This window comes from Lynx rufus, unplaced genomic scaffold, assembly GCF_022079265.1.
Source record: "Lynx rufus isolate CCGP_SWC_20201006 ecotype Redwood Valley unplaced genomic scaffold, mLynRuf1.p SCAF_21, whole genome shotgun sequence".
NCBI classification, from domain to species: domain Eukaryota; kingdom Metazoa; phylum Chordata; class Mammalia; order Carnivora; family Felidae; genus Lynx; species Lynx rufus.
In genome coordinates this window covers 22,852,779-22,974,674 of record NW_025814836.1, presented here as the reverse complement: position 1 = coordinate 22,974,674, position 121,896 = coordinate 22,852,779, and the positions used below count along the sequence as shown (strand labels likewise).

Here is a 121,896-nt window from a genome sequence, read left to right as displayed (position 1 = left end):
AGAACCAATCAGTATGGTCTTGTGCGTGTAAACAGACAAACATGGACCTGTTTGCCAGGGTGGGGGCTGAGCTCGCTCATTCAGTCCAGGCAGCACGAGGACTCATATGGATCGTGATAAGCCATCAACTACAACCGCTGAGCACAGGGTGTGCTCGGAGCCTTTTTACTTACGTTATTGCACCCACGTCTCCTGGGAGCCCTGTGGCTGTTACAATTGCCATTTCGGACGGGGGGGGGGGGGGAAACAGACTCTGGCTATGCCGGATGACTTCGAGGATTAGCCGCTTGACCTTCTGGGGAGAAGCAGAAGAGAGAGTTCGGCTCTTGACTCCGGACAGTCTACGCAACCCGTGGAGGGGACAGGAGTATCTGAGAGCGCACCTGAAAAGAGCCGACGTGCCCGTGGTCTCAGTTCAGGAACACGGAACCCGCGCTTGGTTAAGGCGAAGGAGTTTCCGCCCAGCAAACGCCAAGGGCGCGGGAGTTTGCTCACTTTGGGGGGGTTTAAGATGATTCGTCAGCAACTGACACCCTGGCTTAAATAGGGCGTCCTGGAGAGAGGGGCTCGGCCTCGCTACCTGCTGCCCTGAGCCCCCAGCTCCGGCCCCCGCTCGCGGGCCGGTGCGCGTCTCCCCCGCCTCTGCCCGGCAGTTCGGTGGGGCTGCGCGCGGCGCCAATGGCAGCGCGGGCTGCGCGCTGGGGCGGGGTCGGGCCTGCGCGGGGGCCTCCCGAGGGGTCCGGCTCGGCCCCGGCCCCTCCTCCTCCCCGGCGAGGCCCAATCGGGTGGCGGCCCCCGGCAGCCCCGCCCCGCCCCTGCCCGCGCCCGGGCGCCTGGAGGGCCTTGGCAGCCCGCCGCCAGGCAGCCGGGAGCAGCACCGGCGCTCGGATCTCGCCCGCCGCGGTCGGTTCGCTCGCCTGCTCGGCGGGATGGCTGGCTACCTGCGGGTCGTACGCTCGCTCTGCAGGGCCTCCGGCTCCGGGCCGGCCTGGGCGCCGGCAGCCCCGACAGGCCCCAACTTGCAGGAGCAGCCGCGGCGCCACTGTGAGTGCCACGAGGAGGGTCCGGGCGGGGCGCGCGCCCGGCACCGCGACGTGGCGGCCTCCCGGGCGGGGGCCGGGGAGCGCGACTCGGGGCGATCGCGGGCCGGGGACGGCGGGGTTGGCACACAAAGAGCCGGGGGGGGGCGGGGACTTGAAGGACGGTGGCAGCTGGTGGCCCGGGAGCTGCTGGTCCTGCGGCCCTGCGCGGGCGGGGATTCCGGGCTGCTCCGCGCCCCCCCAGCTATTCCCGTGGCGGGTGCTGGGGGTGTCCCGGGCCCGGAGGGTGTCCTGCGCGCCCTGCTCCCCGGGAGGGGCCAGGCCAGCGAGTAGGGGGCTGGAGCGCCAGGCCCGGTCTCCCCGTGCGAGGGAGGGTCTCGGCGCGGTCCCTGCTCAGACAAAGGCGGGGAGACGGCCTCCACTTCCCTTTCCTTTTCAGCCGGGCGCGCTGTAATCCCTCCTCGCTGTCAGGCCCGCGTCAGCTATTTTTGGAGCCTTTTACGCGACAGCTGGAGGAGCGTGCTTCTGATTTTCCCTTGTGTTTGGACACCCCCCACCCCTCCCGTCGCACTTAAGTCTCCATCCTGGAGCCTCTCCTTGGCCTGACCTGGCGTTTTCTCGCCAGCCGGTTCCTACGCTGCTCCGCCGGCCCCACTCACCCGACTGCCAGACTGAGTGATTGGGCAGCTGCTCCAAAATGTCACTTTCCCCACTAGTTACTCACTGCTTCTGTGGTGCCCTTAGCACCCTGCTTAGGAAAGAAGACAGTAGTCGGGTCATAATAAGCAGGATTAACCTGAACCCCCATTACCCTCGCAGGCTGCCCTCTGTGGCATGTGGCCTGCACCGTGGCTCTCCATTGCCAGCGACAAAAGGCAGGGAGAATGTAGGTCCCTTGGCCCTGTGTCTTGCCTGTTGCCACGGAAACCCCTTTCCTGACCTGGCCTGGAACCCCTTGGAGTGAGCCAGGACAGTGAGGAAGAGGGAGTGGGGCCCAGGCAGCCTGGCCTTACTGTTCCGGTAGGTAATCTTTAACTAGTGTGGGAGCAGCTGACCAGAATTGGGGAGGGGAAGGTGGGGGCTGGAGCTTGGGCTCCAGCCCCCACCTCTCCTGCCAAGGAGAAAGGGACATTTCTGCTTTTGTACTTCTGGGATTTGTCTTGTAAGTGGTTAGCCCTGCAACTCCAGGGTTCCAAGTGCGCCCAGGCCCCAAACCACCTCTAGCAAAACAGCGTGAGAGTAAAGATATTTTCTCCCTTCTTGCCCCCTGCATTGATGGTAAAAAAAAAAAAAAAGAAAGTTCTTTTAGCTGTAGGTCCTTCCAGAAGTTCCCAAGCTGGTTGGGTTATTAATGGGGAGAAGGCTTAGTGTTTGAGTTGGACATGAGACTTACAGCTGTGGCCTCTTCGAGCTTGTCACCCGGCAACACCACCGGAGACAGAATATTTGGCATTCCCCTTGATGACAAGGAACGGACACGTTTCTTTTGGCTAAAACACTCTGGTGTCTTTGCTGCTTGGTAACTCCCCGGCTCCTAGTTTTGCATTTCCTAGGCCTCCAGCGACGGCTGGTGGCGGTTCTGATGAGCCCGACGTCCTGGAGGGGAGGGTGGGCTGTGCCCAAGCCCTCACTGTGAGAACGACTTATCTGGCCTTCCCTAGCTTCACTCCTTGCCTGGCAACTTCTTACTTTTCTCACGCTGCCTCTTCACTTTACAGATCTTGGTGACTTGCCTGCACTCTCAGATTCAAGGGCAGATTATTATTTAATGATTGTTGAAAGTTCTGGAGGCCCGCCTGGGGAGTTATTATGTGTTCCTCCCCGAGGCTTGTTTCAACTGCATCAGGTAAGAACAGGGCTGCCCCATCAGAGGTGTTTTGGGTGGTCATGTTTAGGCCTGGAACGTTTGGAGAAGTCTCTGGAAAGCCTGGGACCCGCCCCCAGGTGCTCCAGTTGAGCTGGGAGCCTCTGGCACTGGTTCCGTTCGGGGCATGAGGTGCTGGAAACTGCCTTCTGGTTATTGGAAGCCGGGCTCTGTGACCTGCCCTGGAGTTGACACTTGTGTACACGTTTAAAATGCCAGTGGAGGGGCGCCTGTGTGGCTCACTCGGTTAAGCATCTGACTCTTGATCGTGGCTCAGGTCATGATCTCACGGTTCGTGGGATCGAGCCCCGTATCAGGCTCTGCACTGACAACTCGGAGCCTGGAGCCTGCTTCGGATTCTGTGTCTCCCTCTCTCTCAGCTCCCCGCCCCTCGCTCACTCTCAAAAATAAACATTAAAAAAAAAAACAGTATAAATTGTGAGCTTCTCAGGGCAAGTTGCCCATTGCCTGGCAGAGACCCCTGTCCCATACATACATCTGTGCTGGTCTGGTGCAATCTGATGGTAAGAACTCAGTGGCCTCTATGTGACAGTGCATCCCAGGGGCACATTTCATCCCAACAGGAGGTGGGGGCAGGGCAGCCCTTACTATAGGCCAAATAGACTGTAACTTGACATTCATCTGTGACTTCAACAACTGTCGTGCCTCTGCTGTGTGCCAGGCACGTGAAGGTGCTGGGGACAGAGCCAGGAGTAAGAGGCAAAGATTTCTGCCCGTGTGGAGCTTAAATGCTAATGTGGGGACTGTTAGTAAAAAGGTAGAAGTTGGCTAGCATGGCATTTGGAGAACAAAGAGGCCAGGAAGGTGTGCGTGGAGGTTTGGACTTGGGGGGGGGGGGCAGGAAGCACAGAAAAGACCTCCTTGAAGAGTCACCGAAGGAACAAAGGAAACAGGCCATTTGGTTATGGCCAACAGGTGCCAAGGCCGTGATGCAGGAGTGTCTGATGGAGGAGAGGAATGTGTGATGGAGGAGTGCGTGATGGAGGAGTGTCTGAAGGAGGAGCGCCTGACAGAGGAGTGCCTGATGGAGGAGCGTCTGATGGAGGAGTGTCTGATGGAGGAGTGTGTGACGGAGGAGTGTCTGATGGAGGAGTGCGTGATGGAGGAGTGTCTGATGGAGGAATGCGTGATGGAGGAGTATCTGATGGAGGAGTGCGTGATGGAGGAGTGTCTGATGGAGGAGTGCCTGATGGAAGAGTGTCTGATGGAGGAGAGGAGTGTCTGATGGAGGAGTGTGATGGAGGAATGCATGATGGAGGAGTGCCTGATGGAGGAGTGCGTGATGGAGGAGAGGAGTGTGATGGAGGAGTGTCTGATGGAGGAGAGGAGTGCGTGATGGAGGAGAGCCTGATGGAGGAGTGCCTGATGGAGGAGTATCTGATGGAGGAGTGCCTGATGGAGGAGTGTCTGATGGAGGAATGTGTGATGGAGGAACGTCTGATGGAGGAGAGGAGTGTCTGATGGAGGAGTGCGTGATGGAGGAGAGCCTGATGGAGGAGTGCCTGATGGAGGAGTGTCTGATGGAGGAGTGCGTGATGGAGGAGAGCCTGATGGAGGAGTGCCTGATGGAGGAGTGTCTAATGGAGGAGTGTCTGATGGAGGAGAGGAGTGTCTGATGGAGGAGTGTCTGATGAAGGAGTGCCTGATGGAGGAGTGCCTGATGGAGGAGTGTCTAATGGAGGAGTGTCTGATGGAGGAGAGGAGTGTCTGATGGAGGAGTGCCTGATGGAGGAATGCGTGATGGAGGAGTGCCTGATGGAGGAGTGTGATGTCAGAATGTGTGATGGGGGAGTGTCTGATGAAGGAGTGAGTGATGGAGGAGAGCCTGATGGAGGAGTACACCTTTGCTTGTGGGAAAAGCAGAGAGGGAAGAGTCCTGAGCCAGGCAGAGGTCAGGGGAAGGGGGTCAGTGACAGATGAGGTCAAGCGTTGTGGGGACCACACATTTTTGAGGACTTTGGCCTTTACTCTGACTGAAAAGGGAAGTTTTGCAAGGTTTTGAGAAGGGTATTGTGGCCTGATTTACATTTTTTTAAAGCTCTTTTAATCTTTAAATTATTTTTTTAATGTTTATTTTTGAGAGAGACAGAGACAGAGGGTGAGTAGGGAGGGGCAGAGAGAGAGGGAGACACAGAATGCGAAGCCGGCTCCAGGCTCTGAGCTGTCAGCACAGAGCCCCACATGGGGCTTGAACCCACAGACTGAGAGATCTGAGCCGAAGTCCATGCTCAACTAACTGAGCCACCCAGGAGCCTCCCCGCCGCCCCCCTCCCCCATTTACATTTTAACAGGCGCATTCTGGCTTCAGGGTCCTGGTGGGAGGGTGTAGTCATACTCTGGCAAGGTTATTGGCCCCGGGGGTGGTAAGAAGTGGTTGGATTCTGGATGCATTTTGAAGGAAGAGCCAATAGGATGTTTCAGTGGTTGGCACGCGCGTGTGAGGGAATGGGGAGGAGTGAAGGATGACCCCAAGGAAATCTCTTCCAGATTTGCTGCCCTGCCTTCTTGAGCTCCCAGGAACTGGGGGCTTCTCCCCACATGCTGCTGGGCCACGCCGGCTTGGCAGCTTCTTGGCCGACAGCCAGGGCAGGCGTGTGGTTACGCACTTATTCTTGGGGGTGGCCATCTTGGGAGGGACCTTTAGCCTTGAGTTTGGAGCAGCGGGCCAATCCTGAAACAGGCGCCGGGTTTTGAAATCCTTACTTGGTGTTGGGTGCTCGGAATCCCAGACCCGGGAGGAGAGTTGGCCTCCCGGACTCCCTGTGGACTGGTGTAACTCCATCCCACACTCTGGCCAAGAGGCCAGTGTGCAACATGTCATCCGAAAATGTCACGGTGGCTGTCCCTTGGAAGCTTTCAGGGAGACCCCCGTGCTGTTCCTTGGGTTTCAGATTGTTCGTCATCTCTTGTCACCCAGAGAGGGGTGGACGATGGGGGTGGCTCTGCCGTATTGGCTGAACCACACACAAGGTCTCCCACTCTGATGCCTTGGGGCCTGTGTCCTCTGGAGGGTACGCGATAGGCCTGGAATCTTTGTGTAAAATCTCCTGGGTTGCTTTTGTTTTGAGTGGTTCAGATTAAAATTTTTTAAGCGTTTATTTTATATTTGAGAGAGAGAGAGAGAGAGACAGAGTGCTAGCAGGGGAGGGGCAGAGGAGAGCCGGAGACAGAATCTGAAGCAGCCTCCAGGCTCTGAGCTGTCAGCCCAGAGCCCGACGCGGGGCTCGAACTCACGGACCGCGAGATCACGACCTGAGCCGAAGCGGGTCGCTTGGCTGACTCAGCCACCCAGGTGCACCCCTTGACTGATTTAGATTTTTAAAAACTTAAAAACCGGTATTTCTTATTCTTATTGTGGTAAAAGTACCGCATAACACAAATTTCCTGTCCTAGCCATTTTGAAGTGTGCCATTCGGTAGTGTTAAGTACTTTCTCACTGTTGGACAACCAACCCCCAGAGCTTCAGCGTCTTGCAAAACTGAAACTCTGTATGTACCCGTTAAACAACAGCTCCCCATTCCCTCCTCCCCCAGCCGCTGGCAACTACCACCATACTTTCTGTTTCTGTGAATTTGACTGCTTTTAGGTACCGCACGTAAGGAGAATCAGACGTAGTTTTCTTTTTGCGACTGGCTTGCTCTTCACGTACTGTCCTCAAGGTTTATCCCTGCCGGAGCTGTGGCTTGTGTCCGCACATTTTTTACGTGGGTATACACATCGAATGGAATTTAAGGCTGAATATTCCATTCTATGTGTATACCCACGTAAAAAATATCCCACTTAAAATGTATTGACTTTCTGGGTAAGGTACGGGAATTGTGCAAAGCTTGGGCGATATGGTTATGAATTCCCTGCCTATTTATCACTGCTTCTCATTTATTTTAAGAGTTCAGAAATGTTCATCGTCGCTGGATTGAAAGTGTGTGGGAAGTGTGGCCGTGTTGCTTATATAAGTATGCCACAGTAGAGGTCTGCTGGCCGTCCCAAGGGCAACTGGTTTTGTGGAATTTGAGACGAAAGAATGAGCAGCAAACGCTATTGAGGAAGGTCCAGATCCATCGCTCTTGCTCACAATGGCGGCACTTCCTTTTTCAATTTCTTTTTTTTTTTTTTAATTTTTATTTTTTATTTTTTATTTTTATTTTTAAAAAAAAATTTTTTTTTCAACGTTTATTTATTTTTGGGACAGAGAGAGACAGAGCATGAACGGGGGAGGGGCAGAGAGAGAGGGAGACACAGAATCGGAAACAGGCTCCAGGCTCTGAGCCATCAGCCCAGAGCCCGACGCGGGGCTCGAACTCCCGGACCGCGAGATCGTGACCTGGCTGAAGTCGGACGCTCAACCGACTGCGCCACCCAGGCGCCCCCCTTTTTCAATTTCTGAGCAAGCACATCCACATTTAAGTGGCGGGGAGCCCAGTCTGGGAGAAGCTCGAAATTGTGAACATCGTTTGACCTTTTGGAGGGACGTTTTTCTTAGCCGTCCTGGATCCGTTTCCAGAGTCCTGTTCTCTCGAAGGCTCATACCACATTCTGTTTTTCCCTTCGTTCCTTGAGGGACACTGGAGTTGTTTCCACCTCTTGCCTATTGTGAGTAATTCTGCTGTGGACGAGGGTGTACAGATGTTTCTTTGAGACCCTGTTTTACTTATTTTGGATAGATATCCAGAAGTGGGATGGCCGAACAATATGGCGGTTCCATCTTTGATTTTTTTGAGGAAGCACCACACCGTCTTCCGTAGCAGCTGCTGCACTGTCCATTCTCACCAGCTGTGCACAAGGGTTCCAGCTTCTCCACATGCTCACCAACACTTGTTGTTTTCGGCTTTGGGGTTTTGGGTTTGGTTTTGGTTTTGTTGGCAGCCGTCCTTGTGGGTGTGAGGTGGTATCTCATTGTGATTTTTGATTTGCATTTCCCTAAGGATGAGTGCTGTGGGACAACTTTTCATACGCTTATTGGTCTTTTATGTATCGTTTTTTTGGAGAGATGTCGATTCAAGTCCTTTGCCCATTTATTAATTGGTTTTTGTGGTTGTTGTATTGTTGAAATCGCCTGATTTTAAAACCTTGGTCACCAATGCATATGCTTTTTTTTTTTAATTTTTTATTTTTTTAATGTTTTTATTTATTTTTGAGACAGAGAGAAGACAGGGCATGAGCGGGGGGGGGGGGGGGTAGAGAGGGAGGGAGACACAGAATCGGAAGCAGGCTCCAGGCTCCGAGCTGTCAGCACAGAGCCCAACACAGGGCTCGAACCCACGAACCGTGAGATCTTGACCTGAGCCGAAGTCAGACGCTCCACCGACTGAGCCACCCACGCGCCCCTGAATATGCTTTTTTAAAATCGCTGCGCGAGCCAATCAGGAGTCTCTGCTGCTTTGGCTTCCGTGCCCCCTGCCCCCAGTTCTGGGAAGGGCCCTTTCAAGGAGGCTGTGCTCCTGACTTTGATAACTGGGCTGCTTGCTCTGTCTCCGTTGTCTGTAGGTTTTCCCTTTCATACTCACTCCTTTAGGCCAGGAACTATTATATTTTTTGGTGTTTCAGGAAGAGGTGCTTAGCACCTGGTTGTAAATAAGTGGGCCCTGTGGTCTCTGAGGGTTTGACACCTGCAGGCACCACAGGGAGGGCTGCCTGCTATGATCGTGACGTTGAACTCCCAGATGGAGCAGGTGTGGAGCCCACAGCCCACAGGCTGCTGGGTCTGAAGCCCAAAACTTGAGTGGAGCCCATCGAGGCAGAAACCTTTAAGACTGGCCACAAATGAATTCTCCTTAGGGATTATGATTACGGTAGCTTCAGTACATTAAAACAACCTTGATTAGCTCTCATGACATTAACTCATAGGAGATGCTCTTAAAAACTAAGCTAGCTTGGGGCACCCGGGTGGCTCAGTTGGTTAAGCGTCCTACTGTTGATTTCAACTCAGGTCATGGTCTCGCGGTTTCTTGAGTTTGAGCCCCGCATCGGGCTTGGCACCGAATCTCCTTGGCGTGGAACCTGCTTCGGATTCTGTGTCTCCCTCTCTGTCTGCCCCTCCCCTGCTCATGCTCTGTCTCTCTCAAAGATAAACATTGAAAAAAAAAATTAAAACAAAATGAAGCTAGCTCTTCAGTGGCCCAGTAGACTTTCTGCAAGTCCTAAAGCCCTTTCCACTCAAGCTTCCAGCCCGGAAAGGTGAAGGAATTCTGTGGCTTGGGTCCAAAGGCCCCTGTGGCGGAGGTGTGCCGGCTGAGCTCACCTTGTCCTCCAGGGAATGGAATGTTTGGAGTCTGTGTTTGCCTTCTGCTTCTCCATACGTGACCCCCGAGGGTGTCCAGAGGCCACACTGGGGCCAGAGACCTGGGATCAGGCCTGACATTGACACAAGCCACGCTTCCTGGGTCTCATTTGTCTTCCTAAATAACCTCCAAGATTCCTTTTAGATTAAGAAAAGAGAAAACAAAAAAACCTGTTTGCACATCTTTGGGAGACTATTTTTAGATTAAAAAAAAATCTGCGCACATGTTTGGATAGTGAATCATTTCGCTGCACATAATTCACCTTTTTCTTAGTGGGTTGGGGATGTCAGCACGAGTCATGGCTATGGTGCGTGTTGTAGGGCAGTGATATGTGGGGGATCTGTTGGGTTTTGGTCACTTCTGTTTTAAAATTTTTTAATGTTTATTTACTTTTGAGAGAGAGAGAGGGGGAAAGAACATGTGCGCGCGTGTGCGTGGGGGTGGGGGGGAGGTTAGAGAGAGAGGGAGACAGAATCGCAAGCCGGCTCCAGGCTCCGAGCTGTCAGCACAGAGCCCGATGCGGAGCTCGAACCCATGAACTGAGAAATCGCGACCTGAGCTGAAGTCAGACGCTTAACCGACTGAGCCACCCAGGCGCCCCAGTCGCTTCTGTTGTAAACGTGCTTAGGTGGTCATGCTTTTTCAGTGTCAGGGCCTGCTTTTCGTAGACGTCCGTCCCTTGCTGTCCACCTAGCAGATGTCGCTTCTTCTGACCGTTGGTGTTTTTAAGTGAACATCCTAATCCTTTCTTCTGATTCGCCGTCTCGTGTCTGGTGAGGCGGAAGATCCACGACGATGACATCTGTAAGGATTGTGCGTAACCTAAGAGTAAATGGGCCCTAAGCGAGGGCGGAGGGGGCTCTGCTGGGGACAGAGCCCAGTCAGTTCTCAGCTGTCTCACTCCGGCCCGGGTGTCAGCGGTGAGCGAGCCTTCTGATGGTCGAGGCCCGGCTGTAGGTTTTGCACCTGTCTTGTTGCCCTCCCTACTCTGCAGGGGCTGTTTCTTCCCAGGCCGTGGGTACCTCCGTGCTGCAGGCTAAGGTTCAACAAGTCTCGCTCAAGGTAGCCTGCACTGATTTAATTGGATGGGTCATTTTCTTGAGTTTGCTCGGGAGTTCACTTCCCAGACTGTTGGTTTTTCTCATGAGTCAGACTTTCCTTGAAGAGCCTCCCCCGCCCGGCTCCTGTCCTCCTCCACTGTCGCTTTGGACCTTTGATGCTTCTCCGGCAGGACTGGCCAGCCTGCCAGCTTGGATCAAGGTTCGGAGTCTCATTCTGGGTGCCCTAAGCCTCTGCTTGCCGCTGAGCAAGTGGGAATCCTGGTAGCTCTGTTGTCCTCAAGCTGTGTCATCTTTGGCAGGAAGCTGGCAAACTCTCCGAGCCTCAGTTGCACCACATTAAAAAAATTTTTTTTAACGTTTATTTATTTTTGAGAGACAGAGACCAGAGCACAAGCAGGGGAGGGGCAGAGAGGGAGAGGGAGGCACAGACTCCGAAGCAGGCTCCAGGCTCTGAACTGTCGGCGCAGAGCCCGACACGGGGCTCCAGCCCACGAGCCGTGAGATCGTGATCTGAGCCGAAGTCAGACGCTGAACCGACTGAGCCACCCAGGCGCACCCAAAGTGGAGGTAGCCATATTCCCTTTGGGAGTGGTTTGAGGATGAACCGGAATCACGCAAAGGGGGTAGGGGACCACGTCAGGCGCAGAGGAGGTGCGAGTGCAGTTTCCGTCCCCACTTAGATTTAGTCGGGCTCTTGTAACAAGGTTACGAGGAAACTCACAGAATCGCTGGGGTTGGGCCACAGCGCCTGCCCTCGGAACTGGGTGGCGACAGCCTGTAGGCATTCCCTCCCCTGCCTGCTCCCGGACAGGTGGCCCTGCTTGGCTCTGGACCTCTGGCTCTTGGGCTCCTCTGCCTTCAGATTCCGGCCACCATCTTTCAGTCCTAGCTGGCCATCCTCAGTGGGGGGTCCGGGTCCCCCCCTCCCCCCCCAGGCGGCCCGGCCCGGGAGCTGGTCCTGCCGAGGGGGAGTGAGTGTGGGTAACTGAGCCCTGGCTGACACTGCCCTCCTGGGTGAAGGGCAGGTCCCGCGGGGGAGGAGAGGAGCTCGCCCAGAACGCCCCCCCTCCCCCAGAGGTATGATGCGCCGTGTTGCCCGGTCCTAGATGCCGACAAGAGGATCAAGGTGGCGAAGCCGGTGGTGGAGATGGACGGCGATGAGATGACCCGGATCATTTGGCAGTTCATCAAGGAGAAGGTAGTTCCCTCCCAAAGTGGGCGTTCAGCCCCCGCGCAGGCCCCCTCGAGCCCCTGAGTCACAGTCATCTGGGCTGATGCCTTGCCCTGGTCATCTGTTTCTAGCTCATCCTGCCGCACGTGGATGTCCAGCTCAAGTATTTCGACCTGGGACTCCCAAACCGTGACCAGACCAACGACCAGGTCACCGTAGACTCCGCACTGGCCACCCAGAAGTACAGTGTGGCTGTGAAGTGCGCCACCATCACCCCCGATGAGGCCCGTGTGGAAGGTGTGAGGGTGCGGAGGCGGGTGGGCTGGGGGCGCGGGGGCCGCGACACGAACCCCGTCTCCCTGCGACTTCGCGGGAGGCGTTGGGGCCGTGGGGTTTCCTGCAGAGGAGGCTGGGAGGGCCGGTGAGGGGCTGGCACCCACGTGGGGTGTGGCAGGGCGGAATCCAGGCCCGTGGCGTTGCTGCTGTCCCGCGCGGCTCTGGCCAGCACCGGTAGGTGTCGTGGGCCACGGACACGTTGCTGAAGCCGTCAGAGGAAGGGCAGCCTCCTCGGGCGCCCCTCTCGCCTCCTGGGCTGTCCTGCAGGCAGGTTCACAGAGACACCACCTCGGGGCCACCTCTGGCCAGCGGAGTGCCGCGTGTCAGCTTGTATCTTTCAGAGCTGCAGTGGGCTCTAGGGAGCGTCGCTAGTGTCTTGCTGCTGTCTTGGCCTTGCGGGTCTGTCCCCTGCCCCCTGCGGCCGCAGAGGGGTCTCAGAGAGGTGCGCTCACCAGGCTTGGACCGGCTGCCGGTCCCTGCTTCTGGGGAGCACTTTTGAGGGTTTCCCGAAACAATGGCACCAGTACGGGGATAAAGGGGCCACGTTTGGAAAATTCGAGAAAGGGTCGTTCAGGGGTGTGCAGAGCTCTTTCTCTCTGCCTGCGTCCTACGGCACGAGGGAGCTGGAAGGAAGCATTCGAAACACATTTCCAAACACTCCAGACCTTCTTCCGTCTTTCGGGTTTGTACCTGACCCTGGGACATTGGGATCATTTAAGTGCTAAGCTCTTCTTTGTGGGGTTTCTTTTCATTTCTCCTGAACCCTGGGATTTCTGTACCCCTGTTTTATGGAGAAGGAAGTAGAGAGCCAACAGTCCCGGTAACGTGGGCTGGACTCCACGGTTTGTGGCAGTACTGAGGCCTGCCCTCTGGTCTTCTGGCCTCTGTCCAGCGAGACGCCATACTGCCAGACTTCGTCAGACCGAGCTACGTCCACGCATGACGCGGGAATAATACACTAGCTGAAGGAGCCCCGATGTGCCAGGCGCTGTTCTAGGCGCTTTCCATAGAGGTTTATTTAATCCCGACAGCAACCCAAGATGCGAGGTATTTTTATCAGTAATTTCATTTTATAGCTCAGGTTAACTCACTGGCATAAAACTCACAGTTACAGGTGGCGGAGCTGGACCTTGAACCCAAGAAATCTGATCCCAGAGGGGCGCCTGGGTGGCTCAGTCGGTTGAGTGTCCGACTTTGGCTCAGGTCATGATCTCACAGTTATGGGTTCGAGCCCCGCGTTGGGCTCTGTGCTAACAGCTCGGAGCCTGGAGCCTGCTTCGGATTCCGTGTCTCCCTCTCTCTCTGCCCCTCCCCTGCTCTCACTCTGTCTGTCTCTCTCTCAAAAAGAAATAAACATTAAAAAAAAAATAAAAAAAGAAAGAAGTATGGTCCCAGAGCCCACATACTTATATTTTAGACCTTCCCCAGGGTGATTTTTAGGGCTCCCATCTGGCTGCGTTCTTGCTAAGGGTTCAGATTTTGGTTGGAAGGTGGGGGCTGCAGTGGGGTCCCTTCACCTCTGTCCTCCTAGAATTCAAGCTGAAGAAGATGTGGAAGAGTCCCAATGGGACCATCCGAAACATCCTTGGGGGGACCGTCTTCCGGGAACCCATCATCTGCAAAAACATCCCACGCCTCGTCCCCGGCTGGACCAAGCCCATCACCATTGGCAGGCACGCCCATGGCGACCAGGTTGGCCACGGCAGGAGGCGGGACTCGGCTCTTCCTGGCCTGGGCCCCTCGCTCGGAACCCCTGGCCCGAGCCGTGCTCTTGTCTCTGCAGTACAAGGCCACAGACTTTGTGGTCGACCGGGCCGGCACGTTCAAGATCGTCTTCTCCCCGAAGGATGGCAGTGGCGCTAAGGAGTGGGAAGTGTTCAATTTCCCTGCCGGCGGCGTGGGGATGGGCATGTACAACACGGATGAGGTGAGGCCCTGGCGGGTGGCTCCTGCGTTCCCTCCTCCCTCCGGGGCCGCTGCGGGTTGGTGATGCTCACTACTCCCGCGTCAGTGGCTTGAGGAAGGTCCGAGGCCCGTGAGCCAATGCATCTTGGCTGTGTTTCGGGGGGACCAGTGCATCTTGGCTATGTTTCGGGGGGACCTGCTGTGGACCTGGTGTGGAGTGAGGCTGGAAGACAGACCCCCCGCTTAGCCAGATGCCCCCGCACTCACTCCCCGACACACCTCTGGGGGCGTGTTAGTTGTCTGGGCTCTTGGCTTAAGCGAGCTGGATAAGCAGTCTTTTCCCCTCCCCGTCTCTTGGCTTTCGTTCCTTCTGCGGTTGGCCTCATTCTCAGGCTGTGAGGAAGTGACCACCGGCAGCTCCAGGCTTACCCCTGCCGACTTGGTTACCCTGTCAGAAAAGAGCCTCTTTTGCTCCTGGTTCCAGTGAAAGTTCCAGGCCTGGGTCACATGACCCTCTCTGAGCCAGTCACGGAGGGCTCAGAGGGGATAGGCTGGGACACACCGTCAACTCTAGAGACAGGCAGGTGGGCTGGGGGAGTTAGCTGTACCCCGGCCATACGGCCTAAGACCTGGGGAGCCCAGGGAGGGCTGGTAGCCCGCAGGCCGGCCGGGCCCCACGCCAGGGACCTCTCTCCCCCCGCAGTCCATCTCGGGTTTTGCGCACAGCTGCTTCCAGTACGCCATCCAGAAGAAGTGGCCGCTGTACATGAGCACCAAGAACACCATCCTGAAAGCCTACGACGGGCGCTTCAAGGACATCTTCCAGGAAATCTTTGACAAGTAACAGCCTCTCCCTTTATTCCTTCCCAGGGATCCCACAGCCCTTCTCTCCTGTCCCCCCGGGTCCCTGTCCTACGGGGTGGCCGCCGTCCCAGTGCTTTTGGCTCGGCTCGAGGAGAGATCCTCAAGTTGTCAGCCTCCCGCCCTCTCCCCACAACAGGCCCTTTTGCTCCCAGGCACTATAAGACCGACTTCGACAAGAATAAGATCTGGTACGAGCACCGGCTCATTGATGACATGGTGGCTCAGGTCCTCAAGTCTTCAGGCGGCTTCGTGTGGGCCTGCAAGAACTATGATGGAGACGTGCAGTCGGACATCCTGGCCCAGGGTATGCTGGGAGCACCTGTTCCCCGAGGGGTGGATCGTCGGTCTTCTCCGGCTGGGGGCATTTTCAGACCCCCTTCGTAGAAAATGTGTCCAGCGTGGCAGCAGGACTGGGGCCGGCCGCCTCATTGCAGGGTTCCCCGTGGACAGCAGGGGGCAGGAGCTCGCCGGCATCTGAGGGAGGAAGGGTCACAAGTTAGGTTTGGACTGGTGTATTACTAAGGCTGCTGTTACAGAAAAAGGAGAACCTAGGAATTCAAGTTCTAAGGGGCCAGGTGCGTCAGCTGTGACGTTGTTCCTGTCCACGAAGCCAAGCGACTGTGCCCCCAGGTTTGGGCCAGGGTTGGCTCCAGTAGAAAAATGGTTTTGAGCACAACCGGGTACTTTTCGAATTACAGAGAATTCGCTTTGCACAGTCAACCTGTTGGCTGTAGGAGAATACTGGGGAAGATGGCAGAGCCCCAAGCCCTGGACGTCCTCTAAGAGATCATTCAGATTGCAACATACAGCATGGACGAGACCCTTAGAGAAGTAGCCGTAAGAAATAGCCCGATTGTGCCCGGCTGGCTCAGTCGGAAGAGCAGGCAACTCTTGATCTCAGGGATTGTGGTTTCCTGCCTCAAGTTGGGTGTAGAGATCACGTAAGAAATAAAATCTCAGGGCGCCTGGGTGGCTCAGTTGGTTAAGTGCCTGACTCTTGATTTCATCTCAGGTTATGATCTCACAGTCGTGGGATCGAGCCCTGCGTCTGGCTCCACGCTGGGCCTGGAGCCTGCTGGAGATTCTCTCTCTCTGCCCCTCTCCCTACTTGCGTGCACTCTCTCTCTCAAAGAATAGAATAGAATTCTAAAGTAAAATCTTAAAAAAAGAAAAGAAGAAATAGCCCAGTGGTGTTGGGCACAAGAGCAGCGCCCCACAAGAGTAGGGAGTAGACAACGTGTAGAGCAGAGAGCGGAAGAGAAAGAAGGGTACGTGAGATGGTTTGAGGTCTAGCTCCCGAGAAGGAAGGTGACGCCCGCCCCGGGGTTGCAAGGAGAATGCCTAAGAATTCCTGATGTTTCATAAAACCTTGGCCTTTATTTCATTAAGTGTGGTAGTGGTCCTCTTACTAGAACAATTCCTATCTCGGATGGAAGGATGAGAAGCCATAGCAGACGAGAGAGGCATGAAAGTTGCCCTTAAGTAAACAAGGAATGGGTGAGTGCGGAGGTCCAGGAAACATGGAGAAGGGACCCCTTCCCGTGTCTCAGCAGCAGAACTTCTCAGACAACGAATTTTCCTGGAGAAGTTTTTCGCTTTTTTTTTCTTGGGACTTAACACAGTTCTTATTTTGGTGCCATGGGGTGCTTTTGAAGCCCAGGAGACCTTGACAATAGAAAAGGTTGACATCTGGATTTGGGAGAATTTGGAAATAAGTCACAAAGCTTTACAGTAGCCTGCGAGAGAGGCACACAGAGGGATCGTTGTGATGTAGCTGGTGGCAGGCTTTCTGCTTTCTGCGTGAACGAACCGTGCGGTTGCGAGCCAGGCTGGGTGGGCAGAAGTCCTGGGGTCTTGGGCTCTGGGGGCCCCAGGCTCTGGGAACCCAGATGTATGTTAATAGGCTGATGATAGCCACCTTTGAACGCCCCCCTGCCCTGTGCTGGGCTCTAGAGACCCACGACAAGGGTGGGCAAGCCCGAAACAGTGGCTGTCCTCCTGGGTGCCGTTGGGGGTCACGAGCTGAGGGGGTCTCCTCCCAGCAGAAGGGCAGGGGGACTCAACCCCGGTGGTCTGAGGAGGGTGGGTGCCGGCACCGAATGGAGGGTCTTTCCACTCTTCAGGCTTTGGCTCCCTCGGCCTGATGACGTCTGTGCTGGTCTGCCCAGATGGGAAGACCATCGAGGCTGAGGCCGCTCATGGGACGGTCACCCGCCATTATAGGGAGCACCAGAAGGTGAGTGTAGGGACCGTGGTCGCATGCCCATCTGTCCCGGGGGCTCAGAACCCACTGGCTCTGAGGGCTGGGGGGATGGGACTGACCCGTCAGCCTACGGGTGGGCGGTCGCGTCCGGGTGGCCCCCTTGTCGGCCGGTTCGGCTCCCGATCCCCCTACGACCCCCGCCCCCAGGGCCGGCCTACCAGCACCAACCCCATCGCCAGCATCTTTGCCTGGACGCGTGGCCTGGAGCACCGGGGGAAGCTGGATGGGAACCAGGACCTCATCAGGTGAGCGGAGAGGGAGGGGCCTGAGCTGGCCCAGGGCAGCTTCTGGGCAGGCTCTGTATCGGGGCCTCACTCTGGCCCGTCCCCTGCAGGTTTGCACAGACCCTGGAGAAGGTGTGTGTCCAGACGGTGGAGAGCGGAGCCATGACCAAGGACCTGGCGGGCTGCATCCATGGCCTCAGCAAGTGCGTGGCTGGTGGCAGAGGGAGGGGCTGGCCTTCTGGGACCTTCTTCCCTGGGTGGGAAGAAGCCAGAGCTCCCTCTTAGAGGCACCTCCCCCCCTCCTCATCCTCAGGTCAGCTTAGCTGCCAAGGGCCTGGGGTGGGCCAGGTCCACAGCCCTGAGACCCTGTGAGTTTGCCCCCATCCCCGAGGCTAGGGGCTCAGAGCCTTGCCGTCCCCGTCTGTACAAATGTCTGAAGTTGTGTGGCCCTTTGGCGACGGGCCCTAGGCAACCTTTGACGCGCAGCCTGGGCGTGCCACGCCCCACGGGCACGGGAGGGCAGCTCCTCGGGTGCCCAAGTTCAGGCTCTGCCCGGACCCAGGCTGGAGCCGCGCCTCACGTGAACGGTGTTCTCTCGGCAGCGTGAAGCTGAACGAGCACTTCCTGAACACCTCGGACTTCCTGGACACCATCAAGAACAACCTGGACAAGGCCCTGGGCCAGTAGTGGGCGCGGGGCGCGGCCCGCAGCGGGCGGGCCGGGGTGGGGGGGCAGCGGGCCGCGGCTGAGCCTCCCGGCCCCTCTCAGGAGGCCTTTCTAGGGGACGTTTTTTATAAGCAAGATGTTTTTAAGAATATCTGTGTGTTTCCCCTCATGGTGATGTGAGGCAGGAACAGCGTGTTTTACCTCAGCCAGTCAGTGAGTTTTGCATACTGTAATTTATATTGCCCTTGGAACACATGGTGCCATATTTAGCTACTAAAAAGCTCTTCACAAAACCGTCCGCTGTGTTTGTGCCCGAGGGAGGAGGCAGCCCGGCCCGGGGCCCCAGAGAAAGAGGCCCTCAAAGGGCCGGTGGAGTCCACCCACGTCCCAGGCCTCCATTCACAGGGGCCACGGTGAGGCGAGGGGGCCGGGCGGCAGTGTGAGTGTCCTGAATTCTACGGGAGCCGCCCGGCCAGCCGCTGGGCCTGTGGTGTGCAGGCCTGAAATTACCAAACACGATCCGGTTCCTGTATGCTGATCTCCACTTGGGGATTGTTACCACTTCCTGGTAGATTCTGGTTACGTTGCCATTGATTCATTGATTTTTTTTGCTTTGTTTTAACCTCCTAAAAATCTTGAGACCTCTTTATTTACCCTTTGCTTGGTCCTCAGAATGGGTTCCACGCAGCGGTGGCTTCACGGCCCTCTGCACGGCTGCCTGCGGCTCGGGGCTGGGACTGTGAATGGAGGTCCCTTGTAGTCTAGGCCCATCGGGTCCCTAACTTGGGTTCCTCCTCGCCATTCTTTGGCAAAACCAGAAAAGTAAGATGGAAAGTTGCAGTAAAGCAAAACAGATCCAACTTGAAGGGCTATCTTTTCATGCAGGGAATATATTCTACTTTTGGGGTCTCAATGCCCGGCGGGGGCGGGGGGGGGGGGAAGAGTTGTGCCATTTTCACCTGATCTAACAGATACTTGGCGACCCAAAGTCCATTTCCCCAGTTTCCAGGGTTGGGGGCGGGGGAGACTCTCATGGCTCTTGAAACTGGGCAGCTGGGACCTCGGTAGCTCGGAGATGTGTTCTAACCGCCCCTCACCCTGGTGGCCTCCGTGTATTTGAAGGACCGCGCGTCTGCAGTAATCATACTGAACTCCCAGGGCTGTGGGAAGAAAAGCTGGTGTGCTGGCTCTGCTTAAGGGCCCAACTCCTGGGGCAAAGCTCAAGGTTTCCGGCCCCTTCTTGCCCGTCAGTAGGAAGGGCTGGCAGCCTCGGAGCCGCAGTCTGGCGTCGTGAGCTGGCTTCTGTCCTGGTACCCTGTCGGTGGGTCAAGAGGAGAAGCGGCTTTTCTCTGCAAGTGGTGGGAATTCTGGGGCCTTGGCCGCAGCCCTCCTCTCTTGGGCTTGGAGCGGCTCCCCGTAGGCGCCTGGCCCTGCAGGTGGCCATTCCAATGCCAAGGATGGTCTGAAGGATGGTCTGCGTTTCTTCCCCCTCCTCGGAGAGCAAGCGACGGATGCCCTGCTGTGTGGGGCAGGGCAGCTTTGTTGGGAGTTCCTTCTGGGGGAGGGGTGAGGACCAAGTCCCCAAGAACCACGGGAAGAAGCACTCACAGTCACCTCGCTAAAGAATATTCATTTATTTATAATTATTGCTAAGTAAACTTCTCTCTTAAACGGGAACATAAAAACACAGTAGGGCTTTGCACAAGTGGAATTTCTAAACAGTTGGTTCGTATACACGTCAAAATAAGTTAGAATGGAATTCGTCCAGGAGTTTCCAAGTCACCCAAGAGGCCGCACGCCTCTCTTGAGAGGTTGGGGAGGGGTGAGGACAGGAGCCTTGCCGAGACCACCCCCCAGCTCAAATTAAGTTGTGCTGTTTCCTTCTCTTAGCTTTGCCTGGGTCCAAGGCACAGGGCAGGGGGCGTTCAAGTATTGAACCTCGCAGAGGGCCGAGCTGATGGCAGGGCTGGGGGAGGAAAGGAGAGCCCCGCCCTGGGGGCCAGACCGTCTCCCTTGGGTTTCCAAGACCAAGGCCACTGCGCTGGCAGGAAAGAAGAGGAGGAGGAGGAGGAGAAGGAGGAGGTACAGGGTTCTTTTTGGTACCAGGGGAGAAAGACATTGTGGGAAGAGGTAGTTTGCAGGGGGTGATGCTTCTGCTCAGCAGGAGAAAATGTCTTCTACAGTGACGGGGTCACTGCCACCTGAGGGTCATCATGGCGGGCACCTGGGGGGCTGGGGGGGCCTCGGGGTTCTGGAGGGGAGAAGGCTCCTTTGAGCCCCCAGTCCTCTCGTTTGTCGCCCCTTAGCATGAGCTTAAGCAGAGAAGGAAGGGGCACCTGGCTGCCTGATCCCGAGGCCACCTTGTCCTCCCCTCAGTCCTGATCACAGCCACCCTGAAGCCTGGCTTGGTCCTTCACTAAGGGTACAGCTTTGGGGGTAGTCAGTTGCATTTCAAACTGGTCCCCCCCCCCCACCCCACCCTGGCTGTTCCCCCTCCTTTCCTGGTTTCCGGGCCGAAGTTGGTGGCTTCACCTCCTTCGTGCCTTTGGGGACAGCCCTGCCTGCCCCTCTCCACTGAGGCCTCCGGAGGCGAGTGGGCAGGAGTCCGGGTGCCCTAGCATTCCTGAATGTACTATTTCATGCCCTGGGCCTGTCTTCGGTTCCCAGGGCAGGAGCTGGCGCGGGGACAGAGGCGATGAGAGTAGGCAGGCAAGGGAGGGAGCTGTCGGCTGAGCAGAATCGAGCAGCCTTGGCCGCTGAGGTGGGTGGTGCAGAGCGAGTCACTGGCTGGAGAGGCCGGGCAGGGGCGGAGGGCCTGCCCAGCTCTGCGTCCTGCCTCTCGCCAGGGCCCGAGGCTCCCTGCCAGCCCCCCTCCGCGCCGGAGTCCTGCCTGGCGGGCCACCGGAGCTTGGGGAGGCGTGAAGCGCTCACGGCACACAAGGGAGCTTCCATTAGGAAAAAGAAAATGATCTCCAGCATAAAGAATAGGTGACAGAGTTGGAAAGGAAAAAAAAATAATAAATTACCTTCAAAATACCCCTTTTGCTCAAAAATTTTTTTTTCTCTATGGTCTTCATTTTCTTTTTAACTATGTTGTTCTTTCTGGGAACCTGTTGAGTCTTGGCTGTCCCCACCCTCAAAATGGATACTTGTTAATAATAAAATACTCCAGCCACCCCCCAGGTGGTCCTTGGCCTCCTCTGGGGACAGCCCCTCTCAGTCCCCGTGATCCCTTCGCTGTGCCCTGCCCCTCACTCGAGGGGGCCCCCATCTGTCTCAGTGTGTGCCCAGCGAAAGGCACATCCCAGCTTTGTTCACATCGGGGGACCCTGGTGCGGGGACCAGTTCAGCACAGAACCGGATGACATTTGTTGAAATCCACTTTAGGGACACCCACTTTTAAACGGCTGGAGGGGGGGCCTTCTGGGGGTTGGCTGGAGCGGGCATTCGCCGGGGGCTGGGCTACACCCTGCTTTCCTAAGGCCAGGACCGGGGCGGCATGCATGCCTGGCTGGAGGAGAGCGCGGGAGGCACCAGGAGGTAGAAGGCAGAGGGCCCTGCCTGGCTGTTTATGGACAAGGTGGGGAAGGGGGGCTCTGGGGCCTGGGCTTTTGGCGGCCCAGGGGCTGGTGAGGGATCGGGGGGGGGGGGGGGCAGTGCTGACCAGCACAGGAGCTCAAACATCCCTAGAGGCAGGAGTTGGTCCAGAGGAGAAACAAGGCAAGACTCACGTTCTCTCTTCCTCCGGTGCCGGGACCCCGGGAGGAGCCGCCAGGAAGCGCATCAAACCCCTGCCCACTGGCTGCCCCAGCTCGGCTGGGCCCCCGGAGAGACCCACGGACCCGTGCCCCTGTGACCTATCCCCCAACGGCCCCGATCAGCATTCCTCCCACCCTCCCACAGCAGCAGGCCAAGGAGACCCAGAGCTGGGCCTCCTGTGCTCTCCTTCCTCCCCCGGATGCCTGGGGCCTGGGCCTGGTTCACAGCTGAGGCCAGTAGTACAGTCTCCATTTGGTCTACGGGTCCCGAAGTGGTGCAAACGACTCCGTGGGAGGGGAGGGCTCGGGACAGCGGGGCAGTAGCTTTCTCAGCCGCGGGAGGTGCGCCCGCGGCACGTGGGTCTCCCCCCGCGTCCCAAGCCCTCCTCGCCCTGTGGGCGCCCGGCTTGTGCTATAGCACGTTGTAGTAGGCCATCTCCTTCATGGCCTGCTCGGTGAGGACGCTGGCCTCGGTGCTGCTGTGCACGCCAGCGTACGTATAGGCGTTCTCGAAGTCTTCCGTCTCCTGCTGGCTGTCAAGCTCCGAGGGGTCCGTGCCCGTCAGCTCCATCATGGGGTCTGCAAGAGAGGCGCGCGTGAGGCCCGGATGCCGCCTCGTGGGAAGAGCCAGGCCCTTCTACACGGAGGCAGAGGACCTTCCTACGGGATTTCCTAGTCCTTGCTTCCAGAGGATTCTCAGCTGCCTCCCTTCCTGCGCGGAGAGGCCCCCAGGCTCCCTGTGGCTTCTCACCTGGGTCACCAGACCTGAGCCCTAAAGTTGTGTGGGTGGGTGCAGGGCTGGCCTTGAACTTTTCTTTGTCATGCCTCTCTTGCCTCTCCTAGGGGTCCTCTGCAGGATCTCTTGGCCACATGCAAGCCTGCTGCTGTCATGTTTCTGCAACACCACTCGCTTAGCACGAACTGCACGCGTGGTACTTCTCACGAATACTCCCAGCAACCCCGTGTAGGAGGTCAAGAGGAAGTTCAGAGAGGTTAATCAACTTGCCAAAGGGCACCCAGCAAAAGCACTGTTGTTTTAATTTTGTTTCTTTATTTTTGAGTGAGTGAGAGAGACAGAGTGCGAGCGGGGGAGGGGCAGAGACAGAGGGAGACGCAGAATCCGAAGCAGGCTCCAGGCTCCAAGCTGTCGGCACAGAGCCCGACGCGGGGCTCGAACTCACAAACCGTGAGATCATGACCTGAGCCGGAGTCAGACGCTTCACCGACTGAGCCATCCAGGTGCCCCGAAAGCACTGTTGTTTTGATCCACTGTTCTGCTCTGCCTCAAATGGCAGGAGGGAGGGGCGCCTGGGTACCCCAGGTACAACAATCAAAAATGTCTCCAGACTCAGCCAAACGTCGGCAGACTCACCCCCAGTGGAGAACCAATGGTGTGAGGGTAACCTCACCCCTTACCGACGAGCGGTTCAGGAATGAATTCAGGCCAGTGAATCACGAGGAAAGGCCTGTGTGTGAAATCTCTGAAGTCACCCAATTCTCACTGGTTTCCTAGAGCAAAAGGGAAGAGGCTCTTACTCTCCCCACTGGTTGTGCACAAGGAAGCACACTGCCCTGATGACTGTTGGCAGCCATCTTGTGACCATGAGGAAAATCACAGCTAATGCCTCAAACAGACGGAGGGAGCCTCCCCGCCCCGTGTCATTATTATGGGGCCGAAGCAGCCAGCTCTGAAGAAGGCCAGCCTGAGTGTGCGTGTGTGTACGTGCACCCAGAGCATCCGACACACTGCGAGTCTTCCTGACTGTCAAGCCTGAGCTTCTCAGATCAAGGTTATACGCGAGAGGCAGGCTGGCTTGGGTCCCAGCCATTCCAGTGTCAATCACCTTACTCCCTGGTGCAGCCAGCAAGAGAGCCGTCCTGCACGTTCCTGGTGACTGACCTCACGGGACAGAGCCTGTGCCTTCACCACCCCCTGGGGTCAAGGTGTGCAGAGACCTGTTTCCAACGGGAAGAGTTCTGCTCCGCTCCCTCCCGGTAGGTTAGATGCATGGCAGGTCTGCGGGGCGCAGGGGCTCTCAAACTCTACCGCACAGAGAATTATCTCAAGTGCTTTAAAGTGCTGGCGCACCTGGGTGGCTCAGTCGATTGAGCGTCTGACTTCGGCTCAGGTCATGATCTCACAGTTGGTCAGTTCGAGCCCCGTGTCGGGCTCTGTGCGGACACCTCGGAGCCCGGAGCCTCCTTCAGATTCTGTGTCTCCCTCTGTCTCTCTGCCTCTCCCCTGCTTGTGCTCTCTCTCTCATAAATAAATAAACATTAAAAAAAAACCAGCCTATAAAGTGCCTTAAAGTGCCGATCCTAGGCCGTATGCCAGATCAATTACATCTGAATCTCTGGGGTTGCGACTCCGGCATCAGCATTTAAAAAATTCCCCGGGTGCTTCCAACGTGCAGCCAAGTTTGAGTGCTAGTCCTTTTAGAGTCTAGATCGAAGGTTCTCCAAGGGAGGTCCCTGATCAGCAGCCTCGGTATCCCCTGAGAACTTGCTGGAAATGCAAATTCTGCAGCATGACCCAGACGTACAGATGCAGACACGCTGGGGGTGGGGCCCAGCCAGGTGTTTTAACAAGCTTCCAAGCGTTTCCAGTGAATACTAATGTCTGAAACCACCACCCTAGCTCCTTGCTTCTGAAACCCCACTGTGCAAACAAACCGCCCTGAGATCTTTTTGGAAATGCAGATTCTGACTCAGCAGATCTGGGGTAGGGCTGAGTCTGCGGTTCTAGCGGGATCCCAGGTGATTCCCGCCCATATTGTTGGTTCTCGTGCCACACTTTGCGTAGGAAGGGGCTACAGAGGGCACCGGTCTGCAGCCAACAGGGTTTCATCCTTGCCCCCAAGAACAAAACTGAGGACGCCTGTTTCTGCCAGAAAACCCAGGCCACTCCCTGGTTAGCTGCTGCAAAACCGAATCGGGATTATTGCAGGCACCCCCCAGCATCTGACGGACTGCTCGTGAGTTAAGTCCGGGCAAGTCAACTCACCCCTTCTTGTCCAGGCATGTTCCCGGCTACCTTGTCTCAGAAGGTGCACCAGAGAGTCAGATAGCTCCTGACTGTACAAGGAACCTCCCTGAAGCGCCATCATCTCTTGCTTCCGGTAGAATGTCTAAAGTGCCTCCTCCCCTCAGTAAGGCCCGAGAGACTAATGTTTTCCACTACTGACAAGTGTTGAGGGGAGAGGCTATCACTAACCTTACGGATGTGACAACAAAGAGCCTATGAAACCTCCACCCAGCGCAGGGGTGAGGCCCCTTACCTGAGTACGTGGGCTACGTTCTCTTTGGCAAGCACTACAGGAGTGTGATGGATCGCATTACACTCTTTGCCTTGGCTGCTGGGATGCTCAGAGCTCCCCAGGGAAGTCCAATGACCCTCCCGTGGTACATCTGGAATTGTGACCTCACTTGGCTTCCCTCATCTTTCCAGCGGCTATTTTCCCTTTTGTTAATTTCTTCCCCTTCCATTTATTTTAAATGTCATCTTCTAGTCGTCAACATAAAAGTGTCTGTCACCTCCTGTGTGTTGTGATCTTGCATGAGTTACCTAACTGCTCTGTCCTCCAGTCCCTGCATCTCAAAAATGGGGATAATAACAGAGCCAACCTCACCGTGAGGACCATGTGAGTTAATAAAGGCCTGGCACACAGTTAGCACTCGATCAATATTACTTATTATTTTTGGGGTGCCTGGGTGACTCAGTCGGTTAAGCGTCCGACTTCGGCTCAGGTCACGATCTCACGGTTCGTGGGTTCGAGCCCCGCGTCGGGCTCTGTGCTGACAGCTAGCTCAGAGCCTGGAGGCTGTCTTTGGATTCTGTGTCTCCCTCTCTCTCTCTCTGTCCCTCCCATGCTTTCTCTTTCTCTCTCTCAAAAATAAATTAAACATAAAAAAAAAAAAAGGTTATTTATTTGTATTTATTATTGTTTATGTGGGCCCACTTAAGTCCTCTGAAGAATACATAAACATCCCATCATTATCACCGTGACGACCTTCCAGGGTGCCTCCTCCCTAGACCTGAGCGCATCCCAGTGAGGTCTCCGGCCTGGCCGGCCTCCCCACGCCCCTAACCGGCCAGGAGGCTCCTGAGTGTGCCGTGACAGCGCTGCTCCCACTCCGTCCGCTGCGCGTGGCCCACCCACCTTGGCTGTCCAGGCCGATGTCCATGACACCATGCTTGACCTTCATGTGCCGGCTCAGGTTGCCCTTGAGGTTAAACTTGCTGGAGCAGTAGGGGCACTTGAAGGGCTTGCTGCCCGCGTGCAGGTGCATGTGGCCCAGCAGGTTGTACATGCGGTTGAAGGACTTCCCACACACCTGGAACACACCGACTCCTGAGCCCTCGGGGAGCCCGCCGTCCCCGAACCCCCTGCCCGCTCCCGCCTCCCCGGCGCAGCCGGAGTCCCCATCGCTATGCACGGCACTCACTCTGTGACCCCAGGGGCCTGTGACACAGAGTGGAAGCCGCTCCTTGCTGGTCACTGTACCACCCTCCCTGAGCTGGGGTTACCAGAAGCCCAGGGCCCGGCTCTCCGACCACACAGAGTCCCACGCCTGGGCTCTTTCCCTGGGGCTGTGCGGGGACCTTCACCCTCTCCCCAGCTTTGAAAGAAATACAACCGCAGCAGCTTGTAGGCTCTGAACCCTGGCATTTTCACCCCAAGCTGGGCTCCCCTGCTCGTGCTGGCCAGGCCAGCTCTGAGTGGGTCTCAGCTGCGGCCGTCGTGCTGACTCTGGGCCGCCCGTGGGGACATCCCGCCTTGGGGCCCCGACAGCCTGGTACCTTGCATTTGAATGGCTTCACAGGCGAGTGTACAATCATGTGCGTCTTGAGGGTCTGCTTCTGCACGAAGGTCTTGAAGCAGATGTGGCACTGGTAGGGCCGGACGCTGGTATGGATCAGCATGTGTCGCTTCATGTTTGCCTGCAGGGTGAACTCCCGGCCGCACACCTCGCACTTGAACTCCTTCACGCCCTGGCGGGGGGTGGGGAGGAAGGGGTGACGGTCAGGGCCCCACGACGGGCACAGCCTCTGGAAGTGTGTGTGTGTGTGTGTGTGTGTGTGTGTGTGGACAATAGTATCTGAGTGAAATGACTTCCTGGGGGTGTTCTGAACAGGGACCATGTGTTTAAAGTGGGGGATCACTCGTTCATTTCATTCATTCATTCATTCATTCATTCATCCAGCAACTATTCCCTGGGCACCTGCTACCAGCCAGCATCACACACGCCAGGCACCAGGGACCTGTGGCCAAGAAGGCAGCCGTAGCCTGGTGGACTGTCCTCAGGTCAAGAGCCTGTGTATGCGTCTTCCCCCTCAGTCCCATCCTTCAGTGGTCTTTCTGGTTCACGGACCCCTTTGAGAATATGATTAAAAGCATGGACGCTCCAGGAAAAACGACACTCGAATCTGAGTACAAGAGTTCCCAAACCTCTGGAGCCCATCCACTTGACCCCAAGAGAGTTCTGCAAGCTTCCCTGGTGATAAGAACCACCTGAAGTTCTCGTTACCCATACAGCCTCTCAGGAGATTCCTCCCTGGAGATCTCGATCCAGTGGGCCCAGGAATTTTTAGTCTCAGCAGGTCCCCCAAGTGACTCCCATCACTGAAGGAGTTTGGGACGCTCGGCCCCAGGAGACAAAAATTCCAGGGGAAAACCCTCTGGTTTGACTGTCAACATGGTCTTCCGTGGTCTGGACATAACCCCCAGTGCGGGACAGGGTGCTGTGGTCACAGGGGGTCTGATGTATTGTCCGGGGAGGAAAGGACAAAAGTTGGGGGCTCATCTCTTTGCTGAGTCAGTAACTTAGAAGATCCCCAGTAGGACACGCACATGTCTGTGGTCACAGCTGCTGTCCCAAGTGCTTAACCGGGACAAAGTTTCGTATCATAATGTAACGGTGCCTGTGTCTCTTTCTTTTAGCAGATGGGGACACGTCATATCGCGGGTATGCTTGCTGGGCACGCTGAAGAGGTGTCTGACCACCAGGGGGCCCTGCCCCGGGCCGCCTCCCGCCCAAGGGCATGTGGCACACGTTGTGCAAATTCACGCCCATGACAGAGCTACGTGCGATTTTCTTAGCCTTTGATTCTTGTTTTCAGTTTTGCTTCACAGTATTATTTCTCTTTGGACGCTCTGCAGACTTGTGGGGGTTTTCGGTAGAGGAGAAAGACGGTACGAACGGGGCACGAGCGCGTATCACTCTCACCCTCACCCCTGCTCTGCTTTTAAGGCTGAGCTCAGACTCAGCTTCAGAGTCCTTCTTAACACGACACTTCCGCAGCTCTACCAGCTGACTGGGGGGGGAACAGCTGCCATAAAACCTACAAGTCATCTCTGCGCCGGTAGAAAACGTTCCCGGGGCAGGGAAGGCCTGACAGGCCCTCACTCCCGCACTCACTGCCGTGTGCACAGGAGAGGCGAGGACGCAGGCTGGCCCTGGAGTGTCCCTAAGGCTGCCACGAGGGAAGGTGGGAGCTGTGCGCACACTCGGCGCCAAAGCGTGAAGCTGGTCGGATCTGGGGTAGAAACGATGGGGCAGCCTGAGTGCCAGAGAGGGGCTGGGGGACCCGAGAGGCCTCGTTCCGTCTGCCTGGACAGAAGGACCTCTGGGAGGGGGGGCAGTGGCTGAAGGGACGGGAAGGGCGGCAGGGGACAATGGGTCAAAGTTACGTCTAAGGGACGTAGTGGAGCAGGACGGTGTGTTCCATCTTCTAGCCCCACAAACCGCTCTGCCTCGTTTGGCCACACTGGACTTCTCCGTAACAAGTATTTCCCCTTACGTCTGCTCTCTTTTCAAACGAAATGTATTTTGGGGCACCTGGGTGGCTCCGTCGGTTAAGCGTCTGACTCTTGGTTTCAGCTCAGGTTATGATCTCACGGTGTCACGGGTTTGGGTCCCGCTCAGGGGGGCCACGTAGGGCGGCTCAAAGCCACACTCTGGGGGCCAAGCCTCCGGCTCAGGAAGCACGATGCTAGGTTCTGGGGCCAGGTCTGGGAAGGGGTGGGGGTGGTCTCAGCTCTGGCTGAGAGTGGAGCCTGCTTGGGATTCTGTCTCACTTGCTCTCTGCCCCTCCCCCACTCACGCTGTCTCTGTTGCTCTCAAAATAAATAAACTAAGAAAGAAAGAAAGAAAGAAAGAAAGAAAGAAAGAAAGAAAGAAAGAAAAGAAAGAGAAAGAAAGAGAAAGAAAGAAAAGAAAGAGAAAGAAAGAAAGAAAGAAAGAAAGAAAGAAAAAAAGAAAGAAAGAAAGAGAGAAAGATAATTAAACTTTTCCTAAAGGGAAGGCACAGGTTTTGATACACTTTTGTAATTACAAGGAGAAAGGAAACCCTCTGTATTTCTGTCATGACGGTTGCCTTGGGGCCTCCTGGCCTCGACCCTCCAGTCTAAAATAGGAAGGAAGGGCAGGCTGCTTCAGTGATTCTCTAACTGTGTTCCCCGGGGCCTGCAGGGGTTCCTCAAATGTTGCATTAAAAAATTTTTATTTTATTTATTTTTTAAAAACGTTTATTTATCTTTATTTTTTTAACGTCTATTGATTTTTGAGAGAGGGAGCAGGTGAGAGTGGGGGAGGGGCGGAGAGAGGGAGGCAGAGGCTCTGAAGCAGGCTCCAGGCTGTAGGCACAGAGTACCCCCGGGGGGGGGGGTTTCCACAAACCCGGGGATCATGACCTGAGCTAAAATCAAGAGGTGGATGCTTAACCGACTGAGCCACTCAGGCGCTCCCAAAAATGTTTATTTTTGAGAGCGAGAGCGAGAGCGAGAGCGAGAGAGCGCGCGCGCGAGCATTAGCAGGGGAGGGGCAGAGAGAGAGGGACAGAGGATCTGAAGCGGGCTCCACGCTGACGGCAGAGAGCCCAATTCTGGGCTCCAACCCGTGAACCATGAGGCCATGCCCCGAGCCAAAGCTGGCTGCTCAGCGGACTGAGCCACCCAGGTGCCCCTCACTCAAAACTTTACAAAGTAAGTTTTGCTATTAAAAAACCCCCGAATTTCAATTGTATTTTTTTCTAATACTCATCCCAATACACACGTAACTACAAACATAAGAAAAGTTCATCTGCGTACCATCTATATTAGCACCTAGATGATCTCAAGCGCGATTTTGTAAGCACCGGGTGGAAGACCTACAGGAGGGACCTCAGATCTGGGGCAGGGCCCTTGGGAGGGGCCCTGGGGGGGTGAGGGGACCTGGGAAGGAGAGGGGAGGGGCCCTCCGAGGGAGGGGATGGGTCCTGGAGGGTAAGGGGGTAGGCGCCCTGGGGGTGAGAGGGGCGGGGCCCTGGGAGGGTGGAGGAGGGACCCTAGGGGGAGAGGGGGGAGGCGCCCTGGAGGAGAGGGGCGGGGCCCTGGGAGGGTGGGGGAGGGGTCCTGGAGGGTAAGGGGGGAGGCGCCCTGCGGGGGAGAGGGGCGGGGCCCTGGGAGGGTGGGGAAGGGGTCCTGGAGGGTAAGGGGGGAGGCGCCCTGGGGGAGTGGGGCGGGGCCCTGGAGGGTGGGGGAGGGGTCGTGGAAGGTAAGGGGGAGGCGCCCTGGGGGAGAGGGGCGGGGCCCTGGAGGGTGGGGGCGGGGCCCTAGGGGGTAAGGGAGGAGGCGCCCTGGGGGAGAGGGGCGGGGCCCTGGGAGGGTGGGGGAGGGGTCGTGGAAGGTAAGGGGGGAGGCGCCCTGGGGGAGAGGGGCGGGGCCCGGGCGGCGAGGGGGCGGGGCCCCGGGGGGAGGCGCCAGGCGGGCCGGCCCTACCTTGTGGGTGAGGGAGTGCTGCTTGAGGTGGTGGATCTGGCTGAACTCCATGCCGCACTCCGTGCACACGAAGGGCCGCACGTTCTGGTGCTTGAGCATGTGGTTCTGCAGCTGGCTGCGGTAGTGGAAGGACTTGTCGCACTCGAGGCACTGGTAGAGGGTGGGGCCCTGGTGGGAGGCCAGGTGGCGCTTGAGCTGGGTCAGGGTGGAGAAGTCCAGGCCGCACTCGACGCAGACGTGGCAGCGGCCGCTCTCGTGCTTCACTTCGTGGGCCTTGAGCTCGCTGGGGTAGGCGAAGCCGCGGCCGCAGAAGTGGCAGCTGTACGGCTTGACCTCGGAGTGCAGCAGCATGTGGCGCTTGAGGTGGCTGGTCTGCGTGAAGGCCTTCTGGCACACCTGGCACTTGTGGGGCCGGGTGCCCTGGTGCGTCAGCAGGTGCGTCTGCAGGTGGCTGGGCTGCTTGAAGAGCTTGCTGCAGTGCGGGCACGAGTGCGGCTTGATGCCGTTGTGCCCCAGGATGTGCGTCACCAGGTTGTACTTGGACGTGTAGGACTTCTCGCACATGCGGCACTGCCAGCGCTTCTGGCGGTCACCCGCCTCCACCAGGTAGGAGTCGTCGATCTGCACGTTGATGTCCAGCCGGTCCAGCTGGGCCTTCTTGTGGCGCTCCACCGTCGAGCCCGCCGAGTCGGCCTCGAACTCGCCCGCCTCCTGCCACACGAAGCCCTGCTCCGGCTTCACGGGCTCCGGGGATTCCATGGTGGGGGCCTCGGGGTCGCTCAGGGGGGCCAGGTGGGGCGGCTCGAAGCCACACTCCACGGGCAGGGCCTCCGGCCCCGGCAGCGCCATGCCGGCTTCGGAGAAGCCGTCCCGGGCCGGGTCTGGGAAGTGGGGGTCGTAGGGGGCCGCGTCCAGCTCCGGCCTCGGGGCTCGGGGCAGGTGCCGCAGCGTCCGGGGCTTGCGGCTGAAGGCGCTGAGGTCGATCATCTTGACGGCGCTGCTCTGCACCAGGGGCTCGCAGCCGCCACTGGCCGCCTCGGCAGGGGCCTCCCCTGGGCCTGCATCCTTGTCGTCACCAGGCACAGACACCTCGTAGACCTCCTGCTCCTCCTCCTCCTCCACCTTCTCGAACTTGACCTTGGGCACCAGCCGCACAGGCGGCCGCGTCTTCCGCCGGGTGTGCTTCTCGAAGGCCGCCTCCACCTCCAGCACCTCCTCTTCCGCCGGCTCCTCCAGGGCCCGCCCGTTGCAGGCCAGCTGGTAGATGTCGGGGCCCGGGGGCCCGGGCTCCCCAATGGCCGTCCCGGACAGCTCAGGCCCCAGGTCCGGGTAGAAGGCTTCGGCGCTTATGGTGGCTCCAAAGAGCTCATTTTCCGAGACCAGGCCCAGCACGGCGGCCTGAGCCAAGGACAGCACCACCACGGCATCCGTCTGTGTCCCTGAGTCCATGAAGCCCTCCATCCCGTGGCGGCTGGCTAGGAGGGCATCGCTGCGGGAAGAGAAGGGAACGTTAATGCCGCCCGCACAACACGCAGACACGCATTCGGCGAGCGCTTGGCCGATCCGGGGTGTGTCTGTCCCTGACGTCTTTCTCCTCCTGCCCTGGGAACAGGACACACTTGTAATTACCGGGAGCAATGACACCCTCCGCATATCTGACCATCTTCTCCATCTCCCTGTGGGATCCTGGGTAAGCCCTGCCCCCTTGTTGGCCTCGGTCTTCCCACCTGCCACAGGAGGGTCGAATTGCCTCGGCGGTTCTTAAAGTAGGTTCCCCACAATGTCTTTCCAAGAGCAGCTCAAAAATCGGATTCCAAATCGCAGAAAGCAAAGTTCTATTTTAAAGTTTATTTATCTTGGGAGAGAGCAAGAGAAGGGGAGGGGCAGAGAGAAGAGAGAGAGAATCCCAAGCAGGCGAGGGCCTGGATCCCACCTACGGTGAGATCATGACCTGAGGATTATCAAGATTCTGACGCTTAACTGAGCCACCCAGGGCCCCCCCCCTCTATTTTACAAATCAATTTTGGAAAACCCATCTCCCTACATGTAATATACACCTCATTCCAACACATTCTGTAGCTCCGCTGGCTTTGTTGCCAAGGCAATTAATTTCGCACAGACCCTCAGACTGTACGGTGAGGTGTTAAACAGCTGTCACCATTTGTAATGGCTTGACCATACGAGTGAGGTGCTTTGGTTAAAAATAAAGAAAGAAAGAAAAAATAAATAAGGAGCCGAGGTCGATCTGTCTTTCAAGCCTGATGCTCTAAGACTGTGTCTGTCACAACAGGTTACTGTTCTGGATTAGCTAAGTATAATACATTCAGGTATCCAAATGTATGCCAATTAAAAATACAGCTCTTGGGGTGCCTGGGTGGCTCCGTCGGTTAAGCGTTGGACTTGGGGTCAGGTCATGATCGCGCGGTTCAGGGGTTTGAGCCCCAAATGGGGTTCTGTGCTGACAGCCCAGAGCCTGGAGCCAGTTTCAGATGCTGTGTCTCCCTCCCTCTCTGCTCCTCCCCCCACTCGCCCTCTGTCTCAAAAATAAATAGACATTAAAAAAAAATTTTTTTTTAAATACAGCTTTTATCTGATTTGTACAACTGGAACCTCATGTGAGATCTGATTTGAAGGAAGGGCCTCGTGATGGCTAACATGTTTGAGAGAAGGTCTGAGGAGCCAGCTCCCAGGTTCCCAGGCACGCTCTCTGACCTACCAGGTTCTTTCACAGAAGCCAAGGCACCCACCTGCTCGGTCCAGACCCCGGGTGCACTGGCCTTCCTAGGGGCGGAGTAGCCGGCCTTGCCCAGGGTTCTCGCACCCGCACCCGTGCTGAGCACCCAGCCCCTCCCGCGGGCCTCCCAGGCTTTCCTCAAATTCCACCTGTTCCCGGGACTTCCCGGCCCTCCCCGCCCACCCTGGCGCCCTCTCCGGGCCTCCCCGGGACCAGGATGTGTGCCCCGGATGTGGGAGGGCACGGTTAGAACGCCCACCCCGCTCAGCGCCTGCTCCAGGCGAAGGGGAAAGACATTCCTGGGGTGGCTCCCGCCTGCCTTGCCTGGTCTGGTCTCAGGGTCACGGTCAGGCGCAAGGCGCGGGCTGCGGCCTTTCCTCAGGAAGCCGGCTCCGAGCCTGGTGTCTCCCTCCCCCCACAGGCCGGTGCAGCTTCCCCTTCCTGAAGCGGGCTAAAAATAAAATACCCCAGACAGGAATTTAGCTTCCTTGAAACAGACACTACAGATTAAACTATTAATCTTCAAGGAAGGCTCTCGTGGAAGGGGTCAGATGAACAGAACCTGACACGGGGTTCAGGGTCCACCTGGAACAGGCTGGAGGGGCTACACCTGATTCAGCCCACCCCCACTTCCCCTGCTGGAAAGAGCACGGAAATGGAGGTCAGGCAGCTCGGCCCCAAGTCCTAGCTCTGTCACTTACAAGTGACAAGAGTCACTCTGAGGAGAGTCACTTCAAAGTCACCTCTGCACCTTAGTTTCCCCATCTAAAAAATGGGAATGGAAACACCTACCCCTTGGAGGAAGGATTGCAAGGGCCCAGGTCATAACTCGGTGAAGGGGGATTAGTTAATTATAAAGCCCTCACCAAATGTAAACAATTAACTTCGTTATTTGCCCAGACCTCTGGAAGAAGATTTTCCTGCTGGTAAGGCCACAGAGCCTAGAGATTTCTCCATTCCAGGGCCCCAAATTCTGCCAAGGTTGGGGTGTTTCTGGGACAAGAACTCATTCATTCTAGGAACTAAGAACTCATTCATTTTCTAGCACGACAAAAACTTTGCTAAATCCCTGCTATGGGTTGGGCCTTGCGCTCAGACATTCGAGGGAGGCGAGGCAGGGTCCTGCCCTCAAGGAGTCCTCAGAGGAGACCACTGTGCCCCCTAGGGCCACCCGGTGGGGCAGTATCCTTGCCTCTGCTCTCAGTGGCCAGTGTGACACAGCTCCAGGTGACAGCCTTCACGCCCCGTTGTGGGTTTGAGCGAACCACAAACGCAGCACTTTTTCTAGACTGCCCTGAAGTCAGGGCCAGCAGAGGGAGGAACCCATCCCCAGCAACGGAGCCTATGCTAGGTTTGGAGTTCAAATTCGCATTTTGCCCTTTTCTCGCTGGGGCAGATCCCACAGTGTCCCGAGCCTCAGATTCATTTCTGTGGAGGGGACGCCGTGCCTGGCCGTGGGGTGGTAAGGACAGGTAAGGATGTCAGTGCAAATGTTCGTTCCCTCGGGGCGCCCGGGCGGCTCAGTCGCTTGAGTGTCTGACTCTTGATTTCGGCTCGGGTCGCGAACCCGGAGTCATGGGCTCGAGCCCTGTGTTGGGCTCTGTGCTGATGGCATAGAGCCTGCTTGGGATTCTCTCTCCTGCTCTCTCTGCCCCTCCCCTGCCTGCACTTGCTCACATGCTCTCCCTCAGAATAAATAATTAAAAAAAAATGTTAGTTTTCTCTTTGTCTTCCTCTCCTGAACCCCAAAGCTGGCACCCTCCCTTCCTGGCAACCTCAAGGGACGCGGGGAGCGGGAGCAAAGAAATCCTGACTCTGGTGGCAGAGGAGCCGTGGGGAGCCAGAGCTCAGGTCTGGTGTGGTCCCCCCCGAGGGGCGGGTCACCGTACAGGTGACCATCCTGTTAGGAGTGACCTTTAAGACTGAAAGGGGCCCCTCCTAAGGATCACCCCACCCCCGACCAGGCAGGCATCCCCTTCCTGGGGGAGCAGACAGGCGGTTTTGACTTTGGCTCCAGGTTTCTGTGACAGGAGCCCATGCCTGGGTGTAAAAGGGACCTGCTCAGGGGTCTGTGCCCACGCAGGGCGGGACGCAGAAGGGCCAACGAGCCACAAATGTGGGCAAAAGGGCTACAGGTCTGGCTTTGCTGAGCGCTCAAAAGGTCCCAGGTGACTCATTTAATGCGAAAAGCCACCCTATGGGGAGTGGGGGTGGGGGTCGCATGCACTCCGTTTCACAGCCCAGGAACCCTGCGCCTAAGTCACATGCTTAGCGTCCTGTCGGGGCACAGCTGGGTCTGTGGGCCCTCCAGCCCGGCCCCATCCGGGTCCGGGGCGCCCAGCTCGGTTGCTTTGCCTGTGCACCCCGGCAGGTGGCGTCCGGGGTGTGGGCCCGGCCGCAGCTCCCAGGTGCTGCCCGGGGGTCCTCAGGTCCCGGGGAGACAGCAGGTGCTCCTGGGCCCTGGGCAAACTGCGACTGGGAAGCCTCGGGGCTATTCCTGTCTGGCTGCTCCGGGGTCCCCTCTAGGGCGGCCAGGGGCCCCGACGGGTCTGCACCCCGACCGCACTTCCTCCTGGAGTCCGCACGAGCCCCGTGCCCGCCTGGCCAGGCCAAACCCTGCCTTCCACGTACGCGGGACAGACACTTGCCTGAGCAGAACACATACCACCCTGCGCATGCGCGTGCGGGTTGCGCAGGGGCCCCGTGTGCGGAGACAGAGGCCCCGAGAAAGGAGACAGACGGAATCTGATCCCCCTGCATTTCACGTGCGTGTTCCGTCCGCCACACAGAGAAACGGGTCGTTGGGCAGGCGGGGGCTCTGCAACCCAGTGTCACTACTTCTCCTCCTCCTGGGCCACCTTTTAGGTCTCCCCTCCGCACACACTGGCTCCGGCCCTTGTGTTTAGGCCCCAGCTTGAGGCTACCCCGGGCGGGAGCACCACCTGGGAGCCAGGCACCTCCCCCAACCCAGGCCCCTTGTGTCATCTGCCTGGAGCCCCCTGGTGGCGCTCCCCTCTCAGGGCAAGGCCTTTGCCCCACCACTTGTGCCGGGGCTCAGAACAAAAGCTCACCAGTGTCCAAGAGAGAGGGGAACTGGGACCTTCGCGGGCTCTCCACAGCCTGCTAGGAGGAGAGGGGCATCCATCCGGGCAGGATGGAGTTCAGCCTCCTGCCAGGGTACCCTTGGTTCCCCAGGGTGCAGAGAAAGGACATGGCTCCGGCAGGGAACCGAAGGGGAGGGAATAGCTTAAACCCTGGAGCTGGGAGTGGGGGGAAGGGAGGCCACAGCAGAAGTGGGGAGGCGGAGGAGGTGAGAGGGGAGAGAAAGGGGGAGGGAAGAGTGAGAGAGGGAGACTTAGAGGGGGAGAGGGGAAGAGGAGGAGGGAGAGAGGGAGAGAGGGAAGGAGGGGAAGGGAGAGAGGGGGAGGGGGGAGGGACGAGGAAGTGGGGGGAAAGGGGAGGGAGAGGCTGTGGAGGTCAAGAAACAAAAGCAGAGGAAGGAGAGGGAAGGAGCAGTCCTATTTCCCAGGGTGCTAGCACCCTTGGGAGGGCCCCAAGCCACACCCCTGAGGCCCAGCAGCAGGCCTTCCCCAGCCAGACAGGGACCCACGCCCCCCACCCCCCAGAGCGCTGTCCCTGCTGTCCCTTCACCTACTGGGTACTACAATGGTCCCTATAAACATGGACACTCTTGTCAAATGCATTAATGAGGGACTTGCTGTGTGACCCCGGACAAGTCACCTGACCGCACAGGGTCTCGGTTTCCTCATCTGTCAAAAGGGCACAAGTGGCTCGTTGGAACCTTGAGCACGGGTTAATCCTTGGCCTACCTGCCCGTCACCCAGCATCACCGCTGCATTTCTTCTCCCCACACTGCTCTGAAAGCACCTGTCCTGTCAGGGAGTCCCCTGCCCTGTGCACATTCCCCTCGGAGAGCAGGAGAGGGCTGGGGCACTTGGGGTGGCCAGTGTCCCCAAAACACAGACTGTGGGGCGGAGTTCGGGTGGAAGATGTGGGAGGCCTGGACTGGCTTGGGGCTGCTGGGATAGGAGCCTCTGTGAAGGAAGTGACCACTGGCTTATTCTCGGACTAAATTCTACCACCGGGACATCGCCTCAAAATCCAACTGCCGACCTAGGAATACCCTGGGCCTTCTGCCATCCCAGCCTTGGGATGTCCCCACGCGCCCACGATCAGTTGACTTTGATGACCGACCGCCCGTGGAGGGTCTAGTAGGTGTCAGGACCTGTGCCCTGACCCGGGCTCCACAGAGCGCTGGGCTTCTGCTGGGAGGGCGAGTTTACCCCCTGACCCCTTCATGTTGGCCTTGAATCACCAGGTGGCCCAGAGGCAAAGTCTCCAGTCCTGCCATGGAACCACTGACCCAGCTACAGCTACTGGGGACCCACAAGGAGCTGGGTACCGGTCTCGGTTGTAGGGATACTGTCGACAGCAAAATGAAGTTCCCGCCCGCAAGGAGCTGCCCTGGGCGGGCTCTCTGGGTTGGGGGGTGCAGCCCTGGGGAGCCAGTTCGGGGGCCAGTAGAGAACAGAGGGTGGTCTCACTCCTCCATCGGGCATTCCCACCCCATGGCATCCGGCTCCTCTTTCTGCCCCCGTCACCAGCTGTACTGCTGGGGCTCTATGTGCGTCTGGGCCCCTGGGTCCAGAGAGGCTGAGCCTGGCGTGTGCGCGACAGGTGGCTTCTCCAGGGAGGAGAGAGGGCAGTCCCAGGTGTAAGCACTCATGGACTTCAACTTGTGGCAAAACCGCCCTCCATTTCCGCGGCCGTCTCCCTCACCGAAGACTTAAAGGTAAATCCGCTCACGTCCCCAGAAAGGAAGAGGAAGAAGCCAGAGCTGGAGTCTTGTGCAAACCTCGGGGCTCCTTGCCACAGTCTCACTTCTGCCAGCCCCGGGCCTCACTGGACTCAGCAGCGTGAGGCCCGCAACGAGGGAGCAGACGGGGGGTGGGGTGCGGCGGCCCAGGGGGAAGTGTGTGAGTCTCCCTTTGTCTCAGCTTCCCCTTTTCTCCGTGGACAGATCTGCTGAGCCCGCCTCCAGGAGTCAGAGTGGCTGGGCCACCAACACAGTGCCACCGACCCACAAACCGCACGTACACCGTGCCCGACCACTTCTTTTTACAGATGAGGAAAGGGAGGCCCGAGGAAGGGACTGGTCCAAGGTCACACAGTGAGAGGGCAAGGCAAAGACGGGTTGTGGCCCCAAGCCCACCCTCAGCCATGTGGCCTATGGGATAAAGTCCTCGTGCCTTAGCTGAGTGCTCGGTGCTGTCCCTCGCCAGGCTCTGCCTGACCCTCCACTAAATCTTCCGGTACCTCTGCGGTGTGCGTATGCACAAACACCTGTTTCCTACCTCAGGGCTTTCGCACAGGCTGACCCCTCTGCCAGGCCTGCCCTTCCCCTGCACTGAGTGAAAACCCCCTCATCCTTTAAGGTTCATCGCAGGCACCGCCTCGGGGGAAGCGTTCCTCAGCCTGTGGGGCAGGGCGAGGGCCTCTTCCACAGCCTGAGACCCTCAGGTTAATTTTACTGTACACTTGGCCAGGCCGCGGTGCCCCGCTGTTTGGTCAAACACCCATCTAGATGTTGCAGGGAACTAACCTGTGGGTATGATTAACATCGTACAACCAGTTTAAGCAAAGCGGACTGCCCTCCCTAATGGGGGCAGGTCTCATCCGGCCAGCTGAAGCCTTACGAGAACATCGGAGGTTTCCCAGAGAAGAAGGAATTCTGCCTCAAGACGGAATCCTGGAAATCCTGCCCAAGTTTCCAGCTTGCCAGTCTGCCCTGCAGATTTCGGACTTGCCAGCCCCCACAATTGGGTGAGCCAATTCCTTAAAATAAATCCCTCTCTCTCTTTGTGCGTGTGTGTGTGTGTATATATATATATATATATATATATCCTACTGGTTCTGTTTCTCTGGAAAAGTCTATACGATCACGCTGATTCATAACTGTATATTTATGATCATCTCCCCTACCAGACAGCCCACCCAGAGGACAGTGACGGTGGGGGAACATGGTGGGCCCAGTGGGGGAGAGTGCTGACAGAAAGACACCGGGGTAGGCAGGCCGGGAGGAAAGAGCCCACGGTCACTGAGGGCTCTGGAATGAACGAATGAAGGAATGAGTGGGACCTGGGGGAAATCCTTGTTCCACAGATGCTTTGCTCTTCTCTGCCCCTTTACCTGCTTCAACCTCAGGACAATCCTGCCTCTTCCACAGGGGGGGCCTCCAGGCTGCACAGAGGAGGTCTTGCTCAGAGTCCCCAGGGGTTCAGGCCCAGCAGCTCTGAGTTATTCTTACCTGGGACACCCTCGCAGGCAGGACAGTTCCTCCCGCAGACCTGTGGCAGCAAGGCCTGGTCTGAAAGCCCTTCCCTGTTTGGCCTCCCACGCCTGGGGGCACCCAGACGCACCCACCTTGGGAGCCACACCTCTGCTTTACAAGCTGAGGGCTGAGGAGGACCTGGCTGCCCTAGAGTGGCCACTGTGTGAGGCCCCCTCCTCCAGGGAGGCCACGGGGACCCCTAAATTCAAGAAAACAAGGGATGGAGCCCCTGTGGCAAGAGGGACAGCCTTGGGCCCACTGTATCTGTGTGACCTCTCTGCCTCAAACTCTCCCAAGGGCAAACATCCTGCTTTCACAGGGTCCAAAGGCATCGTTTGATTAAGAGTGCCGGTGCCCGGGCCTCGGGTATCTGGGAATGGGGCCCGGGGAGCTATTTTTTTTTTAAGTTTGTTTGTTTGTTTATTTATGTATTTATTATTGTTACATTTTTTTTAGAGAGAGAGAGAGATACAGTGTGAGCTGGGGAGGGGCAGAGAGAGAGGGAGACACAGAATCTGAAACACACCCCAGCTTCCGAGCTGTCAGCACAGAGCCCGACGCGGGGCTCGAACCCACAAACCGCGAGATCACGACCTGGGGCAAAGTCGGATGCTTAACCGACTGAGCCATCCAGGCGCCCCTATTTATCTATTTTTAATAATTGCTACACCCAACGTGGGGCTCGAACTCATGACCCAGAGATGTCGCGGGCTCTTCTGACTGAGCCAGCCAGGCACCCACCCCACCTTACTTATATGTAGAATTTAAGAAACACAACAAAGGGGGCAAAGGAAAAACAAAAGAGAGAGAGACAGAAACCAAGAAACAGACTTCACGCTAGAGAACACACTGCGGGTCACCAGAGGGGAGGGGGATGGGAGGGATGGGGAAACAGGGGATGGGGACTAAGGGGGGCACTTGTGATGGGCGCGGGTGACGTATGGAGGTGTTGAATCACTGTATCGTGCACCTGAAACTAACGTAACACTGTATGTTAACTGTACTGGAATTAAAACAAAGAGTCCTCTACCTTCCTGAAGCTGTGACACACCATCCCACGTGGGCTCCTTCCTCCCCCTCCCGTGGGCAGCTGCCTCACTCCCAGCCTGGGCCACCCCACACAGGCAGTTCACGCAGGAGCTGGACCCACACCTTGGCCTGCTCCTCCCGTGCCCCAGATGGACTTAGGCGAAACGGGTTCCTCTTCTGGAAACAGGGCTAGGCACCAAGCCTCACAGCCTCACCCTCAGGAGCAGACGTACAAGGAACTCACGAAGACATGCCGTTAGATGGAGTCAGGCCAGGACACGAGGGGGCAGAGATCCTGAGCAAGACTGGGGTACGGTGAGTGGGGGCTGGGGAGGAGAAGGAGGCTCCCCTCCAGAGGAGCGAGGCCCTGGTCAGAGATGGACTGAGGCACCTTCGGGAGGGCCCGGGGAGCCCTGGTCGCTGGATGGGGCCAGCCCCTGCTTCTAGCCAGGGGAGTCCCTGCCGACAGTCAACCCCTTTGTCCTGAGGGAAGGCAGGTGGGTCTCTGATCCTTATAGAAATGAGCCTAATACTAACCGGGCATCCGATGCACAAATTATGGGGGCAAATGCCAGGCCGCCTGCAGAGCTGCCCACAGGACACAGGGAAGCTTCCCCTTGATGCCAGTATGGGAATGATATGGTGTCTTTGACCTGAAGTCACCAGGCCCCCAGAAGCCGTGGGCCTTGCGTCCTCCTGGCTGACACCCGTCCGGCTCCCTGGCCAGATGCGTCTGTTTCTTTACCACAAAGCAGGAAAGATGGGTTCTCCCACAGCAGAACAGTGGTTCTGCTGATGGCCCTTGGCCTCGGCCACTTGGGCTGCGTACCCTCAATGCTGGCTTTGGAATCTTCATTGGCAAGGCTGGAAGGAACTTTGCGGACCCTCTTGTCCAATGCCATCGTTTAGAGATGTGGGAACTGGGGCCCCAAGCCCCCGCCCCACAACGGACCCCGATTCCTGATACGTTTCTGTCCCACCGCATCCAACATGGTGGCCACTCGTGCTCAGGCTCCCCCGCCAGGGCGTCTGCCTTCCATTGTCTGGTGGCAGTGAGGGTGGGCACGGTGGGACTGGGCAGCAAGGGATTCCCACCATTCAACCAGCCTGCAGGAAGCGTCCTGAGCTCTCAAGAGTTCGGCCTCACAGCCGCCTCTTTTTTTATTTTTTTTTTATTTTTATTATTTTTTTTTTAATTTTTTTTTTCAACGTTTATTTATTTTTTTGGGGGACAGAGAGAGACAAAGCATGAACAGGGGAGGGGCAGAGAGAGAGGGAGACACAGAATCGGAAACAGGCTCCAGGCTCTGAGCCATCAGCCCAGAGCCCGACGCGGGGCTCGAACTCACGGACCGCGAGATCGTGACCTGGCTGAAGTCGGACGCTTAACCGACTGCGCCACCCAGGCACCCCAACAGCCGCCTCTTGACCTTCAACGCTAAAACAATCCTGGCTTCTCACCTTGCCGAGAACCCCAGGCATTTCCACTGCTCCCACAATCAAGAGCAAACACCTCACCCAAGGGCTTAGAAGAACTTGCATGATTGGTCTCTGCCCCTGTGGCAACTTTACAGCGAGCGGCAAGTCCCCTTACTTATCACCCTCCAGACACGCGGCCTTTTTTCCATCTTCTTTAACAGACTTGCCTGAACACGCCTTTTCGCATGCTGTTCCCCGTGCCTGGAATGCTCTTCCCGATTTTTCACCTTTCAGCTCGCAGACCTTCCTCGGGAAGCCTTCCCTGACTCCCTCCGTGTCCCCAATCAGGTCTGCAGCCCCAACTTCTAAGAAGTTATATGTTGAATACTCTCCCTTTCTCTTCCTGGACCTTATTACAATTTTTAATGATATATTGATTTATACAGCTGTTGGCTTACTATCTGGAACTCCAGTTAGATGACAGACTACAAAGGTGGGGCAGGGAGCTTGTCTCTGTACCCCCCCCCACCCCCCTCCCCACTCTGCACTCCCATTATCTGCTGTATGTGTACATATAGAATAAAGGTTGTCCTTTTGAGAACACCCGTATTCAAATGCAAAGAAAAATAGAGGTCCCTTGCTGAGCCCCAGGTGGAACCACCCTCCTCCCCTGAGCCTTGACTTCCTTCCTTGAGCTTCAGGACCACCGTCTGTTCCCAGGGGAAGGGACAGCTGGCCTCCTGTTTCCGGAAGACTCCATGTCTTTCCTCCGATCCCTGAAGCAAAAAGCACATGTTGCCCTCCAAACAACTATACCAAGCTGGACCCAAAGATCACCAGCTTCACGTAACAGGGGAAAACAAACGAACAAAGAGAAGAATCACAGCTGAAGGAACGGGCATTCACCGGGCCTGAACTTCGTCACACACAATTTCTAGGCTTCCAGGTGGCCCTCTGGGGTTGGGAGGACCGTTTCTGTTTTACAGTTGTGGAAACTGAGGCTTGGAGAGAGGTAGGCCCCTGCAGGGTGGGTGCAGCCGACTCCAGCTGGGTCTCCCCAGGGCCCAGGCCAGCCCTGGGCGGGGATGAGCTTTCTGGGGCGTGTGTTTTTCCCCTGCCAGCCTCAGTTTCTCCTCCAGGGCCTAATTCAGCCCTGGGAGCCCCTCGCGGCTTTCCTTCCTCCTCACCAGGCCCCGCCCTCACTGAGACCTCAGCTTTCTCCATCCCGGCTTCCTCTCCCTCCATCCCTCCCCTCCTCCTGTTTCCGTGGCAACCCCATCCTCCGCTCCGCCACTTGGTCCCGCGCTCCCATCTCGTTCTTTCCTCTTTCATCTCTCCCCTGAGCGCGGGGTAAGGTCCAAATGCCCCTCTGTCCTTTGCCTCCGGTCTCTCACCCCCTTTTTGCCGTGCTTTTACCTCCTTCAATGTTCTCTTGTCATCTCAGGGCAACGTTTATTTACCTCTTGCTTAAGAAAAAGGAGAAAAGAAAAAGGAAGGAAGAAAGGAGGGAAAAGAAACCCCGTTTCGCCAGCAGCCCTGGCCTCTCCATTCAGTCCCAGCCACCATTCTCTTTCTTAGGTAGCCCCCAGACGCAGACACAGACGCAGACACATCCTAGAATGGGCCCCCTGCCTGCCACCACGCAGGCTCCTTTCTGGCCTCACCCGCGGAAGGGAGGAGGCAAAGGCACAACTCAGGGGGGACAGCTGTGAGGGGCCCAGGTGAGGGCTCACTGGGGGCAGGCACTCCAGGGGGCTGGGGGAGATGCCAGAGGCCTCCCCCCCACCCCAGGATGAAGCAAGGGCAGGACCTAGAATGCGGGGTAAGCCAGGTCCAGAATCCCTCCTCGGTGCAGCCCAGGGACTACCCCGCCCCCCCTCGGCACACGGCAGGGAGGATGCCCAACGTGCCAGGCCCTCCCCCTCCAAACAGGATGCTGGATTCATTCATTTGTCAAGATTCACTCTTCACCATAATCTTAAATTGCCTCTGAGATAAGGAAGTGTCCACTCTTGTAACCAGGTCTGCCCAGGGAGATGGGCATTTTAATTTTCACTTTACAGATGGGGAAACCGACGCTCGGGAGGGCTGTTACTTGTCCAAATCAGGCAGCCAGTAAGAGGTAAAGGGGGGCTTTGAATGGATTATAATCATGTTTTCCCCCTTTTAACGTCCCTTCTTCCCATGTTCCCAGGAGGGGCAGGTCAGGCCGCCCCCTGGCCCAGCCCCCCTGACCTTCTTTCTACATTTCTGTGTTTAATCTGGAGTGATCAGAAATGACAGGAGAAACAAAGAGATTTGCCACAGAAATTACAAGCAAGCCGATTATCACTGTGGCCCCAGCGTCTCAAAGCGACAGACAGAATAGATGGGCTGGTGGAAAATGGTATTACTCCCCTGTGAGACAAGAGTCACATGGAGAAAAAGGGGTCCTGGGTCTTTGGGAGCCCTGCAGGCTTGTGAGCATCTATGGGAGCTGTGACCAGTTCCTGGGCCAGGGCATTAGTCCTGGTATCGGTCCCCTAAGCCCTGGGACCAAGCTGCGGGAGCAGGTCCCGGCGGCGGCCTACCCTATTGGCTGCAGCTGGCAGGGCCTGGTCACAGAGGCGTCAGTGACACAACTCAGCTTCTCCGCCCAGAGGCTGGCTTAGCGCCTCAGGAACCCCACGAGCAAGGCCTAAGGAGGAAGACATGGGAAGGGAAGGACAGGTTTCGGCTCTGCAGAGGAACAGAGGTGAGGAACCTGGCTCTCAGTCCGGCAGGTCTGGCTTGCACCCCTGTCTCTGCCACTTATGAGCTGCATGGCCTGGGGCAATTTCCTTGTGAGCTGGAGTAGGCGTCTGGACAGGATCTAGCACGTACCGAGGTTCTTCCTTCAGGTCAGGCTTGTCCCGGATGGGATCGTGTATAGAAAGCATGGAATCCTGATAACAGAACCCGCTTTACAGAGGAGGAAACCCGGGCACAGAGAAGTTGAGCCACCTGTGCAAAGTCCCCAGATACGCCCAAGAAAGCTGGTGTTTGGGTTTCCACTCTTGGGTCTCACTCAAATGCTGGTGCTTTTAAGGTCAAGGAGACCAGGGAGATCGAATTTGACAACACGGCCGGGGCACAGGAAGGACTCAGTTTCTAGGAGCTCTCATTCTTATTCTTTCTATCTCCATCCACTCTGTTGGGGCCAGGCCAGTGCTGGGTGCTGGGGGGACCCAAAGATCCCCACTCTCAGGGACCTCCCGGTTTGGTGAGAAAGACAAGACGAAGAACTACGAAACAGTAGAGCAGCGCAGCAGACAGGAAATAAGCAGTAACGTGCGGGGCACCACAAAAGGGACGGAGCTACTTTGCTTTTTTCCTCCATTTCCACTTAAGGGGTCAGGAACATTTTTCCTTGTAAGCTGGCCCTTCAGAAGGCGGCCACAGACGCGCAGGGAGTGGACCACAGAGCCGGCCGCATCCCAACACGTTGGTTTGCGTGCGTGCCTATCCCCTCATCTGCGACAACCATCTCCCCGGCAGGTTTAACTGAGCCCACCAGCCCAGTGAGCCTGATCCCTGGTGCTCAGTACACAAAGGTCGGCGGTGGTGGGGGGGGAGGGCTGGGGAGGCCCAGAGCCGGGGAAGGCTGAAATGCAGGAGAGCCGAAGAGGGCCCGGCCAGCTGGAGGCCCAGGATGGAGGAGGGGAGAAGAGCAGCGGGCAGAGAAGGTGCGGAGGGGCGAGGGTGGGGGAGGAGCGGGGCCTGGGCCCAGAGCCCTCCTCTTCTTTCTCACAGCAACCCGTGTGAGTCGCCCCAGGGACTCCATCCCGGCAGAGCCCCTGGCACGCCTGCCTGCTGATGCCCATGCCGTAATCAACATTTATTTTGCAGTCACCCACACGCCCAACTCGAGAACAGATTTATGCCAGGAGAGGAGGGAAAAAAAAAAAATGCCTCTCTCATTCACGTAATGCCTCCCTGTATCTCCTGGGGGGAGGGACAGCTGGTGCAACACTTAGGCTGACAGTGTGCGTGCAGACATCAGGCACACACGCCGTCCACACAGGCTGGAATCAGCGGCAAGCCGGAGCAACTTGCAACTCTGTTCTCTCCTTAGTCACCTTCACGCAGCGAGTTGGGGGACAGGACCCACGCGAGGAGTGGGAGCCCATGTGCATACTTGAGGACCCCGCGGACCGGCCCGGGCGGGGGGGAACACATGCACAGGGCGGGTGGAGGGAACCCACAGTGCAGCTGTGAGATAAGAAGTCAGGCGAGAGACTGGCAGGGAAGGCAGGAAAGCATCCCAGCCGGGTGCTGCTGGGTCCGTACGGTACCGGGAGCTAATGGGGTGCGCCCCGGGGGGCCTCATCTACGGGCTGGAGGAGAGGTGGGGGGGAGTCCTGGAGGATAGGGAGAGCCAGGAGAGGGGCCTGGAGGCCAGGTCCCCAGAGGGGGGCGGTTCCACAGACTCAGAGGAGGTGTCCCAAGCGGCCAGCACAGCCCAAGCGGGACCCGGGTTCCTCTTCAATCCAGATCGCTTCAGAGACCTCATCTGCGTAGGGGGGGCCCCAGGTGCTGCAATTCAAACGCATGTGGGGCCGTGACCCAAGGGCCAGAGTGATTTTAGTGGAGGTGACAATAATAAAACGAGCAAATATCTGCCTTCCCCAGAGGTGCTTGTGGTCCAGGTTGAGGACGACCACTGTCCCTGCCGTTGGGAGTCAGCCTACGGGGGCGGCAGTCAGCCTGGCCACCGCCTGCTTCATCTCTCAGAGCCTCAGTTTGCCCAACTGTGAAATGGGGATGCCAGCTGCCTGTTCCACCGAATGATGGAGAAGATTAAAAAAGAACTGAGTCGGGGCGCCTGGGCGGCTCAGTCGGTTGTGCATCCAACTTCGGCTCAGGTCACGATCTCACGGATCCTGAGTTCAAAGCCCGCTTCTGATCCTCTGTCCCCCTGCTCTCTCTGCCCCTCTCTGCTCACGTTCTCTCTCTCAAAAATGAACAAACATTAAATATATATATATTAAATATATATATATATATATATAACTGAGTGAAAGTACCTGGCATACGGGGCTGGAATTTGGTAAATGGTGATTTCTTGGTTTCACCAATATATATGTACAAGATATGTACACACACAAGGTGAATCACCTAGGACCCTAAAATATTTGCCATATACTTATTACTACTAAAAATATGCTCTTACCACTCCCATGAACGAGCATGACCACTTGCAAAAAGCAGCTGCGATTCTGAGGAAGAAAAAGTAGCCAAATCAGGTGCACAGGGAGAGAGGCTGGAAATGAACCCGACCTTATGGAAGATTCTAGCTTAGTTGTCAGCCCACAAAGGAGCCCCCGCTTGCTTGGGGCTGGACGTTCCCAACCCCATGCCTGTAGGGCCATGAGGGTCCCTCGGGGCCCAGGAGAGGCAAGAGTGTCTTTCCTGGCAGGATGTGGAAGCCATCCTCATAGATGCCACACATCCTCTCTTCTATGGAACCCATCAAGGCGGCTCAAAAGGCCAAATTCCCGAGGCACCTGGGTGGCTCAGTCAGTTAAGTGACCGACTCTTGATTTTGGCTCAGGTCATGATCTCAAGGTTCGTGGGTTCGAGCCCCACATCGGGCCCTGTGCTGGCAGCACGGGGCCGACCTGGGATTCTCTCTCCCTCTCTCTCTCTCTGAAAATAAATTAATAAACTTAAAAAAAAGACCAAATTCTGAAACAAATCACAAAACTCCACTCTCCTCACAAGTGTAGCCCGCTTCTGGGGCCCCCGGGCACTTTCTCAGTCTCCAACAGCTGGGATGACCCACCGTCCACAAACGCAGCCCCGGGGGGGGGGGGTCACAAGGGGAAGGGAGAATTCGAGAATGAGATCCCCCGTGCTTCGCCCGATTCCCTGAAACGAAAATGCCCGAGAAGTTTCTCGTGTGAGAACCACACGAACTCACACGTGCACAGGCCAGGGGGCAAGGATCACCCTGCTCCCCGCGCTACAGCAAGGCCTGGCTGGGCAGCGTCCCAGCTCAGAGCAAGCGCTGCCTCCGGGAGGCCTGGCGCAGTCCCTCCCCCAAACGCCCCCAGATCTGGGCGCCAAGCACATGATGGAACACAAGCTCGTCGGGGACTCAGGCCGGGGAGTGAACTCGCCCGCTCACGCAGGCACGGCCCTCTGCAGTTTACAAAGCCCTCCCAGGCACAATGCCATTGGATCCTCCCTGCTGGGTGCCGATTTGGCTGGCATCTGTATGGGCATCTCCTCCACTGGACAGATGGGGGATGACGACCCTGATGTTAGCAGACCGGCTGGCGGGTGTCGGGGCCCGCCGGGGCCAACTCTACGCGCATTACCTAAGTCGGTACTGACCACTGTCTGTGTGCACCATCACCTCCACTCTACGGATAAGGAAACTGAGGCATGGAAAGATTAAGAACATCTTTAGAGCAGTGCTCCCCGTGACTGCCTCCATATTGATGCCTGCAGGAAGCATTTAGAAGCTTTGACAGAAACTTGAAGTTGCCAGGATGGGGCGCCTGAGTGGCTCAGTCGGTTAAGCGTCTGACGTTGGCTCAGGTCATGATCTCACGGTTCATGGGTTCAAGCCCCGCCTCGGGCTCTGTGCTGACAGCTCAGAGCCTGGAATCCGCTTCGGATTCTGCGTCTCCCTCCCTCTCTGCCCCTCCCCCACTCACACTCTGTCTCTGTCTCTCAAAAATAAATAAACGCTTAAAGGAAAAAAAAAGGAAAGAAATTGCTAGGACATCCAGGCAGGGTTGAAAAGGTGTCGGTCTGTGAGGATCACAAATACTAGGAGTTTTAAAAGTAGAAGCACTCACGTAGAGCCCAGACTGGTTTCCGAAGGCCTGAGTTCAGTCTGGCCTCTGCTCCTTCCCAGAGGTGTGATTATTCCTTTTCTCTCTCTTTTTAAAAATGTTCAATGTTTATGTGTGAGAGAGACAGAATGTGAATGGGGGAGGGGCAGAGAGAGACAGAATATGGATGGGGGAGGGGCAGAGAGAGAGAGAGAGAGAGAGAGAGAGAGAGAATCTGAAGCAGGCTCCAGGCTCTGAGCTGTCAGCACAGGGCCCGGCGTGGGGCTTGAACTCACGAACGGTGAGATCATGACCTGAGCCGAAGTCGGAGGCTTAACCGACTGGGCCACCCAGGTGCCCCATATTCTGTTTCTCTTTACTAAACTGGGGTGGTCCTGACAGCACCTGCTTACAAGTTAACAAATTCAAGGTGCTCACAGAAGAACCTGCCACGCCTATTTGCTACTATAATTAGCGCCTGGCAACCTGCTGGGGGCCATACTGTGGGTCACTGGAGGTGCTGTGGTCCTTGATGTAGCTCTTGACCACCAGCTCCTCTGCTGTCCTGGTAGCTGAGGGCCCATGAAACACGCCTGCCTCCGAAAGCCTTTCCCCAGAGGCAGACCCTCACCCCTGCCCCCTGCCCCCCACCCCCAGGATCTGCTCCCCTTTCGCCTCTAGGCCAGGGTGGCTGTGGGGGCCTTAATAGGGTGTGAGATGTTCTTGACCAAACCGGAAATACCTGACGGGCAGCCAGCACGCCTAACTCTTGCAATCTCCAGGTTTGCCAGCAGGCGTCTTGAGAAGCAGGTGGGGTCAGGGAGAGCAGTGGTGGTGGCCTCCCCGCCTGGCCCCAGTCTCACATGTCTCTCTGCAGCGGGGACAGCACCTGCCCCCCAGGCATCTCCGTCCTTCCCCGGAGTACAAATCCCAAACTTCCCCAGATAACCACATTGCCTGCTACCTTTCCCCGTCGTCCTCCAGGCCCACGGGGAGGACACAGTCCATGCTCCAGGCACATTTCCTGAATAAACCACCCTTCAAGGGGTTCGGATGGACCTCCCCGAGCCCCTCCCTCCACCTGGACCCCAGCCGCTCCTGCTTACGCCACCCTCCCCGTCCGCTGCTGACTTGTCCCCTCTACCTTGCTCCACAGACGTGGCTGGAACCCTGTCTGCATCTTCCTTGGGGAGGAGACCACCCCCTTCCCTCAATACCCTGCGCCCTCAGCGGGTGGGGGACGGGGTCCCGCTGGGAACGCAACTTTCCGTTCTACACAGCCCTCGGCTGTGTGCTGTGCGGTAACCATTAAAACATCTGCTGAGGACAAATTCAGTTCACACTTCAACAAACATTTACGCGGCATCGTCCGTGGGCCAGCTGTGCGGGGCGCGGCAGAGGACACACACAGAGCTCGCCCTTGGGAGTCACCCCCTCGCCCAGGCCTCCACTTTGGCCTCTCGGCTATGCCAGCACCCTTGCTCTGCGTCGTCCAGGCCACCCACACCCCAGGGCTCCTTCCCAGAGACGCCCGTGTCCCCCGAGCTGTCCTAGCCGGCTGCAGCCCCTGGCGGTGCCCAACTTCTTGCCTTCTCTCTACCCCCGATCACGGGGTCAGGTCCTCCACCCCCTCTTGGACCCCTGCTCTCTGTTCCCCCCACTGGACGCCATAGGTGACCACTTCCGCACACAGAGGATCCGGGGCTCTTCCCTGACCAGGCAGCAGCCCCGCGTCTTCCCTGGGCTCCAGGCCGCTCGCGGCTTCCTTCTACCTCTGTTCCCTCAGCTCAGTGGCCTCCGCTTTCCCATCTTCCCAGGGCTTCCTCCGACTCTCCCCTCCGTGCTGACATCACTCGGCCTACACCTCTCCTCCCTGCCCCCCCCCCCCACCCCCCGCGTTTCCTGGGCATCGAACCTTCTGTCAACCATCCCTCTAAACTCCAAGGATCCTCCTCTCCAGTTCCGGTTTCCCAGCCTCCTCTCCAGGCCGCCAGGTCCAGCCGAGGCAGGGTCCCCCGCCCCCCGGGGCCGAGGCCACACCGGACAACCGTGGCTCCGTGTGGAACTCGGCCCTCTTCCCGATGCTCGGCCTACGCACGGCGTTCCCACGGCCTCCACCGGGCCCTCCCTTGCAGGAGAGCGAGGCTCCCACAGAGCAGGGTGGTTTGGTGGGGAGGGGGGTCCGCATCCACCTCGGACCTTGACCCTCACGTCAAGGCCGCCCCTGGGGCCAGGCAGAGAGGGAGCAGGTCTCCCCAGGGTTGTGTCTGAATCCTGCACCAGGCAGGACCAGGCCAGCCGCTGGTGACAGACTCTCAGGACTTCCCAGTGAGAACCATCTGCCCGTGAGTGGCTCCCTCTGGTCTGGTCTTTTCCAAACACCCTTCCCTCTCGGAGTGGGAGCCTGGAGGAAGCCATGTCCCGCGTGGGGATTTTTTTTTTTTTTTTTAACACATTTGGAGCCACGGAGGGAAATGAACACATTCACATTCTCTCTGCTCAAATAAACCGACTTCTCTGTTCGTTCTCTCCCTTGAAAACAGAAGCACTATTCAAAAAGAGAAAGAAAAAAGAAGAAAGAAAGAGGCAACAAGAAAAGAAGTGAATAGAAGAGGAAGAAGGGGAAGGAGGGCGGGAGGAGAGCGTCCCCGAGGGAGCCGGCAGGGCTCAGAATGAAAGGCAGAGCGTGAAGGGAAGGAGAGCGCACAGACAAAGCAGGAGAGAAAGACAGGAGCTTTGAAAGGAAGAGTGTTCCTCGTGAATACGGCGTGCAGGGGAGAGGGAGCACTTGAAAAGGAGCAGCCGAGGCAGTGACCCCTCATTCACACTCGGTGCCAATCACGGCGACAATGCAGACCCTTTCTTCTTTTCTCCTTCTCTCCTTTCTGGGGAGAAAGGGAGGGAGGGAGAGGCTGAGAACTGCAAGTTAATTCCTAAAAATACAAAAAATAAATTCAGTTCCACTGGAGAAGCATCAAAGAGTGGCTTGAAAGGCTTTCCCCGAAACTCACTACACCCGCGAGGGAAGTGCTCCCTCTCGGGGAGCGGGGGCACAGGCCGGTGGCCGTCGGCTTTATTCCAGGGTCGGCCTCCTCCCATTGGGTCCTGGGTGAGCCAAGGTGGAGAGGGGCCCCGGGCTGTGACACTGTCGGGGAGGCCCGGTCTCCGCGGGCGGCTTGGCCCTCGTGGTGGAGAGCTGGCTGAGAGCTGAGGGCCCAGGCCCAGGGCGACAGAGGAGGGTCTGCGCCGGGCAGCTGTTCTGGCTAGATGCCGGCCTGGGCCGCACAGCCGTGCAGGAGGCACATGCTCCTTGTGGAACGAATGACACTGGCGGCTCGGGCATGGGGCACCCTCTCCAGGGACGGCGCCAAGGAAGCGCTGCTCAGGCCTGCTCGGGTCAGGCCTCGTTCTGGGAGGGTGAGAGGCGGGTGAGTCGTTTTCATTAGCTGCCGGCGGTGGGATCACTGTGTTTACAAGGGAGGGGCCTCCATGGACACATCACAGATCAGCACTTTCCTGAGTTAGCCAAGACCCAAACACGGCAAGATATACGAGTGCCCCAAGAAGCCCAGGTCCTGGGGCGCCTGGGTGGCTTAGTCGGTTAAGCGTCCGACTCTAGGTTTCGGCTCACGGTTGGTGAGATAGAGCCCCACGTCGGGCTCTGCGCTGACAGCCTGGAACCCGCTTGGGATTCTCTGTCTCCCTCTCTCTCCTCCCCTCTCCTGCTCGCACACACACTCTCTCTCTCTCTCTCAAAATAAAGATCAATTAAAAAAAAGAAAAAACTCCGGGTCCCTCTTTCGGAACAGTCCGAGATCTGGGCTTCTGTCCTTCCCTCCTCCCTGCGGTCAGACGTCAGTAATGACTCGCACCTCCTGTGTGCTCAGCTCCAGGTAACACAGCGCACGGGACTGTCCCTACTTGTACACAGTCCTCAGTCTAGTGACCAAATGGCTCCCAAGATGTCCCTCTGAGATCACAGGTGAAGGCCCCTGGTCCCCCTTTCTTTGTCTTTCCTCGTCTCGCTCTCTTCCCGTCTTTCAATCCTCATGGAGTCATGACGAAACCCGAAATGGGGTCACCTTTACGCAGAGGTTCCTTTTTCCCTTCTGATCATCCAGACGCTGGATAATGAGAAATGCCTGGGAACAGAGAGGCTGGGCGCGGGAAGACTGATTGGTTTATTGACTGATTGATTGAGCGAGCCTCCATCTCACTTCTCCACTGAGCCATCAGTCTGTGCCGAGCTCAGTGGCGTGGGCTGGGATTAGAGAGTGACAAGGACCAATCAGAGGCCCTGAGATGCTTGAGGCCAATCTAGTAGGGGGTGGGGGTGGGGTGCACCGCAGAGCTGGGAAAGGAAACCCTGCCTTTGCTAGCTTCATCTGGGAAGGGCTGTTCAGTTGGAACGGGCCCAGAAAGGCCTCCAAACCCAACAAGGAAGCCGAGAGAACAGGCACCGGGAAAATGCAAAGGAGCGCAGGGTCGGAAATTTCACTGAACCGCCAGGAGCATATAATTACTCTTGCATTTCAATCCAACAGATGCAAATTCCAACAAATATTTATTGAGCGCCTGCTATGTGCCAGCCAGCTCTTGTGCATTTCTAGGGAGGAGGCAGTGAACCCGACCAAGGCTTGCCCTGGAGAACTCACGCTCATGGTATATAGGGGGCGCGTCAGGCAATGAAACAGGTGATTACAATTTAGGGTGAGGGGGCTGTGGGCGCCCTGAGGAGGGGCAGCCTCGGGGAGCTGGGGGTTCAGAGAAGCCTTTTCAGAGGAGGGGGCATCGGGTTATTGTAATACGTTCCCATGAACTAGATTTTCAGTTGTCTTGAGAAAGCTTTAAAGAATTTCGCCGGCGAGATACCCCAGTGCCTAGGAAAAAACCAGAATTGATCAATGAGCTATAGATAAAAACACCTGATAGATGTTTTCTCAATCCTTTGGTGCACTGGGAAGAATGAGTAATAGACCCAGAAAACCAAGCTGCCGAGAACAATAATTAACTTTTTTTTTAAAAGAAGAACTAGAGCTCAGCGCTCGGCTTAGCCGTGAACAGTATGAACATTGTGAGTTTAACCCCAAATCGTGATAGAACGATATTGGCAGGAAAGGCAAGAACACGGAAGCAACAGATAATGTCCCAAATTGCTAAATGGAGAAGTGGTAGGATAAACACAGTCTTTCGAAATATGGAGGTGAACAACAGGAGACATATAAAAGAGCTGAGAGACTGTTTATGGGTCTGGAGGGCTGGGGTGGGCGAGGAGGTGGGTGGGGCCCATGGCTGTACCCTTACCAGACCTCCAGTATTGTTTGACTTTAAAAAAGACGCATATGCGTTCGTTTGAGAAAAAACAAAACCAAAAGCAAGCAAACAAGCAAAAAAGGCTTGGCAGAGGACTCGTTGTTAAGTCAAATTGGGATCTTTCTGGAGGACTCAGCCAAGAGAGACCCAGAAAGGGCACCATGCGTAGACATTTATGAGAACAGAAATTTCTCCGAGAAAGAACAGAATTCAGCGGGCTCCTGCCCAAGGTAACATAATTAGACAGAACAGAATGGAGGGAAAGTGCCTTGGGAGAAAAATCTGCAGAATATTGGCATGTGGTTTTAAAAACAAGATCCAAAGCACCAGGGATCCTTCCCTGGGGGGGGGGGGGGGCGGCGAGGAGATCCAGAGACCCAGACATGGCTCTCCTGCAGGGGCCTAGATCCTCGGGAAAACTGGGGTGCGTGTTAACACAGCCCACTGGGGCAAGGGCAGCATGATCTATGCGCAGGGAGGGTGGTGGTCAGGACACACTGGCCTGAGCCCTGGGACGCCCTCACCACGCCCCCGCCCCTCAGCATCGAGGCCACCGTGCCCAAAGTGCCCTCCTGTTCTGGCCCTCACACGTGCATGCTGTTCCCACCAGCCACTATGCTGTGCCTTACGGTCTTTGGTAGGCCTTTTAAACTCGAAACACATAACAGCAAAACCCCACTTGTCCAGAGGTCCCTTCTCCGGCAATCCCACCTGTCCCCCAAAACAGAGAACAGCAGAGCAGACCAGACAGCTCAGAACGCGCAGAAGTTGATCGGACGAGCGTGCCTCCGAGAACAGTCTGTGCTCTTCCCTCCTGGACCACGCCCCTTGCTTGCAGCCTCTGGACCCAGTTCTAACAAGCTTGTGTATCTGGCTTCCCAGGCCGGCAGATGCGAGCTGCAAATGGGAAGGAGGAGCGGGGAGGTGGATGGGGTACCACTGCCGGAGGCTGTGACGGCGAGGGCGCAGGACGAAAACTACCAGCAGGCAGTGTGGGGCCAGCCAGGGTGGGACAGGCAAGTTCGGCGTCTCCGCACCCACATCACATACTAAGCTCACGACCGTCAAGACAGGGTAGGTCTGGGGCACCTGGGTGGCTCAGTCGGTCAAACGCCCGACTCTTGATTTCGGCTCAGGTGGTGATCTCAACGGTTCGTGAGTTCGAGCCCCGAGTTGGGCTCTGCGCTGACAGCGTGGAGCCTGCTTGGGATTCTCTCCCTCTCAAAATAAATGAATAAACTTAAAAAACAAAACTAAAGACAGGTTAGATCCTATTAGAGTATATCCAACATTCTGTTTGGCACTCAGGGATGCACGTGTTGGGTCCAGGGCTGAGGTTTGGGGATACCACCTTGTCACTTAGCCAGTCTGGAGCAAGCAAAGCACTGCCTCTGCCCAGTCTCCCAGCTGCCACCTCTGTGCAGAGGCACAGGAAGCCCCATGGCGGGTCACAAGGGCTGGGTTCTGGTCCAGGTCTGCTTACCGCGTGGACCTGTGCACAAGCTCAGTCTCTCAGAATCCCATCCACCAACTGTGGATAGAGAACGCCTGCCCGCTCCGGCCGGGCTTGGCGGGGATCAACTGAAATAATCTTGACAGCCAGCGGAAACATTTTATAAATATAATGTAACGTTGCTAAAGCCACCTCTTTTACTGGTGGCTGGACGGGGCATCCCGTGACTCACACAAGGTTAGGGGACAAAGGAGATACCCTCGACCGTACCCTCTGCCTTAGAACTTTCTTAGACACAATGAAGCAATCAATGATCAGGCCAGTTTCAAAACCACGCAAACTGAACTTGTACACGCTCGTTCGAAGACAAAGCCGGAATCCGTTCTACAAGACGGCTGGCCTGCCTGGACGCTTCAAAGCCACTGGCCCACGCAAGGCACGGGGGGACTGTCCGAGATTAAAAGAAGTTTAAAGAAAAATAACCACCGAACATGATGCGCGAGCCTTTTGGGATCAGGAAAAGAACCTAAAAGACATTTTTGGAGGTCAACGGGGGAATATTATATTATGATATACGTCACACTATATTATTGATTAATGGTAATATTTGAGGCATGATAATGGCATGGTGGCTATACAGGGGAAAGTCCTTGCTCCTAAAAGCCACCTGCCGAGGTACTGAGGGGTGAAGTGTCGGGCCGCCTGTACCTCACTTTCAAATGATTCAGCAAAACCATCTCAAAGAGAGCGAGATAAAGCAAACGTAGCAAAATGTTAACAACTGTTAACAACTGGTAAACCTAGATGAAGGTTCTTAGCTTTTCTGTGAGGCTCGACATTTTCAAAATAAAAAGTTATGAGGAAACAGAACTTCGCCCCGCAGGCGGAGTGTGACTTTTTCTTTGCAGGCGCTGGGCCAATCTTTGGTTGGTTACCCAATCTGCCCGATGCAGAAAGTGAGGTGCTCGTGGCGAGGACGGGGCCATGCCTTGCTCCCCGATCCGCACGCACACGCAGAAGACACACGGACCGTGCACTGGAGTCCGCAGGCAAGACGGATCACAACCCGCCTTGGCCCCAGCTACCCCGGCCCTGCCCAGCCCCGCTGCTTGAGGGCTGAAGGAAATTCAGTGCCTGGGCACAGCTTCCTCTCGGGCCCGCCCCCAAGGAGCTCATCTCTTCTCCCTCAGGCCCATCTCCTGTGTGTCCAGATTTCAATATTTTATGCCCGGGGCCCATCGCCCCCCTGGATCCTGAGTTCTTACAAATTCTTTCAGGCCCAGATCCTGCTGCTGAAGATGCTCTAACAGTCAGAACCACAAAGTACTTGCCGGAGATCATTTCAACTGTGACGTACTAGCTCAGCCCTCACTGCACCGTAGCCAGGCCGTGGCGAAGGCCGGAAGCCCCAGGCTCTGCTACCCAGGGGTGATGCTCACTGGTGATCGGGCCTCCGTTTCCCTTTCTGAACATGGGTCCTTCCAGCTGACTCTCTAGGGACCCCAGCTCTGCTTAGCGCTCTCTTAGTTCATTCCGGCCGGAGGCTCGGGGCTGGTTGGGCAAGGCAGCCTTCCCATCGCCGGAGAAAGGTCCTAGTGCATTCTTGCTGCGGCCAGGACTGGCGGCTGGCTCCTGCCACCTTCCTAAAGTGCTCCCAGGGGGTTCCCGGGCTCACCGCCCTGGGGGAGGAAATGAAAACACCCAGGACGAGCCCATCCCCAGAGGCTCTGGTGATTTTCGAAAGCCCTTGGGTGATTCGAATGTGCACGAGGGTGGAGTACAGCCCCCCAAGGAAGCCGATCAGAGCGAAGACAGACCTTCTCCCAGTCCTGCTGCCCTCCTCCCCAGCCATGCTAGGATTCCACCTTCCGCCTGTCCTCTACAGGAGCCGTCCCTTCCTTGTAATGTCCCCTCCCATCCCCACCTCCCCAAACCTCTAGCATCCTTCAAGGTGGGGCTCCAGTCTCACTTCAGCAACTCCGGGCTGCCTGCTTCTTCAGGAGGACAGGGCCCTGAAGGCAGCACCAGGGTCTGGATGCCATTCTCAGGCATCAGGAAGCCAGGGGAGGGTTTCGGGCAAGGAAGGATTGTGATCCAATGGCTGTGTGCAAAGTCCTTCTGGTTACAGTGTGACGGAAGGCCACGACTGGGCTTATCTGTTTAAATCTTTCACAGTCCCCACCCCTACGGCTCTCGGCTCTCTCTCGGCCCCCCTGGAGGAAGCCTGGAAGCCTCCAACTTTTGGAGCCGTGGCCAGATTTGTCACCAGGGCTCATGGGGTGTCACAGGGAAGAATGGAGCAGGCTTTCTCGCCACCATGGCCAGTAGGGCTGACAGCTGAATGTGGGGAGGCCGTGGTGAGTGACAAATGCTAACAATGAGAACTCATTCCAGGCTCCCAATGGGCAGAGACCATCTGGACAGAGCCAGAGGCCACCGAAGGGACATCCCTCAGTGGGGGAAGGTGGTTGCTTGAGCCACTTCGGGGAGGGGCTTTGGAAATCCAAGGAGCACTCTCGCTCATTCAAAGGGAGGTGAAAATCAAACAGCACCTAAGGAATGGTTGGGAGATGCTAGACAGCAAACACGGGAAGGGTTTTGCCCCAGATGAAAGCAATGGGGAGAGGACGAGGGCAACAGAGGCGGAGGGAGGGTGAGAAGGAAAGGAGGAGGATGGGAGGGAGGGTCCAACGTTTTCTGAGTTTACCAAGAGAGGGGGAAACAGGGTAGAGAAGAAAAAGAGAAGTGGAAGTCTCTCCAACCCTTGAGAAAAGCTGGCCTGCCCGTGGGACGGGGTGGGGAGAGCGTGTCTCAGAGCTCACAGCTGGTGTGGCAGTAAAGTCTCTCTTCTTCCAAAGAGAAGCCCAGTTTGGTCACCCCAGAAGCATCAGAACTCCATGAGGCTGGGAAATGCTGACCTCAGGGTGTGGTCCCCCCTGGGGCACCAGGCTCCTGGGAGGGCCGGTGCTGGGTCCACTGAGCTCTGCTGTAGCCATCTTGAGACTCTTACTAATTTTCACACACGGGGCCCTCGTTTTCATTTTGGAACAGCAAATTATGTGGCCGGTCCTGGCTGACCTTTCCAGAGGACATTTTTGCTGGAAAGGCAGGGAGCAGGAAGGCAGTGGGCCGGCTCCGGCTGCAGCTCCCTGTTTGCTAACCAAATACACAACCTGGCCTTGTTGACTCAGCCAGCAGCTATCAGCAAGTACAGGGCTTCCCATCCCTGGCCTGACTCCTAGGGAGCGTGAGAGGCTGGGGGCGCTCAGGTCCGCCATACCCCGGGCACAATACGGTCCTGACCCCATCCCTCGGTGTAAGAGGCGCGGGTGGCACTCAGGCGCAAAAGCCAGGCTGAACGCCCGCCCAGTCCTGGGGAACTGCCGTCCGCAGTCGGCCAGCGGCCGAGGGTCCACATCCGGGAACAGCTGGGCTCCTCTGCGCACAGTGGAGACGCCACGTCTGTGGTTGCTGAGGGCTCCATGCAGGGAGCTGGAGAGCTGCGGTGTTTGGGGACAAGGCCACGGCTTCACGCGTGTGGCCCCCACACCATTCAGGGGACCACTGTGTGGTCACGGAGTCTCTAAGTGAAGTGGCAAGGGGGCGCCTGGGTGGTTCAGTTGGTTAACCGACCGACTTCGGCTCGGGTCACCATCTCGCGGTTCAGGAGTTCGAGCCCTGCATCGGGCTCCTCACTGACAGTACAGAGCCTGCTTGGAATTTTCTCTCTCTCTCTCTCTTTCTTTCTCTCTCTCTGCCTCTCTCCTGCTTGTGCTCTGTCTCTCTCAAAATAAACAAACTTAAAAAAAATAAAATAAATGAAGCGGAAAAGCAGATCCAGCCCAACACGGTGACCACAGGCCTGACCCGAGCCCAGCTCGCATCCAAGCTCCCCTTTTCTGCTAGTCCTTCACTCAAGGGCCAAGGTGCAGACCAGGGACCCCAAATCCTAACACACTGGCCTCTCCCTGCTGCCAGAACTTTCCTTCTGAAGACCAAAGGCATACACTCCAAACTCCCCTTCTACCAGGAGGGAAATCCTAGGGTCTCACCGCTCCCACTTCGGTGCTTCTCTGGAGCCCTGGCCATCGGCCTCCTGCTCCCAAAGGGCAGAGGACCCCGACAGCATCATTTCCAAGGGCTTGCAGTTCAGATGATCAAAACCTCTCGGGCCCGACCTGGGGCTGACATGGAAGCAAGCCTATGTCCCCACAGGTGACAGGTGTGCAAAGGAAACACACCCTGGGACAGAACTCCAGGCAGCTGGGGCCTGGGAGCCCCACCCACGGCCAGGACAAAGCCAGGCTCCAAAGACCTGCAAAGGTTGTCCTGGGCCCCAGGGTGGCAGGAGGGCAGGTGGGCCTCTTAAAAGGGGCTAGGAGAGTGGAGGCAGGAGGCCGGGGCCCCTTCACTGCTAGGGAGGGCCCTCCAGGAACTGAATTAATCAGCAGGAAACTGATGACTGTTTCCCCGGACCAAGGGCACAACACACACACACACACACACACACACACACACACACACACACACAGGAATTCAGAAACAGGGAGGGCAGCTGGCAACTTCCTGGAGACCCACAATGCAATCTACTTTTTCAAACAACACAGACAAAACAACACAAAGAACCCATCCCCCGTTCTCAAGCGCGGAGTCCCTTGTATTATCTCATTTTTATCTCGCACGAAAGCCCTTCCAGGAGGGACCGCCACTCCCCATTTTCTGAACCCCTGAGACACGGAGAGAGAAAGCCAGTGGGGCCAGAGTCCCAGCCGCCAGTGCCTATTTGCAAAGCCAGGCCTGCAGGGACTCCCAGGGCCATCTCCAAAACCACCCCGCTCTACCCCTGGACAACACGTCTCTCCCGCAGGCTCCCCGACCAGGCTGTACACAAGTCCTCTGGGGCAAGTAGAAGGGCTCACAATGGAGCGGACAGCTGGTGTGGCAGCCAATCGCCTTCTGCATGAACTGGCTTGCTGAGATCCCTGGAAGAACTAAAGCTAGGGGCGCCCGGGGGGGCTCGGCCGGTTAAGCGTCCGACTTTGGCTCAGGTCACGATCTCATCGTTTGTGGGTGCAAGCCCCGCGCTGGGCTCTGTGCTGACAGCTCAGAGCCTGGAGCCTGCTTCGGGTTCTGTGCCTCCCTCCCTCTGTTCCCACCCCCTCCCTGTTCTGTCTCTCTCTCTCAAAAAAAAAAAAATAAAATAAAACATTAAAATAAATAAACAAAGCTACCGGGCGGCCTCCTCCCTGCCGCAGGAGGTCAACGACGCCCACAGTGGTTCAAGATACAGCCGTAGGCCACCCCTCAGGATGTCGTCCAGGTAGCATCACACAGGACAAGTTGCTAAACCCCATTCTCAATTCCTCTCGGCCAGGTGACACCCTACAGAACAGCACACCCTCAGCCCATGGCCCGTCCTTCTGTGTGGCACCGGCCTGAGAATGTGTGACCGTGCTCATACACTTGAGAGATTAAAGGTAGATGTGTATCTTTGCTCTCGTGCGAACGGTGCTAGGTGAGAGAGCCTCCAATCTGCCCTCTCGAAGGTCGTCTTGGCGGCCCCTCCTGTCTCTTCAAAACAGAAAAATAACAAACGTTTAAGTTTCTTAAGTGTTCTCGGAATTTACATTCAACTGCACATGGCCTGCTGAGCTCCATGGAGCCGAGGTTTGAAGAGAATGTTCTGTCAATGGGAAATCCACAAGCGTTCAGTCCGAGTATGAAATTTGCAATCCTTAGCCGCGTTCATCGCTCCGCTGGGTTCCTCCAGAAGGAAACGGCCTCCGGTGTGGACTAGCCCAAGCATTCGCAGGTTTACTCACAGAAGGAAAAGGCCACTGAACAGTTCAAGGTTGGCCCACGTTAGCCGTAACAAGACTGGCAGGTAGGAACCACCTGACGTTATTTCAAGACGTGGTCTCTTGGCGGGGCTGCCTGGGCTCAGTCAGCTGAGCGTCCGGCTTCGGCTCAGGTCATGATCTCACGGTGCGTGGGTTCGAGCCCCATGTCCGGCTCTGTGCTGAGAGCTCGGAGCGTGGAACCTGCTTCGGATTCTATGTCTCCCTCTCTCTCTGCCCCTCCCCCACTCGCACTCCGTGTGTGTGTGTGTGTGTGTGTGTGTGTGTGTGAAAAATAGATACGTCAAAAAAAATTTTTTTAATTAAACACGGAAGAAAAGATGCGGCCTCTTGGGCCCTGCCGGGATCCGGTGGATTGGGGGCTGGATGCAGGGAACCGTAACGTAACAAGTTCCCGAGCAGTGTATAACAAAGGGTGTGGCCACTGAACACGCCCCTGTTGTGTAAGAACCGGGGGTTACAGGGTGTCACCAGGGGCTAAAAAGTTTTGGCCTTGTGAACATAAGACAAGCTCAAACGATCAGGACCAACTGGGTTGACTGCACGGGGGCAGCGTCCGTCCCTGGCATTGAGAGACCAGTGGAATAAATCCAGTTTGTTGGTTGAAGGCGGCCTCACAATCTCGGTTCAGTGGGCCTGGAACAGAGTAAATGCTCAACTAATGTCAGCTGGTGCTGTTCATAAACAAGGGAACTGAAGCCCAGAAGGCTTGTGATTTGCTGAAAGTTCAGTTCCTGGCAAAACCAACACTCACCCTGGAACTCATGCCTCGTTCCCCTGTGCCTCAGTTTCTTCATCCATAGAATGGACATAATATAGTTCATAATCCTTACGTGGCTAGCACTCAATAAACAATAACTGCCCGTATAATCCTTACTATCCATGTTGAAAGTCTGAGAAGGACATAAAATCTGTTTCTGTCTGACCGGAGTTTGTTTACTCTGCATGGATATTAGCACTAAATGCCATGGTGATGCTGAACGGCCCAAATGGCCCCTATACCTTGACGGGGGCCCTTTCTGGTTGCGCCGGGAGATCTCCCCACCCTGCAAATACACCACCCCGTGGCACATGCCTGGCCCGTGGCTACTCTTGGGGAGGCCAGCTGGCGGAAATTGCAAACGTGTTCCGGGCCCTGAGAGGTTTCCCAGCGGGCACTCTTCCTGCACACTTATTATGTCCGTAATATGCCAGGTGTGGGCCTGGGCACTGGGAAATAAAAGAACAGCAATACACAGAGCAGAGCCTTCCCCTGCCATGAACTTACAAAACTGGAAAGTGGGTACAAATTTCTTCTTCTGATGAAAAATTTCTATTATAAAATTGAAAAAACAAAACAAAACAAAACAACCTGCCCGTTGCAAAGAGTCTGAAAAAGATGGAAGAGAAAAAAAAAAAAAATTAAGGGTCACGTGGATGGCTCAGTCAGTTAAGCTCTGACTTCGGCTAAGGTCATGATCAGTCTGTGAGTCTGAGCCTTGTATTGGGCTCTCTGCTGTCAGCACAGAGCCTGCTTCGGATCCTCTGTCTCCCTCGCTCTCTGCCCGTCCCCTGCTTGTGTTCTCTCTCTCTCTCTCTCTCTCTCAAAAGTAAAGAAACAGGGGCGCCTGGGTGGCTCAGTCGGTTAAGCGGCCGACTTCGGGTCATGATCTCGCGGTCCGTGAGTTCGAGCCCCGCGTCGGGCTCTGTGCTGACAGCTCAGAGCCTGGAGCCTGTTTCAGATTCTGTGTCGCCCTCTCTCTGACCCTCCCCTGTTCATGCTCTGTCTCTCCCTGTCTCAAAAATAAATAAAACTTAAAAAAAAAAAAAAGTAAAAAAAAAAAGTAAAGAAACATTAAAAAAAAAAAAAAGATGGGGCGCCTGGGTGGCTCAGTTGGTTAAGCTTCTGACTTTGGCTCAGGACATGATCTCGTGGTTCGTGAGTTTGAGCTCCATGTCCGGCTCTGTGCTGACAGCTCAGAGCTTGGAACCCGTTTCGGATTCCGTGTCTCCCTCTCTCTCTGCCCCTCCCCCACTCATGCTCTGTCTCTCTCAGTCTCAGAAATAAATAAACATTAAAAAAAAATTAAAAAAAAATTAATACTCCTTCTGGCCCTAACCCAGCCACTTCTTGTGAGTTTCTTCCAGGTCCTCCCCAAGCACGTGGTTTTCGCAAGGTGTTGATCATGGCATATACAACCTGGTGTATTGCTCGTGGCCCCTCACCTGGACCACCGAGCAACTTTCCATGTCGCGTGTTCATTACAAAAATTGATGTTCATCGACACAGCACGTCCACACAGATCCCCCCTTCGCCTGTCCACACCCACACCGAAGGCACTCAGATTGCTTCCGGTTTGTCCACACTGCCCAGGAGATGCCTTCCTACATTCATGCAGAGGGAAGATAAAGGGAAGAGGCAGACGTGTAATTCGACGGTGTCAGATGGGCCTGGGTTGAATGCCACGTGTGAACTCAGACAAGGCACTTAACCTCTCTGAGCTTCAGTTTCCCCGAAAATGGGCCTAACGCCCCCTTCGTACAGTTGTGAAGACTGTGAAAACTGGAGGCCGTCAGTAAAACACCCAGCGCGGGGCCTGACAATTAATTACGCACTTTCTTTTCTCTTAAGTAACAGAAGGTCACAGCTGTGGCTCCTGAATGCCTTCTAGGACAATCTGCAGAGACACCCTGGGAGGATGGTGCTCCCAGATCCTCTGCACAGCTAGCTAAATTCTGGGAAATTTGGGATTCACAACTGAAGTAATTTGTTACTTCAAGAACAAGTTGTGTTCTGCAACTCACTTCAAAACGGCTCAGAAAAAACCAAACACACATACACATGTACGTATGAGGCAAATAAGGCAAATGTTAGTATCTGTTCTCTCTAGTCCTGGGTGTGTATTTCCTGTACTATTCTTTCAACTTTTCTATAGATTTGCAATATTTCATGATAAAACCTTGATGAAAACTCCTGCTTTAAATTTAAATGGTAAAAAACCGTATAATACTTCAAGAAACCTTGCACTGCATTAATTTATCTAGAGAACTGACCTGGTCCCTGACCTCACAGAGCTTACTTACCACACAGCATTTCTTCGGGCAGCGTATTTTCTTGCTAATTTTATGGGCTGTTCAGTTTTCTCTTCAAGCTTAAATCTCGATTTTTCTTTTTTTTTAAACAAACATATGCATGATCTTAGTAGAATAGAATTTTTAACCCTTTAGGTATCTCATGATAAAATCTTTTCCCCTGGGCTGTCGATTGTTTTGTAGAATTCACATAGTACTTACAATTACTTTTAAGTTTATTTATTTATTTTGAAAGAGAGCAAAGGAGGGGCAGAGAGAGAGAGAGAGAGAGAGAGAGAATCCCAAGTAGGCTCTGCTCTTGCAGCACAGAGCCCAACTTGGGGCTCAATCCCACAAACCACGAGATCATGACCTGAGCTGAAATCAAGAGTCCCATGCTCAACCACCTGAGCCACCCAGGCCCCTCCCCCCATTTGTTTAATGTAGTCAAATCTGTCGGTTTTTTGATGACTTTTTTATTTCTAAACTTTGGAAATCAACCTCTAGCCCAAGACTTGGTGCAGGGTAAACTGTACATACGAAACGTTTACTTCTTTATTTCGTATTTCTGTTTCAGTATTATTGTATTGACTAGGATTTTAAAAGCGAGGTTCAACAGTGAATATGATGGCGGGCCTCCTTAGCTTGTTACTAGTTTCAACAGGGATGCCTCTAGTGTTTCACGGTTAGTAACGACATTGGCCATCAGTTTGAATTACATCCTTTTTTTTTTAATGCTTATCTATTTGTTTTTTCATGTTTATTTATTTTTGAGAGAGAGAGAGAGAGAGAGAGAGAGAGACAACAGAGGGTGAGCAGGGGAGGGCAGAGAGAGAGGGAGACACAGAATCTAAAGCAGGCTCCAGGCTCTGAGCTGTCAGCACAGAGACCGACTTGGGGCTCGAACTCATGAATTGTGAGATCATGGTGAGCCAAAGTTACACGCTTAACGGACTGAACCACCCAGGTGCTCCAATGTTTATTTATTTTTGAGACAGAGAGAGTGTGAGAGGGGGAGGGGCAGAGAGAAAGGGGGAACAGAGGATCCAAAGTGGGCTCTGTGCTGACAGCAGTGAGCCCAATGCGGGGCTCGAAGTCGGGACCCTCGAGATCGTGACCTGAGCCAAAGTCAGACGCTCAACCGACTGAGCCCCCCAGGTGCCCCTGAAATAGATATTCTTAATCACGCTATGAATGCACCCTTCTATTCCTTTTTTGGTGTATTGATTAGGTAGAAATGGTGGTTCGACTTTAATCAATTTCCCCCCCACATATATTGGAATCAATTCGGTTGTACTTCTTTAACCCATTAGCATGACGCGGTTACTATATTAAGCTTTCCTGATATTGACAATTGCCCCACTGGGTTATGGTGGATGACTTAATACATTATTGAATTTTATTTCCGACATAACATTTCCATCCTTTAATATGGTTTCTTTGCCATGCTTAATATCAGGCTTATTTTCCTTTGTAGAATGAATTGGATCGTTCCATCAATCTTTTGCTAAGCCATGGAAACTGCTTAATGTTATCAGTACCATCAAATTTAAAATAATTACCTAGCAAAAAACACTTGGGACCGGTGTCTTCTTTGGGTAAAGGGGGCAGTGCTTTGATAACAATCACAAATTTTTTTCTCATTTAGCAACATATATATTTTCAGAGAAGCCTCCATTTAATTGAGATTTTCAAACTTAAGGCAATTGTGCTTATATATTCATATCCGTATTTTTAACTCTCTATTGCAACGTTCCCTTTCTTATTCCTCCTATTTTTTTCTTTTCTTTCTTTCATTTCTCAAGTCGATTTGCCAGAGGTTAGTCTACTTTATTGTTTGTTTAAAAACAGAATCAGCTCTTGGATATATTTGCTAATTTCACTGTGTTTCTGTTTTCTAATTCATTTATTTCTGGCTTTATTCTCCGTTTCTCCCCGTTTTCCTTAGGGGCTGTTTTTTATTCATTTTTCTTTTTTCCTCTAAGATCTCAGGCTAATGCTTGGCTTATTCCCTTTTTCTGTTTCCCTTCTTAATAATAAAAGCATTTAGGTCTATGAGACCAGCTGCAGCTGCCTCCCAGAGGTTTGGTTATGTGGCATTCTGGTTTTCGGTGCTTTCTAAATATTTGTCACTATATTCTTTATTTCTTCCTCGACCAAATAGCAGTTGAGGAGAGGGTTTTAAATTGTTTTCAAGCGGTTGGGTTTTTAGTTTTAGTCCGTTTAAATGCACAATTATTTTGGCTACGTTTACTGCCTGGTGATCAAAGGACTCCCCAACTGGCACAATTTCTGTTTTGGGTGGAACGTGAGTTCTTACAGTTGGTTCCTGGTGGCTGACAGAAATGTCTGCAAAGCATATGCTCGCTTGCAAAGCCCAAGTGCGTTTTAAAAGTTCTTGCTTGCCATAATGTTATGTCAAATGAAAAAGAAAGAGGATATGAAGTTCAATGTGTTTGTAACCATGTTTAAAATACAGTATATTTACATATGTGCACTGAAAAAGCCTGCGAGGAAATACATAAAGGTACTCAACAGTGTTGGTAAAAGTCTACTTGAGGAGATCAGGGGCGATTTTTACTCTCTTTACACTTTCCTGTATTTCTTTTAAAAGCTTATTTATTTATTTTGAGAGAGAGGGAGAGAGAGAGAGAGAGCGCATGAGGGAGGGGCAGAAAGAGAGGAGAGAGAATCCCAAGCAGGCTCCACACTGTCAGCACAGAGGCTGACTGATGTGGGGCTCGATCCCACGAACCTGGAGATCATGACCTGAGCCGAAACCAAGAGACACGGGGCTTGATCCCACAACCTTGAGATCATGACCTGAGCTGAAATCAGGAGCCAGATGCTTAACCAACTGAACCACCCAGACGCCTCCACTTGTCTCTATTTTTAAAAGTTTCTATGTAAGTGTAAGAATTACTATTTTAATAAGATTTCTTTGAATGCTTATTTGCCTAAGGTTTGGGGACAGAAATGCTCTGTGGCTGAAACTGATTTTGCAAAGCTCCCCCCGGCCAGAGTGAAGGAGATCACCATGAAGAACCAGAAGAATGACTGGATTTGGACCCCGAACAGCAATAACACCTAAAAGCGGTGGCCCTTGTGAGGGACCCAGTCACTCTGGTGCTGGAGGTCCCCTCTGGAAGAGGACATTCATTCCCAGGGGGCACCCAGGAGGGCCACCCTCATCCTTTGGGGTCCCCACTCGCATGTGGGCGCCCCTCATTACTGTGATGGTGGAGCCATCCCTCAAAGGAAAAAACAGCAAAATCCAAGTACCTCAACATGGTCTCAAAGGCCCACTCCCACCCCGCCCCCCACCCCCCAAAATGCGTTTTCAGCCCCACGTCAACTCCCAGAGCTGAATTCGGAGCAACTCTGGCCAAACCCCTCCCCCACCCCCACTCTTATTTGAGTCCTTGGAACTGGAAAAGGTGGCCGACCTCCCCCTCGACTATCCCACCAGCTCCGCGGGTCACCCCAATACCGGCGGCTCTGGAGACTGAAAGATCCGGAGAGATCCAGAAGCCTGCTCCGTGACTGCCCACCCTGACAAGGAAGCAGGGAGGGGAGAGGGAGTTCAGGAGTTCCTGGGAGAACCACCCTTCGATAACCGTGGGCCAGTGAGCGCACTGCACAAGCACCCCAGTCCAGCCAGCCACCCGGGCTGACTCCCCTCTCTCGTTCATTACCTGGAGTCGCCTCACACTGGGGTCTTTCTCCTGTTTCCCTGCCCTCCAATCCCGCTGACCTGAACCCTCTGCCCTGGAAGACGGCGGCAGGGAGGAGGGAGAAAAGCGTGCTGGGGAGGAAGGGGGACCGGGAGGACCTTCAGATGTCTCGCCTGGCTTCCGACGAGCTGCTGCCCAGTCTGGTGGGTAGTCTGGGGTCACCTGTGTCACAGGGAGGAGACACTTAGAAAGCCGGGGAAGAGAATCCTGAGGGAGTGCCCTTCCCCACCGGGAACGGATCAAGGTGGCCAAGCAAAGACGGACGCGGGCAGAGAGACGCGGGTGTGCCCTGCTCCCAGCAACGTCGTCTCTGGGGAACGCTCGCTGCCTGGCTTTGGCTCAGGTAAGGGGTGTGGACGAGGGTCCCATGATGCCACCAGGAAAAAGAGCCAAGAACATCCTTACTCCAAAACCCCGTCCCACTGTCACCGCCTCTGTTTCTTCCTCTGTCCAAGCAGTTCTGCCCGCCACCCTGGAGGTTCTGGGCAGTGACCTTCAAACAGGTCTACGTTCAAAACTGACTCCACTTCCAGGCACCGACTTCCTGCCCTCTGCTCCGTGCAGCATCTACACGGCAGGCTGAAACACCCAAATCAGAGTGCAGCCAAGGACTTGCAGCCACGGCCTTCTGGAAGAGTGCTCTCCAGGAAAGCTGTGTTCTTGCCACATCAGCCAGCAGAAGGACTTACAGAGAGAGAAAGGGAGTGAGCTCGTGGTTTCCTGTTTGTTTGTTTGCTTTTTACATTTATTTCTTATCTTGAGAGAGAAAGGGCACGCGTGGAGGAGGGGCAGAGAGAGAGAGAGACAGAGAGAGAGAGAGAGAGAGAGAGAGTATCCCAAGCAGGCTCTGCGCTGTCAGCACAGAGCCCGATGCGGGGCTCGATCCCACGAACCGTGAGATTGTGACCTGAGCTAAACTTAAGAGTTGGATGCTCAACTGACTAACCCACCCAGGCGCCCCTTGGTCTAATTTTTATCTAGAAGTCAAAAGGCTCTCCAGTGGCTCATCTGGCCCAGCCTCTACCATCTCCTGCTTTACTGGTCTGTTATGCCCTAGGTGGCAGGGTGGTTCAAATGGATGGAGTGTGGACTCTGGACTCAGTCGCACCGTGGGTTCAAATCCCTTACAGGTGCGAGCCCTTGGGAAAGTGGCCACCTTTGTGAACCTGTTTCCTTGCCTCTGAAATGGGTCTGGAATGCTGTTTCTTGCAGGGTTATTGAATTCAAAGAATCTAGCCCCATGCCTGGCCCAGAGCAGGTGCTCAACAAACATTGGTTTTCTTTTTCTTTCTTTTGCCAGATTCTGGGAACCCGAGCCTGAAGATCTCATGCACTCAGGCAACATTTCAAAAGATCTTCCTACATTCTCAAATCAACTTGGTAACTATAAATATGTATTAGGAACACACCCTGGTGGAAAAATTTTACTTGGGGTTATTTCTTGATGAGGGTTTTTTTTTTTTTCTTTTTAATTTTGTATTCTTTGTTTTCTTGGTGAGTTTTAAGAGAAACAACGAAGCATAGAGAATGTACTTTTGTAAATGATCTGTAAACAATTGGCACAAAGCTGAAATTTTAGGTGAAATGAGAAGGAATTCAGGCAAAAGTGCCATACTTATTCCTCTGAGGGGTTTCTCAACTCTCAGATCAACATTTCTAAGGGGATTTCCCCACATGGAGTTTTAACAACAACACAAGCCCCAAGTCCCCCTGGTTTATGCCAGTGATCTGTCATGTTGCTTTTTTTGCTCAGGACCCACTGGGGGCTCTGCCTGGCCTCTGGATTAAGTCCAAGCCTTTGGACACATTCCCAGATCGGCCCCGACCTACACCCCCAGCCCCATCTTCCAACATCCCACCTGCACATCCTACCTTCCAGCCACACCAACACCACCCCCCCCCCCGCCCCGCCCAAGTCTTCAAACATGCCTGTTCTTTCTGCCTTTGCATGTTCTAGTTACCCAGTGGAATGATCTTCCTCCTGCTCTTGGTCTGCTGGGACCCTGCTAAATACCACCTCCACCAGGCAGTCTTTGCACACACCCCCGCCCCCACCACGTTCCTCACTTCCTGTTCTCATGTCTACTTCTCTAATATTCCTTCTGGCTGAGGGCTTGCTGGGGACAAAAACCCTGTCGTTCCCCTTTAGATCACAGAGTTTAGCACACGGTAGGTGCTTGGTAAATGTTTGCGGATCTGATGAAGGCATAAAGAAACGAATAAGGAGATTTGTAAGAGAAAAGAGAATCCAGGGTGGCACAGGCCTCTCCCTGGACTTCACAGCCCTTTGGTACCCAGGTAGTAATGATAACCATGTGTTACACAGCACAGAGCACAGCTATAAAAAAAAAAAAGTAGGCTCGTAAACCCATTTCACGGGCCATGAAACCAAGGCTTGGTCATGGAGGCTGTGCCTCACTGGGGCTAGGAGATGGTGAGTCATGCTTCCTGGGATCCTGAGTCCTGTGGGTTGAAGTAACGTCCTCCCCTTTGCCTCTGAGCCCACTTTGGTGGGCAGCCTGTGGGAAAAAGAGCAGCTCTGTGTTTCTGTGTTTCTGTGTTCCCTTAGGCCGAGAAGGTGTCAGGGCAGAAGCTGGACCACGCACGGGAGCAAACCTAGGACTCTCTGAGGCCACCCGGAACCGAGACCCCCACCCTGGGACCCAGCACTCTCCACCTGCTAAGGGTGGGCTTCCACACCCCCTCTAACAGGACACCAAAGTTGCCCACTCCTTGCGCCTTGGGTGAATCCAACATCATCAAAAGCAGACCCCCGTCTTCCCCGGATCTTAATCGGTTAAGAAGCAAAGTGACAAGTTTCATCGTATGTGAGGTAGCAGGATGGGATCTAACCATGTGTCACAAGTCGGAGAGTGGGGGATGGCAATGGGCCATTCAGGGAAGAGAGGCAGGACCGGGCAGATAAGAGATCTCATCCACCAGACAGATAACGGGGCCAAAATGACAAAGGACCTAGAAGCCATCGCTGATGGGTCGAGAGAGAAAGGAAGAGCATATTAAATTTTAAACAAAGCCCACCCCAGGGAAACCTCCAGCCTCCCTCTCCCAACCCACGCCTCTCATTTCCAGAACAGGTTCATAGAGACAGAAACGTCCGTCCCTCCTCTCAAGGGGGTGAGTTTCGTGTTTTTGTTTTTTTGTAACCCGACGGGCAGCAGCTGGCATGCTGTGTCTCTGGGTGGGGCGGGGGGCGCAGCCTGGGCCTCCAGGAGCCCCGGTGGCCTTCCTGCCAGGCCTGGGAAAGGAGGGCAGGCTGGGATCGGGCCTCGGATGGGACTGGAGGGTGGAGGGCGGCTGGGAGCCACAGCAGAGCAGGTGCAGGGAAAGAGTAGTGGTCAGCCTGCACGTGCCAGATCCAGGAGGTGGGCACCAGCCTGGGTGTCACCAGCGGCGAAGAGGAAAGCTAAGAAGTCGGGAAGGTCCTCAGCGGCCACACCAACTAAAACTACCATAAAGAACATGCTGACACGGAGGAGGAAGAGAGCCGAAAAGGGGGAAGAGTGTGGAGCTGGAACAGGAAAGCCCGATTTAGCCTAAGCAAATGCTACTTCCTCAGTAATTCCATCAAACCTCCCTGCGGTGTCTCCCCCCCCACCCCCTGCCATGGTGGAGGAGTCAGGCTGCCAGGGCTGAAGGTCTGGGCAGATGCACTCCCTCCGGGACAGACTCCGGGGCCTGGATAGGAAATCCCCCCACCCGCAACCCCAAACCCCAACCCAGGTCACGACGAGCAGCCTTGGTCTCTGGCGTTAGGGTAGGATGTTTGTTTTACGAGCATCCTCTTAGAAGAAAGGCTTCGAGAAATTTCCCCAAGAGACTCCAGAACCCTCAAAGCCAGCACTGTCCCGGGCATTCTAAGGATGGGCATCTTGGGGCTTCCCACCTGCCCAGATGCCTGCAGTCAGAGACTCTTAAGAAAGGCCTCAGCCCTCGAGGATGGGAGGGCCACTTACTCGTAACAAACAGGGGCTCAACATTTGGAAAGGGATGTGGGAAAAACACACAGCCAGGTTTTAAAAGAGAATGACTTAAGTCTTCACCCCAAAGGAGTAAAATCTGCATACGGTCTTTCTGGAGGGCAATATTACCTTCTAAAATTTTTTTTTTCAACGTTTATTTATTTTTGGGACAGAGAGAGACAGAGCATGAACGGGGGAGGGTCAGAGAGAGAGGGAGACACAGAATCGGAAACAGGCTCCAGGCTCTGAGCCATCAGCCCAGAGCCCGACGCGGGGCTCGAACTCCCGGACCGCGAGATCGTGACCTGGCTGAAGTCGGACGCCCAACCGACTGCGCCACCCAGGCGCCCCTATTACCTTCTAAATCAAGAGCCTTTAGAATGGGTCCTCGGCCCAGGGATTCCCTTCTAGAAACAAGTCCCAAGGAATAATCAAGGCCGTGGGCAAAACTGCCCAAGGATGTTTGCTGCAGCATTCCTTAGAAGAGAGAAAACGGGGAGAGAATGTAAATGGAGGAGTCTGCTTATATGTATTATGGTCCGTCTGCTCAGAAGATAGCCCTTTAAAGTGAGCTGGAGGGGAGGGGCGCTCTGCAACGTATCGAAACGTGGAATCACTATACTGCATACCTGAAGCTAACACAACACCATATGTTAACTGTACCGGAACTGAAAATTAAAATAAAAAAATAATGTGACTTGAAGGAAGAGGTTTAACTCAGTGAAAATTTTGATCACATATTGTTAAGGAAAAGCAAAAAATGGGAATGCCAGCTGGTGCAGCCACTCTGGAAAACAGTATGGAGGTTCCTCCAAAAACTACAAATGGAACGACCCTACGACCCAGCAATGGCACTACTAGGCGTTTATCCACGGGATGCGGGTGTGCTGTTTCGAAGGGACACACGCACCCCCCATGTTTCTAGCAGCACTATCGACAACAGCCAAAGTACGTAAAGAGCCCAAATGTCCACTGAGGGACGAATGGCTAAAGAAGATGTGGCATATATATACAATGGAGTATTAGTTGGCGATCAAAATGAACGAAATCTTGCCATCTGCAACTACATGGATGGAACTGGAGGGTATTATGCTAAGTGAAATTAGTCAGAGAAAGACAAAAATCCTATGACTTCACTCATATGAGGACTTTAAGGGACAAAACAGATGAACATAAGGGAGGAGAAACAAAAGTAATATAAAAACAGGGAGGGGAACAAAACAGAAGAGACTCATAAATATGGAGAACAAACAGAGGGTTGCTGGAGGGGTTGTGGGAGGGGGGGATGGGCTAAATGGTTAAGGGGCACTAAGGAATCTACTCCTGAAATCATTGTTGCACTATATGCTAACTGATTGGGATGTAAATTAAAAAAAAAAAAAAAAAGATGTATATGCTTTAATGATTAAAAAAAAGAAATTGGCAGAGTGAATAAAGAAAACAGGACCCCCCCAAAAAAAGGAAAAGCAAAAAAAAGGAAATTAAGAAAAAAAAGCAACATGAAGGTACACACGGTACGATCTCATTTTAATTAAAAAACATATGCTGGAAGGGTATATAATATACTAAAATATTAATAATTATAGATGGTTTTTGCTCTCTTCTTTTTGCTTGTTTATATTTCCTAAATTTTCTGCAAAAAACATAAATCTCTTTGTAACAAGAAAAAAAAATCAATAAAATCTATTTTCTTAAAAAAACAAAAAGGAAGAGATCCAGGAGTCAAGAGACCTCTCATTCCTTGGACATTCGAACCTGGAGTGGAATTGAAAAAACAAACAAACAAATAATAATAAAAAAAACCCAAACCCTGAATGGAGACATCTTAAAACCACCTAAGAATATTTTCAACAAGGGGTAGTTTCCAGTGAAGGGGAATGAAAACCTCCAGGAGGCCTGAATGAGTACAGGGAGGGTGTGAGTCATAAGCAAAGAGCCAACTCCCCCAGAATAGCCAGAAGTCCACTTTCCTGTCTAGCTCCTTCGAATAATTGTCACCAGGGGAGGAAGAGGACAGCAAGCCGAGGGGCCAAGGTGCGAAAAGGCAAAACAAACGTTACTTTTGTCCTTCATGGAGGACAGGGCAGTGGCCATCTCTTGAGACAGTATATTCAAAAAGGAGAGAGAGAGAGAGAGAGAGAGAGGCCAGTTCCTGAGCCGAGATCTGTTAATCTACCTGGTGCTAGGGAATGAATTTTGACCACCCAGGTACAAAAGCTCTAAAACAGGGGTTTGGAAGAGAAATTCTCACAAGCCTTTGTAACCAAAGCAAAAGAACTTGGCTGACGTTACATGGAAGTTTTTCTGGAGAATGAGCTAGAACACAGGCAGATAATGGACGGGATTGCTGGGGAGAGTCAGTAAGAGCACAGAGTGTACCATTTACAGAAGTTGGCCTTTGTCTAAAGAGAGATGACCTACAGCGCAAGGAAGGAAAAATTCCATGGGACACAATTATTCAAGAGTCAGGAAAATCCACGGAAGCATAATGGCAGACGTCTACGTTTCTCGAGTCCTCTTTATGATCGAAAGCTTTAAAGTCTACCTCCAATATCAAAATGTGTCCGTTTGAGGCACGTTTACCGGGCGCCTCCTATCTGTTCACGCGTTCAGCAAACAGCTGGGTACGAACTTCACGTGGGGACAGCTCCGTGACGTTCAGGGCACTTCCACGTCCGCCAGCCCGACAAACAAAAATGGACAGGGTGGGTCATTAGGATGCATCCCTCGTAAAGATGCCAAGTAGCACAGTGACAGGGAGTTGGAAGGTCGGCTCAGACCCCGGGATCCCGAAGACTTCTTACCCCCACGAGCCCTGCTTTTTCCTTAAGAAATGACGACTCCAACTCTGCAAATAAATATGACACCACGCCCCAGGACAGGTGGTGCTGGATGATTTTTGTATCTCTTAAAGACATCAAATTCTTCCCCCGGGTGAAGCCGTACCTATAAATTACAGCCTCGTATTATATACGGCCAACACCTTTAGCTTTGTTCTCCTACAGCATTTCTCCTTGACAAAAAGGAAGCAGTCAATACTCTACTTTGAAAACAGCAGAGGAGGTGTTTCTGTGAGACAAAAAAAAAAAAAAAAAAAAAAAGAGAATAAAGCGAGAAAGCACTTTTCCTTCCCTTTAATTAAAGGGATGCCATCCCATCGCACCTCTCGATAGAAAAGTTGAAACAGAAATTTTTTTTTTCTTCCAGAATCTTCTAAGTACCCAGTGCCTTTAGCCCGAAAAACTTCTCTGCCATATAACAAAGCGAAGGCACCAGCTTAAGGCACCAGGAAGTGTTCCCTCGGCACCTGGCAGCAGCTGGTACCTACCTGAGGCCAGTCCACAGACAGTAATAAAAGCTCCCTTGAAATAATGTGAAGGTTCAGACACTCTGATAAAAGCTGGGAACTTCAAAGGTAGGACTGCAAAGCCCATCCCTAATCCTCCTCGTTGTGTCTGATGTGGCTGGCTGGGTTCTGGGCTGGCTCCACCACCTACTGCCTGAGCTTTGCCCCATAGGCATTTGTCAGCCAGCGAGCCAGCTGGGGGAGGTGGGACAGAAGTGCACATCCACTCCCTCGGGAGGGGTGGGCCTCAGGCCACGGTGTACGGGTCACTGGGCTTTGACCAATGAGATGGCACCTCGAGATAAAGGACGAAAACCAGAAAAAAAACCCCAAAACAAGAAGCTGATCTACAGACAGGAGCCCAACGGTTCTGGAGTGAGAACTGGATTCAAGGCCAGTTTCCAAGGCTCTGTCCATGAACTTGGGCAAGTCATTTCGGACTTCCAGCCTTCAGTTTCTTGGTCTATAAAAATGGTAACCTCACTGGGGGTTGCTGAGGGGAGTAATAACTAAAACAGCCTAAGTGAAAATGCAGAGCAAAGGTGAGATTCTTCTCCCCTCCCTTCTTTCTTTCCTCCCAAACTTCTTTCTTTCCAAATACATTTTTTTAAGTTTGTTTTTGAGACAGTGTGCGTGTGTGAGAGGGGAGGGGCAGAGAGAGACAGGGAGACTGAGGATCCGAAGTAGGCTATGCGCCGACAGCAAAGAACTCGCTTTGCTAGGTTCAGACACATAACCGACCGAGCCACCCAGGTGCACCTCATGCACTTTTGATTTTAATAAATTATCGTCTCTATACAACAGAGACTTTTGAATAAAAATCCTCTCTGTATACTGTGTGCTCTATCAACAGTTATCAGAATATCTGTTCCCAGTGTCACTTCTCCATAGTAGACTTCCATTTCTCTAATTAGTAGTGGGATGGTTAAGTGCCATTTGTATTTCCTTTTCTGTGAACTGCCCATGTTCTTAGCTTATTTTAAAAATTGAGTTGCGGGGCTCCTGGCTGGCTCACCTGGTGGAGCATGCAATGCTTGATCTTGGGGTCGTGATTTTGAGCCCGACATTGGGTGTAGAGCTACGTAAAAAAAAAGATATAAAATATAATAAATAAATAAACAAAACATTAACAAATTGAGTTGATGGTCTTTTTCTTAATGATTTGTAGGAGTTCTTGAGATATTAAGGAAACCAGTTCATATCTACGACCTACGTTGCAAAAACGGTCCCCTAGTTTTGCGAACTAGCAGACTCTTTTGACTCCATTTATGATGATGTTAGCCACACGGAAATTTTTTCCTTGCATACAAGTATATTAATCTCTTCCTTTATGACTTCTGGGTTTTAAGTCACAGTTAGTATTTTCCTGAATTCATTTTTTATATTTACCAACTCTAAGCCATCTGAAATATACTGTGTTATAATGTGCTCGTTTTTTTAGAAGGCCATCAAGTTGTTGTCCCAAGTCACAAATTTTAAAATGCCATCTTTATGTCATATTAATTTACCTTTAATTGACCTCTAAGTCCCTTGTCTTTTTTCTCTTCCAAATCCTGCCCAATTGCCTCACATCATGCTCTTTCTCTCCATGGTCCTCACATGCCTTCGTTCCGTTTGTGAGCCAAGGGCTGGTCCACGTTATCGTGACTGATAACCATACAAGCGGTGGTGAATTTCGGCATCTTAGAACAAGTAGAGACCTTAGAAGCATCCTTTCATTTCATAGGTATGGACGCTGAGATCCAAAAGGGTGAACTAGACTTGTCCAAGATTACAGGGTGGGTTAGCGCTTGGATTTTTTTTCTTTAATTACTACCCAAGAAGAGGAGAAGAATTGATTTTGCCATAAATTCTGCTCAATCAATAGGGATCTACTAAGCCACTACCACGACCAACAGGGAACTAGGCATTGGGGCTCCAGAAATAAATAACAGCTCTGAGTCTTCAAGAAGCTCGGAGTCCAGCATGGGGACTAAACACACACACCTATAGACTAAGCGGTAAGGGAACAGTGGCCAATGGATGTGGAAGAACAGGTCAGTTTTGCAAGGGACGGCATGGGGAAGGCTCAGAAGATTCACAGTTTTTAACTGGGCCTGGCGTGACCAGGACTTGTCCAAATGTGAAGTGAAAGTATTTGGCAATAGGGGAACAATGAGACAAAGTGGGGTGTCTGGTGGTATACAGCCAGGAGGGAAGTAATCAGGCTTAGCGTTAGCTGTGGGTGGACTTTCAAAAAAAGTTCCTCTGAGGATCTGTGGTCATTGGCAGGCCCTCAAAACTACACACTAAGAATTATAAACAAATGGACCCATCTGGAGGGCCTGAAGGTGTCTGTTGTAGAAGGCAGCATATCCTCTGTGGAAGAATGTACTTTCATCCCATACCTTGAAGAATTCTCACAGATAGAATTCTAACAAACATAAACTTGCAATCAAAAATCACGAGACACATACGGAAGCAAGCCCTCAAGAGCGGGAACCAGCAGAAGCAGCACACAACAGAACTAACTATACCTGCAAACACTTCAGGTATTGGAATTACTGGATACAGAGTACAAAATAAGTATGTTTAATGTGATCAATAAAATGGAGAATTAAAAACACAACTAAGGAGTAAGAGATTATTTAAAAAACACAAATCACCAGGCATATTAGGAAAGGATAGAATAGAAACACAGCAATACAAAAATATAATCATCCAGGTTAAAAACCCAAAGCCAAGGGGCACCTGGGTGGCTCAGTCGGTTATGCGTCTGACTTTGGCTCAGGCCATGATCTCACGGTTCATGAGTCTGAGCCCCACGTCGGGCTCCATGCTGATGGTGCGGAGCGTGCTTGGGATTCTCTCTCTCTCCCTCTCTCTGTCCCTTCTACATGTGCGTTTGTTCTCTCTCTCTCTCCCTCTCTCTCTCTCTCAAAATAAAGAAATAAACTTAAAAAAAAAACAACTCAAATCATGAGCATCAAAAATAATAACTGCAATGGAAACACATCAAATATATTACAATTTGTGGGTTAATACTGATACTAAAAATACCTCTGTGGGTGGACCAAACAGATTAGAGATAACTAAAGAGAGAATTAAGAAGCTGGAAGACAAGTAAGATATTCCCCAGAAAACACTACCAAAAACCCAAAAGATTGCAAATGAGAAAGTTAAGAGACATATAGAAATAAGATCAAAACACATCTAACTGGAGTTCCCAAAAGAGAGGCCAGAGAGAGATAATGATGGAGAGACAATATTCCAAGAGCTAATGGCTGAAAAGCCTCTAGCACTGATAAAAGTCACCAACCTTTGGTTTCAGAAAACCCAACGAATCCTTAGCCAAATAAAATCTAATCCACTCCTAAGTAAATAATATTGAACTGCAAAACATACGAATGAGCGCATACCCACACACATGTAAACCACCACCACCAACAACAACAACCAGGGAGAAGAGATTACCTACGAGGAACAATAATTGTGCCACCAACTTCTCAACATCAACAATGGCCAGAAGACAATGGAAAACTATCTTTAAACACTTAGGGAAGATAACTGGCAAGCTAATGTTTTATACCCACTAGAACAGTAACAGTAAGGATGACATAAAACGTGAGCCAAACAGGAACGAGAAGTTTACGATGAGAGGATCTTCACCATATGTTGTGATATCAGAAAGTAGGTCTGAGATGCAAGGAGAAACGTTAAGTAAGCAAAATGGAAAATATGCAGAAAATGAAAGCAAAGGCTAACTGTATAGAACATTAAAAATAAATGCCCGGTTTGTGGAACTGAAGGGAGAAACACGATGCAGCTAAACCACTGGGTGACGACTGCATGTGTCCCAACAGTGACTTTACAGAAAGCATTCCCAAGGTCCTTGCATTATTTGAGAAGAGACAGACACCAACTAACTTTAAATCTTCTGCAGTCTGCAAGCATCAAAAGAATAGAAACAGTGTGTGTAAGCTGCAAAGCCGTAAAGAAAAAAAACAGTGAAGGAAAGAAAGGGAAAAAAAAAAAATCTTTTAATCAACTTAAAAGAATGAACAGCCCGGCTGGCTGAGTCAGTCGGTGGAACGTGCGACTCTTGATCCTGGGGCTGCGGGTTCGAGCCCCCTGTTGGGTGTAGAGATTGCTTAAAAATAAAATCTTTTTTTTTTTTTTTTTAATTAAAGAATGAACAAAGAATCCGAGAAAGAAGAAACAGAAAACACAAAATAAGATGGTACAAAGAAATCCACACGTATCCAAAACTATAACCAATGTAAACCCAGCTCTGAACTGTGTGTAGGAGACATGAAGACAGAGATAGATACAGGACAAGAGTCCTGGCCTTGCAGACTGAAACCATAAGGACAGAAGGGGAAAAAGTTGCAGAGAACCATGGCCGAGGCACCAAAGTGTTGGCGGGAGAGGAGGGAATGGCAGAAAACAGTAAGACGTAAGAGGAGGGCCCAGAGCGACGAGCCAGTATTTGCCATGGAGAAGTCAAGTAAGCAGAGGCCACAAAAGGGACTGCCATGCATGCTCAGGGGGTGGGTCAGGGGCCTCTGCAAGAGCAGGTTGGAGTGGGGGTTGAAATACTCTGCTGTTTTGGAGCTGGAGAGGAGAGAGGGAGAGGAAGCAGGGACAGAAAGGGTGAACTCTTCTCTGTGAAGTTTTGGGTGGAGTGACACGGGAAGTGGGTTGGGGAGAAGCAGGGCCAAAGAGGAGGGAGACAGGTGTGTCTGTATCTGTAGGCAGGGAATTAGGGCACAGGAGGATGTGGGGTGCTCAGGCCTACGGGGCAGCCAGGGCAGGACACAGGGGATCTAGGGATGGGGTTGATGGTAGACATGTTGCCCCGGTGGGTAGGCATAGGTTTCCCAGCTTGGCGCAGGGGTGTTCAAGGAGGGAAGTGCAGTGGGGAGATGGGAAGAGTTCAGAATTTCAGAGGTGACCTGCTTCCTGGTAATAGCAAGTCCACAGCGCACTTGTGGTCTGTGGCTAGTGAACGGAGCCCTGATGGGAGAGGAGGCATGTAAACTCGGGGGCCCCACGATCAAACATCGCAGGGTGGGGCTGACCTACCAGCACCACCAGCTTCCAAAGGGAACCTGATGCTTTTCAAGAGGCCGGCTTGGATGTGGTCCTTTTGAGGACATTCTGACGTGGTGCATAAAACCACCACTGAAGTTCGGCTATTGTTTCTTACCGAACACCTGCAGGATAGCCTCCCCATCTGGAACCCCGTTCTTCCACGGCTGCCCCACTGGGAATGGGATGGGGTCATAGATGGCATTCGGGCATGACCAGAAGACAAACCACACTGAACCAAGAGTCATTACAGAAGTCATAGTTTCCCCTGTCAATCTGGAGGGTGGACATTCCCGCTTTCTGTGGCGATCCTTCCTACCTGACCTTGATTCCCTATTTATTACACACTGAGGGTATGGAACGAAGAAAGGGAAGGTGGTCAGGCTACATTGGGATTCCCTGGTCTCAGCTTCTGACTTTACTGAAAATCCTCCCGCTTCCAACACCTCTCTCAGTATTCCCAAAATATACACACAATAGAGCATATATATTTAATATCACAGACGCCTTTAGGATGACGGTTATAGAAGACAGAATTAAAACCCCCCTAGAGGTCAACCCACTTCTAACAGTCCTTCCCTCCATTTATAAGTATATGAATTATAAAGATCATACGCACTGATAAAAATTCAAATAGCACAGAAATGAATTAAAGAGAAAACACAAGGCCTCTGCACTTGGGGGTAAGGCATTAGGGATGGGGGAAGGGTCAGGTCTGTGAGCTACACGCATTAATTAGTAAGTAATGAGAACCAGTCCATTTTACCTTTGGAAGCTGCCGATTCGACATACATTTTTGGCCCTGCTTTGGCTTCTAATATCCTTTCATCCCCCTTTCAAAATCTGTCCCAATCTCCTGCTACCACCCCACCCCTTATTCGACAGTGCACTTCTTCAAGCATCTTCTGGCCGAATCTAGAATCTTTCATTTAGCTTGCAGTGCTGCGGCTGTCTTGTTTCCTAATTCTTTTTTCTAAGCAAACAAAATGACTTAGGCCCAGTAGTGACACAGACTCTCGTGGGCTAGCCTGGCAACCTGGGGAAAAACTTTTCTGTCTTATGCACGCGCAGTTGGGAGACACCTGGTTTTTTGTTTTTAATTTATTTTGAGGGAGACAGAGAGAAAGTGGGGGAGGGGCAGAGAGCGAGGGAGAGAGAGAGAGAGAGAGAGAGAGAGAGAGAGAGAGAGAATCCCAAGCAGGCTCCACGCTGTCAGCGCAGAGCCCGACGCGGGGCTTGAACTCATGAACCGCGAGATCATGACCTGAGTTGAAACCAAGAGTCACGGGCGCTCCACTGACTGAGCCACCCAGGCGCCCCTGGGAGACACTTGCTTGTAACCTAGGGACCTTTGTCATCTCAATTTCCATTCTCCTAAAAGTGCTCTCCCCTAGTCCCACCTGCCCTGCTAGGAAGTTAGGCTTTGTGAGCCGGGACTCTGGGGCCCAACCGTCCAGTGCCAGGCCTGGTTCTGACACGTGACCTCCAGAAAGCTATTCATCCTAAATGAGCGGATATATGGAAAGTGTTTAGGATGGTGCCTGGTCCACAGTAAGTGCTGTGTAGGAAGAGAGTTGGGTGCAATGAGCTAAGAAAGGCATTTGCCCCTAGTTCGGGCAAGTCGCAGGTCCCTCTGAGGCCGGCAAAAGCACGCACACGTCCACACAACACTCTGCACGGCTGCACGTGCACAAGCGAAGCCCTCCCTCCCCCACCCTCCCCAGACTGCAAGGCTCCAGCACCACTGGCCTTGGCCCTCTGGTCCTCTCCACACTGATGTGAGGATCTCAGGCACAACACTCCGTGGCCATTCTTAAAGTATTATGTTCACAGGCAAGGAACTATTGAGCAACTCCCTCGTTTTAGGTTCCACTTTTGGCAGAAATGGTATACCTTTCTTCCCCAAAGCCCTTCTGACCCTTGAACACTTTTTCTCTCGATTCAGGCCAAATCCTCCCTGGGTCACCTTAAGACAATCTCTCTGCGTGCAACAAAGCCCCACACGCTCTTTGCGAATTATTCTGATCCTTCCCCAAAGCTCTGCCGGTCTGGCCGCTCTGCAGCCTTTATGGGAAGTCAGACCACCACACGGACTAGCGCCTGCTGGGGGGGGGGGGGGGGCGGGCCCACCAGAGGCACCGCAGAGGTGGATGGTGTGGACGCCCAGGCCCTCACTCTTAATAAGCTTGGAAACAGCACACACCAGCAAAAGCCAGAGATGACAGAAGCCAGAAGGAACTTTGCGAGATGATCTAATTCCCTCATTAACCGGAGAAGTGACTCTCCCGTGGTCATCCAACTCATTCACAGCCAAGCCGAGAATCGCCCCCCTCCCTCCCCGTTCAGAACTTTGATTCCTTTGGCATTTCTCAGACTTTACCACGCAGGTGAGTCGTGTTAGAATGCAGATTCAGCAGGTCTGCTGAGGGCCGGAGATTATGCATTGCTAACAAGCTCCTGGGCGGGCCGGGCAGACGATGCTGGTGCTGCGGGTGCAGGGCCCGGGGTGTACATCAAGGTTAACGGACTATCCCACCCTGGCTAAGGCCTCTTCACCCACCTTTTTCCTGTGGCTGTTTAAATGCCCTTTCTTCAGGAAAGCCTCCCTTCCCTCATCCTCCCTGATTATCAGCTCCCATGGCCTCTGTACTTTTCCCTTTGAAGCGTTTATAACAACTGTAATTAAAGAGTATTTGTGTAATTATTAGTTCAGTGTCTGTCTCCCAGGGAGACTACAAGCTCCATGAGGTCGGGCCCAGCACAGAGGCTGGTAAATCACACCGTCAATGAAAGGGTAGCTGTTGTGGTCTGGAAGAGCCTGGACCAGGCATCCTGGGTCAGGAAGGGAGGGTTTACACGTGTGGGAAACACTTTCTGGAGCCCTCAAGGCCGACAGCGACACTTCTAGCTTTAAAATCCCCGCCGGTTTCAAACACATGCCAGCCAAAATTGAAGTCGAAAAGCATGCTTAAGAAAAGAAAAAGTCTCCTAAATCTTTATCGAGTGCAAAACAGTCCCGACCTGGTGCTAGCCACTCTGCTCGGGGGACAGGGAGGCCTCCCAAAGAAGTACCCCTTCGAGTCTGCGTTGGGTGAATGGCCTTCGAGCGCGTGTGCGGGTCCCGGCAAAGGGAAGCGGAGGGCAGGCTCCCTGACCAGCCTCGCTCCACTGCAGACCAACAATTTCTTTTTCAGTGTTTCTGCTGCCATCCTTTCGAGGAACCCCAAAGCCCTGAATGCCCGGCTCCTTGGTGTGGGCAGGGATCCCTGACCTCAATTGTCACTGTAGGGAGGCAAAATCTGAAGTCAGTCAGCCTGGGTTCAGGTATCAGCTCTGTGCCCCTGGGCAAGTTATTCAACTCCTCTGGGCTCTAGTTTCCCCATCTGCCAGACGGGAATAACGATTTACTACCAGCACCTGCAAGGACTAAGGGACACGATATACACAAAGCATGTAGACAAGCCCGGCCCAAGATACCCTGATTATTATTATTCTCCCGCGATCCAGTCCAGTTCAAGATGTCTCTATTGTTCTGCACAATCTCCACCCAGTGGCTCCACCTATGCAGGATCGACTCTTCCCAGCTGCTCCTGCCTTACCTGTCTGGAGCTCGTTTGAAGCCATGACTCACTGCAAAACTCTGCAGGTCCCATCAATCACCTCCCTGTCCCCACCTCTGTGTGTCACTCGTGGGTTCCTACTGGGAGGGAGGTCTTTTTCCTAATGCCCCGTCCACTTATTCACCAAGGATTATCGAGGGCCCACCATGTGCCAGGCCCTGTTCGGAGCACAGGGGCTTAGCCACGAACACAGACCTCCTACCCTCACGAGCTGACATTCTAGTAGGAGAGCTAACCCACGAAGAGACGTCGGTTCAGGTCTCTGGCTCTTCCTTACGCCCCCGTTCTTCTCCGCAGACCAATCCTAAATAAATCACACACAAGAACAGGGCACGAAGGAAGCACTCGGATCAAAAAGTGCCGAGTGTGACTTGGGAACACCCCGAGAACTAAACCGCTTGCCTCACTGAACTGGCAGACTTTGTTCCTGGTGTCCCTTAGTAGTCACACTGGCCCGTCAAAGCCTCTGGAATAGTATGTGTGTAACAGAGCTGGACAATAAAGTGCCCTGTTTACCCGTCTCATGCAGGGAGCATACGCCCACGGTTTCATGGTCTCCGAGCCACACTCTCTGGACAGAGCCTGATTCGGGATCCCCAGCGAGAACAGAGGCCAAGGCCGTGTGTTTAAAAGCCCCGGAAATGGACTCTGAAAGTTCTGGTTCAGGTACTGGCACTGCCACTTAGAGCACAGCCCCAGGCATGGAGCTTTTCTCATGCCTCAGTTTCTTTTAGGCCATCTCTACAGTGTCTTCCGGCTTTGAAGTCTCAGGGTTGAGACCAACCGTCATTAACACGAGACTCGGCAGATGCAGAGATTCCTTCAGTCAGCAACATGAGCCCCTGCCCTGGCACCTGGTGGGGGAGCAAGCCCAGTGAGGAACCTGTGGGGAGCATCCTCTGGGATACACTTGACTCCTCCTTTGTTTACTTCCTCCCTTCTACCTTCGAACTTGAGCAAACTCAGATGGAAATATCTCCGGGCCGCAAGGCAAACCTAAAATAGAAGTCGTGCAAAACCTCTGGTGGTCCCATTAGTCTCCCTTCTGTCCCCTCGGAAACCATCCCAGACCTTGTCTGTCTCCTGGTCTCCAGACAGCGAGCCTAAAATAAGTCTCCCCGGTAGGAAATGCCTGGTCGGGATGGAGGTGACCCAAGTACAGAACAAACGGCCTGCTGGCCGCACACCACAGGACAAGGACTCACCTAGGAATCTGCCCAGAGAAGAGTGAACATCTGTTCTCACTTCAACTCACTGCGTCTCCCTCCAGGCGAGCCTGGAGGAAAGAAAATGTGACCCAAATGTCCAACACCCCCCTACTCAAAAGAGAGCTGCTCTCTCCCACTGCCCTCATGTGAGGAAGCCAGGTCCTGCAGGTTTCTGGAGCACTAATGCAGCTGGAACTATAGGTGACCAGTTAGGGCTCAAACAGGTGCTTGGCACAGGGTGACATGTGGCCCATGCGCCGGTTGACAAAACCACCAAGAAAGCTCTAGAAAACAATATTCACTTAAAACAAACAAGAAACATACAGTCATGCTAGGTCTCAAAAATCAAAACCAGACAGGCCCATGGCTTGATCGCAAACACTAAAAATACATGTTCTGATGTCTAATGGCAATTAGGGGTGGTTTTCTTCCCTTCTCCCACAAGACCCGGCAGGTCTTTTAAAGGCCCCTGATAAGAGCACAACAGGGATGCAGGCCCAGGGGCCCTCTACTTGGCAGAAATGAACTTTGACTGGTTTTGCTTACACGTGTACAAAGGCAGGACTCAAAGAGTAGCTTCAAAGTTGGCTGGGTGACCCCCCAAGGGTGCAAAGTCCTGCTTTGCACACCTGTGGGGGAATTTTTGTGACTCTCCCAGGCACCCACGGGACCCGGCTACCGTCCCCTCCAGGTCGACACCGGCTAGGAGTTTCCATTTTGCCCAGAAATAAAGGCGTTCAGAGTGCCCTTAGCAGTTAGGCGCTCGGCCCGGCAGCCCGAAGGTGGGCCCCCAGGATGGCCACTCGCTGGACCGCTCCGACGGGGAAGGACGGGCACCTCGCAGTGTCCCAGTGAAAACGCACCCAGGCTACGGCTCTGCCTTCGCCCCAACCAACGCAGAGCTGAGAGGCAGATACATTAAGGACCGTTTCGGGTTAGTTAAAACCCACGCAAGCACCGCCCTGGCCTCTTAAATCTTCCCAAAGTACAGCTCAGACTGGAGGGAAGCAGTTGCTGCGACCATAAAAGTCATCTTAAAAGGCAAGTTGGAAAAAAAACCCCGATACGCACTAGTTAGCAAGTCCGCAGTTAGGGGGGCGGTGGCACTAGGGCCGGGTCTGTGGGATCTGCGCGCCTGCAGGGGCTGCCCCGTCGCTACCCGGGTCCCCGCGCCCACCCGGCAGCCTCGGGGGGCCCCCCCGTCTGACGCCGGCGATCACACCCCACAGCTCCGTCCAATTAGGAAAATGACCGCGAGCAGACGGCGAGTGGGCAACGAGGAAGGGGAACTGAGACTAGGGAGGCTAGGGACAGGCCGTGGGGACCCCGCCAGCCGGCGTGCACCTTCAACAGGTCCCCGGCCCGGGGCGCCCCGACGCCGGCCAGGCGGGGGTCCCGCAGCGCACGACGTGCGGCCGCCGGCTGCCCTCGGGGGGCACCCCCAGCCCCCTCCCTCAGTCCGCTCGGCCCTCCCCCGCCACCACCACCCCCCCCCTCCCGGGACGGCGGGGACGCGCCGTAACCGTCCCCCCAACCCCCCCCCCCCGCACCGGAGAATAAAGTTTGTGGGCAGCCGCAGGGGCGGGGCGGCGCGGCGAGGGGGTGAAACTTTGAGTCCCGGGCCGGGTGCGGGGGGAGCGCGCGGGGCGCCGGGACACCCACGTGCGGGCCCGGGAGCCGCCGCCGCCGCCGCCTCCCCGGCCTCCCGCTCCGCCGCCGCCGCCGCCGCCGCCACCGCGGCGCTTTCCTTTCATTTCTGCTTCTCTCTCTCCCTCTCTCTCTCTCTCTCTCTCTCTCTCTCTCATTCGCGCGCTCTCCTCGCTCTCGCCCTCTTTCGCTCGCTCCCTCCCTCCCTTCCCCCTCCCCCCCCCCCAGACGCCATCTCTCCCTCTTTCCCCGGCTCTCCCTCTCTCCCTCCAGCTCCCCGGCATGAGGGAATGTGGAAGTGAAAGGAAAAGACGACATGTTTGCAGCGCGGCGCGGGCCTGCGCGCGGCCGTCCCCGGGGAGAGGCGGGGGGCGGGTCGGCCGCCGCCGCCTCGACCCACCCCCGCGCCCCCCGCGCCCCCGCCGGCGCGCCGCCCGGGGCTGCGGGGCCGGGGGCCGGGGGGCCGCGCGGGACACTCACCCTGGTCCGGGCGCGGCTCCTGCGCTGGGGGCCCTCGGCGGGCCGGGGCCGGGGCCGGGGCCGGGTCGGGGGCTCCTGGCTGCCCACCGCCCGGGCTGCTGCTGCGCGCCCGCCGCCCGCCTCCACGCGCGCCCGCCGCCTGCTCCTGCCGCCCTCCCTCCGGCTCCTCTCTTTCTCTCCCTCTCTCTCTCTCTCTCTCCCTCTCTCTCCCCCCCTCCTCTCTCCCTCTCCTCTCTCTCCCTCCTGCTCGCTCTCTCGCTCGCTCGCTCTCTCTCCCTCCCTGGAAGAAGGGAATGAGGCAGGGCTGACGTGAAGGGATGCAAAACAGCTCCTCCTAACCCAGCTCGCAGAGGAAGAGAGACAGAAAAGCAGCCCTTTTATCTCTCTTTTGTTTTCTCACTTCCTTCCACCCCCCCCTCCAGCACCCCCCTCCTGTCAGCCCAAGTTTTCTTTTCTCTTTCTACCGCAGAGAGGATTTTTCTTCCTTTCTTTCTCTTTCTTTCGGTTCAACTCTCCCACTCAAATTGAAAGCCTGGAGGGTTTTCTTTCTCCTTTTTTTTTCTTCCCTCTTTTCTTCCTTCTTCCTCCTTTCTTATTTCTCTAAAAGGGTTTTGTTTGCTGTGGGAGTTTCGTTTGAAAATCAAGTCACGCCTTTTTTCCTCCTTTTCTTTCTCTCTCTCTCTCTCTTTTTTTTTTCTCCTCTCAGCAGAAAAGGGGAACAAAGATTAACTGAAGCGGGGGAGAGGGGGAGCGTCTGAACCTCGCATGGAAATGGGGGGCCCGGCCCTGCCCCGCACAAAGGGGGCCCGGGGGCTGCGCGCCCCCTCCCCCCTGGGAAGCCCGGGGCGTCCTCCCGAGAGGAGGGTCGGCGGGGGCGGGGGCCGCGGCGGCGGCGGCTGGGTGCCGGCTCCTTCCGAAGTGCGGGCGGGGGCCGCCGAGTCCGCCCCTCCCCAGCCAGGGGTGGAAGGCTGGGTGTGTTCTTTACTTATATATTTTTAAAGTAGGCAGATGGGCTTGGAACAAACATCCCCGCAGAGCACTGAACTGTAAAAGAGCCTTTAAACAGCTGTTTGCAGAGCCCTGGACGGCCAGACTCGAGGGAGCGGCGCGGGCTGCGAGCGCCGGGGCCGGGGTGGGAAGGGGCTCGGAGGAGGCGCTGGGATCGCCCCCCCCCACCCCCCGCCGCGCCTCCGCCCCCGAGGGCTCTCCGATCCCGGGGCCTGGGCCGCGCCCCCCACCCCCACCTCGGGAGCGAGGCTGGGGGGCGCCGAGGCGTGGCCGTTCGCGGCGCGGGGGGTCGGGCCCCAGGCGCCTCCCCGCGGGGCCGCGGGCTTTGCCACCGCCTGGCCTCCCCCCGTCCCCCCCCCACCCCCCAGACCCCGCTCCCCGGGCAGGCCGGACCTTCGGCTTCCAACCTCCCGAACGCCCGCCACTCGGAGCCGCTTCTCGACTCCGACGCTGGGCCGGTCTGGAGTCCTCGGACTGAGCCGGGCAGAGCCGCCAGGAAGGGTCAATTATTCATGGGGCGCCTGGGCGTGCTCCCAAGACCTGCTCTGCCCTCAGCTTCTCCGGAGAAGTGGGGAGAAGGCAAGGGAAAAGTTCCCTGAGCAAAGTTGGCCACATTTCTCATTTTCCCAAGTAAGCGTTGAGCACCTGCTGGATGCCTGACCCACGGACGGGGGCTGCCGCCAAGGGGCTGGGGAGAAACGTGAGGTCTCCGTGGGCCCCCAGGGTTTCCGCAGGAAACAATGCCGGAGCGGGCTGCAGCCCGGGACCGGGTCACCGAGAGGAAGGAAAGCCTGAATCCTCACCCCTCCCTCTTCTCTTCCTTCCCCTTCTCTTCCTTCCTCCCGGCTGCTTCTCCTTGGCTCCACCCCTTCTCCTCATCAATTCCTCCCACACTTCCCTGCTCTCCCTGGCTTTTCACTGGAGGGTCCCTTCTCCCAGCGGGGAGCAGATGCTGAGCCCCATTGTCTCTCCCCCAGTGACTGCAGCCTCCCGGGGACGGGACCTGCCACTCTTCACCCCTCCCCCCCAGCCCAGAGGCCCGGGCCTTTAGAGACTGGAGCCCCAAGGCCACTGCCCCTCGCCCCACCCTAAACCGGCTCCCGGTGTTGTGAGCAATGACTCTAGTCGCTCAGAACGTGGTTTGTTTCTGACTGGGAGTGAGAAGACAGTAGCCGGAGACTGCTTCAGCCAGGGGGACACCATGGTTTTCCCATCAGCGCACTGAGCCCGGGATGACCCCAGCGCACTCGCCCACTAAGCCCTCTAAATAGGATAGAAGGGAAGCCACATTGCTGTCATTATTTATATACTCCCCCCGCTCAGCGCACCTCAGCTGTGTCCTCCAAACAAAGCAAAACGCAGCTCTGATCATCAAACATTCATTTAACAAATGCTTGCCGAGTCCCTACTCTGTGCCCGCTCCCGTGCTGGATGCTGAGGACCTGGCCGCCAGCACACGTGGCCCTCGCTGAGGCTTTGTAGACCCGCAGGGGAGGGGAAGAAGCCAGGAGGCCGGCAACCGCAATGCCATGAATGAACCAAGGAGGCACCACAGAGCGTTCTTGGAACCGGGGTGATCAGGGATGGCTTCCTGCGGGAGGTGACATCTAAAAGTAGGCCCGTGCCAGGCAAACGCATGGGAAGGTACAGCCTGTCCAAAGGCCCCAGGGCAAGAGAGCACATTCTCACAGATTCTTGGAATAGCCACAAGTATTTGCTGCAGTGTGGAGTACAGTGGGGGAGTGGGGAGTGAGGAAGGTCAGGGCACACAAGTCAGGGAGGGGCGAGTGGGGACCGTGTCAGGGCACAAGTCAGGCAGCGGGGCCCTATCAGCGAGATGTTCAAATTTTAGCTTCTCCCACTTGCTAACTTCAAGAACTTGGGTGAACAACAGTCTCAGTGAATAACTTAGACTCGGTTTCCTCACTTGTAAAATGGGGTCAAGAAGTCTTGGCGCGGTGCAGAGACGGGGTCTTGCGTCTTAAGGGCGGGGGGCTCACTGGCTGCATATCCTGGGCAAGTTGATGTAAGTTTCCCATCTGTAACATGGGGATGAAAACACCTGACCCCCAGGGTTGTTGTGAGGCTTAACTGAGCCCATGCCTAGCGTCTGGTGCATAAGTGCCAATACCTGGTGACTTTTATTCATTATTATTATAAATCGGGGAGTGACTGCCAGGGAGGTGCCCTTACAACCTGGGAATGACTTTACGTTCTGGGCCGAAACCAAAATGACTCACCGTGTCAGAAACGTGATGGGCTCTCTGTGGAGGAAGCATTCCTTCAAAGATGCCCTGTGTCCCGGTGGGTTCACTGGGACTGGGGAACGCCTAAAGCCTGCTCAGGACGGCCAGGACATCCTGGATGTCTCGGAAATTTCACATCCTGGAAATGGGAAGACTGCAGTTGCAGAGGCCTGGCCTGCTCCGTGGAGTTGTGGCCTGCCTGAAGAACAAACAAGAATTAGAAGAGGGAGGCCTCATAAAATCCAGGAGGGCCCCTCTGAGCAGACACCTGGCTGTGTTTGCACAGCGAAGAGAAGTAGACACAGAAGTTCACACTGAGGGGGGGAGAGGGAGAGAAAGAGATTATCGACTCCTCCAGAGCCCGAATTAAATCTCTTAAAACCTCTCAGGCCTTTGCTTGGGTTCCTCATTCCCCCAGCAACCTGCAGATGAACTTGGCACCAGGAAAACGCCCCCCGGTTGGAGGCAGACACCGACGTTCCAGTTCCTGCATTGTAAACATTTTATGCTTCTATTATTTCTCTGTGACACAAGTTCATTGTGAAAGAATTTGAAAATCAGCTAAGCCAAACTGAGAAAGAACCCCCTGTAGAGACATTATATTTTGGTGTATATTCTTGGGTGTTTTATACCCACATATCCACATGTAAATGCACATCATAATAAAACTCCAAAGTCAATCTTGTTAAACAGATGAATGATTACACATGTAAATATGTTATTTTTACAAAATTAACAAAAATGGCATAACCCTATACCAACTGAATTACAACCATTTTTTTTTAATTTTCTTTAATGTTTTATTCTTGAGAGAGAGAGAGAGAGAGAGAGAGAGACAGAACATGAGTGGGGGAGGGGGCAGAGCGAGCGAGGGACACAGAATCATCGGAAGCAGGCTCTAGGCTCTGAGCTGTCAGCACAGAGCCCAATGCGGGGCTTGAACCCACGAGCCTTGAGATCATGACCTGAGCTGCAGTCGGACGCCCAACTGACTGAGCCCCCCGGGCGCCCCTACAACGATATCTACCCAGTGATAGGCCACAAATATCTCTCCCTGTTTAGAAACACAGGGTCACTGCTAATGAATGATGCCATTCCATATATACATATATGCATGTATCTTAATTTGTTTAAACAAATTAATTGTTGCACTGTAGGATGTTTCCACTTTTATGAACCTACTATGATAAACAGATTTCTACAGTCACCTTTACGCCAGGTAGATGTCGTATTCTGGTCATCCTTTTGCATACGAGGAGCCTGACGCACAGAAATGTTACAAAAAACCCACAAAACTTCCCAAGGTCACAGCTATGGAGCGACTGAATCAGAGTTTCTAGTTGGGATTTCTTTCCAGCAAGTCTGTTTTCTCCTTTTCTTCTTCTTCTTTTTGTACAGTTTATTTTAAAACGGTGGGAGCGGGGGGGGGGGGCAGAGAGAGAGGGAGAGAGAGAATCTCAAGCAGGCGACGCACCGCCAGAGCAGAGCCCAACGTGGGGCCCGAACCCACGAACTGTTAACATCATGACCTGAGCCGAAATCACTGAGACACTTTTAACCGACTGAGCCACCCAGGCGCCCTTGTTTTCTCCCTTTCTTTAGAGTAACTGTGCTCTCCACCTACCTCCCTGATACCTTTTTGTCTCACAGATTGCCGGTGAGAACCGGTCTGGGCAGGTGACCCACTTCCTCCTCTGACACCTTTTTAATTTCATTAGGGTCCACGTCTGGGGGTAGTTGGGAGGCACGAAAGCAGGTAATACGTGAGACGGGACCCGTGGCGCTGTAGTTCATAAGTTGTAAAGCTTATGTGAATGTCAGGAGCTACCAGCAAGGGCCTAGATACACAGTCAGACACCTGCCAAGACTGTTCAGCCAAGTCCCCTCTACTTCCCCAACCGAGGAAGGAACGCCAGATTCCCATGAGAGAGGAAGAAATCAGCAGTTGTGAGGCAGACTCAGTAAACGGAGGCCTCTCCTGGGCATGCCATTGGTTGCCTGCCTAGAGCTGAAATGGGAAGGAAGGTTTGTTATTATAAGGTTTACTAATCCTCATGATTTCCCCGAGGGAGGATGCATTCATGCCACAGGCCTTCCAGAATGTTCATGCCCATCTCTGAAAATCTGAGGAATCTTGTAAGCTGAGAAAAGGGATGAAACACAGCTCTTCAGTGTCTCGATTGATGTGTTCGCCAGAGTAACCGCTTGGAGATTAGCAGGTGAATATTAAAATGTTTCTTTCATTGACAGAACAGACATTTAAAAAATATATCAGTGCCTTTGCAGTGTTCAACATCTGGATTTTTAGTATCAAACCTCCCGACTGGAATCCCGCCAATGGAAGGTGTAGGACCCCAGGGTTGAATTAAAAGGGACTGCGGAGAGCGGAGGTGGACGGACGGGCTGGATGCCGGGAGACCCAGAACGGGTGGAGGGTCACTGAGAACGAGGCTAGGGGCTGGCGTCCCACAGAAAATGGGCACCCACTCACAGTCCTCAGAAGTATAGTAATAATTTAGGAATCACCAGGGTTTGCAGGGCAAACCCAAAGAAAAGCAAAAGTCTGTGTGGACAGGTGGGGGCAAACATCTGACATTTGCAAATTATTTTCCCAGGAGGAATGACAGGGTGCCATCGAATAATCCAGCTCCTCTGACCCCTTCCTTGTGACCGATGGTGCACATCTGCGTGAGTTAACTCCCATCATCACTTGGATCCGTAACTTCACTGGCCTTATTTGCAAAAATATAAGCATAAAAATATGCCCAAAGAAACAAAGGCCATCGACCATAAACAGGAAACTGCCAGCTTCACCAAACAGTTAAAAACAAATACGTAAAAGCCACAATGACGACACGTATGGCTATGGGAGGGCTAATCAGTACACAGCCTGGAAAATAGACAAGTTTCAAAGCTACTTTAATTCAGTAACTTTCGTTCTAGAAATCTGAGAGAAATGGGTGCATGGGTGTCTTAGTCATGTTAAGCATCCGGCTCTTGATCTCTGCTCAGGTCTCAATCTCAGGGCTGTGAGTTCAAGTCCTGAGTTGGGCTCCATGCTGGGTGTGGAGCCTACTTAAAACAAAACAAAACAAAACAAAACAAAACAAAACAAAACAGCACACTGGTGTCTAGAAATCTGAGAGAATCAGCAGGGTGGGGGATGCCTGACTGGCTCAGTCAGAAGAGCCAAACTCAAGTCATGTGACTTGAGTTTGAGCCCCATGTTGGATGTAGAGATTACTTAAAAATAAATAAGTGAACTTAAAAAAAAAAAAAAGAATCAGCGAGGTGGACAAAAACGTATGTTAAGGGTGTTTATCAAAGTATTATTTATGTTGGCAAAGATTGCAGACAAAAAAATAAGGAGAAGGAAGGAAGTAACCTAAGTATTCAACAATGAGGAAATGTTTGAAGAGCCTATGGCATGCACATTTGATGTAGTACTTTTTGGCTATTAAACACCATGTTTTTGGAGAATATTTAATGACATGGGAAATGTTTGTAATCTGCGCGAGATACAAAATTGCATAGGCATCAGAATCATATTTTTGTACAATTTTGCATATACATATAGATTTATCCCAAAAAACACATATAAAATGCTGGGAAGGAAACACAAACAACTTTCGAGAGTTATCTCTGTCTGTGGGAATTATAGGTGATTTTTATTTTCTTCTTTGACTCTTAGCCTGTTTGCCGAGTTTCTATGCTGATAATAATCTTATTTTTTTAATGTTTTTTTGGGGGGGAGGGCAGAGAGAGAGGGAGACAGAAGATCAGAAGCAGGCTCTGCGCCGTCATGGCAGAGCCTGATAGGGGGCTCGAACTCACAAACTGAGATCGTGGAATCGTGACCTGAGCCGAAGTCGACGTTTAACCGACTGAGCCACCCAGGCACCCCTGATTGTATTATTTTAAGCAATGAAGATCTCCTCTCCTTAGGCGACAGTGAAAAGACCCAGGCCAGACCCTCAAGGGGCTTCCAGTCCCTAGAAGCGACAGACGAGCAAACAGGAAGTTAATTCTGCAGGACGCAATTAGGTCTCCTCCCTTGGGAACGTTCGAAGACCTAACGGTAAAGAGGAACCAGCGTTTTGGTTGCTGCTGGTTTGGGCTCCGGGCTGAATAGACTATCTATTGTGAAAGTGTATTGTGCACAAGGAGAATGGGGCTTTTTATGAAGGGAAATCAAGAGGGTGCCCGGTGGTAGGGTGGTAGCTGCTAGGCGCGGGGAGGAGGAGGCAGGCCTGGGGGTGGGGGGTGGGCCGTGGGCAGGGCTGCCCTGAAGGCCCTTCCGAGGCGTCCTCCCGGCCTACGAGCCGGTCACGCTGTCCAGGACTCGCCGAGTCCTTGGCGCTGTGTTCATCGACAGGAGCTCAGCAAATGTCTACTGTCCCTCCTAAGAAAAGATGAACGAATAAGCATATGGCATCAGGGATCACGCTCGTGAATTTCCTTTAAGGCATTCATTAAACATGTTGTCTGGAAAAGAAAGACTCCATTGTGAAGCCATGATGCCAAGCAAGACAGGAGGCGAATTTATAGTCTTCACCAAGGCGGCAAGGGGTGTGTGTGTGTGTGTGTGTGTGTGTGTGTGTGTGTGTGTGTGTCTGCTTTCACGTCAGGAGGGACCTGAGTTCAAGTTTGAATGCGGCCACGACTTGAGTCTCGGGAGCTCTTGGCTGTGGCAACTTGCCAGCTGTGTGACCTTGGCCAGACTCTGCCTCTGAAAGCTTCACTGCCTGGGAAATGGGCTGAGGGCAACCTAGGCTCAAGAAGGTCAGATGAGATGATGCCTGCAAGGTAATGCTGTGTAGACAGCAAAGCACTCTGCAAACGGAAGGAGCTTTTAATGTTAGCATGATTACCTATAACACCCCCAGGCATCACCTGCTTGGCAGGGACAGGGGAGGGGTACCTCAGGGTGATGGCTTGGCTGTGTCGGATCTTCAGACACGAATTCTCTTCTTGGTCTCCTTCTTTTGCCTTTAATCTTCGCCTCGTCAACAAACATTTACTGAGAATCTGCCCTGTGCCGGCCACCCTCAAGAGTCTCCCAGGCAACCAAGGGTGACACGTGTAAGACTAGTGATGACTTACGCAGGAACAGGAGAGCCCAGCTCTTGGCCTTGGGAAGACTTCTTAGCAGTGGTGACGTTCAAAAGGAGTCTTGAAAGAAAGGCGGGAATCCGCTCAGCAAAACAAGGGAAGAGTTTGAGCAGGGAATGGACTTTAGGAAGTTCCTTAGCCCCCAGTTTCCTGCTCTGAGGCATCCTACCTCACGGCTGAAGGAGACAATCCATGCAAAGGGCCTTTCCCAGAGCCTGGCCTCTCGTTGCTACTGAAAAAAAGCCCGTTCTTTGTCCTCTTGGCATCAAAGTCGCTTCCCCTTAAGCTTCTTGTTCACAAACTGCTCTTTTCCCCCAGTTCCTGGAGGTACTGACTCTTGGCTTGGGCTGCAAGCTACTCAGCCTATTTTCCAGGATCCACAAAATACTTCCAAAAGTGGAATTTTCGGGGCACCTGGGTGGCTCGGTTGGTTGAGTGTCTGACTCTTGATTTCAGCTCAGGTCACGATCTCTCACTTGGTGGGATCGAGCCCCAGGTCTGCCCTATCAGCACAGAGCCCGCTTGGGATCCTATCTCCGCCTCTCTGCCCTTCTCCCAGCTTACGAACTCTCTCTCTCTCTCTCTCTCTCAAAATAAATAAATAAACTTAAAAAAAAAAAGGAATTATTTTTGCTTGTTACAAAAATGTTTATTTAGGGGCGCCTGGGTGGCTCAGTAGGTTCATTGCCTGACTTCGGCTCAGGGCATGATCTCTCAGTTTGTGAGTTCAAGGTCCACATCAGGCTCTGTGCTGACATCTCAGAGCCTGGAGCCTGCCTCGGATTCTGTGTCTCCTTCTCTCTCTACCCCTCTCCTGCTTACACTCTCTCTCTCTCTCTCTCTCAAAAATAAATAAAAATTTAAAAACTGTTTATTTATACTGAGAGAGAGAGAAAGCAAGACAAAGAGAGAGAGAGAGAGCACACGCACAAGTGGGGGAGGGGCAGAGAGAGAGAGAGAGAGAGAGAGAGAGAGAGAGAGAATCCCAAGCAGGTTCCACAATGTCAGCACATAGCTGATCACGGAGCTGGAACTCACGAACAGTGAGATCATGACTGAGCCAAATTTGAGTTGGAGGTTCAACTAACTGAGCCACCCAGGGCCACCCACCCCTCCCACAACAAACTGGAATTTTCAACCTTAAAGAAAATTCCAATAAATTTGATTTTTTAATTGAGAGAGAGAGCACAGCGGGGGAGAGGGGCAGAGGGAGGGAGAGAGAGAGAGAGAGAGAGAGAGAGAGAGAGAGAGAGAGAAAATCATAAGCAGGCTCCATGCTCAGTGTGGGGCCTTGATATGGGTCTTGATCCCATGACCCTGGGATCATGACCTAAGCCGAAATTAAGAGTCAGACGCTCAACTGACCGAGCCACCCAGGTGCCCCCTTCAATAAATTTGAAATAGAGACATCATATGGGCCACATCCTTTGTTTACGATATGCTAAAAGTAGACATAAATGTTAATTGACAATTTAAAATTCTCCACAATAGCTCTTAGATAAAGGAGAAAATGAAGAATAAAATGTTCGTTTGGAAAATAACAGGAAGAACCAAATCTACCAAAACCAACAGTGTATGTGCAAAGCTTTACTCAAAAAGTTATTTAGCTTGTAAGATGATTTTACTATTAAACTCAGAAAAAGTTAAACAAAACACTCATCACACAATTTAGAAACATTAAAAAACAAAACCCCAAACAAAAATAAGGAAGCGATCAGGAAAAAAGCCAAAAAGAACAGGAAAATGGAAAACAGTCCCATTGATGCATGTGTCCTTGAGTTGGTTCTTTTTGTAAAAGTGAGGTCTGAAAAATACAATGGATAAACATCACAAAGAAGAAAAAGAAACAAACACAAGAACACAAGGTGAAAAATGGTGGGAATAACAAACAGATCTTAAAAAGAAAAATATAAAAGGATCTTACATGAAGTTGCTGACAAATCTGAAAACTCCAACGAAATAGGTAATTTTCTTTCTTTTTTTAAAGTTTTTTTTTGTGTGTTTTGTTTTGAAAGAAAGAGAGAGAGCACGAACAGGGGACAGGCAGAGAGAGAGAGAGAGAGAGAGAGAGAGAGAGAGAGAGAGAGAATCCCAAGCAGGCTCCACACTGTCAGCACGGAGCCTGATGCGGGGCTCGAACTCACCAACCTGGAGACCATGACCTGAGCCGCGATCAAGAGTCGGACCAAACCAGGTGCTTAACCCACCTAGCCACTCAGGCACCCAGAATAGGTAATTTTCTGGGGAAAAGAAAAAATGGAGAAGTTCCTCGGTTTGACAGAATCAAAAGTAGAAACTCTAAAGTACCTCCTTCAGTTTCTGCTCAGAAACACCCTGGACAGACAGTGGTCCCCAGGCCCACCTTCCAAAGCCCCGCACCCCCCAACCCCCTGTGTTTCCATTTTCCCCACAGCGTTTCACACCATCTGATATGACATATGCCTAATTGCTTACTTGTTTCCCTTCCTCTCTCCCCACTGGAATATGAGCTTCCTGCGAAGAGAGAATTTTTTTTTTTAATTAAACTTTTTATTTTGACATAATTGTGTTTTTTTTAATTAAATGTTTTATTTTGAGATAATTGTAAGAAAACCGTGTGGCTTCCTGCTGTATACCTACTGCACAGAACCTGGGCCTGGCACGCAGCAGGCATTTGAAATAAATACTAGTTTAATGAATAAATGCATTGAGGAAGGGTTTAGGAAGGATAACAAGAACACTCTCCCCCAGAGTTCTCAGTCCAGAGGGTTTTATTGGGGCGGGGGAGGGTGTCTTTTATAGTTTTGAGGCGTGAGGAACCCCGTGTTCTATAAGTCAAACCAGAATATAGCATTTTCTATGTGAAGAAAACTGCCTTTTTTTTTTTTTTTTTCCAAGAGAAGACTTGAATAGGGAGAGACAGACCCTGCACCTGAGGTAAAGGTTGAATAATGTGCATGTAGAAAGGTCAAGTGAATTTACAAGCTTAGCGCAAATCTGAACTTGATTCTCTTTCAAACTTTTACAAAAAGATTATAAAATTCATTGAGCAACACAAACAGGTAGAATTTCAAAGACAATTTTGTACAACGCGAGTAAGAATGGAGGGAACAGATCTCTATACAAAACATATTGGAAAATTACAATATTTAAAATTGGGTGCTATTAGGGCAAAGATGTAGTTATTTTATTATTTTTTTGTTTAAGTTCTTCTTGAAAGGGTGTACAATTATTTTAATAGGTTAAATTAGGTAGCTCAGAAGACAACAATCCACGGACTAATTTAACAGGTCACCAAGTACTGTCATCAGGAGAAGAGGGTTATTGTTATTTTTACTTTTTAAAGTTTATTTATTTTGAGAAAGAGAGAGGGAGAGGAAGAGAGGGAGAGAGAGAGAGATTTCAGGAGGGGCAGAGAGAGAGGGAGAGAGAATCCCTAGCAGGCTCTGCACCATCAGCACAGAGCCCGGCTCAGGGCCGGAACTCATGAACTATGAGATCATGACCTGAGCTGAAACCAAGAGTTGCTCACTTAACGGACTGAGCCACCCAGGCGCCCCCAAAAGAGGGTTATTTTAAAAATTATTTTGGACTGGCATGCCTGGATGGCTCAGTTGGTTACATGTCTGACTTTGGTTCAGCTCACGATCTCATGGTTTGTGAGTTCGAGCCCCACGTTGGGCTCTGTGCTAACAGCTCAGAGCCTGGAGCCTGCTTCGGATTCTGTGTCTCCCTCTTTCTCTGCTCTCCCCTCCTCACCCAGTTGTACTTGGTCTCTCTCTCTCTCAAAAATAAATAAACATTAAAAAAACCAAAAAAATTATTTTAGGCTAACAGCAGTTGAGGTGCGGGGGGGGGGGGGATTCTATTCTTACCTTACATAATAATACAGCAAATAACTTCTATTTGGACTTTAATAATAATAATAGATCAAACCATTAAAACATTAAAGGCACTTTCTTTTTTCTAAAATTTTTTTTAACATTTATTTATTTTTGAGATAGAGAGAGACAGAGCATGAACGGGGGAGGGTCAGAGAGAGGGAGACACAGAATCTGAAACAGGCTCCAGGATCTGAGCTGTCAGCACAGAGCCCGACGCGGGGCTCGAACTCACAAGCGTGGGATCATGACCTGAGCTGAAGTCGGACGCTTAACCGACTGAGCCACCCAGGCGCCCCTTAAAGACACTTTCAAACAGCTGGAGGAGGAATAACTTTTCAAGCTTAGGCTCAATGGAGGAAATCAACAGAAAAAAGAACATTTTTGGTGATGTAAATAAGTCAAACTTTGCCATGCTAAGAAAACAAAAATTTTCTCTAAGATCTATTAGTAAGTGAAGAAATCAAGTTGCAAGTAGTATAATGTTCACAAAAGGAAGAAAAGTGCACACAAAACAAAGCTATATATTTCTGTGCAACTATACCATGTGTATAAATGTCTAGAACATGGTGAGAACAGACGTCCACAAACAGCATTTGGGGTGTGGAGTGGAGTGGAGAAGAGGGTGGGCCAAGGGGACATCTGCTTTATTTGAAAAAAAAAAAAAACAAAAAAAAAAACCGCTTTTTTTTTTTTAAATGTTTATTTATTTTTGAGACAGAGAGAGACAGAGCATGAGCAGGGGAGGGGCAGAGAGAGAGGGAGACACAGAATCCAAAGCAGGCTCCAGGCTCCGAGCTGTCAGCACAGAGCCCGACGTGGGGCTCGAACTCACGGACTGTGAGATCATGACCTGAGCTGAAGTCAGATGCTTAACTGATAGAGCCAGCATACACCCCATATCTGCTTTATTTGAAGCATGGGAATTTAGATTTTTACATCAAGAATAGGCTCATATTTGCTTGTGTAATTTTTTTATTTACCTATTTATTTATTTAAGTTTATTTATTTATTTTGAGAGATGAGCGAGAGCGTGAGCAGCAGAGAGTCAGAGAGAGAGAGAGAGAGAGAGAGGAGAGAGAGAATCCCAAGCTCTGACAGCGCAGAGCCTGACTCAGGGTTTGAACTCACCAACCGTGAGATCATGACCTGAGCCGAAATCGAGAGTCAGATTGATGCCTAATCGACTGAGCCACCCAGGCACCCCTGTTTGCGTAATTTTAAAAGATAAAGTGAGGACAAAAACAAAAAGGTAGACTGTGAAATATTTTTAAATATTTTAAAAGCCATCTCTAAAAATTATATAAAGAGCTTGTATAAATGATTTTTTAATTAGAAAAGTCTTTTTTAAATATTTATTTTTGAGAGAGAGAGAGACAGAATGAGCGGGGGAGAGGCCGAGAGAGAGAGGGAGACACAGAATCCGAAGCAGGCTCCGGGCTCTGAGCTGTCCGCACAGAGCCCGACGCGGGGCTCGAACTCACAAGCGTGGGATCATGACCTGAGCCAAAGTCGGCGGCTCCACTACGGAGCCCCCCAGGCGCCCCAATTTTTTTTAACTGTAAAATCCCAATAGATAAATGATGAAAAGATACCATGAGCCAGGTCGCTCAAGAGAAAACACCAGAAAACAAAACTAGAAGAAAATGTTCACACTCACAGCTGTTTCAACTAAAGGCTAGCACGGCGGGTTCCGATTCCAGCTTGCCTTCTGGGCCCCAGGGCCAGCTCCATCTTGGGACGTGGGCACGTTGGGGGAGCCTGCAGCAGAGGGAGGAAAGGGGGCAGTGCCAGAAGGGGGCCCCCTGCCCAAATCCTCCTAGCTGGAGATTTTGCCAGAGTTGGCCTCCTGTGCAGCGGGCGGCCCTGTCCTGCCTCCGCTCGGCCTCCCTGCCTTTTCTGCGACAGGGCCCCGTGTGGGGAGCAGATCTGGTGGGATGGCCAGGCTCAGACAAAATAGAATTCTTTGCCGAGGGCTGACCACCTGAGAATGGGGAAAGCTTGGCTTTGGGGCTTCCCAGAGCTAGGAGGAAACCAGGGGACAACGCGGGCAGGCTGAAGAAGACAAAGGGATTTTGAGTGTTTTGGTTCTTGAGATACAGTGCGCTTGCGTGTGTGGGGGAGGGGCAGAGAGCGAGAGGAAGAGAGAGAATCCCAAGCAGACTCCGCCCTTTCAGCTCAGAGCACCAATGTGGGGCTCGAAGTCAGGAACGGTGAGATCATGACCTGAGTCAAAGTTGGACGCTTAACCGACTGGGCCCCCCGGGCTCCCACAGGCCTGGGCCAGCTGCCCTGTAATAGCCTTCTGACCCTCTCTGTGTGTCCACTCTGGAGCCCTCTGACCAGTCTTTAAAGTCTTACTGTCTTAAATCCTTTTAATGGATGTCTATTGCTCTCAGGATAACTCAAGGTAAAAAGCGACATTTATTAAGCAACTACTGTGTGCCAGGCCCTGTGCTTTATCTCCTTCAGCTCTTGCAACCCTGTTAGGCAGATACCATTACTTCCAGCTGGCTGGGCCACCGTCAACGAATTCATTTAGTGACTCAGTTTTATCACCTGCTAAGCGGGGATAATACTTTATCTCACTGGGTTATCGTGAGGATCAAATTAGTTCCATCACGTCAAGTGCCTAGAGCGTGCCCAGCAGGTCGCAAGTGCTTGTTAAATTTAGCTAGGTGTTCGAGAAGATGCCCTCTTTTGCAGCTAGGGAAGCAGAAACAGAGAGGTTAAGAGACTTACCCAACCCACCCCCCCCCACCCCGGTTGCTAACTGACCCATTCGGGATTCACACCCAAGCCTGCTGACTCCATCACTGTGCTGGGTTTTCAAGGAGAGTCCCAGGGGCCCTGCCTGTTACTCGCCAGCCCCCTCCAAAGCCATCTTGGTAACCTTTGCTTGTTGCGGCCCCTAAATACACCTCAACCCTCCCACCTCTGCCCTTCACGGTCCTGTCTCGTCTCCTGTGGGCCTTTGTCTCCTCCAGGAAGCCCTCCCCGGACCTCCAGGCCAGATTAGGGCCCTGGTAAGTTCCTCCCGTAGGTCCAAACCCTCCCCCCACTTCTTGGCAATACTTTGTGCCCTAGCAATTATTGAATTGTTCGTAACACTGTGTTTGTTGTCTGTCTCTTCTGGCCTGTGGCTCTGTAAGGGTGGGGGCCGTGTCTTTTGTGTGTGTGTGTGTGGGGGGGACCATGTCTTTCTTAAAGCCCCTAGTGCTCAGTCAATGTTTAGAATGAGTGAATAAATGTCTGAATGAACCTGGGGTCAATCATCCTTGTCAACTAGATGCTGCGAAGTTCTTCTCAGAGGGAAGGAGGTGATGAGGGGGGACTCGGTTGGAGATCCAAGCCAGGCAGAGGCCATCTAGGATGACCATGAGGAGAGAGGGGTTCATTGGTACGAGGGACTGTGGGGGCCAGCTGAAGGGCTTATCGAAACACAGAAGGCAACGTATCCATGGTCAGAATCTTGCTCGAGCTCTGACGCTTGAGGGCCTGAGTGCAGAAAACTGCATAGAGAGGGCCCGGCACATAGTAAATGCTCAGTAAATGCTGGTCGTTCATATTAACGGAATAATCATCTGAATGGAGTTTCTGGGAAAGGCTGTTTTACTTGGGAAAAGGGAAGGAAGGAGGAAGAACACGTACAAAAATATAGAGAAATTGAAAGCACGAAGCGTTTGTGTGTGTGTGTGGTCTGTATGGGGGTGACCAGGGTGCATCTGTGGAAGCACTCTGGGTGGCGAAGCTGGGAGAAGGGGTTGTGGCCAGAACGGAAAGGTCTTGGATGCTGTGTTAGGCTATCTGGGCTTTATCTTTTAAGCCAGCGATTCCCAAAGTGTGTTTGTTAAATGACAATGCATAAGGGGCACCTGGGTGGCGCAGTCGGTTAAGTGTCTGACTTCGGCTCAGGTCACGATCTCGCGGTCCGTGAGTTCGAGCCCCGTGTCGGGCTCTGGGCTGATGGCTCGGAGCCTGGAGCCTGCTTCCAATTCTGTGTCTCCCTCTCTCTCTGCCCCTCCCCCGTTCATGCTCTGTCTCTCTCTGTCTCAAAAATAAATAAAACGTTAAAAAAAAATGACAATGCATAAGAATGGCTTTGGTTTCAAATGAGGCGAGGGATTGACGGAGTAAAAAATAATCAAAACGGGTCCTTTACCGGAAGACTGCTTGGAGCGCTTAACTTGTCATTTTGTGTTGGGATTCTGTAAGAGTGCATGTGGTATAAAGGGTTTCTTAAACTTGCCTGACCCAAGAATGGGGGTTCTGAGGAACATAAGGAAGGTTATAAGAGATGCTGCCGTGGGCCCTAGGCAAACCTGAAAGGTCTTGGGGGGGGGTTGCAAATGATGGAATCAGATTTGTGTTTTAGGCAGAGAAATTCTGTGGCGTGGTTGCACTGGGGGGAGAGCACAGGGAAAAGGGAGAGGGAGGGAAGTGTGTAATCGGTAGCTCTTGGGAAACAGAAACGGCACAGAGAATCACCTTCCCTGGTCAATGTGGGGGGGGGGGGCGGCTTTGGCCTAGGCTCAGCTGGGGTGCTGTCGCCATACTTCTAGATGGTCAGAGAAGGGAAAGGCTGAGTGCTGGAGACACGGGGGTTTGAATGCACCTGGGGCTGAGACTAGCCCCCTCTCCCGCCTGTTTCCTCCCACAGGCTCAGATAATTCCTCCGTAGGCCCACCTTCTCGCCTCCACTGTGAACAGGTGTCCCTCAACCCGGCCCGATGCACCAACCCGGTGCTATGGAACCACCTCCTGGATTATGGCCCCGTCTCCTCCCTTGGATTCCACCCGTGGGCCCCAAATGACCCAAATCGTAGTAGAGTTACAAGACTCACTTCCGCGCACATCTGTAAAAAGAAGATGTAAGACAAATGTTCTCCTTGATGTACCTATGTCAAGAGAAAGGAAAACCATAACATGTGGAGGGAAATTCAACATGGCAGAGAGCGCTGGGAGCCCCTTCAGAGCCTCACTGGGGTCTCCATCTGGAAGCTCATTCTCATTCATTAGTGTGCTTTCTCCCAGGCAGCGGCACTCATAGCAAATAAAGGCAAGGTTTCAGATCCAAAATCCTTTTTATTTATCATCCACTGTTGGAAGTTTTGCTCTCCCTTTTTCATTACAAATATCCAAGCATTTCCACTCTATTATGGGTTACATTTAAAAATGTTAGGCTAGTTTGGGAAGTTTACAACAAAAAAACTCCCCCTCCCTTCTCCCCACGTGGGTAGAAATGTGCTGAGCTCAAAACTGATTTAAAAATGAATTTCTGGAGGATAATTTGTCTGGAAGCTATTTGGCATAGCTCTGTGGCCACAAAATTGTGGATCTGTTCATGAATTTGTTCACCCCAAGGAGACTTTTGCATTCTTTTTTCTATTTTCTATTTTTTATTTTTTAAAATTTACATCCAAATTAGCATGTAGTGCAACAGTGATTTCAGGAGTAGATTCCTCAATGCCCTTTCCCCATTTAGCCCATCCCTCCTCCCACGACCCCTCCAGCAACCCTCAGTTTGTTCTCCATATTTATGAGTCTCTTATGCTTTGTCCCACTCCCTGTTTATATATTATTTTTGTTTCCCTTCCCTATGTTCGCCTGTTTTGTCTCTTAAAGTCCTCATATGAGTGAAGTCCTACGATTTTTGTCTTTCTCTGACTAATTTCACTTAGCCTAATACCCTCCAGTTCCATCCACGTAGTTGCAAATGGCAAGATTTCATTCTTTTTGATTGCTGAGTAATACTCCATTGTATAAATATACCACATCTTCTTTATCCATTCATCTATCGATGGACATTTGGGCTCTTTCCACACTTTGGCTATTGTTGATAGTGCTGCTATAAACATTGGGGTGTCTGTACCCCTTTGAAACAGCACACCCGTATCCCTTGGGTAAATGCCTAGTAGTGCAATTGCTGGGTCGTAGGGTAGTTCCATTTTTAATTTTTTGCGGAACCTCCATACTGTTTTCCAGAGTGGCTGCACCAGCTTGCATTCCCACCAGCAACGCAAAAGAGATCCTCTTTCTCCGCATCCTCGCCAACATCTGGCATGTGCCCAGCCAACCAACACATGTTTCCCTGTGTCAGTGTTGAGCCAAGTCAGGCCAGCTAGAGCCAGTGAGACTCAACCAGTCGTCTGACTTGTTGGACTACCTTTTCCCTCCTCTGGAGAGGGGAAGAGGTTTCGGGCTGTGGCCGCCATCTTTCCATGATAGGAAAGTGAAGCCATCATGGAGGAGACCAGAGGTGAGGAGCTGGGATGGGACTCAGCCTTTGATCCAGGCTGCGCTGGAGGTTTTGCTCTATTAGCTCATAAACCCATTTGGCTTAAGCCAGTTTGGGTTGGGTTTTCTGCCACCTGGCAACCAAAAGAGCCCTCACTAGTTCTCTCTCTCTCTCTCTCTCTCTCTCTCTCCATCTCTCTCTCACGTCCACTGGTCTCTTCTGCATTAGTGGGCCTCCTGGCAGATTCGCCGATGCCCCGCTGTTGATTGAAATGCACTACCCTTCTCTCTCTCCTTGTAGGATGAGCAGTGCATACATGACTTGCTGAAAGAAAAGAAACTGTTTTTAAACAGTCTGAGCTCCTGTCTCCTCTGCACCTGCAAATAGGCCAGTCACATACGTTCCCAGGGCTCCAGCAGACACTAGCTGTCCTCTGGCACCTGTCCTGAAGCCTGGAGCAGTTCTCCTGCAGGGACAGGCAGCCAGCCTGGGGCAGAAGCAAGGAGACATGAACCCAGGGTGTTCTGAGCCTCCCGCTGGCCAAACTGACCAGACCTGCCTCTCCTGCCCCTTCTCTGGAGGCAGGAAGAATTCGTGCCTTGTTTGGAAGAATAGTGAACCCGGCTTTTAGGAGGGGAGAAAGGTGGGGAAGGCATAGCCAGATCTGGGTCCAAATCCTCATCTCACTGCTCGCAAGCTGTGTGCCAGGGGCACGTTACTGACGCTCAGTTATCTCATCTGTAAAATGGGGATAGCCGTCTCCCCCTCACAGAGCATTTGTGGGGACTGAATGACCTAATGGGGCAGAGCATGATGCCTGAAGTAAGCGGTCAGCACAGAGCCCGACCCGGGGCTCAAACTCAGGGACCGTGAGATCATGACCTGAGCCGAAGTGGGACGCTCAACCGACCGAGCCACCCAGGTGCCTCTCTGAGTGCCTTTTTCTGAGCCTCCGTTACCCCATCTGTAAAATGGGCAAGTGGAAACCCATCTCCGAGACGTGTGAGGCAGCAATGAGCTAACGCGTGCGCCTCTCTGGCACCTCGTTCAAAGCTCGGCAAGCAGTAGGGTGCCCCTCGAGCGTGTCCATAGCTGGCTCTGCAAGGGATGGCCCGCAATTATGTGAGCACAGGAACGAGGCTGCTGTTATCTTTATTTAAGCGGAATTAATTATTCCTTAGACAAGGGATGTAATTTACGGTGAGAGACAAGGAAGAGAAGCAAAAGGAGGAAGAATAATGAGAAAACAGCACGTGCTAGGGAGGAAGAGCCACGCGAAACGCCGCTGTCTGGAGATCTTTATGCAGACCCCGTGCCAGCCGATGCCAGGAGCGCTGGCCCAGGTGTCGGGGAGCTGGGTCCCAGCCTGCGGCAACCCCTCCAGAAACTCACATCCCTTGAGTTCTGGCTGAGATGCTGTCCTCAACTGTGTGACCTTGCGTGGGTCACAGCTTCTCTGAGCCTTGTGTTGTATCTGGAAAATGAGGGTAAGACGCTTGTCTCTTTCAACAGGATGGATGTGGGGACTGGAATGTGGAATGTGGAAACACTTGTAAAATTCCCTAGAATCCTAATATGGCCCCAGATGGCCTAAATATCCTATGGTTTGGGTCCTGCCATTTTCCAATGCACATTAAACAAACGTTTTTAACATACTTTTTCTACATCTGTTTCGTGCCCTGGAGGATGGGTATGGTGGGGACAGGGTGGGGAGGTCCGCAGCACAGAATTGGGCTTGGGCTGGGCTCCCTGCTGGAGGAGGTGGTTGGGGGTGGGGGCTGTTAAACGGGGCAGGGGCTCAAGTGGGAGAAAGGAGGCAGGCTAGCCACTTAGGGGTCAGACAGACCTGAATCTGAATCCTGGCCTCCCTCTGGGAGATTTGGGACAGATCACCTCTGAGCGTTCCAGCCTCCATTGATGCTCATGAGAACGTTACTGTGCAGACAGAAAGAGAAACGTGTAAAACACTTAGCACGGTTCCTGGCGCCTTTTCAGCCTCCCCGAGTTTTGCTTTGTTACCAAAGGAGGAAAAACGAATCAGAAACCCAGGAACCCCCGAGTCCAGCGTGGGTTAATTCGGAAACGAATACTTAACCCTCCAAGGGCGAGTCTGATTTTCAAATGTACTGGTCTTCCTTCATCGACTACTACTTGACTGGCTTAGAATGGCGGTGTGCGGACTCTCACGGTTGGAAGGGATGTTAGCAGGGCCTGCAGCCTTGGCCTCAGGGATCCCGGGCTCTGCAGAGTTGCATCAGTGCCAAGAAGGCCCGGTCGGCAGGCATCCAGGCTGTGCTGTTGAAGGAGGTTTACAAACCCCAGGGCTCTGTGCGAGAGTCCATTACGGGGCTCCTCCGGTGAGGCTGAGGCCCTTCTCCGAAGAATCCTGCAGGAGTAGACTTCATTCAGTACCTTGCTTTACCGGGGCAAGAGTCTAGTGTCCCATCATGGGCAGCCGTGTCCAATTTTATTTTATTTTTTTCACGTTTCAGATATTTATGTATTTAAAAGTTGATTTATTTATTTTTCAGACAGCGAGAGAGAGAGTGCGTGCCCACAATCGGGGGAGGGGCAGAGACAGAGGGAAAGAGAGAATCCCAAGCGGGCTGGGTGCCGTCAGCGCAGAGCCCGACTCGGAGCTCGATCCCAGGAACCGGGAGAGAATGACCACAGCCGAAATCGAGCCAGATGCTTAACCGCCTGAGCCACCCAGGCGGCCCAAGTTTCAGCTCTGTATTAATCCGTGTACAACCCAACACATACGAGCACCGTGTTGTGCATTTGGAAGGGACGGATTTCCTTGCATATGTGGAAAACCGTGTGGATGGTTTCTGGAAGAGCTTCATTCTAAGCAGCTTCACAGTGAAACACGTTATTTAGAAATCTGGACCTTCCTTCTTCAGTTTGCTGTAATCTACACGCCCTGAATAAAACTTGTATTGATCATTGGAACCCAGTTTGTTCAGAGTTCTGGGTTATTTTTCTGATCCTAACTGACGTCTGGAGGCCAGGCACAAGACATACGGTACTGCCCCGGTACCTCCACCCCCAATAAATGTGAGGAGGGAGGTCAAACTCGGATGCTTCTTGGCCTGATTGAGGATCTGGCATAACGTGGTTGTGGCAGGGGCCTCAGGTCCAGAAGGAGAAAAGATCAAATCTGCAAGGCCAGGCACTAACTGGTCTCTACACCCTGTGTCCAATTTTAGATAGATTTCTCGAATTCTCCATTCCTAAGGAGCAGGCTCCAGCATAACCTACCAGGAGCTCCAGGATTCTGCCTGATAGGCCCTCCTGGGGATGAGCTGGCGGGGCTGAAGGCTCATGCTGAACAGCAGACGAAGGAGAGATTCCAGAATCCTTGAGAAGTCAATCCTTTTGGCTGGACTGTCTGGGCGCCGGAGGCCAATGGAACAAAGAACACTGTCCTGAAACCTTACGCCGTAAGTAATATCACTGAGGCTCCGAAGGACATCCCATCGTTCTAATAAAAAATGAAAGCCAAGGAGGCTCAGTGCCCAGACTGGCCTGCAGACACTTGCCAGACCAGGCGCCTCCAGCAGAGGGCGCGCTCAGGGATGGGAGGTGCCCCCAAGCCCTGTCCCTTCTGATCCGGCTCAGCCAGAGCAGGGCAGATCCCAGGAGACCCGCTGCCCAGGGATACGAGTCATTCAAAGGAGAGGCCTGGGAGTGTTGGGGGTGGGGGAGATAGAGAATGGGGCACCCGCTTCGGGGGTTGACCCCAACTTTGCACATCTGTTGGTCACTCATTTGTCCCTCATTTCGCACTGACTGGGTTTCCACTTAGTGCAGGGCACGGTCGGGTCTTTTCCGCACACAGCTTCCAGGTTCGGCTGCTAAAGACGCCGCTCGAATCACACGCTTCCGCTCCAGGACCTGTAATGACTCCCCATGGCCATGGGTATCATGTGATGTCTCTGCCTTGTGTCAAGGCCTTTGATGGCCTGCCTTCTCCCTTCCAATGTATGTGCACCGTTTCCCTCAGGCCGACTGGGGCCCTCACTCATTCTTCCCAAACTGCCACCTGCCTTCTCGTCCGTAAAATGGCACCGGCAGGCACCCCCCCCCCCGCCCCCGCCACCCGCCACAGAGTCGCTGTTGTATGGGTTACATTAGAGAACACGAGTGAACCACATGCCTGGCACACAAGGGACATTTATAATAAACGACCGTGCTGATGATAATGATACTGCTGCTAAACTAATTCTTTCCATTTTTAACATCCTCCCCCTCCTCTCTGCCCAACCCAAACGTCTCTGCCCTTTGCAGCCCGGCCTACAGCCACCCTTCTTTCCAGAAGCCACGCAGAGTCCCTTTGGGCCAGTGGTTTGCAAATCTGGGGCATTGGGACTCACCTGAGAAAGTCTTTTTTCCTTTGGCATGGCTTAAATTTTTTTCTTTTGGTGGCAGAAACGCATACTATGAAATTTACCACTTCCACCATCTCTAAGGGCGCAGTGCAATAGTCTTAAGAGTATTTACGTTACTGTGCAACAGATCTTTTGAGCTTTTTTACTTGCAACAGTGGCACCGTATACATTAAACAAACACTCCCCACTTCCCGCTTGCCCCAGCCCCTGGCACTCACCCTTTAACTCTTTGTCTCTGTGAATTTGTCTACGTTAGATCCCTCGCATAAGAGGAATCGTACAATATTTGTCTTTCTGTGACTGGCTTACATCCCTCAGCCTGATGTCCTCAAGGTTCGTCCGTGGTTAGCGTGTCACGGGGTGGCCTTTCTCTTTAAGGCTGCACAACGTTCTACCATATAGCGTATATACATACACGCACACACATATTTGTAAACCGCACTTGGTTGATTCATTCATCCACTGATGGACATTTGGGTTGCTTCCATCCTTTGGCTCTTGTGAATAACGCTGTCGTTGACAGGAGTGTACGAATATCCGTTTGAGTCCTTGCTTTCAATTCTTTTGAGTCTTTACCCTGAAGTGGGACTGTTGGATCTAAATGGTGCTTCTCTTTCATTCTTTGAGGAGCTGCCCTTCTGTCCTCCTGGGCTGTTGTGCCATTTTGCAATCCCACCAACAGGGCACAGGGTTCCGATTTCTCCACGTCCTCGTCAGCACTTGTGATTTTCTGTGTTTTAAATGGGTGTGTGGTGACAGTCTCATCTGTCTGCTTTTGCTTTTGTTTTTGTAGTTTTGGTGCCGGGTCCCAAAAAGTCATCGCAAAATTGAGCGTCGCGAAGCTTTTGCCTGATGTTTTCTTCAAGGGGATTTGTAGTTTGGGGTCTTACGTTTAGGTCTTTCATCCGTTTTGAATTAATTTTTGAATTTTTTTAATGTTTATTTACTTTTGAGAGAGAGAGAGAGAGAGAGAGAGAGACAGAGTGTGAGTGGGGGAGGGGCAGAGAGAGAGGGAGGCACAGAATCGGAAACAGGTTCCAGGCTCTGAGCTGTCAGCACAGAGCCCGGGGCGAGGCTCCAACTCCCAGACCGTGAGATCATGACCTGAGCCAAAGTCGGCTGCTCAACCAACTGAGCCACCCAGGTGCGCCTGAATTAATTTTTATATGTGGCATGAAGTAAGGACCCACCTTTATTTTTTGACATGGACATCCAGTTTTCCTAGCACCATTTGTCGAAGACGTGGTCCTTTTCCCACTGAGTGGTCCTGGCATGCTTCTCAAAGATCATTTGATCATACGTGGCTATCCAGTGTTGCTAGAGATCCCAAGTGAATTTTAGGATGGATTTTTTTTTTTTTTAATTTCTGCACACACACAAAAAGTCATTGGGATTTTGAGAGGGATCATGCTGATCTGTAGATCAGTTTGGGTAATAATGACATGTTAACAATGTGCAGTTTTCTTTTTCTTTTAAAAAAAAGTTTTTGTGTTTATTTATTCATCTTGAGAGAGAGAGGAAAAGCACAAGCAGGGGAGGGGCACAGAGAAGGAGAGACAGAATCCCAAGCAGGCTCCACACCAGCGGAGCAGAGCCTGACATGGGGCTTGAACTCACAAACTGCAAGATCATGACCTGAGCCGAAATCAAGAGTCGGAAGTTTAACCAACTGAGCCACCCACGTGCCCCAACAATCTGCAGTTTTCTGATTCATGATCACAGGACATCTCCATTTACTTGTGTGATCTTTGCATGTTGGACCATCTTTGCATTCTGGGAATAAATTCCACTTGGTCATGGTGTATAATCTTTTTTAACGTGCAGTTGAATTTGGTCTGCCAATGTTTTGTTGAGGATTTTGGCATCAATATTTATCAAGGATATTGGTCATGGTTTTCTTTTCTTGTAGTGTCTTTGTTTTTTTTTTTTTCTTTTAAATGTTTATTTGTTTATTTTGAGAGAGAGAGAGAGAGAGGGCTCATGGGAGAGTGGGGAGGGCCAGAGAGAAAGAATTCCAAGGAGGCTCCGTGCTGTCAGCACACAGCCCAGCATGGGGCCCCATCCCACTAACCGTGAGATCGTGACCTGAGCCGAAATCAAGAGTCAGTCGCCTGACTGAGCCACCCAGGCACCCCCTGTCTTTGTCTGGCTTTGGTATATGCTTAACTCTGGCCTCATAAAACAAGTTGAGGAGTGTTCCCTCCTCTTCAACTGTGTTGGAGAAATCTGAAGAGGATTTGTGTAAATAGTTCTCTAAATATTTGGTAGAGTTCTCCATGAAGTCATTTAGTCCTGGACTTTTCATTATTGGAAGGTTTTTGATTACTAGTTCAAGCTCCTTGCTGCTTATAGGTCTGTTAAGATTTTTTTTTATTTTATTGAAGTGTAACTGACATAGAACATTATATTAGTTTCAGGTGTACAACGTAATGATTCAGAATTTGCATAATTGCAAAATGATCACAATAAATCTAGTTAACATCCATTGCCATACATGGTTATACACTTCTTTCTTGCAAAGATGATTTTTTTAATGTTTATTTATTTTGAGAGAGAGGGAGAGCACGCATATTAGCGGCGAGTGGCAGAGAGAGGAGAGAGAATCCCAACCAGGCTCCATGACTCGGGGCTCAATCTCAGGAACCATGAGACCATGACCTGAGCCAAAATCAAGAGTTGGATGCTTGACCAACTGAGCCACCTAGGCACCCCAAGATCTACTCTTTTAGCAACTTTCAAATATGCAATACACTATACTCATCGTGCTGTACATTGCATTCCTCAGATTTTCTTTTTTATTATTTATTTATTTATTTGTTTATTATTTTTTAAAGATTTTATTTTTAAGTAATCTGTATGCCCAATGTGGGGCTCGAACTCACAATCCCGAGATCAAGAGTAGCATGCTCTACCAACTGAACCAACCAGGTGTCCCTCAGATCTTTTTTTAGCAGTTTTTATTTATTTATTTATTTAGAGAGAGAGAATGAGAGTGTGTGCATGAGCGGGGGAGGGGCAGAGAGAGAGGGAGAGAGAGGGAATTCCAAGCATGCTCTGCATTGTCAGCACAGAGCCTGCAGGGCTCGAACTCATAAACTGTGAGATCATGACCTGAGCAGAAACCAAGAGCTCAACCAACGAAGTGACCCAGGCCCCCCAGATTTTGTTTTTTATGATGATCCAGTCTTTTTATTTTATTATGTGTTTTTCAAGAATTTCAGTTTAATTAACATACAGTGTTATATTAGCTTCAGGTGTACAACATAATGATTCAACAATTCTGTACATCAATCTAGTGTTCATCACAATGACTGTATTCTTAATCCCCTTCATCTATTTCGTCCCATCCCCTCTCCCAACCTCCACTCTGGTAACCACCAGTTTGTTCTCTGTATTTAACAGCCTGGTTTTTTGTTTGTCTTTTTCTTTGTTCTTTGTTTCTTAAATTCCATATATGACTAAAACATACGGTATTTGTGTTTCTCTGATTGACTTATTTCACTTACTGTTGTACCCCCTAGATCCATCCATGTTTTTTAAGTGGCAAGATTTCATTCATTTTTATGGCTGAATAATATTCCAGTGTGTGTGTGTGTGTGTGTGTGTGTGTGTGTGTGTGTGTGTATCACCTCTTTATCCATTCATCTGTTGATTGGCACTTGGGTTGCTTCCATAATTTGGCTGTTGTAAATAATGCTGCAGCAAACATAGGGCTGCATATCTCCTTTTGAATTAACGTTTTCATATTCTTTGGGAAATACCCAATAGTGGAATTACTGGATTATATGGTAATTTTATTTTTAATTTTTTGTGGCACTTCCATACTGTTTTCCACAGTGCCTGCACCAGTTTGCATTCCTACCAACAGTACATGAGGGTTTCTTTTTCCCCGTATCCTCACAAACACTTGCTGTTTCTCCTATTTTTTATTTTAGCCATTCTGATAAGTGTGAGGTGATAGCTCACTGTGGTTTTGATTTGCATTTTCCTGATGATTAGTCATGTTGAGCATCTTTTCATGTGTCTGTTATCCATCCATAGGTCTTCTTTGCAGAAATGTCTATTCATATCTTCTGCTCATTTTAAATTGGATTATTATTATATTACTATTGGTGTTGAGTTGTAGGAGTTCTTCATATATTTTTATACTAACCCCTTATCAGATATGTCATTTGCAAATATCTTCTCCCATTCAGTAGATTGTCTTTTAGTTTTGTTGGTTGTTTCCTTCACTGTGCAGAAACTTTACTTGGATGTAATCATACTAGTTTTTATTTCTCTGCCTCTGCTCTAATCTTTATTATTTCCTTCCATTTGCTGGTATTACATTTTGTTTGTTCTTCTCTTTATAGCTTGCTTAGGTGTATGTTTAGGTTGTCTATTTGAGATTTTTCTTGTTTCTTGATGTAGGCCTGTGTTGCTATAAACTTGCCTCTTAGAACCCTTTTTGCTGCATCCCCAAAATTTTGGACGATTGTATTTTCATTTTCATTTGTTTCTACGTAAATCTGATTTCTCTTTGATACCTTGTTTAGTAGCATGTTATTTAACCTCCATGTAGTTGTGGTCTTTACAGATTTTTTTTTTTTTTTGTGGTTGGTTTCTAGTTTTATGGCATTGTGGGTCAGAAAAGATACATGGTATGACTTCAGTCATTTTGAATTTGTTGAGACTGGTTTCGTGGCCTAATATGAGATGTATTCTGGAGAATTTTCCATGTGCATTTGAAAAGGATGCGTGTTCTTCTGTTGTAGGGTGGAATTTTCTGAATATATCTGTTAAGTACATCTGGCCCAGTGTGTCATTCAAAGCCACTGTCTCCTTGTTGATTTTCTGTTTAGATGATCTGTCCATTGATGTGAGACGTTAAAGTCCCCTACCCATATTGTATTACTATTGATTAGTTCCTCTGTGTTTCTTATTAACTGCTTTACGTGTTTGGGTACTTCCATGTCGAGTGCATAAATATTTACAATTGTTATATCCTCTTATTGACTTGTCCCCTTTATTGTTATATAGTGTCCTTCTTTGTCTCTTGTTACAGTCTTTGTCTTAAAGTCTATTTTGTTCTATATAAGTATTGCTCACCCACCTTTCTTTTGACATCCATTTTGCATGAGAAATGTTTCTCCATCACTTCACTTTCAATCTGCAGGTGTCTTTCAGTCTAAATTGAGCCTCTTGTAGGCAGCACACAGATGCGTCTTTTTTTGTGTGCACTCTCTCACCCTGTGTCTTTTTATTGGAGCATTTAGTCCGTTTACATTTAAAGTAATTATTGATAGATCTGTATTTATTGATTTTATTACTTGTTTTTTGGTTGTTTTTGTGGATTTTCTCTGATCCTTTCTTCTCTTTCTGTCTTTCATGGTTTGTTGGCTTTCTTCAGTGATAAACTTGGATACCTTTCTCTTTATTCTTTGCATATCTGTTACTGGTTTTTGATTTGTGGTTACCATTAGGTTTGTAGATAACCTCTTCTACATATAACGGTCTATATTAAGTTGATGATCACTTAGTTTGAACCCATTCTTTATCCCTCCCCTCCCCTCCCCTTAGGTATGTGGTATCCTTCACATCCTTTTATTTTGTGAGTCTCTTAACTTATTTTTACAGATACACTTATTTTTACTGCTTTTGTGCGTCCAACATTTGTACTCTCATTTATGGTTTTTCTTTCCATTCAGAGAGCCCCCTTTGATATTTCCTGTAGGGCTGGTTTAGTGGTCATGAACTTCTTTAGTTTTCGTTTCTGTGAAAAACTGCTTATCTCTCCTTCTACTCTGAATGATAGACTTGCTGGATAGAATTTTCTTGGCTGTAGATTTTTCCCTTTCAGCACTTTGAATATACCATGCCACTCCTTCTGGCCTGCAAAGTTTCTGCTGAAAAATCTGCTGATGGCTTTATGGGGTTTTCCTTGTATGTAACTATTTTCTTTTCTCTTGCTGCTTCTAAATTTTTTTATTCAGCACTACTTTTTGTCATTTGAATTACTATGTGTCTTAGTGTGGACCTCCTTGGGTTGATTTTCTTGGGGGTTCTCTATGCCTCCTGGACCTGGGTATCTGTTTCTTTCTTCAGATAAAGGAAATTTTCAGCTATTGTTTCTTCAAATAAATTTTCTGCCCCCTTTTCTTTCTCTTCGTCTTGGATCCCTATAGCGCAAATGTTATTACACTTGATAGATCACTGAATTCCCTAAGTCTATCCTTGTTTTGCATAATTCTTTTTCCTCTCACTTGCTCAGCTTGATTACTTGCCATTCCTCTGTCTTCCAGGTCATTAATTTGTCCCTCTATTTTCTGTAGCCTGCTACTTATACCATCAAGGGCATTTTTAATTTCAACTATTGTGTTCTTCATCTCTGATTGGTTCTTTTTTTTTTTTTTTTAATCTCTTTGTTAAGGTTCTCGCTGATGTCCTTCACTCTCTTCCCAAATCCAGGGAGTATTTTTACGATCATTACTTTAAATTCTCTTTCAGGCATATTACTTATCTGTTTTGCTTAGGCCTCTTGCTGTGGTTTTTGTCCTCTTCTTTCATTTGGGACAGATACCTGTGTTTTCTCATTTTACCTAACTCTCTGCCTGTTTCTGTTCTTAGGAAAGTCAGCTACATCTCTTGCTATCCTAGTAGTGGTAGTAGTGGGCGGGGCATCCATTCTTAACAAGCCCTCTTCCACAGGGGACACACAGCTACCGCAGTGACCAGGGTGGCCGTGGCTGCACCTCGAAGCGGATGTGGGTGGGTGGGTGGATGGGTGGGTGGGGCAGTTTTAAGAAGGTGCAGGTGTCCTCCTAAGGAGGTTGGGAGATGCAGTGTTGGCAAGGTTTGCACCTGTATTTTGGGGGAGGGGACCTGCAGACCTCAGACTGAGGCAGGTGTGGCCGAAGGAGGCAGGACACAATGTAAGCAAGTTACTTAGTGAATGCCAGGGTACCGTACTGGTTCCTGCAAGTGGTTGTGTGTTTATGCTGGGAGGCAGGGGAGGGAAATGGCACCTGCCAACTCCTTTATTCCTGGAGAAGTCCCTCAGGGAACTCTGAGATCAGTGACTAACTCTCCCTCCTCTGTGCTCCAGGTGGTTTTTCAGACTGCTGTCCCTTTGCTGTATCTCTGCAGGCTGTTTGTTGTGCTTTCTCTTTAAGGGTGGGGACTCAGCTTCCTCTTGCCCTCAGGGCTCCCCCAGAGCTGAGCCCACTGCTTTTTCAAGTTCCAGGCTTTGTGTCCAGCTGGTTGTAAGAACTCATGAAATTTGGCCCCTCTGATGTTCAGTGTCAAATGCTATGCGGATTTGTCTTTCCTGTGCAGGGTCCTGGTGTGATAGTCTGCTTCTCACCCTTCTCTGGGCCCGGCCGTGGTTCCCCATCTCTGCTGGCCAGACCCATAGGGTTTAGCTCTCTGCCGTGTCCCTGCCCTTCCTGTCCTCTTCACTGTGGCCTTTTTTCTACATAGAGTTGTAGAGTTTGTTCTGCCAGTCTTTGGGTCATTTTCTGGGTTGTTTGCACTGATGTGAGTGTTAGGTAGTTGTATCCATGGGAGGAGGTGAGTTTAGGGTCCTACCACTTTGCTGTCTTCCTTGAAGTGACTCTTGCTTTTTTTTTTTTTCCCAACGTTTTTATTTATTTTTGGGACAGAGAGAGACAGAGCATGAACGGGGGAGGGGCAGAGAGAGAGGGAGACACAGAATCGGAAACAGGCTCCAGGCTCTGAGCCATCAGCCCAGAGCCCGACGCGGGGCTCGAACTCACGGACCGCGAGATCGTGACCTGGCTGAAGTCAGACGCTTAACCGACTGCGCCACCCAGGCGCCCCTCGTGCTTTTTTTTTTTAAATCCATCCCAGTTGCTCTACTTGTTTTGATCAGGGTGTTTAGTCCACTTACATTCCAAGTAATCATGGATAGGTGTGTACTTCTTGCCATTTTGTTACTTGTTTTGTCATTTTTGTAGTTCTTCTCTGTTTCTTTCTTCTCTTGCTCTCTTCTTTCATGGTTTGCTGACTTTCTTTAGTGATATACTTGGATTCCTTTCCCTTTATGTTTTGCGTATCTATTACCAGTTTTTGATTTGTGGTTACCATTAGGTTTGTACATAGCATCTTCTGCATCATCTTCTATATTAAATTGAATGGTCGCTTCAGCTTGAACCCATTCTAAAAGCACTAAAGTTTTACTCCTCTCCCTCCGCATTTTATGTATATGGTGTGATAGTCTACATCCTTTTATTCAAGAGATTCACAATCTCTTGACTGATTTTTATAGATATACTTAATTTTACTGCTTTTGTGCTTCCTACTTTTTTTACTCCTATTTATGGTCTTTGCTTTCCAGTGAGAGTCCCCTTTAACATTTCTTATAAGGCTGGTTTAGCGGTGAAGAATTCCTTTAACCTTTATTTATCTAGGAAACTCTTTTTTCTCTCCTTTTTTATCTGAATGATAGCCTTACTGGGTAGAGTATTCTTGGTTGCAGGTTTTTTTCTTTCAGCACTTTGAATGTATCATGCCACTCCCTTCTGGCCTGCAACATTTCTGGTGAAAAATTTGCTGATAACCTTATGGGGTTTCCCTTGTATATAAATGTTTTCTCTTCTGTTGCTCAACTTAAAAATTCTCCCTTTGTCACTACTTTTTGCCATCCTTTTTAAATTTTAAAAATTTTTTATTTATTTTTGAGAGAGAGAGAGAGACAGACAGAGTGCACGCCGGGGAGGGGCAGAGAGAGAGAGAGAGGGAGACGCAGAATCTCAAGCAGGGTCCAGGCTCTAAGCTGTCAGCACAGAGCCCAACACAGGGCTTGAACCCATGAACTATGAGATCATGACCTGAGCCAAAGTCAGACACTCAACCGACTGAGCCACCCAGGTGCCCCCACATTTTGCCATCTTAATTGCTTTGTGTCTTGGCGTGGATTTCCTTGGGTTGATTTTGTTGGGAGGGGGTCTCTGTGCCTCCTGGAACTAGATTTCTGTTTCCTTTTCTAGTTCAGGAAGTTTTCAGCTATTATTTCTTCAAATAAATTTTCTACCCCCTTTTCTCTCTCTTCCTCTTTTCTCCCTCTGGAATCCCTAAAATGCGAATATTATTACACTTGATGGTGCCATGGAGTTCCCTAAATCTATTCTCATTTTTTATCAGTCTTTTTTCTTTCTCCTGCTCAGCTTGTTTTCCATTCCTCTGTCCTCCAGGTCACTGATCCATTCTTCTGCTTCCTCTAGTCTAATATTTATTCCATCTAGTGTGTTTTTAATTTCCGTTATCGAGTTCTTCATCCTCTGATTGGTTCTTTTTTATGTTTTCTATCTCTTTGTTCAGGGTCTCACTGAAATTCTTCACTGTTTTCTCGAGTCCAGGGAGTATCTTTATGACAATTACTTAAAATTCTCTATGAAGCATATTACTTATCTCTGTTTCATTCACCTCTCTTGCTGTGGTCTTGTCCTGTTCTTTCATTTGGGACATATTCCTCTCTCCCCTTTTGTCTAACTCTCTGTGTTTGTTTCTCTGTGTTAAGAAAGTCAGCTACATCTCTTGCTCTTGAAAGTAGTGGGCTTACAAGAAAGAGGTCCTGTAGTGCCCTGCAGTGGAGAGTCCCCTGTGTGTCTTCCATGCACCCTACTGTTGTGACTGAGCTACAGTTGCCTTCGGTCTAGTCACCTGCGGCGGCTCTCTTGGCCTATTTTGGCAGAGTACTGTCCTTATGTTGTTAATGGGCCAGTCTGGGGCTGCTGTGGGCTTGAGTTGGGTCAGACCAGGCATCTGCCAGAGCTGGGTTGCACTAAACTGCAGGGCACTCTCCCTTGTTGTCCCCTGAGAAGGTTTCATTGGTAGGTGGGGCCTGCAGTCAGAACAGAAGTTCATGACCCATTGTTGATAGGTGTGATTTTAAGGAATTTATCCACTTCCTCTAGGTTACCTAATTGGTTGATGTACAGTTGTTTACATTATTCTCTTATGATAGTTTTGATGTCTGTAAAATCAGTTGTAATGTCTCCTCTTCCATTTCTGATTTTAGTTATTTGAGTCTTCTCTTGTCTTTTCTTAGTTAATCCAGCTAAGGGTTTGTCAATTTTGTTGATCTTTTCAAAAAGCAACTTTTCATTTTGCTGATGCTTTTCTATTGTTTTTTTTTCCTATTCTCTATTTCGTTTATCTCTGCTCTAATCTTTTATTATTTCCTTCCTCTGCTAGGTTGGGTTTAGTTCATTTTTCTTTTTCTGGCTCCCTGAGGTATGAAGTTAGATTGTTGATTTGAGATCTTTCTTCTTTTTTCATGTAAGCGTCTACAGTTAGAAGCTTCTCTCTTAGCATTGCTTTCACTGCATCTCATAAAATTTGGTATGTTGTGTTTTTGTTTCATTTGTCTCGACGTATTTTCTAATTTCCCTTGTAATTTATTCTTTGACCCATTGGTGATTTAACAGTGTGTTGTTTAATTTCCAGGAGTTTGTGCATTTTCCAGCTTTCCTTCTGCTATTGATTCCTTCTTTTCCTTCCATCGTTATTGGAAAAAGATACCTTCTATGTTTTCGATCTTTTAAAATTTGTTAAGATTTGTTTTGTGGCCTAACATGTGGTTTATCTTGGAGAATGTTCTGTGTGTACTTGAGAAGAATGTACATTCTGTTGTTGTTGGGTGTTCTGTGTATGTCTGTTTGGTCACTTCGTCTACAGTACCATTCAGGTCCTGCATTTACTTAGTGATCTTCTGTCTGGTTATTCTATTTCTTTCCTTTAAAAAATTTTTTTATTATCTATTGAAAGGTAATACATTCAGAATTTTAAAATTATATGAGGTCCTTCCATTTTTGTCTCCTAGTTCTCTTCCCCAGAGGCACCCACTGTTATCAGTTTCTTGGCTCTTTTGGGGGAGCTTTAAACAAAATATATATTTCTGGGCCCTTCCCGGAGTTTTTGATATTATAGATCTGGAGAGGGGTCTGGAAAAATGTACTTTTAATAAGCCTCCAAATAAGGTGATGCTGCCACTCCTGATTTGAGGATTACCGCTCTAATCATCTCTCAAATAAATGAACATAAGGCGCAGGCATTTAATTGAAAAGGACTAAGGCCCTGAGCTGGATGGGGTACTCAGGGTAGATAATTGAGCAGCAGAAAATTTCGAAGAATAAGAGGCCATCAAAAAGAGCATTTTGCCACTGGACAGTGGTGTGGAGTGATGGAGAAAAGGCCAGCCTGGAATTAGGAGCCCTGAGTTCTCCTCCCAGATTTGCCACCAGTTGCTGGGGATGTTGGACACCAGTCGGTGCCCTTCTCTGTCCTGGGTCTCCTGCCCATGAAGTGAAGAGATTGGACAAGAGTCCCCAAGAGCTCTTTTCCTTCCGGCTCTATCATTAGGGAGATTCTAAGCCTCTGTTTTCCCATAGCTTTTCCACGTGTTTGTCACTGTGTTTCAGAATGCTTGCATCCATATTCATCGTCCCCCCTCCCCCCACCCCGCCCCCAGACGTGTACTGAGCTTGAAGAGAGAATTGTATTTTCTACATAGAGGATATGGGAAGGGGATCCCAGGCAGAGGTATTAGTGTGTGCATGAACACATGGTGGCAAGAAAGGGCATGGCCTCTCTTTGGAGGCAAGCGGCTGCAACAGACTCAGCATAAGTGGGATGGGAGGAGTAGGGAGTGTGTCCCTGGAACCTGATGGAAAGGTGGGAGCGTAAATGTGTGTGTGTGTGTGTGTGTGTGTATTTACTGTGTATTTATTTCTGA

The 121,896-nt window shown here is 52.3% G+C and overlaps 2 protein-coding genes and 1 pseudogene across 7 annotated transcripts; 1 reads left to right on the top strand and 2 right to left on the bottom strand.

The window, feature by feature from the left end:
- The first annotated feature begins 853 nt into the window (after positions 1–853).
- On the top strand, positions 854–17,986 carry IDH2 (isocitrate dehydrogenase (NADP(+)) 2). Of its 2 annotated transcripts, XM_047086750.1 has the most exons (11): positions 860–1,044; positions 11,371–11,462; positions 11,567–11,732; positions 13,303–13,463; positions 13,555–13,698; positions 14,380–14,516; positions 14,693–14,844; positions 16,664–16,776; positions 16,951–17,048; positions 17,138–17,230; positions 17,630–17,986. In XM_047086750.1, the coding sequence occupies exons 1-11, from the start codon at positions 930–932 to the stop codon at positions 17,712–17,714; spliced, it is 1,356 nt and encodes a 451-aa protein (XP_046942706.1). In that variant the 5' UTR covers positions 860–929; the 3' UTR covers positions 17,715–17,986. The 2 variants fall into 2 exon arrangements, with proteins under 2 accessions (XP_046942707.1, XP_046942706.1); XM_047086751.1 differs by lacking the exons at positions 16,664–16,776; positions 16,951–17,048; positions 17,138–17,230; positions 17,630–17,986 and adding an exon at positions 15,239–15,463 and having other exon boundaries at positions 854–1,044.
- A 1,317-nt stretch (positions 17,987–19,303) lies between these two features.
- Positions 19,304–88,934, bottom strand: ZNF710 (zinc finger protein 710). Of its 5 annotated transcripts, none has more exons than XM_047086748.1 (5): positions 88,709–88,934; positions 30,211–31,699; positions 26,253–26,444; positions 25,612–25,786; positions 19,304–22,030 (listed from the first exon to the last, which is right to left on the bottom strand). In XM_047086748.1, the coding sequence occupies exons 2-5, from the start codon at positions 31,669–31,671 to the stop codon at positions 21,864–21,866; spliced, it is 1,995 nt and encodes a 664-aa protein (XP_046942704.1). In that variant the 5' UTR covers positions 31,672–31,699; positions 88,709–88,934; the 3' UTR covers positions 19,304–21,863. The 5 variants fall into 5 exon arrangements, with proteins under 5 accessions (XP_046942704.1, XP_046942702.1, XP_046942703.1 ...); XM_047086746.1 differs by lacking the exon at positions 88,709–88,934 and adding an exon at positions 87,308–87,376; XM_047086747.1 differs by lacking the exon at positions 88,709–88,934 and adding an exon at positions 74,482–75,004.
- A 19,713-nt stretch (positions 88,935–108,647) lies between these two features.
- Positions 108,648–110,236, bottom strand: LOC124517275 (cytochrome c oxidase subunit NDUFA4-like; annotated as a pseudogene).
- Positions 110,237–121,896: the final 11,660 nt, after the last annotated feature.

Coding starts and splice junctions, on each gene's coding strand:
- IDH2 (XM_047086750.1), top strand. CDS start 930: ATGGCTGGCTACCTGCGGGTCGTACGCTCGCTCTGCAGGGCCTCCGGC. Junction 13,464..13,554: donor GGCACGCCCATGGCGACCAG/GTTGGCCACGGC, acceptor TTGTCTCTGCAG/TACAAGGCCACAGACTTTGT. Junction 14,845..16,663: donor GTCGGACATCCTGGCCCAGG/GTATGCTGGGAG, acceptor TCCACTCTTCAG/GCTTTGGCTCCCTCGGCCTG.
- ZNF710 (XM_047086744.1), bottom strand. CDS start 31,863: ATGCGGAGGGTGTCATTGCTCCCGGTAATTACAAGTGTGTCCTGTTCC. Junction 26,445..30,210: donor AGCACTCCCTCACCCACAAG/GTAGGGCCGGCC, acceptor ACCCCCCGCCAG/GGCGTGAAGGAGTTCAAGTG. Junction 25,787..26,252: donor TGAAGCCATTCAAATGCAAG/GTACCAGGCTGT, acceptor GGTGTGTTCCAG/GTGTGTGGGAAGTCCTTCAA.